Source organism: Caloenas nicobarica, chromosome 12, assembly GCF_036013445.1.
Source record: "Caloenas nicobarica isolate bCalNic1 chromosome 12, bCalNic1.hap1, whole genome shotgun sequence".
NCBI lineage: Eukaryota > Metazoa > Chordata > Aves > Columbiformes > Columbidae > Caloenas > Caloenas nicobarica.
In genome coordinates, this window is record NC_088256.1 from 17,777,469 (window position 1) to 17,921,647 (window position 144,179).

Here is a 144,179-nt window from a genome sequence, read left to right on the forward strand (position 1 = left end):
CTGACCTGGCTTGAGCAGGGATAATTGGACTATATGTTCTTGAGAGGTCCCTTCCAAACCAAATAATTCTGTGTCTAACAAAAAGCCTCTAAAATTTTCCATTTTTCGGTTTGTTGAAGTAACTTCACTGTGAAAAGCAATAACTGTTTCTACAAAGCTGTACAAATGGGAAAAAAGTTATGACAAAAATTAAGATTCGATTTAGCCCTTTCAGTAAAGCAGAGTTATGTGCAAGGTTTGGACGGACAAAAAGAGTTTGCTGCATTCTTTCATATGAGGGAAAACCAATCATGTACACCAAGTGTATGCTCGAAGAAGAAAGGAAGGTGAAATATTATGCGAAGGCTAGAATTTGAGAACACAGAACCACAGAAATTTGGGTTGTAAGATTTCTGCTCCCCAGGTAGAACAACCTTCTTCCTGAAGCAAGGCTACCTCCAACATGAGGTCAAGTTGTCTTTGTCCAGCCAAGTCTTGAAAACCTCCAAGGATGGCGACTCCACCACTTGTCTGATGATTTGTTCTAGAGTTGCACTACTTTCCTAATGATTTTTTTCCCCTAATTTTCGAGCTAAATTTCTGAAGCATCACTTAGTGGCAATTCCCACTTGTTATATCATCTGGTTCAACCAAGAAGAATTTGTGGCTTCCTCATGTTAGTAACTGCCCTTCTAAACAGGCTTCAGTAACTATTCAATAACCAATCAACCTCCTCTGCACCAAATTAAATACATCCAGTTCCTTCACTTTTTCTTTGTAGCACTTTCACAGAGTCACTACTACTTTGGATTAAACTCCACTTTCCACAAATAAAGCCTTCACTCCATTCTTCGCACTATATTTATTTGCATTACTTGTTCCTTGCTTGTGTCGGGGTTGACATGATATCCAGCTAATCCTTTATCAACGATTTGTTTTCTGTATTATTATATATGCAGAAATAAATGCAAGCTTACACTTTGAAAAGAGTGGTGACCTGAAAAACTAAAGGAAGAAACAGAAATGAAAATCACCCAAAGTAGCATTTGCCTATGAGGCAGTAATTCACAAAGTATACTTACTGTCATTAAATGGCATGTAACAGGTCAGGTCATGGCTGGTTTTGGAAGGACAACATTTATTTTTCAAGCATTCGGTTTTGTTAAGGCCCTCTCCTAGATTACAAGGAATTAAGACTTGTTCATCTCTGTAACGGCACGCTTTAAAAAAAGAAATAATATGTAAGATCTCTATTCTAGAACAATGCTCCAGTAGAGGGAGGCTGTCATTTTGGTGTCCCCAGTAATCACGTCATGTAAAATCTTATGTAATTTGATTTATATCAGTAAACATTTACAACCCCAAATCTAAACACCATTGTGCCACTTTTTGTACTTCTAGTTGTTAAGTAAGTGGGAAAGACAAATTCAAGTTTTTGACTGGAGTGTTTCAAATTTTAAAAATTAAACAGATATGTAAGACTTTTTTTTTTTTTTTTTTTGAAGGGCCCATCATAGAATATATTGCAGCTATGGATCTCTCTGACACTAAAGCTGAAAAATCAGCTGATAGGAACAAAACCCTAAGCTATCCAACCAAGTTATTGAACAGAATATTTAAGCAATTTTTAAAATTTGCTATTTAATAAAAGATTCATTGATAGTAATGAGATCCCCTGTGGGAAGGGTTTGAACATAAAAGACAGTTATAAATAGTAGATATCGATTTATATTTAATTCCTGTAAAACTTGGTATCGCATCCCTTACATGACACTTTCGCAGCAGCAGCAAAGCACCATTTGGTTCCAGCAGCTCCCAAGATTGAGTGCACTTGTGATTTTGTACAGGCCAAACCCTTTGTGTATTCATAGATATCATCTCTGCTATTGATATTAGCAGATTAGCATGGTGATAATTTTATGAAATAATGTTTTTCTTGTCATTTAACTTCAGCAGTCCAAAAGGTGAGTGGTCTGGTCTAAGCTAATGGCCATGGAGCCTTCCTTAGGCAGTCAAAGCAGCAGAGACACAACTGTGGGGCAAAATCCTTAACTCAGGATGTGCCAAATTGCTCTTTTATTCCTATGTGTTCATGGGAAGACTAGAAAGCTAGTTCAGGTCAGATATAACAAAGCTCAGCAAGGTGGATCCTAAGCCAGACTGTCCAGCATTTCCAGCACAATCACATCATTGATGATGAAGGGTTTCGTAGTAACGCAATGAAAGCAAATTTATGATTGCTCCAAAGGGGCGTTTAACAATACCATTTTGAAGAGATCTATCCAGCTTTGCGGTATCGGGCTGAGGGTTTTAAATACACTAAATGCGTGAGGGTGGACTGGAAGTGAGGCAGATGAAGGGGAAAGGGAAGAGAAACGATGCTGCGGTGATGAAATGACACTTACTCACTGGCCTGAAGAAGCTTTTGACAGCGTCAAATGACTCTTGTAGTTTCATTTGAAGATGGCTGGGTACCACTTCACCTTTTTCTGAAACATTCGGAGTTTGTTGTGCAAAACCTGAAAGCTCATAATGATTAGCTCATTACCATCAAAATATCCATAATAATTAAATGCAATGACATTTTCATACTGATTATCTTTCATTCTGAAGGCATTTATAGTCATTATGAATTGTGACTACCGATGGCTAGCAAGGTTAAGCACAGATGTCTTCCTATTGTGTTCAATTCTATTACTTCAAATTGCTTCGTGAACCACAACAAGTAAAGAACTAAAGCCATGAAATTTAAATCAAAGAAGCCTTCAGGTGGAAATTGTCAAGACAAAAAGCTCTACTGTTCACCTCTAAGGTGCAGGTTACATGAAAACTCGGGGTTACATCTATAGATGTATTTTTCTCATGTATACAAGCAGAAGTTTCAGCCTTTATTTTAAAGATCTAACTGGAAAACTAACTGAAACATAGAACTGTGGTGAAAGGCAGCTTTACCAGATACAAGAAAACATGCACCCAGCCCAGACCAGGACCTACCGCAATTGTGTAGAAAAGAGCAACACACCTCTGAATATAGAGGTACCGGAGTATTTTTGCAAACCCTAGTGATCCGCAGCTCTGGGACTTGTTGCTCACCTTTCATTTACACTACTCGAAGATGTGGCATCACATCTCTTTTTAATGAAAACACAAGCACAAATCTCAGTGAGACTCCACTGGCGATCAAGAAAACAAAAACCAAACCAAACCAAACCAAAAAAACCCACCACACAACCAAACAAAACCCCAAACCAAACCAAACAAACAAAAAAAAACCACCACCCCAAAACAAGCCAGTATTCTTGTTTGCCTTTTCTCTCTCCGTATGAGAGAAAACAGCTTTCAGTGATGGACTTTATTGAAAGCCATTTCATGGTTTTACAGTTCCTTGTGAACACAAGTGATATCAGGGCGTAACCAAAAACTAAGGTATTGAACGTGATTCTTCAGCTGGCAGTATCAGGAGCCCCAGGTGGGTAAATTCCCTATTTGCCCTGGTGCTCCACTTGGCTCTTCTGTGCCATATGAGACTCACTTGAAAAAAAAAAGCAGCTTCAGAGTAGGGAGAATTAAACAAATGTCAAAATAGGGAATCCAAGACTAACATATAACAGAAAAGCGAGCAGCAAAGTTCACACTAACAGTTATGTCACGGTCCCCCTCCCCACCAGTAATCAAGACAGAACACAAAATTTTAAAGATTTTGTGATGATTTCACAGGAAGTTCAAGAGATGAGGTATCTGACCATCGGTTTGACAAGAATTATTTAAAAATATGACCACGGCTGTCCTACACGTTGCTCTCTCATGTAAGATTAATCACATTTATATCTACATTATACCTCACGCACATACACACCCTGGAAAAATGTTTTTGCCTTTTTTTTTTTCTTTTTTTTTCTTAACCAGAATGACTTTGTCATTTAGATATTGCAGAAATGTTTTCCAATGACACTTGCAGCAAGCGACAGCCTTTCACCAAGCTCTGAAAAGGTCGTGTCTGAAGGTTGGTCTGGTTTCTTGACGCCTGAAGGATCCAATGCAAGTTTCACGTGTGGGCTGATCCTTTACATATCAGATGACCCAGTTTAACTTCTGGTGCAAGTTATCAGGCAAAAAATCTTTGCTAACTATTCTGGGCCAGCTGCTGTAGTAAGCAAATACATCAAATCTCAGCAGATTATAGGAACACTTAACTGTACACTGGAGGAAAAAAAAAAAGTCAAAGTGGGGGAAAAAATAGAAGAATCTATAATTAAAGGTAAACAGAAGCAAGATACGCTGCCAGGGGTAAAAGAAGCCGTATGTGTTTCTCACGTAGATGCACAAAGAGGGAAATGGGAACTACAGTTGGGGCGAAAACACTTTGCTGTTTTTAAGTGTCAGGACTGACCCCATCTGGAGCACTTAGATCTCTTGGTAGTATTTTTCAGTATTTTTCAAGGATTACCAAGACAACAACTTTTAAACTTAACTTCTTGCTAATAAAAGTACTTGCTGCCTCGGTGTAAATGCTTTTCTCCTTGCAATACTCACTCGAATTGATGCTGCAAAGCAGTATCAGTACCACAGAGTTCCATGCTAGCGGAGTGCCAATTAGCAGCATTACTGCAATAAAACCAACAGGAATAATAGGTATGTGCTTATGCATAAAAAACATTATGATCTTAACTTCATATTTACGGATTAGAATATGACAGCAGATTGCTGCAAAGAGCGGGATGCCTTTTTTCTTTTTTTTTTTTTTTTGCATAAAGGAGGGGCCCAAACCCAGTAATATTATTTTTTTTTAGTAAGTGATTTTGAGGAAATTATTCATTTACAGAGAGCTTAAATAGAGTCATCTTGTTAACAGAGACTAAACAAAAAAATATCTCTGAAATGTGCCAGAGCTGGCCACATGACAACTTAAAAAGATCACTTTTAGCTAAAAAAAATACACAGGTATTGGCCTTTGAAAGGTCTGTTCTCTCTGCGCTCCTGCTGCTAGATGAGGAAAGCTTTCCTGCCATTATAACGTACCTGTTGAGTAATATACAAATGCCATCTGTCCCACAGAGAAACTTTGCTTTGGTAATTAAATGTAAAATTATTTCTTAAGAGGATAGCAATCATTTTCCAGTATACCTATTACAATCTAATGCCATCCAGGATAAAATGGGAAGAGGAAAACACCTGCTGGGAGAACGAAAACAAGAGAGAGAGAGAGAGAAAACTCTAGTTTTTCCCTATTACATACTATTTTTGCTGTCTTCTCTGCTACTGCTGGGAGTGCACAGCTATTCAGAGCACAGCAACTACAGACTTGCTCCACACAGCGACGTGGAATCAAAGCTCATCACAGTGGGCTCCCTGTTACTACGATACAGCTCAGAATCCACAGTACAGATGTGAGAAACACAGCAGAGGGGCCAGAAAAAAACCTGTACATGTGGTTTGAAAAAATAAAAATTATATATATATATATAAGTCCTTCCCAAAGACTGTTAACAAAGCCTCTTAGTCTTTTAATTCACTAAGATAAAACCAAGTTCATGCTATTACCAATCACACTTCAGAACCATCACCTAATTCTGCAGAGCAGGTAATAGACACCTCAAGACACCAAAACACATTCCACTCAAAACGGACAAAGTTTGGTCAGAGTGCTTAAGTCTGAGCTTCCCAATAATCCATTAAATGTGAATTAATTAGGTAAGAGGATCATCTGGTGGGTTCACCAAATCTCTGCACACTTGAAGCAAAAGCGCAGTCTGACATACACCCTGAGACATTTCCATTCCTAAGGAACGGCTTTTTGAATAGACTAGGAACCATGTTTTAAAAAATATTGAAACCTAAAGTTAACACAGATGCCCCCAAATCAGCAGTTCTCCAAACAGTTGAGCTGCCTAAAGCAGTTTGTCATGTTCTAGAAAAAAAAAAAAGTATGGTACAACAGCCATCCGAACAGATAAATGTTCTTTAAAAAAAACTTATGTATTCACATACAAATGTTTTTTTTGTTTTCCTGTTTCAATTGAGTAATGAGTTTAAGGGGTGACTCTCTTTAACCTAATTTGTATGCAGCATTAGCTTGCTAATATAAGGAACAATATACGGTTATAATCACTTTCATTGTTTCATTGCACACAGACACAGTCACTCTCAATAGTACCAATGAGGAGATACTTAGAAATGTCCAATACAGAACAGTCTTCATTTTCTGAAGCATAAGACCTCAGATGCTGTTAAGATTTTCCACACTGATTATCCCCATAGAACGCTGCATACAGCACGATGCATTTCTGCTGCACGAATACGGGACCTTTCAGACTGCTCATCATCTGACAAAACTGCCTGTATGTTTTACGTTTACCACTTGATTTTCTTTTTCTTAAGTTTCGGACTGTCGGCTCTCCTTGCTGTAACTGTGGTCTGTACCTAAGGCTCAGCACATCCAATACCCCAAACAATTCTTTGTTATGCCATCTGTGCAACAGTCAAGTTCCCAGTTATTTATACGGACTACATCCATGGGGTTTTGTGGTTTTTATTTGTTTTCTTTTTTCTTCTTTATGGGGAATCAGTTTCATATATTCAGTGCAAAAAATGTAAGAAAGTCTTGTCCTACTGAATCCTCAGCAGAAACACAAAACAATCATGTATGATTGTTGCTCTTTTTTGTTTATCCACACACAAATTAATACTTTGAGGTCTATTGTAAATAAATTTTAAAACAACATAAAGTAATAGTGGCAACTAATTCGTATTCGTGGTTCAGTAGCAATTATTTATCTCCATCACAAATTGCTCAAGATAGATGATCTTCATAACCATGAAAGCAGGAGTGACAGACACGGGATATATCTTAAAAAATGTTAGGAGTAGAAAAAGAGATTCATCCCCTCGATGAAGGCAAAATATTCACGGGCTGCTGTGAGAGACTCACGCTGGTTCAGAATAATGGGCAGTAAATCCAACCCTTCCCATGGTGAAAGCCGCACAGAAGTGGGGTGTGAAAGCTACACTGCACGTAAGCCCAGTGAAACTCCGGCAAGGAAAACCTTGCAGATCAAACTGGAATCTATTCAGAACACTCACCTCAGAAGAACTAACCTCACTTTTCATAACATATAGAACGCTGTCTCACACTGTTAAGGTATTAAAAGTTTTTTCTGGTCACCCTGATTTTCACAGATGTGAACCTGGCTGGAAAAGACTTTCACTAGCGTCTTTTAGGATGAAAACGTAAGTACTAGTAAGTCCAAGTGAATGAGAAAAAAGCTTATTACAGACTACTGAGGAAACTACATCACGCTAAGCCTTGTCACTTTAAAAAAAATTCTTTTAAGTAGCTACCAGAACCAACATCAACATCTAACCCCACCCCTCAGAACAGATATTCCACAACAAGTCTTACTGTTTCTGGAAATAGACTAAAATCTTTAACAACGCTCAGGCTAAAAAAATTGAGACCCACCTTTCGCCTTGCGGATTAATACAGAATGCCACTTATCAGAACAAGGCAGCAGGGTTCCTGAAGTGACTGAGGAATTCTCACTGGAAACTAATTAATCTATTCTCTTTTAATGTTTAATACTGATGGGTTTTGCGGAGAAACCTACTGCAGTTCAGGGAAACAAGTTCTCTTTCACAGTAAGTGCTACTACAAAGAACACAGCGGCAACACTCAGTATCATACTTGTAGTAATGTTGTTTCTGGCTTGTTGAAAGATTGACACAAAATATTTCATATTAGAGACACAAAGGGCTAAGAAAGTTAATCTATTACTAAGTAATTTAAACAATTTCTGTATTCAAGAAACTAAACCTGTTTGGTTCTTGAACTCATGAATGCTCATAAAGAGAGATTTTTACCTATGTTTCAAAAAAGCTGTATACAAAGATTTTTTTTCCTTGATAAGGTTTTTTACCAACTCTGAAAATCCTAACTTCCCACTATCATTAACAAAAATGCACTTAGTAACGAAAGGAAACAAAATTTCTCTTTTCATAAGCATCTGTTAATTCCCAGTCTTTGAGCTTTACACTACTGAATTTAGACTTTGGCATCATTCACAAATACCTCTCACTCTTTTTAAAGAACTTTATTTTAAAAATAATTTTAATTCATTAGACCATACTTTATAAGTTACCAATAGGACAGACCTGAACTCAAGCATCAGACAATTTGTTGCACTTTTAAGTTTTGAAACAACATGACTTTTCAAAATAAAATTGTACATTTAGATTCACAGTTTAATTTCTTGAAATTTAATAACATTTAAAAACACTGGAATTTGAATTGAAAGGGATACATGTTAAGCACACAAATACTGAAAAAGGTCATAACCCCAAAATGCACTTGAAAATGGAATGCAGCTAATTAGTCAAACTGTAATTTAGTAATTTCACATTTAACCTAGTTAGCACCTTAGTGAATTCAACCACTGAATGTGAGAAATATAGTGCATGTAGTGTGACAACTCAACAGGTACTGTACTATTTAATATTTAGATTGCGTTGTCTTGAGCATTATGTGCCATAGTTTTGAAAACAGTAATATTTTAGAAGTCTTCTATAATGTGTAAGTAAACAATGGCTACAATTAAAGTCTAAACAAAGAAACACTTTCTCTCCACTGAGATTTTTAAAAGCAATCATTTATAAGGATTGCATCAACATCAGTTAGCAGAGGAAGATCAAACTTTATTGAAACTGCTTGCATACAAAATATATTGCACTATAACCAAACAAATGTCAACATAAAATCCAATCTGTCGCAGCTAATATGTACAGAGAATATTGCCCAAGAGCAGTTACATTACAAGGTCAGTCTACCTTGGTTAATTATCTACAGTATTTTAAACCAAACAGCTTACAGATGATGTGTTCAAGGTACCAATTTCTGTTTTCAAATACTATACATTCCCAAAATAAATAACTAGAAATCAACATTAATGTTTGGCAATACTTTTTAAGACATTTTTATATTTGTTAAATCATGTGCAGTTCGTTGCCATTTTTAGTATGCTCACCTGTATGCAAGGAAAAAAAAAAGAATGAAAAAAGCAAAGAAACAAAACTCACAAAACACAGAGGCAAGGTCAAGTTTGTACAATTCTGTACATAAACAGTGGCTCTCCTTCTGGAGCAATCTGAATAAAAATGGATTAAAATGAAGGTCCTTATACAGTTTTGCCAAGTAAGTTTAACGTATGATCGGAAACAGAAGCAACCACAGCTCATCCCACCACCTCCCACCCTTCCCTGGTGTACAACTCTACTTTGGATCAGATTCTGTGACACCTTCAAATTGGCCATTAATTCAGGCCTTGTACCTCAAAATATGATGAATTTTTGTTCTACCTCAAATCTCTCCCACTGCTATACCAGGGCACTACACGTGGTGATTCTCTTCCCACCTCTCCTGAGACAGTCCCCAAATTAAAATAAGGAATCAAAAAAAAATGTTGGGAGGATGAAAAACGTCAGCGCTTAAACTGGTCATCTGGCCAACTAGCAGGCACACATTACTATTTTGTGAACATGTTACACTTGTTCCCTCAGTAACAATGAGTTTTTTAGTTTTCCACAATGGAAAGGTTTTTATTTTTTTTATTATTTTTTTTTTTAAAAAAAGCTTCTGTACTGCCTACAAAGAAAAAAAAAATTACACCCCTTTTTCAATAACACTATTTGCCAAATCTTCAGTGCAAAATAAATTTCCTATTCTTATAACTGCCTAACTCAATGTTTATGTAAGGAAAAAATTATGGAAAGCATGCACTTGTCTATAAAGTACTAACGTCTGACAAGGATTGCTACATATATTTTACATTTAGTGTTACCAACTCATCTTCCCTGATATCTGCATCCAAATATAATATTCCTACCTGCCAAGATATAAAAAAGGCACAGATCATACAACTTTTTTTGCTAATGGAAATGACAATTGTTACATCACACATATTTCAGGGTCCCCTAAAATATTGAAAAAGGTGGACCAGAATGTGAACTGACACAGGACATAAAACGACATAGCATTTCATGAAGAACTTGTAAGTTAGATTGAAAACAGAAGCCAATTTGATTACTGCAAACACTATTTATTCTGAAAATTGAAATTGAGCAGTGAATTTGACCCGATGTGTTAAAATGGTACAACTGAACAGAAAGTTTACCAATGCACAGCTCAGTATTTTTAAAACAAACAAAAAAGAATCTTTCATTGTTTGAACTGCAATATGTACTTGAAAGCGACTTTCGGAAATTCAGATATTTTTATGCAAATATTGAATAACTTCTTATTCTGAAAACAACTGCATACTGTTGATGTTAAAAAAGGCTAACAGAGAACACATGTTCATTTCATGCCCTGCGCCGTCTCGCCTACTATTTGTCTTTGGCCTAACAAGTTTCTCTAACATGGAATAGGAATTACTGAAACAGTATAGGAAATATGACTTCAGAATTATGCAGTTTAGGGTACTCCGTTCACCAGCGGCTGTTGACCATCTGCGCTGTCTGTTTTCTCTTTCTTCTGGTTACGTTCTTTACCCGTGCGCAGCCGACTACCTTCACTGGAGGTATTCTGTAATGTTTTAGTGTGGACACTCCTTTCATTATTGCAGTCAATTCTGATCTGGAACAAGTCAGAGTTATATAAAGCACCCTCTTCCTTCCATCCACCCCTTACGTATGTGCTACCTCAGCAGCCTGGGAGAAGGACTATTTACTAAATAGTCAGAATATATAAAGGAGTTCCACACCCTTATGGCTTTGTTAAATGTATCCAGCTGAAATGGAGAGTGTGTGAATTTTTCTCTGTTCAAAAATGCCACATACTTGTGACCTAAACCCAAAAAACCTCCCGTCTACCTAGACTTGGAAGCTACATTTTCCAGTGTGTCCGTGCAAGAGAAAGCCAAAGAACTAACAGCATCATTTCACTTTCGATAATACATCTTTCTACTTGTTGTATATACGTATTTTTTTGAAAAAAAGATGAACACAGAAAAGCTGCTCATGAAATGATACGAACACTCAAAAAAAAATCTGCTCAGTCACCTTTTGAATTTGAAAAAAAGTCTCATTTAATCAACCAAACAGATTTCTGTGGTATTTTTAAGTGGTCATAAAAAAAATTTCAAAAAAGCAATTTGAAAGCAGAATGTTTATGCTTGTAAAGAAGGTAAGCCCTTATTCCTTGAAATATTACAAATTTTTTTACAGCTTGATCAGTCAGGTTTCAACTATATGCAAATACTTATTTTCATATAAAATATCCAAATCTCAGAGCAACAGAAAAAAAAAACCAACTTGTTGATAATGTGCCTTTCTTTTTCAGCACTGCAGTTCTCCATTGTCTACTTCAAACTTTCTAAGTTAATTACTGATTAACTATAAAAAATAGAAAATATTTTTGGCATGTCAGCTGCTTGCATTTCAGAGGTGTGTTCGAGTACTACACTTTCAAGTTCAGCACTCCCACTTGGAAAACTAAGCATTTGGTCACTTGTTCCAATTTTTCCCTGTCCTTTTTTAAGCAGGTTTTCTAACACCAAACCAAGAGCCATCTTGATCTCCCACCAGAACCATGACTCCTGGAAACGGCACACAGAAGGCAGCCGCTTGCAGCGGCTCCTATTTCTTCCTTACAATGTAACTCATCCTATACGGTAAGAGATGGTAGAAGGTTTGCATGTTATCATTTGAAATGATAGTTTCCATGCGGGGAAACTTTGTATGCATAAAATATCAGCCTGAATAACTTTATGCAACAAAACATATTTGAAAAAAATGTAAAAATATCTTTATCAAATACTACAAATCATTTAAGGTTATAAAATATTTCAGTATGACTTGAACAGTTTCTTGATGTGTATTTTTAACTTACTTTCTAGATTGCATAGCCTTCAATTGTAAATGTTTCATTTAGTAGTGAAGGTAGTTTCTGAAGTTTAATCTTTCTTACTCTGAAGATTCTGGCTACAACACACTCTCTTTATAAAAAGCGTTAACGATTCTCCTCCCTCAGGCATATAGGCGACAGAGAACAAGACACAACGCAGTAAGAAATACAAGCTAAAAAAAAAAAGCTAGTAAGAACGAAGACTGAAATCAAGCTGGTTAGTAAATCCTTGGGACTCATGATCAGAGTTCCAACCAAAGGGAGAGCTAAGCTAACATTACGAAGTTGCATCTTTACACAACTTGTTATGTTGAGATTCCTGCGTATACGTTACAAAATGACACAGAACTCTTGCAGATCTGATTAGGCAAAAAGGAACCATAAGTCTACTGTGTCACTTGCAGCTTTGAGGACTTCGATGTCAGTATTTGACACCTAGGCATTTTTAAACATTGCAGAGTTCCAATAAGAGAAAAATTACCTCAAGAGATCCATCTGCTGTTCTCCCTTTCGCATCTCTTGAGTTACGCTGACGGTTATCTGTTCGTGACTGTTCATCATTTCCTGTCAGAAGAATTAATCAACTAAGTTGCTCGACAAGGGCATATGTTCTTATTTTACTTAAAATTTATGCATAATAGGAAATTTAAGCATAATAGGAAAATAGTTCCAAATTTTCATGCTAAATAACATTAAACAAGTATTCTTAATAACATAACAACCGTTCTTAAACTGTGGGCCAAGAATCACCAAGGAAACTTTTGTCAGGTATTAATCAAAGCAGACGAAACCAGAGTGTTCAAAACCATCAGTTCAAAAGAGACTGTCCGCTGATTGAAGAAAAAAAACCTCTCAAAACGATTAACCACAGAAGTACAGAGTAGACTTCAGTAAAGTTTAACATGTCCACATTCTTCCCAATGGCTTACAAGCTTTCTAATTTCTGCATTGCCTTTTTTCCAAGTCTTACTAAATCAAGCAATACCCATACTTTGAAAATTATATTTCAAGAAATAAGCAGAGCTGTAGACAAAAATATTTAAATAATAAAATCAGTAAGTTAAATACATATAGTTTATAATGTGTCAAGTTCTCCCATCTTTCTTTTGCCTGGTGCTTTCCATTGAGCACATAAAATACAACTTTATATAATCCTGCGGCAAGAAAATCAAATACAAGAAGATGGGAATATGGATAGTTGGATAAGACAGATTATAAAAGCCTTTTCTATATTCACTGACGAACTAGAACTCTATTCCTTGACTTCCACGTGTGATGGCACAGCCCACAAACTTCAGTCAAGATGCACACTAGGAAAGCAAATGATTTTGATGCCATCCCAACTGATTTTTACAGGGAAGACATGCATTATGTAATGTATGAAGAGACTGGGACGGAATGACTCCTCAGCAGTTCTGTAGGTGACACCAAACTGTGGGAAGTTGTCTGATACACTGGAGGGTCAGGGCTGCTAATTACAAGGACCTCAACAAGCTGAAGGAACAAGCTAACAGAAAACTCATTAGCTGTAAAGATGAACCTAAGTCCTACAGCTTCAATGGGATAATCCGATGCAATGTGCTCAGGTCACATGGTGGCCTCACTGTGTCTGCAGCAGCTCCGGACAAAAGGAGTTGTCCTGGTGGACAACTTGAATAAGACATGAGTGTGCTCTTGCAACAATGACAGCTGAGTGTTGTGTTAGTAGGAATGTGGCCAGCAGGTCGAAAGAAGGGATTATTCCCCTCTGCTCAACAATCAACACATTTGAAATAAAATATTCCATTAAAGATATTGACAAAGTGGAGAGAATCCAGGCGAGGGCCCCCAGGATGGCAAGGAGGCTGGAGCAGATGCCAAACAAGAGGCTGACAGAAGTGACTTTGCTTAAGGATTCCAACACCGACCTCTTTTTCAAAATTAAGTCTACATTTACCTTTGAATCCTCCACGACCCCTCCCTCCTTGCCCTCTTGCACCACCACCACGTCTTCGCCCGTCTCCTCTACGAAGGTAGTTGTCTCGCTCCTCTTCTGCTGGGGCTGCCGACCAATCGCTAAGTTCATCTCTGTGATCAGATTCTGTTTCAGAAGCATTTGATGCTTCAGAATTAGTTCCTATCAAGAGGACGAAAAAAAATCCAAACATGCCAGTGTAGCTTAGCACGAAAGTACTACAGTATAATGAAAAAAAGTGTATATATATTTTTTAAAGTAAACAGTTCCGTGATCTTTGCCTCTCAATCTCTATAACATACATAATAGAGAATTGTGTATAATACACATTACTTCTTAAAGACAGATAAATACAAGTTAGAAGTGCATTTAAGGTAAAATAATTAAGTGTGCCACATATTTATAGTTACTTGGTGTTATCAGCCTACCAATACACTACTGAATCTATGTAAGAAGTCTAATAGACTAGCCTTTCATATTTCTAAAACTCAAAGTTCTGAATATAACCTGTCCTGTCTCCCCTCACCACCACAACTCTACGAAAACAAAAAAACAAAACAAAACAAAACAATCTATCATGACACAGCCTGCAACACACACTACAAAAGCAGAGAAAGTCAGAATGCTAGAAATGTATCAAATCCAAAGTAACTGTCCATGACCATTTTTCCAGTTAACAGATCACCTTCACTGATAAAAGCTGGTTCTTTTCCCCAATTTTCCCTCCTATGACCCTGTTATTAGCCAGGTGAGCTCACATCTTCAAAACAGCAAAAGGGCTTCAGCACAAAAACAAATTTTGTATTATGTAGAAAGTAAGCTAAGACTGTCTTATCAAGCTCATGCTACAGGCCTTTCAGTGAAGACAAAGACTGGCTGATCTGTGTTATGGATAATGAAGTAATAGATCACTCTGAAGAAGCACCAACCTGAAAACTATTCATTAATGAATTATACAAGGTTTTAAAGTGTAACCCTACATTTTGGTGACTATGCTCTTCTAGGAAAAACACAAAAGTTCAATTTAATATGAGGAAAATAGCTTTTCTGCTGAGCTACTCAGTATTTTCACTTATAAATATTTACATTAAGATAGCCTTTTACAGGCTCAAATGAAAAGTGAAACTTTATCATTAGGAATTGTTCAAAATATAGATAAAATAACCATCCTTGCCCAGAAGAGTTCATAATGTAGAAGACATAAGCATTCTAAGAGACAGGAACTGCACGGAAATAAGTTTACATTACCGATAAGCACTACATTTTACTTCAGAATATCTTCTACAGCATAAAGCTCTATATAATCTTCAAATAATAATATTCAATATTAACTAAATTTGTTTTAACAGCTCTGTTTCCAAGTCCAGTCTTTTTGAATAAATCAAAAGACCAACAGGCCACTCTTGAAACTGTGAGTGCACTTGTAGTTACGTACCTGAAGCATAACCTGGACCGCGTCTGCTGTGGCCTCTGTTTCTGTAAGGTCGACTACCGCGGCCGAGTCCTGGCCCATCATCAGTCATGTACCCTTTTTCCTTATCTGTGCGATTTGATGGTGGCCTAGAAGTAGCTCCAATCTGTCGAAGCTGCTCATCAATTTGCAATCTTTCCAAACGCAGCTGGTCCACTTCCTACACAAACACAAGCACAGCAAGTCAGATGTCACCAATATTTAATCACCTGAATGTACAGACATGCAGTTCTTAGAAAGAAACAGCACATCAGTATTGTCACTAATAATCCATTTAATACCTCAATATAGTAATTCAGCTTTGAGAATAATTTGTTTAGTAAAAAAAAAAAAATATTTCAAATGCTCAAATCTGTTTGTTACCAATACAATTCTCCCTGTGGCACAGTTGGCAAGTTTAGGTTTGTTTAAACTAGATATATCAAGAAAAAGCACTCAGATCAACTGCTTTCAGGAGATACAATAAACTATACTTCAGTATTAAATTTATGAGATCTTTACCCTTAAGGAAGTTAATCGTTCTTTAAACAGAGAAATTAGCATTTCTTTACTTTTGAATACAGTAATATTATCCATTTTTAGCATTCCAACAATGGCATAATTTAAACTTTTTAGATTACAACACAAGCTTCTAACACTGTTGCACATAACAAATATCAAAGTTATTAAGCAATTACAGTGTAATAGCACTGTTTCATAAAAAGGGCTAGAGGTTACGCTGCTGTTAAATTCTACTTAATTATAATGAACAAACACCAGGGAAGTGAGGAAGCATAAAAGCATAGAGAGCAAAGTGCTTCAATTCAGGCACAGAAAGACAGCCAGCAAACAGAATTTTTACCACACATAACTAATAAAAGAAATAAACACAAACAATAATTATCAGCGACACATATTCGGGCAGTACTTTTGTCAGTTTGAGACGTTCTCTAGCTAACATCAAAAAGTGGCAACTTTTTTAATGCAAGTTTTGATGTGATGTTGGAAGGGACTGCTGGAGGTCACCTACTCCAGCGAGGACATTGAGAATACCCCTCAGCAGCCAGAGATGCATCCCACCAGGTCCCGCTGACTTGCATGTATCTTTTTTGTGTGTGTGTGTGTTTGTTTGTTTTGGTTCCCCCCCTCCTCAGATGTTCCCTAACTCAATCTTCCTTCAGGAAGGGTAAGTCTTCATTTCTCCAGATTCTCCCAGTGGATTCAAGGGCCTGGCATTTATTAGGATAAATCTTATCAATACAAAAAGTGAAGATGATATTCAGTACTTCATCCTTTTCCTTTGTGACCAAGTTCCCTACTCCACTCGGCAGCAAGCCTGCATTTCCTGTAGTATGCCTTTTGCCGCCAGTAGACCTGTAAAAACCCTTCTTGTTGCCCTTCACATCCCTTGCTGGCTATTAAGCACTTTCCACTTCACGTCAGTACCCATTTAAGTACTGACTCACATGTAAGTACCCATTCAAGGTGGCCAAAGAAGTTAAACCAGAAATACCTTCTGAAATAAGAGTGAGCATACAAGAAAGGAGCTTGATTTTTAGTATTAGCTTTCAAGTGGTCCTTCTCTGCCTCTACTACCTGACAGCTGCAGAACTGCTGTATCTTTGCTCCAAAAGACTGATAAATCCGAGTGCTCAACAAGCAGTATTAAAAGGTACAGTTATTCAGTAGGTAATTAAGGAAACAAAAGTAATTTATTCTAATTCCTCTGATCACTGTACTGAGAAGTTTCTTTCAGTTGTGTGCAGAAATTTTAGCACTCAAAAAGATTCAATGATAGCTACTGCACAGACTGGATATGTATCAAATCATTAATGGTCTGGAGGTTTCAGAAAAGATGCAAGAATACATTTAATTATATTAACTCAAAGCAGTCTCTACTGTTAGCATCTGCTGTAACACCTATAAAGCAGAAGCAACTATAAGTAATAACGTGGGGTATTTCTTGCTCTCTGTACGAAAGACAACAAGCACTGCAGACTACTAGAGAAGTTATAGAGCAAAGAGGCAAACGCAACACAAAGCTGAATCGCCTACAAAACATCCTCAAGTATGAAATGTCAATTATCTACAGAAAAAGAAGTTTAGGGTTTTAGAATGAAATGCCCAGTGTATACAAGATCTCTGCATAGAATGCTGCTTGCTTTGCAGTTGCCTGATGGACTATTCCTTGTATAAAAAGTTGTCATCATTTTTAAATTTTTGTGGTTTTTTTTTAAATTTTTACTCAGTCCTTTGTATTTTTCATTCTAAAAAAATCCTTCACATAAATGATTCTTTTAATAAAACATGGCTTTTGCAATAAGCCTTTTTAGACTGAAAATCTGTTACAACACCAATTTTCAGCCACCTTTGGGGCCCAAACAGATTTTGATCATCTTACTGTTTCAGTGGTAATGCAGCATAATTTCCCTCACCTTTAAATAATTAAGATGATAATCCAGAAGAACAGTCGCGTTAGTGATGCTGTCCTTTGTTCCCACAAACACAAATGGTACCATTCCCTAAAACACAGTAACAGTAGTCCTATGGTTACTGATTAGGCATCAAACACCGAAGAGAACCAAACATATTGCTGTAAAACTTAAAACCAATTTTTACAACACGGCTAAGCATAAATTAAAAAATGAGACAATATTATATTTAAATTTTCATGTTGACTAGGATCACAAACTAATGTTTTTTAGATAGTATTTTTTTAGATAATATGCATCACAACACCAACATTTTTCTGAACAAGTTTAAAAAAAAAAAAAGAGTCAATTCAAAATACTTCAGGTTTCCTCCCTTCAAAATTAATATCTTTGCTGCTCATGTCAACTTTCATACCAGGTACTTTTAGGCTACACATCAGTAGAGAAACCTTTGATCTTTTAAAAAAGTAAATCAAATTAACACCATGTCATAAAACAAGACTTGATTCTTCATAAGGATCTCTCTATTTGTAAAATGCAAACAAAGACAAAAAAAAAAGAATACTTCATCTAATGACTGCTAGCTTACATTTCTTTTACCTTTCAAGTATTTTAAGTGATTCTACAAATACCTGAAAAAGGTAAAGGTGGAAGTTGTAATGCCTGAAATCATGACACTTGGAGAGAAAACATCTAAAGACTAACTTAGGAGGTCAAACCAGGCTACGAAATCTACCTAGAAGGGCCCCACTGAGTGCTAGAAACACAGCTAAACTTCAGCAGATAAAAGGATAATTTCCACACCAAAACCTCTGACACTAGAATAGGCCTATGCAGCATTTCAGAGGTGTGATCAGAGCCCACGCAGACCCACTGAGCCGCCTTTGAAGTACCTGATTCTTGGACCAGCCGCAGCCCCCCCATGGCAGCATAAGCCTGACTGTGGAGTACAGGAGACAACCTCAAAGTCTCACAGACGCTCAGCTGCTGAAACCTACGGCACTGCAGACCCGGAGCCTGGCTATACCTACCGAGTTCACTTAAATCTCATTTTGATACCTCATCCTGACCTCTAAAGACACCTTTAGTTTTCATTGTACACAGACCCTTTACAGGACTGTATTCCAAAGGAGGGGTTTTTTTGCAAAAGTAAATTGATTTGAAACACAAACGTCTTCGAAAATAATAGACAGTTTGCTGAGGTTCCCAAAGAGGGACCAAGTAGCAAGTCTATCATTTGTCTCTGCTTTTTTTTTGTGGTTTGCTTTTTTCTTTTACATATGGACAACTTTTGTTAGGTCTTACACGTTTGCATTAAATGACAAAAAAACCCACACTACACAATATTCTAATCCTAAGAAACCTCGACACTACCTTTCATGAGCACTAGAAATCCTTTAGCCCCAGGCATCATTGACTGAAATGTTTTATTATCTTGGGTATTTTAAGTTTCATAAATATTTAATAAAACTTGATAAAGAGCAATGAAATTTCTACTAAAGTGGCATTAACTAGCACATAGTATCAATTATTAAAAGATCACAGGACAACTGACTTAAAAAGGCATTTAAGGAAACAGCTTGTTGTTGCTTTCAGCAGTGGATTCTAGGGACAGCAATGCCAGCTGATATTCTTAATAGTTGGCAACAATATCAATTTTAGCCATACAAAATATCAAAATGCTTATTTATTGAACCTCATTTCTGTCCTTAATGCAAAAGTACCGATCTTCAACTTAGTTTCAGTTGTGAGTACTGAGCAGATCTTATGTCCATAAGAAATTGAGAGACCAAAATAATATATACTACTATAACAAACAGTATCTCTCTCATTTAAAAAGATGAAAAGCCTGAAGATCCTGTTATAAAACTAGGCGAGTTATGAAATCGCACCTGAAATTTCTGGGCAGTATTTAACATTTCAGTCATAACAAAAAGAACCCGATGCTGTATTAACATATAAAACTGAAGTACTGTGCCTTACAAAATGAAGGCCTGTAATATCCAAGTTCACACATGGCAATTTTAATGTGCATTTATTTAAAATATGAAATACAAATAAACCTACAAAACCTCTTATCTGCCAAAATTTTATCTCAGGTTTCCGCGTTGCACCTGGTATGACACAACTAACACGTGAAGCAGCATAAGCAATGCCCATGTTACCAATGTCATTAACAGGTAAAATAGGAAAGTATCAGTGCAGAGCTTGGCGGGTAATAAAAGCTTTCAAGTTCACCTTTAAAAGCTGCATTTTGGATTGAAGAACATCAACAGATAAGCTTTTTCAAGCCAGAAGGAAAAAAGAAAACTCAACATACTAAATGCAGCCATGACTACTTGCTCTTTTACCCTTCTATTAATCTGTAAGCTGAGACATTAAAAGAGTTGAAAGTTTTAGCCTACAGTAATAATAGCACCCTCTTGCTTATTAAGCTAGTTCAAGAAATTTATGCTGCAAGAATTTATCGGTAGAAATGAAATATGACATAGCAGTGAATTCTTTAAATCTAAACATTGACTATTTTACCTTTTGAGATACATATAAAACTAATAAAGTAGAAAAAAAAACCCTTAATTGCTTAGCCACCATTTACAGAAAGATGGAAATTGAATTGTGGGTCTTCAGTAATAGTTTTACAGTGATAATACAAAAGATGAAATAACTACTCAAGCAAAAATTTAAGGGTTCCAGAAATGTATTTAGTATCCTATTCAAAATAGCAAAGGTTCCTTACCTGGTACGTTTAGACTCCAGGTGAACTAAAGACAGTTCAGTTTTCTTGAAGCACATTTCACCTTTGAAATTGCGGGAAACTTTTTGCACTGAGATGTTAAAAGCTTCACGCCTGAAGCTTTCCTTGCAAACCTCCGAACTCTCCCCTCAACACAGCCCCACAGAAAAACGCCTCACATTACAAAGTTCAAGACTTCATTAATGCCCTTTGCAAGGCTGACAGTCTCCCTGTGCAAACCTGGAGTATCATGTTGCTCAGGCTTGCTTTTTATTTCGGTTACAATTGACAGGCTATTGTGGATTTAGGTAATATTTCTAAAAAGAGAGGTTTCTACATAAAGCATAAGCTTTTCATTACAATATAAGAAATGACTAATCAAAATTTAAATCAGGTAAAACCCCAAGAGATTAAACTCAGAGCAAATTAATGAATGAAAACAGTAAATTTCACGTACGCTGATTTACAGCTTAGCAAGTGCTGTGAAACAGCGTCACTGCTTCTAACAGGATTAAAATGAAATATCTAAGAAGGTGCATAAACAAGAAATTTCACAAAGCATTTTTCAAACATAGATAAGCCAAACTTAAATAAAAATGCCCATAAGCGTTTATAGGAAATTAGAGAGAACACCAAACAAAAACCACACCTTAATCAGAACTTTCTTACCACTATGAAGATACACAGAAGAATTTATTTTATCACTAGTTAGAAAATAATTACCGATTAACACACGCAAAAACCACATTAACTGAAAACATACCTCTTCTTGTGGAATATTTTTATCGTTTTCAGCCTCAATTCTCACTCTTACAACACCAGATTTGTCCACTATCTCCTGAATCAGTTTTCCATTTTTTCCTATTACTTTTCCTACAGAAAGAACATACAGAACATTCCACCTTTAGGGTTTTCCCCCAAACCTGAGAGTACTACTATACTGTAATTAAAGAAGAGTATTTAGTAACAGTGCAAGAACTCCTCAAAAATTAGTTCATACTCCACAACAAAATTTAGTTAACAAGCCATGAACTTAAATGTTCAAGTAAGCTTGGGGTTACGGAGTATAGTTTCCTTCTTTTTCAAAGCTTGTGTAAGACAACAAAGGAAATTAAATCACAAATGCCTTACCTTTGTATAAAGTTATTTGAAATTACACATCTCAATTACACAAATATTCAGTATGTTGCATGCTTATATGCCTTTGCTTTGGTAGGTATATAATAGCTTCGGTGATTTACAAATAAACATTGCTGGTTGCATTTAAAACACAAGACAAAACCCAAAAAACCCTTTTAAAATGCTCTAACATTCACTGTCACTATCTTTTGGGTAGAGAACAAAGCAAAACTCCTAGTTTGTTGACAAAAGTTTTGGTTGATGAGGTTTTCTGATACTACTGAAGATACAGTTTGAACCAGATCTGAAGTTCTCTTCTCTGAACCTGAGCTTTTTTAGAGATATTTGAAAATAATTTACGTATCATTAAGAAGCAAAAGACAAAAATGGAAATAAATTATACTCTAATGCCAGTAATTAATGCATTTATCTTTGGAACCTGACCTTCTAATTTCATCATTTGAGACAACGAAAATGAAAACTTTAGTTCTGTACAACCTCAGCAAAATAACGTGCTGTCTGAAACCTGAGCTGCTTGGGAGACAATGAGGAAAGGCCGTATCATTCAATTAAAGCATTAAAGGAGAGACATAACAGATGTTTTCTGCAGGTAACAACTAGGGGTTTTTATGTGTGAGTGGTTGTGCTTGGTCAGGGGTTTTTTGTTCACTTTTTGTTTTGTTGCTGTTGTTTTGTTGTCTTCCCCCCTCCCCAACAAAACTGTTGGAAAATTTGCAATGTAACCTTTTTCACAGGCACATCACTGAACTAAAGGCAAAAAATACTGATTGCATGACAGGTTTACTTTGCTGATACTTAATCCATACAGAACAAATTAAAACGCACTTTTAATCACATGGCACATAGTTCCTGTCGTCCAAAACTAAATTAATTTTCATTTTTGTGTTTTAATTTTTCTACCATGATTTTTTAAATCCTATTTGCAGAAAACATGACAAAACATAACCAATAAGTTCTTGCTTGATGACAAATGCTGCTCTGAGAGCCAAAAACTTCTTCTGAGTACTTTACTCGATTATACATCACGGGTGAATGTAACAGCAGCTTACTAATAAATGTAAAAAGCCTTGCTATTGGTTTTTTAAAAAGTCAAGTAAACCAAAGGAAAAAAGAAAAATAAAAAACTTTACCTTAGTTGCCCCAATAAACCTTTTAAAATATTTGGGTTTAGATAGAATTCAGTAACATACGTAAATGTCTTTAAAAGTGTTTCAGGACTGTACATATTTTTAACCTATGTTTCAGGTTCCATACAGCCTTTACAAAAGCAAGATCTTGGATGTGGGGCTTTTTTTGTTGCTGCTGGTTTTGTTGAGTTTGAAATTTTTTAAAGGATAATTAAATAGAAAAAAGCCAGATGTTTACATTTTCTTTAGGTAAAAAAAGAGAAAAAAAAACCCAGCATATCAATAATGTAGTAAAAGGAAAAAAGCCATCTGCCTTTTTAAAGCAAATTATTTAGTTTTCTGGCAAATTATTAGAAATTTTAAAAAGCAAATTATCAAACAGATTTTATTTTGGATATAACATACAGTCCAGTCAATTTTATATCCTAAAGGATGCAGGCCAAGAAGCTGAGCAGAAATGAAAAACTGCCAAAACAAAAATAATTGCAAAATTCTAAACAAAAACGAAGAAATTAAAACCTCAAGTTAAAATGATGATGGGCAGCTTATCATTTTTACTTATCACCAGTAGAATCAGGAGCGAGCGGGCAAGGGAGAACTACTGGTTTTAAACCAATTCCAGAGCTGAGGTGCCACATCAGTAAGTACTCGTCCCACTGCTTCAACACCAGCCTTCATACACTGCTGGGCAGCCTATTGAAGTGTTTGTTTTCAGCTGTATGTCATACTGTATAGCATTTTCCATGGTTTTGTTTATTTTCTTATCCACCGAGTTAAGCCATGTATTTTTATGTTTATAGCTCATCAAAAGATTTCCCCACATGCACAAGGGTTACATGCGCTCTTGAGGACTTTTTCAGGGAAATCTATTCCATTGTCTTTGGGGAATTTTCTCGATCATTGGGTACCTTAACTAGGAGTCTGGTTCATCCCACAGTGCTGCTTCTAAACAAACTGTATTTCAGATGTAAAAGGACAAGAAAAAAGACAAATACAAGTAAAAGACATGATTCAAAATATACTAGGAAAATAGGAGACTGCAGATTCATCTGTTGTACAGCTGCACTGATCTCTGGACTTCTTTGGAGGAACTATCTGAATTCTTTTGCTCAATCCAGAAGCTATTCTACCTTGTATTTAAACATCAGCACTTTGGTTCTAGTTTAAGATATCCCCGAACTGCCAAACCAGGAAGTAATTTCTTGTAAGGTACTGAATGTAAACGCGTCCATAAAAATTCCACATGGAGCTGGAAAAAATTAAAGCCTCAGACCCCAAGACTTTGTACCACGTAGAACCCTTTCACAGAGAGATGTGTTCAAACTTTTACCCTGCCATGCTTCTGAAAGTGAAAACACAAACAGTTCAAGGCATTTTTCCTTATTATCACACAATCTCCAGAACTGACATACCTACTAAATTTCTTGGGACTTGTATGACATCTTCAGCAAATTCAAGGTAACTTCTTGCCTTTTTCACTGCATCTTGATCCTAAAATATACAGATGTGTGAGTGAAATGAGATTTGTTTTCCCATGTGCGCAGGGTTTTTTGCCTTTTTTGTGTGTCCTTTGTTGTTTTTATTTTGTTTTGAAAGGCTAAAGAAGAGAACTTACCTCTCCATAAATATGGAATGTGCAAGTATCCTCATCAAGATCAATGGCAGTCACTCCTGGGACCTTTCTGGCTTGCTGAATATTAGCACCATGAGTGCCTATGGCCAAACCCATTAGGTCTTCACGTACAACAAACTGTTCGTGAAATCGTGACGCAAGTTGTCTAGAACTCTGAGGAAAAATACAATGTTAGCTTACTTTGCTTTTTAGTACACCAGTGAGAGAAATAAACAAATGAAGAGGCGATTCTTTAATCAGGTACTTAGCATACTTTTTATTTTAACTAATCCTTTTAATGCACTTATTTTCACATCAAAAGCACTGCAGAGTCTTCTTCAGAAGTCTTAATGTTGCCTTTTAAATATCAACATAAGGTTATCCTCTAGCTTTGTTGACGCCTCTGTATTTTGAATTGCCACAGGCTATCTACAGTTACCCAATGTTATTAGGTAAGAGAGTGTCCATGTAGGTTAGTAAAAATCGGAGCTGTGTTGACTGTTAAAGCAAACTCTACGATCTCTGAGAAAAAAACCTGCATCCATTTCAACAAGTAGGGGGAAACAGCAATAACTCAATCACTGGGCAGAAAAAATTATATAGAAACCAGTAACTGTGGATATCTACTGCACTAAAAAAAAAATAAAATGAAGAATCTATGCCTGTGCAAGACGACACAAAATTACAGTATAACTGCAATTATTGCGTGAATTCATGGAACATGCATGTTAATAATTTAAGCCAGGAATCACACTTCTACCAATACAGAACAGTCAATGTGACTACACTATCAGAACAACTTTCCATCACATGTTTGAGACTCAGTTCCTCTCAGATTCAACACCTGGTTACTGTTTTGGAACTCTCATCATCTTTGCATGCAACTGCTATGGTGTAACCAAACAATACAGAACAGATTACAGAATCTTAATGAGGATCTCCTAAATGAAATAAGATACCAAAAAAGAAAAAACAACAACAAAAAAAATAATGGACTTTGGGATCTGGAAGAGAATTAAAAAAAATGTATAACTAGAAACCTGGATAAAACTTGCAAAAACTACACGAAACTAGGAAACAAACTATAACTTCCTAAAGTGGTCCTGAGCTTCCAACAGAACTATGTTAGTAAGCTGTGATTTGATGCACAGGTATGCATGTACCTGCTCACACAGAAAATACAGTTTCAGTATTCTCTCCACCACACAGCAAGTAGGCAGAAGAGAGCTGGAAACAGAGGGAAGCTTTTGAGAAATATCCTGTAGTACACTGCGGAATTGGATGGCGCTGAAAATACCCAAACATGCAGGCAGCCTGGATTTTGTCACCATCCATACAATCCTGCATGGATATCAACAGCCTCTGTCAGCCCCAGGTGGCTCAGATTATTGGCACATACAGACCTCATGAGTGCAAGAAAAAGCATTTGGGAAATGCTGAATTGCATGCAGTTCAGAACCTGTCCAGCAAGTGAGGAAACCACTAAAGACAAGTGGATGCATTTTTTTACAGAAACCACGTTTAAGACGACTAAAACGATGACTGATAAGCTTCTCCTACACAGCCTCTTCACACTTTAATAAAACAGTTTTCTTATAGGACACTTGATCTACATGAAGTGGGAAGATCACTAAGTTGGGTCACTCTAAGAACTAAAAGAAACATATGGAGAGAAATCAGTAAGATATAAACGCACAGAACAAAACATAAATTGTCCATGATAATGAAGTTGTCATACATTTAAAGGAAGTTATAGTACTTAAATCTACAGAGAAGAGCAAATATAAAATGTGTAAAAAAAAAGCCATTATTTGGCAAAGTGAGTGAAATTCCTAGATAAAAATGTAGACACCATCCACAAGCATCTGAGCATAACAGAACACAGGAAAGCAGCATTGAGGGAAGAAAGAATTTCCAACTGTGATAATCTATGAAGTAAAATAGAAAGAGCATTTTGCAAGGAAGAAAAATAATATAAAGCTGCATATTATCTTTCCAGAGTCAAGATATATAATCTTATACATGTTTCTGCAGTGCAATCAAAGCTGTAACTACTTTGAAGACATACAGAAACACACTTAAAATTAGCAGTATAACCTCAGTAACACGAGACACTACAAAGTCTTAGAAAACATCAAGAAAGTGCTCACAGTAAACCCTGCTCTGCCTTAGCTAAACTGCTACTGCTATCTGACCTGTTCCTGCTTAATGCTGTCAATAAATACCCTGTACTAAATCACTGTCACAGAGAACTGGCTACCGTAGATAGTGGTACAAGTATCCAAGTGTCAAGAAATACTTGCTATACCCAGGGAGCTCTAGCAAGCACTTTATTAACTGGATTACAGACAACTCAGAAAGTAAACGTTATTTTAAATGCTCACAGATCTACATTCTAACAGATAATCCAAATGCCAATTTACTAGTTGGCATCTGTTATAGATTGTCACATGACAGTGGAGAATGAGATGGTCAAATCAATGATCAGTTGTTAACACAACTATCTTTGATATGTAGAAAAGATGAAGCTACATCATCACTAGGGACCATGGCTGTGACAGTCAAACTGTAGTTATATTGCTGGTACTATCATTAACTTTTCTGTAAATGATGCATAACAAGATGTATTTTATTTAAACATAGGAAATTCTGTGTTCTACTTCCTTCCAATAAATTATTATGAAACAAATACGCAAATAATGTATTAATAACTAGTTAGAGGCAATGACTGAACTGCATTTACATAGAATACAAACCAGAATGCAAAAGTACACTTGTAAATTCAAGCTTTTTAGTATGCCAAAGTAACAACTAATCCACACCTACTGGGAAAGAACAGAAACAGAAAATAATTGGTTATTTTACTTGATGCTCTAAAAGCCACATTTGTAAAGCCATGCAAGTCAGGAAGCTAATATGCAGAAAAGAAAGAAGGTACAAGATACAACAAATGGAAAGAACAAAGCTGGTCTAGTTGACTATGGCTCATAAAGCAGGAAAGGTAAATCTGCTAGAAGACAAAAGTGGCAGAGATTTAAAATTCAGAGAGTATGAGATGCAGAAAAAGGTTTATTTTATGGAAACAATGAACGATTATTAATAATGCAGTAAAGCCCAAAGCGTTCACTAAATATTTCTTCTGCTGACGGACATGTGCAGTATGTTTGTATGTCAGTGTCTACCAGATATGACGAGTATGATTTTTACTATCTAAAGCTTTTCTTTTCAGGTTTGGTTAAAATTCATTTTGTATTTATTGTAAGTACAGGAAACAAATGTCAACATGAAAAATACCACACAACCTTTTTCATACAAATTATAACCGTATATATTTCTCTCACAACCTTCACTGAAGTACTACTCAGGTAGAAACTGAAGTCTAACAATGGTTTTCTAGTAAGAACCAAATCAAGGTCTCAAGTCCTTCACAGCAGCAAAAAGGTTCAGCCTTACAATGACAGCCAGAATCCAAGATTAGTTTGGGAAAGGAATCAATAACAAGAGCTACTGCATGCATTTGTGGGGGCAGGTAAAGAGAATTAGCTCTAAAGAGACTGTCGTTCTTCCAACCTCCAAAATAACACTTTGCACTTTAAGAGGTAAACTGCACACAATTGTCAGTTCTGGTTGAAGACAGAGAAGAATGGATTACTGAAGAGCTACAGTGGCGTGCTCAAGAAGGAACACAAATGAGAAGAAACTGGTCCTTTCTTGGTCTTGAAAAAAAAATCAAGACCCAAACAAACTTGAATTACATCTCTGAAATGTAGAAATCAAGAGATGAGAAGAGAGAACTTCTTGTAACAGTAAGTACGCCTTACGGATACAAGAGGCCTGAACTACAACACCACATCCCACTTCAAGCTAAAACCAAATATATGTAATCCTTCGGGGGGGGATGGAGCGGGGGGAAGGGGGGGCACAGAATGAAGCCCAGCTCTAAATTAACAGAGCTGGTATACACCCACATGAAATTGAATTACAATAGTTTGAGTGGTACCTCTAGTTCTTGACAGTGAATCTAAAAGGAAGGTTTTGGAAATGTTGCTACTTCCTTCGATTTGTAGATAGGACAAAAACCATGAAGAAATGTTAATTCTACTAAATAAAGATCCCTTTATTTCCTAGCCTACTCTTTTTTTTTCTCCCGTGGACAAGTATGAGTCAAGCTTCTTGCCACTCAACACCCACTCTTCAGTCATAGGAATATCAGAAGCTGTATCTGCTCTAAGACTATTTCCTAAGATTTTATCTACAGACAAACCCATCCCTTCATACTCATCCTATCAGTCTCACTCCTTCCATCTCTTTTCATTGTGTTGCTTTGCAAGATCAAGTTCTAGCCCATCTCAGTATCATACCATATTCACTGCCACCTATTTTTAAAAACAGTAATTCAAAACTATCGAATATGTGGCACTATTCATGCAACAATGGCTATTTTATGCTTCAAACAATGAAAGAAATATATGTGTATGTATACATACATAAATTCATATTTATTCACCCACAAAATCCTGCTCAATAAATGGGATAGGATAAAAATGAGTCTTTGCAAGAACAGACCCTTCAATCATAAACTTTGTTGGGTTACATCTCCATCTGCCTCTTTTTTAACACCAGGAGTAGTGCCAGTACATAATGATTACTTTCATCCCAATGCAAGACCTACCAGCTAAGAAATTAATGTGGTTTCCACCCTCGCCCCCCAAATTACTCCAGAGAAAACAAACAACATACCTCCAGCTGTTTGCTAGCTTCTTCATTTCGCAGTATCAGAGACAGCTTGGTACGAAGACTTCGAAAGTGCATATCAATCAGCATGTTTGCCCGTTTTGTTGTTACATCATTGATGGACTAAATTATTAATAAAGAAAACACAGTGGTTTACATGTGAACTTTTGAAACAAACCACTGCCAATGGTATGGTTAGAGATTGGTACTTACCAAAATAATAAGTTGGTGGTTTTCAGAATCATACGTTACAGAAAAAGCTCCAACTGCCTTTTTGAAGTCCTTATGTGCAGATTCTTTGGCACACCTAGGAATAAAAACTCTACAAAGTTAAAAATAATAACTGCTGCGTTTATGCTTCACAGCTAAAAATATGAATTTCTTAATACAAAAACCTAAATAAATACATCCAAGTTCTTCCTTTGAATGCAGGTGTTATTTTATTGTTATCATGATTTATTTTACTCATTTTTCTTTCATTTGTTTTCACAAGTAGGATTAGAAATATTTCATAATTTTTCTGTATGTACACCTATGAAATGACAAACCAGTTAAGAAAAACTACATTCAAAAAGCTGTAATCATCACAATCAGCAAGTCAAAAAGTTCAAACACACCATTAACCAGTATGATGCGTGACTTCACTGTAACCACTGCAGCATTCCACAGACCTTATGCTCATCTCATGCTGTATTTTGCTACTCTAAAGCAGAAAGTTATCTGAAGCTAAAAAAGGGGAGTCAGTATTAATCTGTATTGTAGAGCTACATTTACATGAGAACAACACGTCTGTGTTCTACGAGAAAACAAACTGTTTCTGTATCATACTACAGGAGGTGTGATTGTTACACAACTATTCACGTAGCCATCAAAATGCCTTATGCCCTACAATATAAGGCAGGGTTTTCTTTTGCCATTAAATACCAACTTGAATAGATTGTTGGATCCTCTGAGACTGATCACTTGAAAATTAAAAATAAAACTGATGAAGAATGGGTTCAGATTAATCTGTGTACATCACTGTACAGCTGTAAGAATAAAAATCTTACTTAATCTGTATTGCACACAAACCTTAAAAAAAAAGGATCTCTTCCTCCAGGACTAAACTGCATTTCAAAAATAATCTTTTCTATTTCTGTAGTATGAGCATGTCCACATTTGTATTTTCTACATTCTTACATGAAAATTTTAAGATTTAATTCAGAGCAGAAAAAGCATTTTTATACCTTCTTGTGTCAGGCTCAAGAAGCTACCCACAGTTTGAAACAAGTTAAAGAAACACTTCTACTTACATTTGCCTTAAATCTTCTGGAACTGCCAGTTTGATTTTATGAAAAGTATCTTTTGTTGCAGGTTTATTGGGGTTCACAGATCTCAAACGCTCAATTGTGACAATTTCGTTGTATGTAGCATCACAGGCTGCATATTCTATTACGTAGAACTGATACAAAAATAATAAAATCATCCAAGCCAGACATTTTATGACAAGAGTCAGCACTACACCATTAAGTGAAAGGCACTTTGATTAACTGAACAAGTCAAATTTCAAACTTTTCAGGTTGAGGTTAATGGTAATTGCAACAGTCCTAATCAAGTAACTCTTTGAAAAATTAAGGGAGACAAGTTAAAATCACCATGTACATCAATATAAAAAAAGTAACACAAAATATAAATAAATATTAAAAAATATTAAAAAATAGATGTATATATGCATATTCCTACCTCACCCTTTATCATTCTCACTTTAGCCAACCACCAACAGCAGGGTTCTTTTTCATTTGCCCTGGAATAAACCTAAACAGAATCCATACATTACATATCTGTAGCATTCTTAAAAGACATTGCAAAAGTTGACACTAGCTAATACAATCGGGAACTCTGCTATACGAACAAAATCCAGCAAAATATATTGGTACATGAAGTACATGAAGTCTCTAATCTAAGCTCCACATAGCAAGCATGTAGCAGCCAAAACATCTATTGCAAATACAGGTAGAATATAAAATTATGTATACAAGATTGTACAGATAAATAATATAGTACCCAGTCTACTGGCATAAGTTGCTTCAGTCTTGCATACAGTCAAAAGAGAGATAATTCAGCCTTTCACATCTGTTAATATTTAACCAACAATATTTCTAGTTGTGTGTAGGTTTGATGAGGTCCTACCAGTGAGTGGGAGAGGACACATATCTACAATTCTTCAGCACATGATATCGGCCACATCTACACCAAAGAAGCTTTGCCATTTTCTTTTCTTTCAAATCAAAATAAACACAAGTCTTGAAAGTTCTTTTTTTTTTTTTTTTGAAGTAATTACAAAAATCAATTTCTTAAAATAAGGAAGGTTTAAGAACGCACTCTATTAAAGCTAGTCTCTATATACTTAAGTATTTACATATGCACATGTATTTTTGTATTTGATGTACACATGCATGTAGGTCAAATTAGCTCATTCTGCTTGAAGTTTTGGTAATGTGCACGCTATTAACTTACAGCTGAAGAACTACAGTCCAGCAGGTCTTTCTAGATTTATTCAGTTCTGATAAAGAACTGATCTGTAATCAAAGAAACACTGATCACGTTTGTAAATCAGGAAAGAGGTCATGATATATGGAATTCCAAAATTGCCATATGGTTTACAACTGTCAAAATCTTTCTGATGACATGCTTGATATTGCATTTTATGTAGTACTTGGAATCAAAAAAACTGACAGCACATAACATGGAAGCAAACCTTCCACTGGCTTGGCTGACATTTTTCACCCCGAATTCTCTCCTTTCTCAAAACAAATGTTGTTAATGGAGCATACATACCTCTACTTCATCGCTTTCATTTATATCTTTATTATAACCTGCAGGTGGCGGAAACCTCACATCATGGAATGGTATTTGTCGCTCTGGTTGCCAGCTACAAATAAAACCACAGTGAATGGCCTAAACATTTTCACCTTCTTTCTAAACAGAAATCAGGAACACTTTCAATGCATTAAATTTTACCTTTTTAAACTTTGTGGAGCTTTTATGCATATATGTATTAAAGGTAACAGGATCCAATGTATATTTAATAAGAAATACACCTAACTGACCATTAAGCTTCTTAAATGAATCCCTGATGCCACTATTTCCAAAATGCAACAGATGATGCCATAACAAAGACTCACAGGAAAATGTATATAGCAGAGGATTGTTTACTTCCTGAAGGAAATGAAACCTAAACTAAATGGTATAATGGAAAGTTAACTTTTTATGCCCTTAAATGATGGCAAAAGAATATAATTTCATTTCTAGCTTAGAAAACTGGTATTCATCACTTATCTATAAAACAAATTTTGTAATAATGTAATCTGCTAAATCTAAACTAATACATTCACATGAAGAAGAGGCAGTCATGGTACCACCGCTGTCTTGTTCCAACATGGTATTGAATTTACGTTATGACAATCCAATATGCCTATCTTCCCAAAAGAACTCACATTACTATAGTTTTGTACTTAGAAACATTTAAATAATGAAAAGCGTTTATAAATGCAATACACTTACTTGTTTTCAAATGCAACTGTTATAGAATCATCATGCACGTCTTTTACAAATGCCTGTGTAGAAAAAAAAGGGTATAATTGTGGTCTGCTTACAGATAATTTAAAAAATAATTTCAAACCCATACAATGCCTTCCTTTCATCGATATTGATGAAACTGAAACTTTAAGTATGCTTTCAAGTCTGCCTTTTTAATTTTGCAACAGACTTACATAAAACACATACTGAAAGCCGATAACCTCCCTTGGTTCATGACTGCTAGTCCACGAATACACGGAAAAAACGCCCAGGTTACGCATGCATTCTTCCTGCTTTTTAGAAGTAATGGGAGAGGCTACTAACAAATTACAAGATCATTCTGAATAGTTTTATAACTAAAGTATAAAATGTTTGGGTTTATAATCACATTTTGTGTATTTTGACAGGTATAGAAGTTAAACCACATCAGTACACCCTAAAAAAACCCAACCAAAACCAAAAAACAACCAAAAAACCCAAACCCAAACACACAAAAAAACCCACCACAACAAAAACCACCCTGTCTCTCTGAAGATAAATGCCCTGCAGCCTGCCTTCCGTTTTCTTCTGGGGGATGGACAGCAGTTGTGCTGAGTCTCCAATGAAACCACAAAGCAGAGTAGAGAACTAAGATTCAGCACAGAAGGCTTTGCCTGCCTTAGGCCTCTCAACTGACTGACCTTTGAGCAATTTTCAGATTCAAGCCCAAACATCCTCCCCATCTGCAGAACAGCAAGACTGATACTCAAAGACCTTTGGGATTTACCAACGAAAATATTTTTCGTAGCCTCAAATGATGGACACAAGACAATGCCCTGAGAAAGAATCTGTTGATACTTTATTCTCTCATTTTCATAAAATAGAGGAAAACAGAAAAAAAAAAAATTTTTTTTAAAAATCACTTCTCCAGCTATGAAAGACACTTTTGGATAAGTCATCCCCTCTGTGGTGATGAAAACACCAAAAGATGTTGTAACTAGCACTCTTTAAAAATTACAAGGAATGACAGAAAAAACCAAAAGCACAGCAGCAAAGAGCAAGAGAAAATCTCATATTCAGATCTGACAGCTCATAACTTCCAAGTCATCTTGAGTAGAATCCTGCTGACTACAGCAATATAAATAACCAGTGGTAGAAACTCTAAAATTTACCATTAATAAGTAAACCAGATGGTGACACAAATAAATGTTAAGTTATCAAGTTGAAGACTAGCCTAAGACCTCTACTTAGTCTAGTACTTACATTATTTGGAAAAATTAAAACTTAGGACACAGAGCTAGTTGAAAAGAGTATTGAACTATGGGCAATTCTTGTCTGCAATGTGCATCAAATCCTAACGTAAAGACTCAAGACCTAGTACAGGGGATGGAGCATTCTTGTCACTGCTACTGTGTCTGTCACCATAAAAAGAGCAATGAACTTCATTAAGCTGCAGATGATTCCAACAATGTGCGAAGCTTTTCAAGTCAATTACTTTAGGGTCTTATTGCTTTCCAGTTACTACAAAAGTTCTCCTTAAACAGGTCTTCAATGTTGCTTGGGTCAAAACCCAGAAACCTGAGGGAAACTGCATCAGCAACATTAAGGATAAGGGTTGACCATATACGAGTAGCATCAATACAAACACTGTTAGTGAAAATTATAAAACTGATGTAATTTCTTTGGTTTATACAAGTTCAAAAGACTCAAACACAGAAAGAGATGGAATACCTGGTTTTCACTCCAGATTGGCCAAAAAAGTTGATGTCATAACACTCTTGTTTACCTTTTCATTTCCAGCCTTGCAAAATTACTAGAATCCATTGCAATGAATTTTTATCTAATTACAAAGTGATGCCTTGCCAAATAGCTAATTTCAACTATATAATATATACAACACTTGTATCTACCTCCACGTGAGATTTATGCTTTAAAAACAATTAACCATCCAAAATCCATTAATAGCCTAAATATTTAGTTGTGTAATCCCATCTACTTATAGAAAGGTTGTTTTTCTTTATTCTTCAGTTTTTGTGACACAGAAAAATGTCAGAGATACTTATCACATCAGTTTTTCACAGTCTGTGTCATAGCATTATGCCAATTTTCCTCTGATACAAATTTTTGAACAGATCTGTAGTAAGTAAGATGTATCTGGATTCTACCCCGCTATGTATTTGCACACTTCTAAGTACAAACAGAAATATTTTAAAAAACATTTCTAAGTTTTCACAAAAAACCCAAAAAACTATAAAGACAAAACAACAAAAAACCCCGAACAAAAACAAAAAACCCCCAAACCCCCCAAAACCAAGACAACCAACCAAAAATAAAAAAAACCCAACTGAAAACAAACAAAAAATCCCCACCCAAAACCTTAACCATTACTGCCTTTGGAAAACCAAAATTAAAGCTTATCAGAACTGTTCGGTTTTCTTTATTCTGTGATATGTGTGAAATTACATACAACGCTAAAAAGAAATGAGACCTTTAACACCATAAGCTGAATTCACAAAGGAAAAGGCAGCCACAGATGTCAGTAAGTTCAGAGAAGAGGTATGGACTTCACGCAAAGTATTATGAAAAGTACAATAAGCATTCATCAGCCTTTTTTGACATAAAAAGTATAACTTGAGCATGGAAATTCAAACATAAAGGGGCATACATGTGAGTTTGAAATGCACAACTAAGAAGGGACAGAACACAGGCTATCATGAATGTGAACATAGACGAAAAGCACTAAAAACACAGTGAAACTGGATGAAAGTAAAATGAGGGAACAGGACAGTGAAAGGCCACAACAGCTGGGATATTACTATCACTAATAGCAGAGATACCAAATAAGAGTACACAAGAAGAAATCGGAATCGGTGAAAAAAAGTCTGCTTTCTCTTCTGTGAACAGAAGTCCATTTTACGATGGCTAAGGTTAATTCTTCTTCTCTAATGTGGAAGAAAAATCAGATGTGCTAAGCTTTCTACGTCAAATTTAACTTTCAGTCACATAAACCATTAACGTTTCTCTCCGTGCTTCAGACATAATTAAGTAAAAAGTTTACAATCCAACACTGACGCAATGGCATTTCTCAAACACGGGAGCAACCCCATTGGCAGGGTTATATGCTGAAGATAAGGTCTAAATTTTACAAATTATTTTATAGAAAAGAAGAATTATTGGAAACACTGCTATATTTATTATTTTTGTGCTAAACGGAATGACAGACACTTCAAAGTAACACAGACTCCAGCTGCCATGAAGTTTTGTTGCTTTTTTTAAAGTCTGTTATCATCATCGGATGTGAGCATTGTCAACCATTTTAATAAAGAAGGATCATTAACTGTAAGGAGTGAAAGTAGAGAGAATACATTTTTTAAGATTAAAATAATGCCGTGTTCATACAAACATGCACCTACTGTTTGCATACCAGTTCTGGAACATTTCATACCTGTTGGGAGGAGAAAGTCAAAAGGGAACTCATAAGGCTAATCAAATCTGAGAAAGGTTATCCAAAAACACAGGATAGGGAAAGAACAGTCACAGAAATGGTAACTGAAGGAAGCAGCAGAGTACAGGCTTTCCTCCTCTGAAGGGCTGAGCGATGGGCTTGAGAACGTACAAAGAGACTGGAGATACTTACTAAACAAACAACTGTGTGGAACGGTGAAAGAAATGGATACAGAATGCAACATGAGGCCAAAGGAACAGTTAGCAGCAAGACCTGAATAACTAAGAAGATGAATGATTTTGTAGCTTCAATGAAAAAATGTGAAGTGTCTTATAAACTAAGGAAACAATCGCAAAGTGCTGAAACTACTGGGATAAGGAGTGGAAGATTTTTAACAAGGTTATAGAGCAAGAAGTGGCAAAAATTGGTTTACAGACAACATATAGATGTTAACAGCAAACATAACTGCAAAACTAGACAGGATGCCTTCCATCTTTAGCAGATGATACAAGCGAGAATCATTCCCAAACTAGAAAAGAAAAATCAATCCCATGCTAGAAAGGCACATTCCCTTTTAGAGGAAAATAATATCTAAAGCTAGTCCTGGGAAGATTAGACAAAGGACTGTCTATTAGTCCTCTGAGAATGAAATAAGAACTTCAAACCCCAATTTATTACACCTATACAAGAAAAGATGTGAAAAGATATGCCCTGATAGTGCACGTCTTCAAGATCTAGTTACTTAGCTGTGAGCTGCAAAAAGGCAGTTCTCTCTCCTTAGGATTCACAGTGATGGTTGCTTGTTGGACCAATCTTCTTAAAATAAATAAGAGAATGTGATCTTTTCTTTCCAAGGATTCTGGGCCCAGCAACATACCAAGTCATGACTAAGCATCTCTAGGTACTAGATTGTCAATTATCCCTGAATCATGCTCATTGATTGCACTGCACCTTCCATGGAACAGTTCATCTTTTCCAAGGAGAAAACATTCATGAAAGTACAAAGCATTCACCAAGCGATACTTTAATTCCATTCAGGAAGAACTAGTCTCCACTAGAGTGACCATACCAACACTCTCGAGTACTCTGTGAAATGTAGCACACCCGACCAGTAGAAAATTTGCATTCAAATCTTCCAGCTGAGTATGAAAGCATCCTCAAACCGTCTCCTGTGTTTTGTGTGGAACATGATCCTTCTAGAAGTATCTCAGAATGAGTTCTGGATCAAGTCCTACAGGCAATACAAGCAAAGACAGGTTTATTACTCTTAGTAGGGCATAGGTGACAATTAGGCACCCGTTTTGTACTGCCGAGATCAAGATGCTGCTGGGGACGCTCAAAAAACAGAACTTAGCGTGTAAGAGACTGGAATTTACAAGGTCCTCAAAGAGAGCTGCAAGGAGGATATGAAAACCTGAAGTGGCAATTAGGTGCTTACTTGTGCCACCTAGTCCGTCCATTACTCTAGAAGCCTCATACTCCTCCCCTCCATGTTTTAATATCAAGACAGACGCATATTTCTCCAAAACCTTTACATATTCTGATGATCTTCAGAACGATCCAAAGCCAAAGAAATTATCACAAGTTATCAGTAAACCATGAAAATTAATAATTGTTTTGCTTTTGATTTGTTTGCAGTGTCACTGTTGTAAAACTTTTCTCAGAAGGCTACTTAAATAAACTTTTTAAATTAAAAAAAATAAAATCATCTTGGGAGTTAAATCCACTCTTGATATCATCATCATGCACTTCTTGTTATGGTGGGTCATCCAATCCATTTCATAATAAAATTCCCCATCTGCAAGATGAGCATAGAACTCACAAGAAAACATTCAGATAAATTACTTAATAACAGAGTGATTCTTGGGCATTATGATGAAAGAAAAAAATTGTACCTAAAACGCAAGTAATTCAGGCTAGAGGAAAATAGTCAATTTACATTGAACATTATTGCATGAGGCGTTTGTTTGGGATCATTTGTTTGTGTTTAACTTTTACAGTTTGAGAACAAAAAAAAAGTTGCTGCATTTATCTTAAGTGTGGTGCTCCATCTAGACAGGTAATACAGGTGAAGACCAGTAAATGCGTGCATCCCATTTGTCCGCTCAGATAGTTTAACCAACTCCCCATGATTAGAGATTAAGAGGAGACAAAAAAAAATCCCGTGTTCAAATTTCTAAAAGATAAAAGGTGAACATTATATGCAACTTGAAGGCAACGTCTGTGTTATAACTTGAATACACTGAACCATGTTTAATTAATAAACTCCCATAAACACACACTCAAACAAAATTTTCACCTTAACTACAACCACTAGTGTTGGTATGTTATAGACAAAAGTGGAACGGGACCCCATGAAGTCAAAATTGAATGTAATCCAAGAAAAGTTTTTCAATTCTCCCACATTTCTTTGATAATATTTGTCACTAATGAACGCACAATGTCATTTTAATCACACTCTATTTCACGATTGTGTAAATACTCTTCATATAATTTGATAAAAGCGTCATTTAAAGTTCTTATCACATGTATTTTAAAAATAAGCTTTTAAAAGGTCTTTTTTCCCTAGAAACACTCAGAGCTGTTGGAACTGTATCATTTGGATACCAACCTGCCCTACCACACTAACATCGGAGCGTGAAATTCTACCTGTTCCTTCATTGCTAACATAAATATTGGATGTTGCACAATAACTAGGCCCAATTTTTAAAGTACTAGGAACATTTAAACAACAGTAAACTTGCAGAAACCGATCCATGACTGTTTCTAGTGTGTTGATAACATGTCAATGACTGTAGGCCCAAATGCACTGTGTCCAAATTTTATTTTTCTGTGAATATGGTAAACCCACAAATTATACCCTATTAATATACTGATTAATACAACCCAACTCGTGCAATGCCACAGCAATACCACATAGTATTAATAAAAATATTAAGTACTCAGCATTTATGTTCAAGGCTCAGTGATGGTTTTACTCAGCAACAACACAAGGGCTTGGAAAGAAACATAGAATGCCATGAAGTAGTTTCAGTAAGAAGAGCATTTGATAATTAAATGTATTTAGCAACTCAGCAAATATATGTGGCCAAGCAATGCTCTCTAATATCAGTAGGCAGCGTCTCCTGCCGTGGCATTAAGAGCAGGAATCCACGACAGCATTCTATCGTGAACGTGTATTTAACAATCCCCCCCTCTCCTCCCCCGCCTTAACCGCCGTGCCACTAGCAGTGCAGCTCTCCTGGAAACCTAGAGAGCGAGAAAGACTTTCCTTAAGTAGCGACAAAAGCTGAGGATTTAGCAATTAATGCCCCATGCCCAGCCCTGATCCTCGCTTCAGCGCCGAGGAGAAGGCGGCCCAGGGTTCTCCTCTCCCAGCGGCAGCGCCGGGGCCTCCCCACAATAGGGGAAGGCCCGAGGCCTCCCCGGCCGCCGAGGCCTTTCCCGTCTTCCCTCTCTCCCTCATCAGGCCTCGAGTTCCCGCAGCCCCCGGCTCCTCTGAGCCCAGAAGCCCGACTGCCTCTCCCCAGACACCGAGAGGGCCCCGCCGAGGCCTCCACCCCTGCCCCACTCCTCCTCCTCTCCTTCCTGCCCCGGGGCCCCCTCTTTCCCTCAGAGCGTGGAGGAGGAGCCGCCACCGCCGCCGCCTCCTCCTCCTCCTGCCGGCCCAGGCCCCACTCCCTCCCCTGAGGCCCAGCCCGACTCAAGCCGCGAGCACCCGGTACCTTGTAGAAGGCCCCGTTGGAGCCCCGCACCTCCACCACCAGCTCCTCCATGTTGTGCCGCGGCGGCTCGGTGCGGGAGACCCAGGCCCGGCGCCTCCTCCCTTCCCTTTCTCTCGGTGCAGGAGGGGGGAAGAGGAGGAGGAGGAGGGGTGTGTGTGTGCGCCGGGGCGGGGGAGGGGAGGGGAAGGGGAATCTCGGTTCACTCCGAGCCCGAGGGGGTGGGGCCAGGCGGGGGGTGCGGGCCGCTCCGCGCCGCCGCTCTTCACCCTCAGCCGCCCGGAAATGAAAGCGAAACGGTCACCGCCGGGCGGCGCGCGCGGGAGGGGGGGGGGGGAGGAGGGGGGAAGAGGGCGGGGGCGCCCGTTTCGAACGTAAACGCTAAATCTGCGTCACGTGACGGGCCGCGGCGCGGGACGGGGCGGGGCGCTGGCCTCGGCCAGCACGCGCCGCTCGCCCACCGCCCTGAACGGCCGCGCCGCGCGCGCTGCCCCGCGCCCCTTCCGCGCGCAGCTGCAGTGGCACGCGGAGGCCGAACCCGGCAGTTGCGACCGAGATCCCGCTTCCCGTGCTGGCGCGCGCCTTGAGCCACGGCGCCGCTGGCCAATCAGATTGCGCGGCTGCAGTCAGTGCGCGTTCCGGCCACAGAGGGCGGGGCGCGCGGCCTGTTCCCTGCCCTGGGGCGTCCGTGTCCCCACACGGGTCCGCGGGGTGGGGAGGGGGCCTGGGCTGAGCGGGGCCGCGGGGCGCAGTGCTGGGGCCCCTTGGGTGGACAAAGGCGGCCGCGGAACGGCTGCTGGGAGCGGCGCTTTTGCAGGGGCCCAGGGGGAGGCGGTGGGAATGGTGGGGCTGCTGGGACGGGCAGGGGCAGGGGGAGGCCCGGGCCTGGGAGGACCCGGCTCAGGTCCGGCAGGGGCGCTGCGGGACGCGGCCGTGGGGAAGTGGGCCCGACTGAGCAGTGATCTCTGCCTCCCTGATTGGGGTCAGGAGGGAAGAATAAAGTGTGAATTGTTGCAGCGCTTTTTAATGAGTTCTGCGCTAACGAATGGTCAGGCTGTTGCAGTTATGCAGAAGGTCTAAACATGGGAAAATTTACAAGGTCTGCTGTGTGTCAAATAAATCGGATTATGCTATGACTGCATTCAGTTCTTCAAATGGTTAATATGAACTTTACTTGGGAGTCCCAGTAAAATACTCCAAAAAGTAGAGTTCACATGGGCAATGAAACTAACCATTGCAGGAAGACAAAACCGAATATTATAAAATTATTAAAAATCCTTCGTCACGTGTTAGAATGATAGGTAATCTTCTTTCATCTTGTGAAAATAAATCGAGAAGAGCCAACTAATCTCTACTGATTTTTGCATCATAGTTACTTAAGCTGACCTTTGATTAAAATTGACTGTTTCTTTTACAAGTCCTTCCTCCACCTCCTCCACACATACAGTTTTCTGTACAATAAGTTCAGAATAGAAAGGCATCCAAGATTTGTTTTGTCACAGATTCTACCTCAGTGGAGATATATGTTTCCACTAGTGGTTTTTGGTTTCTACGGTATACTGTATCTCCCTGACCTGAATAGGGAAGGAAGCCGGAGGGATTTAAGTCAACTTTGCACCTGCAGTACAGAACCTTCCCAGCTTCATGGAGAAGAGTCAAAGAATAAACACTGAAATCTGAACTTAAGGTTATTAAACCTCGTAACTTACAAAAGCATAATCTTCTAAAAATATGTATTTTTAAAATACTACCTAGTAACTACCAAGCTCTGGCTCTGTTTGGTCATCCAAGAAACAACTGACATTGTAATTCAACTCACCTGTGGGTCATCTTTTCCTTATTTGCTCAATTTCATGTTGTTTGTTGGAATAATGGGTCTCATTTAAAATTAACAGAAATTTCTGCATTCTTCCTGAACAGTATCTGTATATCCTGCTACGACTCAGTAACACATTCCCTTTTTTCTTTTTGAATATCACTAGTGAATTTGAAAATGGAGCATGTAGCATTTTGCTGCTTAATTATTCAGTTTCATCTCCCACTCATGAGGTTCCATCCATTTCTCTTGTAACCCCACAAATGCATTTATTAGTACATTAAATCTGCATGTTATTTCATCTGCCGAAGTGTATTGGTATTGTCCATGTTAATAGAGGACACTCACATTCATATGTAAAACTGCACGTTAGTTTATACAGCTAATGATTTTTTTATTAATCATTAAGCAAATTGCATTTGAGGTGAAAGCGAAAAGAATCCCTGAATTACGTAGGTCTTGAAAATGAATGAATTAAAACAGAAGAAAATGACAGAGAACTTTGAGTACAACCGGTTAGAATGTAATGCAAGAAAAATGTTCTTTTCATGTGGACAGACAACATTCATAACCATAGACTATATATAGATTCTCCCCTACAATATGCATGCTGGGTGGTTTCATGTGAATACTGTATGGTAATCCATACAGCACTCCTCATGACAGTTAAGTGAGCTTTAGCATGAACAGCTAGCACTTAAATAGTATTTTATGTCTCTGGAAGCTCTAAGCCTTAATCTTCCATGACCCTCCAGAGTTAGGCATTAATGTTGCCATTTAGAGAAGAAACAATTGGTGCATTAGGAGTTAACTCACCAGGGCTGGCTTTGGTTCATAAATTAAGAATCATACCCCAAAATTTCTCGTGTCAGAATGGCTGTGACTCACTTGACTGTCTTGAGAGTGAGGGAAGTCCTGCCCTGCATTTCAGTGGTGATAGGCAGAACCTTAGATAACAATTCAGCTACACTGTAGACATCTACATTTAGATGAATTCCACATTATAGGTGGTTACTGGGTTTCAACCAGCTCCTGTATATTCATTAAAGGGCAGTGTTCATCAGCATCAAAGTCAAAGATGGAACTCATGAGCTTATAGGGTCTACATTTCTAGACAATCTAGAACATAAAGTTATTTGTCTAATAGACATTTCTAGAATATTTCACGCCTAATTCTGTAACACAGAATGCAAGCATGTTTCTCCGGCACCCATGGTAAATCAACTGGGCAATTGTCAGGTGGTGATTTTTAGCAGTGCGTTCATTTTGTTGTGTGTATGAGAAGGACACTTCGATACCAAAGCTAGTACAGAGATTTATGAAGGTTGCTTACTGCCTCTTCCCAACATACTGCAGTTTTCACTGAGATTAATCTGAAAAGATCACATGAGTCTTCCCAATCCACAGAAGAATTCCCAGTGATGTCAGACACCAATAGGTCTTTAGTTCCAAGGCTATATATGCTGGTACATTTATATGGACTTAACATTATTTGTATTGGGGAGTGTGTACTGGTTTGACTGAAAGTCAGTTAATTTTCTTCATGCAGTTAGAAGCCTTTCTTTTTTGTAGCCAGCACAGTCATTGTTTGGATTTAGCTTGCGAACAAGAAAATAACACCCCGGGACAGAGCTAAAGTTTTTAATTGTGGTTTAGAAGCCAAGGACACTCTGAGCTCTGCCCACATGTGTGAGGCAGCGAGGAAGGGGGGCATGGATGGGGCAGAGCTTGACTGACATCCAGACTTGTCAATAAGAGTATTCCATCCCGTTAGCATCTTGCTTCATGTTTAAGGAGAGTTGGGATCTTCTGGCGAGCAACAGAGTTGGTCAGAGCCAGGACGGAGACCTGTTCGGGAGAGTTCTGTATTAGTGTTATTTTATTATACTGTGTTTATCTCAGTCCACGAGTTTCTCCCTTCGCTTTCGATTTTCTTCCCTATTCAGGGGGGTGGAGGGAGTGAGCGAGCAGCTATTGTGGTTAAATTGCTAGCTCGGGTTAAACCACAGAGTGCTGTGGAAGTACTATATAAAATGTCATAATCCTGACAGACTGGGATATTTAACTTCATATTACAATCAAAAAGACTTGTATTGTTCCACTAAATTGTTATAGGAAAGAACACACTGTGATCTTATACTGTGGCAACAGGTGAATAGTGTGAAGAAAAAAAACAGCAAAGGAAGCAATCTGCCTGTAATAATGGATGGTCTTTTCATTCTGCTTTCTGGTTTTGGTTTGTTGGTTTTGGGGTTTTTTTTGTTGGTGTTTTTTTTTTTTTTTTCTGTCAGCTAACATAACTGACATTTTTGTCCCAATATCTAACATTTTATCCTTTCCTAGTTTGAAAAACAGTCTTTGACATACCATTTATAGGTTTATATCCTGGACATATTTGGTATAGCTATGCTTTTACTTTTTTTTTTTTCCTGTGGGTTTCAAAAAATCACTTAGTATTAACTTGTATTTTCTGCAGCTTCATGAGCTGCAGAAAACAATGTTTGAAGACAGGTAAGTTTAAAGGTTTCCTGACCACCACGAAGATTTTAAGTGCAATAATAAAGTCTTACCACAAGAGGACCCCCAAAGACAGTTTGTCTTGTAGTGTGGAAAACGAGATAATATAAATTTGTCTCCAGAATACTGATGTGTGCCATATGTTTAATTATGATTTAAGATAGCTTGAACATTTCACTGTGATTTTGAAAGAAGACACGATATTAGCTCCTTAAATACTGACTATAGACTATGTCAGGACTGATAATATTTCACATAAACGCAGGACCCACATTTGAACCAAATTAAACATTAGAACATGTAATGCCTTTTGTTATTATTTTTATTAGTAGTAAATTTAAACCATTAAAAAGGATTATTTTTTATTATTGCTAAATGTATTTTAATTTTGAGAACTGTCTTGTAAACCATGATCTAGATTGTTCTCCAATTACTTTCATCCATCAGAAGACTGAGACACTTATGCAGTACATTTGTTGAATCTTGAAGTTCCCTTATGAACCTTTTAACTAGACTATACTTATTCTACTTTAATGGTTCTGTCCCCTTCAGCTCAGAGTTGTTTTTCCTTTTCACAGACTTTCCTGTATACTGAAAGTGGAGAGAGGTTGTGCTCTCTTGAATTATAATGAAAAGTCAACTGCATATTCTCGTTCTACAGGAAGGAGTTCAGTGCTATACTCTTTACTCTTTAAAAAGCTCCACTTCAATAATGTATTTCTGAACCATATCAAATGAGATTTTCAGCAAAACCCTCATGATATTGAGTGGAAGGCTGCTAAAGGAACATCCCTTCTAATTTAATCTAAAAAAAAATTGGAGTATCAAACAAGGAATAGAAACTTATTTGAAACTTTTAAACTACCTTTTAATGTCATTAGAAAAGTCTATCTTTACAAAATAACAGAAAAATTAAGGTCATAACTTTAGAAATATTGTCTACTTAGTGTTCAGAACATTTTAAATCAGGACACTTAGGTGAATAAAAGTATGTGTAAAAATTAGCTTCAGTAACCCATTAAAATGGTCTAATTTTGACTACAGAAGAGGTGAATCTCAACTATAAAAGTATGTGGTATAAAGCCAAGGCCTAGCTTTATAGATAGACAAAACCAGGACATTTCCCCATTACTTTTTAGAAAAAAGCAAGAAGTGCAAATAGTTTATGATGGTTCAACCAAATATAGTTCCGCAGAAAGACACATTTTGCTACTATAAAGGAAGGCAATATTCTACTTACAATGATAAGCTAAATGACAGTTAATTATCATGAATATTTCTACCATTCTGTATGAAGTTATATAACCAGCTCATGTAACAACCTAGGCCCACGTTCAATAAAAGCAACACTTAGGTATTCTTAAAACCAGTATGAATGAGTTTTACTAAAGTGTCATAGAGAATATTTTCCTGAAAACTTCTAATCTAGATATGAAAACCTTTTGTACTTGCGACATTTTTCAGAAGAGAGAGAAAAAAAAACTGTGTCAATTTATTTTATGAGCGCTCTCCGAATCTCTTGGAACAACAGACATTGCTGAATCTGAGAGCTGGTGGAAGAAATGTTTCGACTGTGGAAGGAAAGTTACAGATTTCAGTGAGTGAAAGACGTGGTTATTCTTGCAGAGATGTTGCGCCTCTGCACCAGTTGCGGGTGGCCGTTTTTTCTGTTGGTTGCCTGAGAGCGCAGGCTACTTGGCATCACCTCGTCTTCGTGCAGAATGACAGCCTGGGTTGGTGACGTGCAAAAAGTCAACACTAGGAATCACAAGGTATTTTCTCAGTCTCTGTCACAAACTAAACCACATCACAAATACTGGGCTCCCGTGAGAAGATTCATTTTGATAAAAGTGCTCTACTGAACAGAAGTACCCAGGAGCTTTGCTTCAGTGAGGTCAGGATTTCTCCTGTCATCTACCGCTTGAGTCTTCAGGATCTAAGTTGCCCAGCTATGAACGGAGTTGCACTGCATGACCTTCAGACATGCCTTCCAACCTAAATTCTGCGATTCTGTAATGGTTCAGTAATTCTGCATTTCAAGCATGTTCAGGTATTCTTACTATTTGATGGAACAAGAAGTGATGTCCATGTGGCCAGTTTTCATTAAATATTAAAACAGAACATCTGTGGTTAAAAATAAAGCTTAGGAGATGATATTTTGCTCCTTTATTGACTCTTTCGGTGCCTTGTCAAAGCTCATCTGCTGGGGAGTGCGTCGGAGCAGGTGTCCGAGTTGAAAACTGTACCACAGAAAGGCTGCAATGTCAATACAAGTTCTACCACACAGGCTTTATAGGGATGTCAGGTACTGCCAAAAGACAGCTGGTGAACACAAAGAGAGAAAATAACAGAAGATGCAGTTAACCAACAACTGAGAAAAAGCATCTCTCAATAGAAGGAAAATGTCTCTGAAATAACTGTCTAACGTTTCCCAGGAAGAGACAAGCATTATCAGTCAGAATCACAAGAGACCAATTGTTCTTATGTGACATTGTGATGACAGGCGTCTTAAACCCTGAAGGAATTTGTCTTAATGAAGTAAGGTGGTGGTTTCATGGAAAGCAGCTTCCAAATGGCATAAACACAAATTATGAGTGGAAATGTTTCAGTAGTATACTGCAAAGGCTGTCAATGGCTTTAGTTGTGTCTCTCACGAAAGAGAAGAGAAAAAAGCCAGTCAATTCTTTAGGCCCATTGGAAACCCGTTATGCTTTTTACAGCACTCTGAGGAAGAACAGCAGGACTGTGGTTACTTGAGAAGAGAATTTGAAACAATATTGATCATTAGATAATTTCTCATCTATTTGTTATTGGTTGGACAAAGAATAAATAAATCTCAACCTCTGGGCTAAAGTATTAGGGAAGATGGCTCTGTTATCAAAATGATAGAGTTTTGTAGAGAAGACAGGAAGAAAAAATAAAAAACTCCTCCTCTGGATGGTGCAATTGAGAGCAGGATGAAAGGCCAAGGAGGAGATGTTACTGAAGCAGATGAAAATGTGATCCTGGATATGAATAGGACTGTTACTGGTGAGCAGGTGGCTGTATGTGCCAACAGTGTGTTGATAGAGAAGCTGCAAGAACTGAAAAAGCCAAGTTACACACTGAAAAGAGCAGTGACCTGCAGGATGTTGCCACCCTCTCCCCGGCCTCTGCCCAGCAAGAGCAGGGGGAGGACAGGACAAAAAGCCACCCAGTGTGATGCTGATGGGGACAGGAGGGACATAGGTGGGCTGGGTGTACAGCATCTTTCTCCTTTATCTCTGAAGTCTGTCATAACAGGCCAGCAATCTTAATTAAGCACTCCAGTAAGACGAATATCAAGAATGATTCCAATTAAAGTCGAGAACAGTTTTGTTTGTTACCTGAATAGGAGCAGGGTAGACCCAACAATGCTCTGTGCATGAAATAGGTCTATCAAATCTCAGCAATGCTTCGATATATAGTAGTTAGCTATTGTTGATGTGTTCACTTGATTTGATTTTAGCTTCGACAGTTTCCCAACCTGAAAAAGAGTAATTAAAGTAAGTCATTCAGACATACTACTTAATGAGAAAAAGGTGATTGAGAGGCTGTATATGCCCCTGTGGATAACAAAATTGTACATCAGAACAGAGCAAGAATTCTCCAAGGAGAGCAGCATGGATCTCTGTTCACATAAAAATTATTTAGAGCATTAGGAAGACAAATAAGGAACTAAAACTGAGGTCTCTCTTTTCAAGTCTATTTTCAGTCTAAATTAAGTAAACAGTGAGAGTAGCCGCATCCTTCTTGGTCTGTCCACAAGTAAGAGACATTTCCCAGCTCTTAGAGCCTGAAGCACATGATGTCCAAGCGATTCAGGGCTCTCCACAATTAAGTTTCTTATTTGGTTTCCACAGACATGAAGGCAAATTACCCAATAATTTGAATGGAAGCTGGAAAGACTCTGAGAAAATGTGTAGAAAAATACCACATAAAAGAACAGAACTTAGCCTGTTGGCGGCTTTGTAGAACTTTTTTTGGGGGGAGGGATCTGAATGTATACAGATAGAAGAAAATCAGTGTGGTGTTCATCAATAACTATTGTTAGTGAGATATATGTTAATAAAAATCTAAGCTCCCTGAAAACTTTAGTCTACTTGATCTATGTCAAATTAATCATCAGTAAGATTTTATCCAGGCTAAGTAAATATAGCAGTGTGTTTCCTAACCAGTGTTCTTGGTCTCTTGAAAAATGAGTGCTTAACAGATGCCAGTCTTAATGAAAGAATAATAACTACTCATTTTTAACTCTCCAGTTACTATACAGAAGACTCTCAAATGGTTTTCTGGGAAATTTGTGTTTTCTTACAGTTGTATGCTGTCTCCTGGAGCTGCTTGTTTGACCAGCGATTCTTGTGCAAAGCCAAAAACAAAAGCTTTGTCAGCGAGAAAACAGCATTAAATTTCCTTTTGATCAGAACCAGAAAACGGCACAGCTTACATTAGTTCCATTTTTTCCTTATCACATCATGGTTTCATATGCACCATAGTGCAATGGCATTGTTTTTCCTATCTTGGTGTGAAAGCCTGTCATTAACAAGTGATTATTCAATTTATTTTTCCTTTTTTTCCCTAAACTATGGTGTTAGCCTTCTAATCTTTTACTCACATGAAACAAAATAATTATAACTTCTTTAGAAGCAATGCTGAAGCTATTTTGCCCCCTTTCATAGGCTAAGAGTGATTGATACTTGGAGGTTTGGGGAATTTTTTAGAAGTTGGATTAATTTAATGGGGTTTTGGTCACTTTCCACTGTAGGCTTTGATACAGAGGCTAAACACAGTATGGTTTTATCCCTGTTCGTGCTAAGAAATGTAAAACAGAATTTTTGTTTTTATTAGAGTTTGGCTCCTGAACCAGAGTCTATAGTAATAACAATAAGTGAGATAATTTTATAAGCATTATCTGTAGGAAATGTAATAAAATAGCTACAAGAGGAAACGTGTTTGGAATTATCTTATTGAAAATATTATTCAATATGTTAGAGATTAGAAACAATAACATCTGGCTTCCTGTGGTAAAGATGTGCTAATAAGAATGGTTATATTAACAGCACTGTTGCAGTCAGCCTGTATTGTTGGGATTTAACATACACTGAAAAAGCCCAGCTTTTTTAGACTGCTCATGTTTATGTTAAAAAAAAAAAACAACAAAAAAAGATTCCTTCCTTTTTATTCTAATTTTGCATTTTTGCATTTCAGGTATTTTTGTGTGCCACAAAGTTTGATATTTCAGTTTACAGACTACATCCATATGTGAGATTGTTTTGGTTTAAGGGCAGTATTGGTTGATCAGTTTGAGCCTACCTGAAGGCTTGAGTCTGCTATCATTCCTGGGAAGGACATAAGAGACTGGCTTGGAAAAGAATTACATGGTATGGGTGGTGGTGCTTTGCCATGCTAGTAACACCAAAATCTGTTTGATTGCACCAGATACCAACTTGGTTTTCTGAGTGCATGGCTGAGGTAGCAGTTTAGAAAAGAGAACGATGACAAACCAGCAAGCCCTGCTTGGCAGGAAGAGTGTAAGAACCAAAGAAATAAAATAATCAGAAGAATGTAAGAAATAGAAATCACCCATACTGGACTGAATCTAGAATAGCTGCAAGAATATGAAGTTTTCAACAAATGCATCAAGTTTAAAATACTGACTTCTCTTGATCTCTTTGTCAGGTTCTTGATTTCTGCTGCTGTATTGGGTCTACCATTGCACTTGTAATTTTCTATTAAATAAATCTATTTCAGATTTCTTTGAACTTTACCTGTAAATGTATTTCCTTTATTTTCTCTTTTATTCTTTCAGTTGTCTAGCAACCAGCTTTTCAGTGACTTCCACAGCAGTTTCCTCCTACTACATTTGCTGCATTTCTGCATTGGACAGAGCCTGGGGTTGGCGTGGTACAGTTAGAGCAGTCGGTTTGTCCTTGCCCCAAACCATTGACAATATGAGTAAGCAAAATGGTCTTAGAGAGAGGGTATAAGACATAAGCAATGTAAGGTACACAATTTAGACATTTATCAAATTTATGCCGTAACTTGAAAAGAAGCGAGTCTGAGTAAGACTGTTAAGTTAAATGTAAAGTGGGGGGGAAAAAAGCTGCTAAAGGAGACAGATAATAAAAAATCTATCACTTTTCACAGTTGTAGAACATAAAGTCAGTCACAGAGCAAGGCATGCATGAAGAGACCTTGAGGCTGAGTACAGTACCTGTGGAAGTCATTGAGGAGCAGCAGGATATTTCATCAGAAAAGACAAATGAAAACGCAACAAATCTACAAACCGCTTTTTATGCTTTTCACATAGTTGTCAGCATTCACTAAGTATTCAGTGTTTTCTGAACAGAAGGACATGGATAGAGACATTGGTAGATAGAGACGTTAGTAGGCTAATGTCTACGTCTCGAAGTTTGGAGCCCACACTGAAGCCAAGTTTGAGGCACGTGGAGTCAAAGTTTTAAGGTGCTCTCAATGCCTCAAGCTCCAACTTCAGATAATTATTGGCTGTGTCTCAAAGATTACACTACAGGCATGTTAATTTTAGCAGTCCAAGATTGAAGGAGCTCCTTTTGAGTATAATAGAGAATTTCTTACAGGTAACCCAAGAAATACACTGGGAAGCGAGGTCTAGAACTCAGCTGCTGTTACCATTCACCACATAGCTGTAAGGTCTTTCCCCCCTGTGCTAGAGATGTAGGACTTCATGTTTGTGTGAGGTCAAAATAGAGGAATATAAAACTCCTCAGCTTATATGTGGTAGGTAGCAAAATGCAAGCACTGTAAATGTGCTAATCCACTATGCCAAAATAAACTGAGCTTGCTTAACCTATAATTGAAGCTGCTTCTAGTCAAAACTTACGGTCATCAAGTACGGCAGGTGCAGGTAGTAGAGTGGTACAACACAGCAGGTAGTGAGAGTGACAGCAAAACTGGTCTGTTGCTAAATATTGCTATAGATTTGAAGCCAATGAGTGGCATAACAAATTAAGAAGTCTGTTAGATATTCTGTTGTTGAAGACCTAAATTTAAAAATAACTAGTCAGAGCAGCAGCTTGTTTCTTGGGCTGAGTGACATGTTTTGAAATTTTCTCTGTACATAGAGAGGGGAAAAAGCTGACTAAAGAATTCCTATTGACCTGTAATGCAAAGATGTTTCAGGCACTAGACCGCTTGCTTATCTGCAAATCCAAAATATCTTCTACTGCATGAAATGCTGAGCGTGTCCTAGAAGGCAGAAAGTAGCAATGTGTTTGGAAGTATAAAGTTAAATACATCTTACTGATTGACTAGCATACCATGTGGAACAAATGTCCAGCTTTGTTTTCCCAAGTAGTAGGAGCATTGTGGACTTCAGGGTGATCCACACTAGGGACATTTATCCAGCTTTTATGTTCATGGTTTTATGCATACAAATTACATATCATCCTGAATTTCCTGCTGGGTTTTAGTTTTCTCCAAGGAAAGACAGCTAAAGCTATTCATTTTAAACACTGTGCATTGCGCCTTCCTGATTATTCACTGCTGATCATCGAACTTCTTCCTAATTCCCTTCCTAATACCAGCAGGCTTTGCTATTCAGACATCTCTAGAATTCAGAAAGACTCTGAGTTTAATAGTTTAATCCTTATAATCATTACAACAGTTATTTACATGACTTATAATCTCCTAACATGACTACACACATAGATGTGTGAAGAGAGCACCCAAAATCACCGTTTTGTCTTTTATTGCACACTTCTCTCTAGTCTGCTTCCAAAGCCACTGTTATTCAGAGAAAATTGATTTTCATATAAACACCTGCCAGATACAAGCAGCAATTCCCTTCTATGCTCTTTATGCTTCCCTCCCCCGATTTTGACATCCGTCAGTTCAAAATTGTGCCTCATGGGGGTGCTATCCCACCTAAAATAAATGGTGTCTCATTCCACTATGAAAGGCCTCTCTAGATCAGAATAATGTGGTGACACAAATTTGAAGACATTTCCTTCCCTTCCCCCTCCCTGCTTTCAGCATACTCTGTTCCTTTATTTCCCACAAGATCCTAAGAGCATGTCTACAACTGAGTTTCTTTTCTGCCAGAGAAATCTTGAAATAAAAAACGAATTTTTCTTTCAAGAATGAAGTAGTACCTTTCTACACCTAGGTGAAAAACTTCCTCAGGTGAAAGAAAGAAAAATGAATACTTCTAGAAGCAGTCTTTTCTAAATCATACCAGGATAAATAGTTTTAGCAGCTTTCAGAGAAGTTACTAAAGGTTTACACCTGCTTGTGTGGTCACCCTCCAGCTTCACAAGACAGGAAGCCAAAAGCTGGCTTTGATAGTACCTATTTAGGACATTATTTGTAGTATTTTCCCATCTTCTTCCAAGTAATCTACAGTCTTCTTCTGGTTTTGTCATAATGCACAGGCAGTAAGACACAGTAACAATTCTTATGACACTTTACATCTTCAAAACACCAAAAAGAATCTAGGAATATCTCTACAATTTGCAGGCTTTCCTCCTGTTATTAAGGAAAAGATGCATCTGTGCTGTGGGCCTTAAACCCGTGAGTAGACGCATCAATGATAATGTTTATCCTTTTCTATATATGTGCCAGTCATGAGTGTACTCATACTCAAAGCCGAAAAGCTCTATTGAATTGGGAACAATCTTTTTTGCTTAAAGAAATCTGCAGTAAAAACTTGGTCTATTCTCTCTGTCTTGAATTCTTTTAGTTTTCTTACAACCTTACCATTTGAGGCTGAACTTTTAATGTCCAGGGTGAATTTGTTAAAAGTCTAAAAAAAGTCACTGGGATACTTTGGAACAACAAAACAGAAAGCAAGTTTTGTGGTTAGAAATGAAGTTGTATAAGGCTCTATACAAATGTCACTCATTTTTTTTTGTTTGCTGCTAACCTTAAACCGACTAAGGAAAAAAAGTTCCCGGATTGACATGTATGTAAGAATTGCTTTTCAAAGTTAGGAAATCTATGCTTCATTCAAAGCATGATCAGTAACACTTCCGAAGATTTTAAACAGAAAATAATATCTTGCTGCTTCTTTTTGTCACAAGGGCTTGCTTTACATTCTCCCTCAGCAGTCTGAGAGAGAAAAGCTGTTGGTTTCAGGCTGCTACTATGACAAGTAAATATCTGACTCAAAGCAACAGAGAAAAATCCTGAAGAAATTCCTCAACTTCACTGAGAAAAACATGCAAATAGAGAAAAAAAAGAAAAATCTGTAGCTCTGAGGGTGCACCAAGATGCCTGTTAGCAATGGAAAAGCATTATTAGCATTATTAGCAATGGAAAAGCATTATTAGATCAATTAAGTTAAAATAAAACCACAGTCAGATCTAATCATTAGACATATTGAAGGAAAGGAAAAGGAAAACCAGCAGGACCCGGGGATGGTTGAAGCCAGGACAGAGATTCTAAACTCGCAGGGGCCTGAATCCCAGCTGGGGTTTGGACAGAGCTTTCTGTCAGAGAAAGCCGGGCCCAACCTGCAGTTTGATTGGTGCAGAACGCCACAGAGAAGCAATTAAATAGCACAGGAAACAAGATTATTAGAACAGAAATGAAAGATAGGGGAATCCATATCAGCCCATGGTGTGATTTTTCATTTTGGACCTCGGTGATCCTTCTGCCAAAGTGAAAATATTGTTGCATAGCAGATTTCAAATAGGGTGGTTGTGGAAGTAGGAAGAAGATACTCTGAAAACAGAATGAATGCAAATGAGCATTTAGAAGTCTAGATCGGCGATTACTGGTCTCTCAAAAAGGTAAAGAGTGAACAGAAACAGTCACACACAAGACCACAGAAGTACTGAAGAATTGCCATGGAAGCACGTGGATTTTACTCTGAGAGAAAATCCCCTTTTTGAGAAACGCTGCTATAAATTAAAGATGCTTATTTTCCTAGAAATGAAAAATCTCCCTTTGCTCCATTGCGAGCTCATAACTTCTGCAATAAAGTTGATAAAATCTGGGGAAAATGTATTGGTGTTTCTTTATTTCTCAAACAGCAACATTCACAAGCCTTGCAGATTTTGTTATTTTCTGATCATTATTCATCATAAAACTTCCTTCAAACATCGGTATAAACACAAAAAACTCTGCATTTAGTGTTTTTAAATGAGCCCGTAGAAAATACGTAATGCTGAAAACCCTTAGACGCTTATCTTTGCAGAAGGTCAACACTGGAATTCTGGTTTTTACTTCTTGAATTTGTTATCTTCTATTCTTTTTCTTAATCCACCCTCTCTTCTTTCACTGAAAAATGCTGTTATGTTTTTGTGGACTACCTGCATAGAATGAGAAATATTTTGCACTTTAGTTTTTAGTGTTCCAACAATTGCTTCTCTTCAGAGACAGGTTTCGTTAATAGAAACCACACAATCTGCTTTCAGGTGCTTCCCATGCTCATAAGCGACTCCTCTTTTACCTGTGGAAAAGTTGGGGTGGAGGTGTGTAGCAGATCAGATGAGCTGTTCAATATTTAATTCTTTTCTACACACTTGTTAGGAACAGCATTAATCATGCTAAGATACATACTGCATTCACTAAGTCTCTTACCATTCCTTCAGCAATGCTAGATGCAGACCTCCACCCCATTAGTCATCTAGCTATCATGGTGGAGATTTGAGTTGTCTACCTCTGTTGTAAGTCACGACTTCAGTAAAAGGACGAAGTAGAAAAGGAGGAGAGATGCTATTCATATGGCAAGTCTCTCAGACTAAGTTATTTTCCTTTGGAGAAACAGAGTTCAACGCAGCACTTGCATTCTAAGCACCGCATATTTCATCAAGCATACATGATTTCTGGCTAATTTTGCAGGTAAAAAGATCAGGCTTCATTTCTTCCTCTCCTGCCAATGCAGCTTCTGCATTGTTGAGCTTCAGTTCTGCAAACACATCCTTGACTTCACAACCTGGAGCAATCCCAAAACAAGCAAGACAATTGGCCACAGGAAAAGAGTTCAGCAATTGTACAAGTGTTGTTAGACGGAGGCCTAAAGGTCAAGTTTTCATTTAACTAAGTAAGTCTCATACTTGCTCTTGGGCACAGAGCAAACAGAAGATTCGTGAGACCCAGGTGAGGTGTGTAGCACAATGGGTCACTTTTGAAATAATTCTCTTTTGCTCAGGACACATCAGCTGTACTTGGTCAGGTTTCAGACTGGAAAATACTACAAGGCTGTTCTGCGACTGTCACTGAGGGTCAGGTAGGACAACACTTGCCTTCCTCCAAATACTGTGTGTCCACATCAGCTAGACTTCTGTTTGAGACTAAATCACATCTTCCCACCGCTACCCTTTCTGGGTTCATGTGCATATTACAGCGCAAGTCTTCAGCCTTTTTGTTCAAGTGAGATGCACTGAGCTCACAATATTCCACCTCTCATTCCTGTGGCAAGTTGTTTTCCAGTAAATAAGCTAGATGCCAGAGCAAATAAATGGTATTTAAGGAGGAAGAAAAGGAAAATTAAAATTCAGACAACCTGAAGTCGAGTTTTGGATTAAAATATTGACAGCTTAATTAAGTTTTTTTTTTTTTTTGTATTTTGCTTAAAAACATTGGTTCCTCCATGAACATTCAAGGAAGTGTTAAAACCCTCCAAAACAAGATCTGTCAGGTCAAACAGTTAATTTAATTTAACCAGAAACTCCTTTCGTCGTGCCTCAAGTCAGTTATTTGCACAGATCTGATTTCTTTCTTCACATAGGTTTGTATTCTTACAGCTGCTTCAGATTCTGTGTTATCTTAATTATATGCATTATATAAATAAAAATCTGTCTATCTGTATCTTGCGTGGCTTTATTTAACCAGCAATTTAGGGACTGTTTAATCTTAAGATACAATCAAGCTAATAGTCCCTGCTCGTGCAAAGAGATTCTGATCTCTGGAGAAGAACTTGCTGATATGAACTCTGCATTTCTCGGTTTAGTTGTTTAGTCTTCATAGCGGGAGAAATCTTTTGCAGTGAAGCAGATGGTAGGAGATAGTGTGAAATTTACCATTGAACCAAGTGCACAAATATTTTATCATCAAAACTTTGAAGAGAAAATAGCTTTTAATAGGGTGGAAAGTTTCATTAAAAAAATGATATCTGGGCTAAGAGGCTGACAAACAAGACACAGCAGTTTTTCCCTTGTCTTTGGCAATAAATTTGTGTGTGTGTGTTTTGACTACTGAAGGCACAGGAAAAATTTGTTTCCTACTAACTTGATAAAAAATACAAGGAAGAGTTTTCAATAACTGGAAAAAAATAAGTGGCAAAACTAATTTGTTTTCAAAGGAAAAAGAACAACCAGGCTTTCCTAAATCAACACAACCTTATACATGAGGCTTTCCTTGTTTAGCAGAGAAGCTGTCTCAGAACTTGGGAAGGCTGCATTTTTTGCTGGACTCAGGACAGCTCTCGGGGCTGCAGCATGCAGGATGCTAACGTCTTTTCCTGGGGTTTTCTGTAAGGAGATGAATTTGAAATGCCCCACACATCTACCCTATTAAAACCAGCATCGAAACCCCGTTGTAAAGCTGACTGTAAGTAATCAGAGGCAACTGCAGAGTACTGACATAATAGGCTCCCCTTGGCCTGTCCTACCTCATAACTGTCTGCCATCTCTCATCCCCATCAAAGCTGATATGACTGAGCTTCTTACTCTGGCACGAATAAAGAAAAATAATCTAGGCAAGAGCTGTCATAGGCCTGGATGGCTATAGCCAACTCGCTGCAGGACAGGAAAGGGCAGCTTTACCAGTTACGGATAAACTAATGTATTTTCTTTTCTTACAAAGAGGAAGATAAGAAGCAGATGAGTTTGGATGTCCTTTTTATACTCAAACTAGCGCTGCACCTGCAACTTGTCCTTTGAACTGACAAAAGATGGGATTTGTACCAAAACTGGTACAGAAGCTACAATTGCCATCCCTCCAAAGTAGAGGTGATAACCTTGGCCATCCCTGAATTAACATGGGGAAAAAGGCTAAACACCAGTACTTTACGGACATGAGGCAAAACCAAGCCATGCAAGGGTACCAACGGCTTCTCAGAAGGTGTCAGGGCAAAGCAAGGGCTGGCTGCTCCATACAGGCTGGGGAACTGGGGATCAACAAGGCTGGCAGGGGCCTCACCAGCACCCACCCCACAATACCTGAGAAAGGCTGATGCAGAGAGCACGGACAGGGTCAGCCCTGAGTCCAGATCGTCAAAAAAATCCCTGGTAGCGAAGCAGGTCTGAGGTCACACTACAAAGTCAAGCCACAGGTCAGGAACGGGTCTGAAGCTGGGGGACCCAGATGAGCTGGAGACCAGCCCTCTTCTAGCAGAGCTCCAGCTAGAGCTGCAGACCCAGAGCCGAGCTTAAATAGGGCTCCTGGGCCACAGGCAGGGTGTGGATGGAAGCCAAACGTGAGGCTGGGCAGGGCCATTAAGGTCTTTTAGTGGCTCCATGGCTGTGGCACAGGCACTACAGCCCTGTGGGTAGAGTCTGTACCACTGCGAACCTAATGAATAATTCTGCACTTACCCTCTGGTCTTTAAATTGCCTGTAAAATTGAGATACATTTCACACCTCTTATAGATTCAAGGTCATCTTGTAGAATCATAGAATATCTTGAGTTGGAAGGGACCCATAAGGATCAGGCAGTCCAACTCCCTGCTCCTCACAGGACTACCTAAAACTAAACCATATGACCAAGAGCATTGTCCAGATGCTCCTTGAACTCTGACAGGTTCGGTGCTGTGACCACTTCCCTGGGGAGGCTGTTCCAGTGACCTCTCAGTGAAGAACCTTTTCCTAATGTCCAGTCTGAACTTCCTCTGACACAGCTTTATTCCATTTCCTTGTGTCCTCGCGTTGGCCACCAGAGAGAGGAGATCAGCAGCTCCCCCTTTGCTGCTCCTCTTGAAGAAGTTGTAGCCTGGGATGAGGTCCCCCCTCAGCCTTCTCCAAGCTGAACAAATCAAATTACCTCAGCCTAAATCTTGCCCTCGAGACCTTTCACCATCTTGGTCACCCTCCTCTGGACACACTGTAATAGTCTGATGTCCTTCTTATAATGAGGTGCCCAAAACTGCACCCAGTACTCCAGGTGAAGCTGCACCAGTGCAGTGTCGAGTGGGACAATCAGCTCCCTTGACCGGCTGGCGATGCTGTTCATGATGCACCCCAGGATGCGGTTGGCCCTTTTGGTGCCAGGGCACACTGTTGACTCATATTCAACTTGCCATCATCCCAAACCCGCAGATCTCTCTCCAGCCTCTCGTCCCCCAGTTTGTGTGTGTAACCAGGATTACCCCATCCCAGGTGCAGAATCCAGCACTTGCTCTTGTTAAATTCCATTACGGTTCGTGATTGCCCATCCAGATTGTCTATCCAGATGTCTCTGTAAGGCCTCTCTACCCTTGAGGGCGTCCACAGCTCCTCCTAGCTTGATATCATCAGAAAACTTACTTCACGTACATTTGATTCCTGCATCCAGATGATTTCTAAAAACATTGAAGAGCACTGGCCCTAAAACTGAGCCCTGGGGAGCCCCACTGGTGACTGGCCACCAACCTGATGTGACCCCATTTACTCTTTGAGCCCGACTTGTCAGCCTGTCATTTGATTTCATACCAAAGGTTCAGGCTGAAGTTGTATGTGGTAGTCTCCCGTGTACCTAAACCTGCAAAGCGTGCAGCCGGATACCGACACGCTGCTCATGGCGCAAAGTGTAATCCCACTCCCCTCCGATCTTCAAAACACTTCTGGATTTGTTTACAGACATTTTATTTTGTTACATTTTATTATGAATGAAAAGCATGGCTATTTATCATACTAAAAGGAAGCAGTACTGCACGCCCAATGCCAATGACGGTCTCCTGGAAGCCAGCAAGACTTTTGTGTGAGAGAAGATTGAATAAATTTTGGTCCTCAACTGATATTAGTTGGGTGTTTCTAGGAAAAGCTAGATATAGGGGTGAAGCCAAGCCATTCTAAAGCCAACAGGTGCAAAAAGATATTTTGGGGAAGTGATGTCTTCAAATTTGGCATTACAGACCGCCACTGTGAAGCAGAATTGAGGGGCGATTGCAGGATATACAACTCACACAACCGTCTTGAACCTGTTTCCTTCATGAAACAGAGGAATAGTGCTATTGATTTCTAGGGTAAATTCTATGTCACTCGCTACTTCTAAAAGGGTATGTTTTCCCAATATGTCAAAAGAAAAAAAAACCTAATATTTTGATTCCTCTCTGAGATCGTTTGGAACCTAACCCCACTACTGACCTCAATGGTTTAACTCTTGAATTCATTAGGAAAACGAAGGAAGTGGTTTCAGTGCTCAATACCTTACTGCAAGGGTTGCTTGTCAGGAAAGGACCCTGGAGCTGGGGTGGCCTTGGCACAGAGGGAGCAGCGGCTGCCACCACCGCAGCTGGAGAGGCGGGAGGTGCCGCGCCGGGGCTGCCGGGCTGCAGCAACAGGGACATGTTGGGAGGATTGCGCTTCTCCCCCGTTGCTGCTGCAGGGCCTGGCGGCGCAGGGAGCGCTGCAGGCAACGCTGCAGGGAGCGGTACGTGCCCACGGGGAGGCACGTCTGGCTCGGGCAGCTGCCCGGGCAGGGCGCTTCCTTGGACCTGCTGTGAACACACCGCTCTCCTCCTCGGAAGTGGTTTCCCGTGCAAGCTCAACATCTGGCTTCCTTTTCTGGCGGCGCGCATGCAAATCCGTGTCCGGTGAAAATCCTGCTGGTATTTGATTTTTGGGGCCAAATCTTTGCTTGTACTTCATTAGCTGATGTGGAAAATGCCTTCTAAAATTTGGGTTGTAGTAGAAGTGAAACTGAAAAATGCAAAAGAAAAGAGTTACTTGCCACCACCTTGAGACAGTCAACCACAAAGATATGAGAAATAATAATTTTAATTGCAAAAGAGAAACATGGATGTTAAAAAGGACTGTCAGGGGCATTCTATCCCTGAAGCTTAGGCTGAGTAAAACAGTGTCCTAGTAAATAGTAACCAGCCTTTGTGTTTTTACCGCTTGGTAGCAGAGAAGCATAGGATTTCAAAAGATACAAACTGGTTTAGAAACCCAAATACCATTACTTTTCAGCATCTTTAGCATGGAATGAACCTGACATGTACCTTTTCAGCCTTCAGCAAATGCCACAGGAAAAGTGCACATCTGGTACAGCAAGACACACAGGAAATAAAAAAAAAAAAAAATCCTGGTATGTTGAGAGTATCTTTTCATTTTATGTGCTCAGAGTAATTGGAAACAAAATGTATTTTAGCGTAACTTCCACTACTCAGAAATGCTACCTCAAAACCTCCTGAACATGAGGCGAGAAACAAATGACAATCAGAACATTGACTACCATCCTCATCTCCTTTGTAGTAAAGACTGATTTCATTGGAACAGAAATCTGTCCCACTAGAATATTCTGAGAGTTAGTTTCCACGCAGAGGATCCAACATACCTCCCTAGCTGTTTCTTCTGCTAGCAAGTCACTGCGCGAGCCCGATTTTGGAAAAGTCCCCAGCTTTCTGGTGAATCCGTGCAGATGGAGGTGATGAGTGAAGCTTCTCATGGTCTCACTTTCAAAAATCCTCAGGCGTCCTCTCCTCGCGAGCACCTCCTCTTCAAACAGATCTTCATTAATCACTACACACTTTCCATTGTCACCCCACCAAATGGACTCAAACCGATCGCTTTCAACAACATCCCAGAGCTTCTTCAGAAAGTGGAGGCATGTGGGGGCACGATCTTTGCTAGAGCTCTCCTCAGAGGAATTCACACAGTCTCCTTTTGACCAGGGTTGCTTAGCCGAAGTTTCTAAAGACCTTTCTTCTACTGGAGGTCCAAAGGCAGCATCACAAGCCGCTCGTTTCTCACAGGCTGCACAGAGAGAAGAAGTTGAGCCTGACAAATCAACTCCCTTGGCCAGAACAGAATCACATGAAGTTTCCGATGAGGAAAGCTCCATTTTAAATTCTTTTTCCTCAGTTTCAGTAATTTTTTCTGCAGAAGCCATCTACCTTAGCAACTAGACTGCCCTGCCAGAACCCCGGCTGGAAGGAAGTGACCAACTGAGACTCTCAAGGGAAAATTCTCAGATGTCACCATGACGCTCACGCTGCGCAGCCCTGACATCACAGGGCAGCCTCTGTTTCCCAGCAACATGAAGGAGCAGCAGCAAGCTGTTGCTTTTCATTTACAGATCTTATGTCTCAAGAGCCAAAAAGTAAATAAAACTGCAGTGAAATTGTAGACGTAGTGATAGGACTGTGCCGTGTTGGGTTGCAGCTAGTACCTGGTCCACGGGGGGGGACAGGGAGGTTCATCCAGGCTTAAAAAAAATACTTTTAGATAATACTGTAGAGGACAAGACTTTTAAACAATATATTACACTGATTAAGTGTTCATATAAATACTCTGTGGACTACTGTGCAACCAAACCATTAGGAAGGTTCACATATTAGACAACCACGTATCTCTGTGGACAAGATGTGGCACAATGCTGAGAAAAATTCAGCCAGGAACTATCTCAGTGTCCTTCTGCTGGAGACCATGTTACAAACACAGAAGACTTCAACACCTGGCTTAGTACAAATATAGTCCTCACCTCTGGATGAGCATTTTAAAAATTATTTATTTTAATGGGCATATTTTTGTAGGACATTTCTTTCCATCTGTGAACCTTTATTGAAATCTTGCTGAAACATTGGCCAATGCCCAGGGACCTTCAGCTTTACTGAAAGTGGGAAGGTTTGCAAGTTTGTTAGTTCAGGTTAAAAACTGAACCTATGTAGACAAAGTTTTCCTGTCCAAATATCTGGGGCTTAGGCTTTCGAGATGAACAGGCAGAGGTAAAAATGAATGCTGAATTTGTGACCTTAAAGCTGGTTTATAATGGGAATTTTTGTTTGGTTTGTGTTGCAGGTTTTGTTTTGTTTTTTGCATTACATGAGCCTTAATAACCAGAGCTGGATACAGGGAAGCCCAAGGAGACAGTTGCCTTACTGTCCTTTTTGTGCATAGTTTAGTGCCAGGGAAGTGACAAGACAGACAGACCCATATCAGTGAAGTGGGATGTAGAAAAAGAAGTGGTCACGAATGCATTTTAGTCAGCATTTCTGTACTTCTCAAGTTGCTTCACAAATGTGAGCAACTTTTGCTTCACAAAAAAGTGAGCCTTCTAGCAGGTCAGTGAGGTACTTACAAGAACTGTGTGAATACCTCATTTTGGTTTGGTGACTTAACTGAAAAATTAGGAGTAATTTTCAGAACATTGAACTAAGCCAAAATGAAGCTTATTCCTTTTGTCTAATCAAATAATTTTTTTCTATTCACATGAAAAAATCTTGGTGTTCAGTACTCATAATAAAAGAACACAGAGCCAGAGGTTTAAAAAAGGAGGCAGAAAAAATAAAGCTTCTGCTCTCTAATGAGATGTGGTGAGTACAGCACCCAAAGTGGACACAAGGCATGTTACTGCTTAACATGATAACCTGTAACCCCCACAGAGAGAGTTCGCACACATGTACCAAGACCGAAAGTATCCTCTGCACTCTAGTAATTTTGACAGTGATTGAGAATGGTGAGAAGACATGATATTTCTTTCTGTAATTTTGTTAAAAAGCCTACATTTTATGAACCTGTTAAAGAAAACTAGCAATGGAAGTTTTGCTAATTCCCTTTTTGTGGTGGTTCCAGCAGCAATACTATTTAATTTGCACAGGAGGTCTTGTGCAGCTGGATTCCTAGTGGTGGTAGGTTCATGAAGGCAGAGAAGGAATAGGATGGCAAGCTCCTGTCTCTTGGAAATGTCAGGACCAGCCAATGCAAGACTGCTCAGCAGGATGAAACCAGCTGGGACTTGTGTCGATTCTGCTGGTGACAGTCCCTCCAGGATCCAAGCAGCATCTGCAAGTCTCCCCCTGTTTGGAGCTGCATCTTTTCTCCTGTGCAGCAAGCCCTGATGTGCACAAAAATGCAAATTGTATCATGCTGCACCCCAGCTTGTACATATGGCTCAGAACACAAGCTTTGAAAAACACAGTGTATATTCTTTCGGTAACAGTGTTAAAATCTTATTACTCCCCTTAAAGTCAGAGCATGTGCCAAAAAGTTGCAACAGAACATAAAACATAGGCAGCAAAACTTCTCAAAGTTAATGTAAAATGTTCTGACATGCCAGAACAATTAGACTGGCTCAGCTCTTGCAGGTGGGCTGGCAGAACAGACATATCTCAGACAGTGTTATTGCTGCCAGGCAAAAGCACTATTTTATGATGAGATGACATGAGATATTAAGTTCAGCTTTACATTTGTCACTGTGTTTTAAAATTATTAAAGCATCAACGAGAAGCAATCTTTAGAAAAAGCATTTATGATGTTCAAGGTTAATAATTCACACTAAATCCATTAAATTTACAAAGATGCTTTAACAGCATCAAGAAACCATTCCTAAAATACAATAGATTCTGAACTGCATAAAAAAAAAATCACTATTATGATATCACAGTAAATGATGAGGATCCACGGGTTTTTTGTTATGTTTTAATATTTTTGACCCTGTTTCCACTACAGTAAAACTTGCATGAGAGTATCACGTTGTTAAGCACGGTGTGGAAGAGGTGCTGAGGAAGTGGAGAAATAGAAAGTTTTAGTTGATGCCGGTCTGAATATCTCATTTAGCTTTTTGACTTTTGATAGCTCTTTTAGTAATAAGAAGTTTCTATTATTAGTTGAAATAACTGTGTGTGGGTGTATGTGTGTGCATAGTCGTAAATTTGAAGTGTATGATGCAGAATTTCCTCATTTGCAAAAGCAAAATGCTTCAGTGGATATTCAAGACCTCCATTCTAAATCAGACAGAACACAAGATTTTACATTGTCATTTTATTCTTGTAACCTAGCTTCAAGTTGAAAATCAACCTTCAGATTCCCCTAGATCTACATACAGGGCTTTATTGACATTGTTCGCCTCAGCCAAGAAATGAATCTAAAACAATGTGCAAGACTTCTGAGTTCACTAACATGTATAAACAGGTATCATCAGGTTTAAGAGACAGGAAAAGAGGCTGAAGAGGGAAAGACCAGAGTGACACAGACTATTAGCATTTTCTTTTGTCAGAACCATGTCCTCACATTCCAATTAAGCAGAGAAGGAGCTTGCTGCTCTACGATTTTTGCCTCAGGAGTGAATTTTTGCATAGAGGCAGCACTGTGGAGGGTGTTGGCTGTGCATGCTAAGTCTGCCCTGATGAACCCTGCAGACCTGCCGGTGGCAGAGGTGTCGAGGGTCAGGAATGAGATGCCAGAGCTGAACTCACAACTCTCCATATTCAAAGCACATGTGTGTGTTATGCCTTCCTCCTGCCAGGGCACTATGGTTTTCTTAAGTAAAGCAGCACATTCAGCTATCAAAGGGAGAGGGTGAAGGCAAAGAAAAGGCCAGGAAGTTCCAATGTTTAATGAACCTTTCATTCAATATGTACAGCTTCTCACATAAACCGAGTATGTGGAGAAATCCCATGGAATTCAGACCAGACAGTGCATGGGCTAAATTGTTGAGCAAGAAAGTAAGCAGAGTGGAAAAGGCTTATTTGATCAGCAAATCCAGTCCCTTGTTATTGTGGGCTATCCTATGCTATCCTATCCTATCCTATCCTATCCCATTCTATCCTATCCTATCCTATCCTCTCCTATCCTATCTATCCTAAATTCAATTCATGAATCATCTCATAATAAACTAATGTATGATTCACAACAACAATTTTGTTGTGAAAAAGAGGATGGTGGGGAGAATTAACCTACTTTAATATTCCGTTTGACCTCAGGGTTTGGCATGAAAGAAGTAAGAAAGGATGATGACCACCACTATTCCTTCCTCCACAATAGGCTTGCATGAAGAAGGAGGCTATTGCTCACCAGTGTAGACTCTAGAAACCTGAAGAATAATGATGGGTCACTATGAAATAGTGTATTATTTACTCTGGTTCTCCATTTCTCTCCTATACTGGATAGGAGAATACAAGAGGTATTTCTTCTGGAGCAAAAGTTAGATCACCAGGCTTTGAGCTGCGTAAGGATCTTCAGTTCCATGAGGCTGAAATGCCAGCATTCTGCATTTTTCCTTACATTCAAGCTGAAAAAGCAGAACAAGCAGAACACTTGGCCCTTTACAATATAAAAGCTAGTGGGAGCTCAGAGTGAGTATATTATTTGTACACTCTTTGTCTTCTCTGAGAATACAGCTGCAAGATGCTATCCAGATTACAAAAATTATTTGATATTATACAGACTGGACGATGTGACAGAAGCTCTGTCCATTAATAGGTGGTCTGATTCAAGAGTGAGGGGGATGTGGGCCAGTGCCTCAGTTCCTGGTTTCTTGTCACGGACTGAAAATGAGCCAATTCCCACACCTGTGGCTGGGTAGAGCCGAAGAATATCCCACATCTGGGACAAAGGTATAGCACATCACCAAAAAGTTATACCACAGCCAAAGGGATGATTACAGCCCCCATGTATGCGCCAATCCAGCTAGTCTGATGACAATGTGTTATGACTGCTAGAATAAGTAGCCAGTGCCCTTCTGCCTCATCTAGCTGGCAGTGAAGCCACTGTTTCCATGACTTCATATTCACAGATATGCATCAAGGGAGATGAGATGATGCTCAAGTATGCCTGCAGGCTGCAACAAATGCTCTCAGTGTTGCACAGACATCCCTACAGCTACACTCACCCTTTGCAGAAGCTCAATATGCCACCCACTCCTCTTAAATAACTCTTAATTCCTGAAACTAGGTTTTGCACAGGGTTTGAGCAGCCCACACAAGTTTTTGTTGGTTCTCAAATTAGGAGAGCGTTTTGCTTATGCTGAATATACATAGGAAAGTTATTGACCCTGGTATTACTAGTGTAAAAAACTTTAGAAAGCCAAACTGATCTCTGTAAATATTGAACAGGAGACCTGTCTATGACTAAGAGTTTTACTTTTACATATAACACATTTTTGGTTTATATTTCATAGCAGCATAAACAGAGTACTGCATGTACTGTATGTTCTGTATTAGTATGTAACTAGTGTAGCAACCTCTGAGCAAGAGCCAAATGCCATCCAGAGACTAGACTTGACATAGATTTGTCAAAACCAGGAAAGGGAAAGCAAACTTCAGCATGTTGGACAAACTGTACTTGCGTGGCATGAGCTTTTCTATCCCATGCTATCATACCTCCTTAATAACCCACTGTAATAAAAACTAAGATTAAATTAACTCAGCTGAACAAATGTAAATGTGGAACTGCTATGAATCCCAAAGAATAAATTCAAGTGTGGGTATTAACAGTTGACACCTCACTTGATCGTCAGATCTGGGAAGCAGGTTGGCATGTGCCACTCCTTAGAGCTGCAATGGCTGGACATGTGGGGTTAAAACAAGCCCATCAAAACACCACAGAAAATTAGGTTGTCAGGCTGTTTCATCGTATAGCCTGAAGGCTTAGATTAACAACCTGTCTCTAAGCGACAAACTTTGGATCTTCAAAGGCTGTGGAATCCTCCCCATAGAAGTCTCCAGAGCTCTACTGTTTTTATTGGCTGAGAAAATCACCCTACTTAGACATGGGTTAGATTGAATTTTTATCCAGAAATGCACTGATTCAATCTGTAACATTTAAAATGAATAATGAAAATATCTTCTTAGTTAAAAAGAAAAGCAGTAGGTTTTGTTTCTCATAAATCCATACTGTGCCGATCATTAGCTTCATCCTTCTCTGAGGTACACCAATTTTGTGATGAGAGATCCACAGGAATGCCTGATAACTGGCAGATGATTTGTGGCTGCTCTTACAGGCATATGTCAATGAAATACAAGGCCTGTTTTGTAATACCAAGGCACTAATCTTACTCGCTTTATTAATTAATTGGAATTACACAAGTCAAAAAATAAGAGTTGACTGTTGCAAGGAAGTTATTTTTGTTGCCTACATGCAAACTCCCTGTGGGAGTCATACTCTGCTTCCATCACACTTGCAGAAGTGTGCCTATGGCTGGAGTACTTTCCCATGTTGGAGGCAGCTCTCATCTCTGATTACTGCCCCCGTGTCTTGGACCTCTTATGTGATGTAAAACCAAAGCAAACTGATGCAAGTGCTTAACATGTTGACCTTTGGCAACCTTTGCCCTTGCTGTTGTGAGGAGCTTCATCGTGGCAGTGCATGCGATCATCACAGGTCAGTGAGGGCCTTGTTATGGCTTGACCAGGAAGAGAATAGAGTCCAAGCCTTAATATGAACCTTTGCGAAAAATAGTGCCAGAGGAGTGAGGTCCAAATTGGTGGGTAGTCCTCACAGGTGATCGGATGCAATGAGAATCATCCATGCTCAAAGGGAAATTAGGGCTTCCCTTTTTCCAGTATCCAACGTGCCAAATTAAAGTACTTGTTAAACAGCAGCCTCTGTTTGTTAACACAAACTCATATATACATGCCCAGCACTACTGATCTGCACAATTCCCCTGCAGTGAGTGCTTTCAGGGCTGTGATCAAGCTGGGAACAGGTAACCATCACAAACAAGTGCAATACAAGTGCTTGTACTATCTATAGTTATAGTAAGATTTCTCAGTTTTAGATTTGGCAGTTTCACTGTTGGTTTCTCTCTTACATTTGCTCGTAGCATTTAAACTAAGCAGTGTTTTCAGGTAATTGAGACACTTGGGAAAACTGGTATTAACAAAATCTATTTTTCTGTATACAGTGTTTGGCAGAAAATGACAGGCTTTCAAGTGCTTTTTTCTTTTTAAAACGCTTTTGGCTGTTATTAGCGAGGGTTAAGAAAATCTCTAGTGTGAACAGTTGGCCGTTCACCCAGCATAAAATGGCTACAGCTGTATTAGCTCTTGCCCTTGGGGAGCAGTGTAAAGTCTTGGTAACAATATCATAGGCATTTTGGCAAGTACAAATAAATAGAGAAGGCTAAAAGTATAAGGAAGGCGTGTGCCCAAAGATAAGCTTGGAACTATTACAACTACTATAACAGGAGCTGCTCTCGAGTGCTTCCCCAGGCTGCCGACAGGAAGGATGTTGAATCGCTGAGGACTTTATGCTGTCTCTCTGCTGTGACTCTGGGGACAATCCAGCAAAGTTTCACTTGAGCTTCTTTTTTCCAGCTAAGTCCAATCTGACAATTTTCTATCCTATTTAGGAAGTATTTGTGATTGGATGGAACCCAGAAAGCCCAAATGATAAATAAGAATGAAGTAAACACATCCTGGAGTAGAGCCTGGAGGACTGAAAAGGATCTGGAAGGAAGTCTAATAGCACTGATCAGATTCCAGTCTGGTTTCTGCCACATTTCGCTACTAGGCCTGTGGTATTTCCCTGTGTACTGGATCCCAAAACTTCAACATTTGTGCCTCTTAGCACTGTCTTTCCCACATTTGGTGCTGTGCTCCACCAGGGAGCTTGCACTGCTAATTAACTGAATAGAGACCTAGGGGTGGAGATAGTTCTGAGGTTGCTCGCCACAGGGTTTCACAGCAGATGGAGTAGATCTCAGGCAACTGGAAGTGTCAGAGAGAGAGATGCATGGAAAAACCTGTGTTTAGCTTCCGTGTCTATTTAGAGCTGCAGCAGAGCTCAAAGGCTGAACTTTGTGTGTAGACAATGATTTTGTCCTTCTTTGATTTGAATGTGTTCATTCAGTGGGAGGCCTCTGTCTCAGGTGTTCCTCAGGTTAAGGGTGTCTGCAGTGGCAGCTCCTACATCCACGAGAGTGTCCCTGCCACAGGGTGACATTTTGGGTGAAAACGTCCATTCTTATTGAAATGACGCCAAGACAGAAAGAATTACAGCTCAAAAAAAAAAAAAAACCACCCAGAGGGAGGCAGATTCCCTGCTGTTCAGGAAATATCTCTGCGGCTGTTTCTTAGAAGACCAGATGTCCCAGATGCAGATGTCCCAGTAATGAGGGAGCAAAGCCCAAATCTTTCTGCTTAAGTTCCTGAGACCATTTCTCCTCCCAAATCCATGACGCTCTTGCTCCCTGAGTTGCTCCCAGTCCTGCCACTTGGCCTGCCAGCAGCAGCAGACTGCACAGAGCACCAGCCAAACACTCTTCCACTTCCACAGTCTAAAGGGTCAGAGTCATGCCCAATGTAGCCTTACTAAAGGAGGCCACATTAAAAAAAAATTTTAAAAAATCAAAGGGAAACTCATGTCCTTGCTTTTGTTTGATGTCTAGAACATTCAGCAGGATTTGGGAAGCCAGCATGATATGAACCCTTGTCTGTTAAAAGTGATCTTCATCAGGTGTATCTGATCTTTTTCATCAGAGCATATACATTGCTTACCTAATATACTATACTGCACCTCTTCCCCCAGCAAGCAGTACTTACTGCTGGGCAATCAAACGCAACCAGAGTAACCTCTTCACCCATCTCTCTTGAAGATATCTCTTTGTGTATTTTATTAACTCTATGGATTTAGTAACCAGAGTGGGGGAGAGAATCAGAAGCACAAAAGTGAGAAAACTTGTGGGTGAAGATAAAACAGTTTAATAGATAAAGAAAAAGCTGCACGTGCAAGCAAAGCAAACTAAGGAATTCATTCCACTACTTCCCATCAGCAGGCAGATGTTTAGCCATTTCCAGGAAAACAAGGCTGCATCACATGTAAGTTGGGAAGACAAACACTGTAACTCCAAATGTTCTCTTCTTCTTTCTTCCCCCAGCTTTTACGGCTGAGCATGTTGGTCAATTGGGGTCAGTTGTCCCAGCTGTGTCCCCTCCCAGCTTCTTGCACACCCCCAGCATACTTGCTGGCAGGGCAGCATGAGAAACAGAAAAGGCCTTGATACTGTTCAGCAATAGCCAAAACACTGGTGTGTTATCAACACTGTTTTGGTCACAAATACAAAACATAACAACCTACAAGCTACTGCGAAGAAAATTAACTCCATCCCAGCCAAAACCAGTGCACTGTTACACTGTTAAGAGTTTTTTTTTAAATTTCGTTGCTAATTCAGACAGATAAAATAATTTCTCAACTTGCAGAAGTATTTCTGTGCATGGTTAATTCCTAATCTGTTGCTCATAGGATGATTTAATAACTATATCATAGCTGTTCAAAGCTGATTTTAACAGGAGAGGGAAATCATTATACATTAGCTCAAGACTCTTTTGTAGTTTACTATGTTCTATAAATGGTGACAGATGTAAACAGCTGCTGTATTTCACTGCAGGAAGCAGTGACCCAGGCAGACTGGCATAGGCTGATGATCCCTTTGTGCTTTTTCCAGTTGGGAAATGGTTCCTCTTCTGTACTTACTGTATTTACCCTTCATTTTTCTAGACTATCTCTTTTTAAAAGCCACTGTTGAATTTCAAGGGGCACATGTTCTTAATGTATTTCACAGACTACTTTCCTATTTGGGAAAGTGCTCTGGAATGTTGACTCCACTTGCAAGATTTTAGAGGAATACATTATCACGCTTCTAAGCGCTTAGACCCATTCTGATGGTATATTGGTTGACATTAGTCTGGTGTATCACCAGTTGTAAAACTTATCTTCAGGAGGAAAGAAGACTTAAGCAATTGGGCTATCTGTGCATCTGTTTCTGTTTCCTCTCCCTCCCAGTAATTCTTTCTGTGAGCAGATTTCAGATAAATTGGGCAGAGGGATACAGGTCCATATCATCATCTTGCCACAGGTTTTGTCGAAGTAGAAGACTAAATAGAGGTGGGTCACAGAATTGGCCAAACAAAGTGAAAGTCTGCAGGATGATTATTATTAGACACCAGAGAATCAACATAAACAGCTGTTAATGTCGCCATTGTGTAGAAATGTTTCAAAACAAATAGTGATATTGTCATCTAAGGATCTGCGGTCAAGTGTATGATAAAGTCCATGTCCATAGGACATGACATCTCATCATTTCAAATATTTATTTATTTTGTAAATAAATAAATAACAGACAGAAAGCAAAGGAGAGTTTTCTGACTTAATGACCTGTCTGTATGCTCATGATGTCCTGATTTTTGAATGAGATGGAGGCAATAACATGACTATTCACAAATCCAAATTCTGTGACTGGCATTGAGCAAGTCAATACTGGAAAGGTGTCTGATTGGTTTGATTTCTGACTCATTGGATATAAACATATTTTAGGATTAGACTGGGTATCAGATTGCAATGTTGATGTTTTCAGTTCCTCATGAATCAGAAAACCTTCAAAGATCTTTTTCTGAAATGCTGACACTCAGTGATTTGAAAATCATACGGAGTTTCTAGGATCTTTCACTTTCTGACTGAAAATTATGTTGCTTCCAGTTATTTTTTTCTAGTGGCCAGAAAAGCCATCTGATTTGGGAATCATCAGTAGCTGAGATCCTTGTAGCCAACACTAGGGTTGGCCCACACAACTGGGCTGTCTGTCCTGGAGCCATAGATCTCCTCTCAGATGGAGCTTACAAGAACATGGTTAGAGCAGCTGTGGAGCTTGGGGAACACATCCCTGTGGAGAGGTGCAACAGCTGGGGCTGGATGTAAACTACAGAAGAGCAGAATATTGAAACTCAGGAGTAAGTGCCGCCTCTGAACACGTCAGCAGAGCTATGACCTCTCTTCAGAGTCAACTCTTAGGTTTACTGCAGTCAATATCCATCACTTTCTGATACCTAAACTAAAGCCCCAAATCCTGCTGGACTAGGATTTGCAAACTTGAGTAACATAAATAAAATGTTGATAAACATTGGAGCATGACTAATTCAACAAAAAACATCATCCAGTTTTTGGTACCCATTGGCTTTCTGCCTACATACATAGTGCCAATGTTACCACTAATAAAATTCCTGTTAGCACTGTAAATCTGCTTTGCTCTCTACTGCATATGCTTTGGGAATATCTGATAATTCAAAGCATCAAGGAAAAATGCTAATTATTGAGTGCAAACTATTTGAGGTGCTACGCTGCCATGAGACCTCCTTTCCGAGATTGCTCTGTTTATTATAGGCCTTTTATATCTATAAGTGAGCAACAAGACAGTGGGTGGGTATTTTGCAACTTACTCTTGTCCAAGATGTTCATCCTTGCCAACTGAAATCATTCCGTTCTCTCCTAACCTCTCATTTGAGAAGCTAGGAGGAAGTGTACCTTTTTAAGAGCCTTTTTTTTTTTATTCACATGAAGTCTAGCAAAGCTCATAAAGCTTTGTGTAAAATACAGAAGATTACTGAGCCCACAAGTGGGCTCTTAATTATTTGAATTTCAACACATGATTAAGTACTTTGCTGGGTGAGTGTCTGTATTTCAGACCCAGGGCTGTTCTGGGTAGATGTTCTGGGGCAATTCCTCTTTCTTTACTGTCTCTAGTGATCTTAACAGAATGAAGAAATCCATCACACGAGCAAGGTCACTAGGATTAAATTATTTGTGTGAGGTTAGAACACTGACTGCAATTTAAAGAAGATAATATTTGTTTTCACTTGGAAGTGTTCATAGGTGATTCTCTTCCAAAACATCTAACACTATGCCAGATGCTGCCTGCAAGGAGCTGTATATGGTGCTTCTATATTCTGTGCGCTGAGCTCCTTATCTTGCTCACTGGTTGTCAGCCTGTTTCACAGTGCTGTGCACATCTTATCAAAGGATCTTATAGACTCACAGGTTAGGAGTGAAAGGATGGGCCCGTGTCAACCTGTGCATGATTACACGGTGAATCTATTCTCATTCACATCATTATAACTTTGCCCCTGGCAACTAGAATACTTGTCTACCCGGAGAAATTGCATTGTGAAAGGAACTTATGAAATACTTGCAGCTGTCTCTGAGCTCTGTGATTTTGTCATTACAGCAAAATGCCAGATTCCTCTCAGATTTGGAGTCTTGAGTTTGGAAAAGAAAGTCGTCAGTGTGCAACCAGGTAGATAATCAAGCACCATTGTTCAGACGCATCTGACCAAGGATCAGGGGAGCCTTCCAAATCTCGTGTTGTCAAGCCATGTATCTGTGTGATTCACTGTCTCTGCTCACTTCTCATACAGTTTCTCATTATCTCTTACATGCCCATCAATGTAGAACAATGTTTTCAGTCCAGTCAGTTAGAAACAGCATTGTCAGAAGCAAAACAATGATTTGTAAGAAAGAATTAAACATTGGCAGTTAACCCTCTAGAATATGATTGTTGATGCTTGTGGGAAGCATTGATAAGAAATATTAGTCCAATATAGTGTAATAAAACAAAAAAAAAATCTAAAATCCTGATAAGGGATTGCAATAATACATTTAAATGCAGAAATCCTGTTTTCCTGATGCATAGTCACTGTGCTTTTCATACTTGGTGTGTATATATGTATATCAGCACAATTTCACCAGCCCAGAAATCACATGTATGTCCTGTCAAATAGCATTTGATGTTTCAGAGGAAAAGTTAGGCCAGAAGTGACATGTTACTCATTGAAATGAAGGACATGTCACACACAATTTCCTCTTCGTGTCAGGTTGAGTCACTTTGCCCCACTGTCTGGCATGTGAGATGTGTCAATGGCAGTTGTTCCTATTTCACGCACAACATCTGTTTGTAGCTCACTGGTTAGATGAGCAAGTCCCAATATCACCCTTGCCAGCTGTCTTATGTACTATTTCAAACTGCTATGAAACATGACGATAACTATAATATGGGACGTGTCATGGGCTATGTTCATTTGGCTTTGCTCATCTGAACCTTTGCCATTGTGTGGGGTTCCTCTTCATGACTTGCTCTGGCTCTGCTGTGGATTAGGCTGTGTCTCAAGTAGGTTATTTTCAGAATAAGGGAAGGATGTGTTAATAGTCTCGGTGTCTTAACATGAACAGATGTGAAAATTGGCATGATGCTGAGATGGGGCATATAAAAAAAAAATAGAAATTTACATCAAACATTGGCTCAGCAATAATTCTGGAAGTGTAATTTTAATCTAGTCTAATTAGCCTAATTTCTATGACTACTGATTTTTCAGCATGTCTCCAAAGAACCATATTTAGGAAAAGAGTAGCAAAGCTTGCAGTTGTCACAGCAGATGCAGCATCAGTCCATCTAAACAGGGAAATTGTTAGATGCAGGATTTTATACCACTTTTTAAGAAAAAAGATTATGGGATAAACAGCAAATATGCTGACATAAACTCTTGCATTATTGTTGTCCTTTATGGGATGAAGCCAAGGAGTATTCCTAGATGAAGCAGGCTGTAAGGCAGGTCTCTGGCTGAGACTCAGCACTTTTTCAGCATCATTGTGGATGTGGATCAATTGCCTGTATTTTTCTTAGCCTATTAGGCCCAAGATGATATAAAGTTCCAGCTAGAGTAGGAATTTTCCCATCCTCCTGTTGTCCACTGCTAGACGGATTCTTTGGGAAACGTAATTCAAGAGTTTGTAGGTTTCTGAGTCCTGGGTGAGAGCTCCATGAAGAGCTCTCATGTATGGAATTTGCTTTCCCCGCTCCCAGACAGGGTTGGAGCATCACGACTGCAAAGGGGCACTACAGAGTGGGTGTGTTGGGAAAGAAGATTTGCTAGTGAGATACATCAGTTCAGCTTAAGTTCCTTGTGATGTCACTTTTGTAGACTCACCCAGAAAGTATGATGGCCATACCTAATAAATCCTCAAAGACATAAATAAATAAAAATGATCATCTGAACTGCCTGAAAAATTAAAGAACTTCGATAAATAAATTACAACCTTTTCAACTTGGGTCACTTTATGAAACATGTTATTAAAAAAGCTGTAACTATATCCTGACTCAAGAACTGGTTGGCAGGTTTAATATATAATTTAATTTGCCTCAGAAAAACATAGCAGCAATGAAAAAGCATTGGTCAACATCACATGATATTGTATGAATGCTACCAGTCAGTCCAATTCTTTACCATCACATACTTTAGTGTAAAACTGGTGAATTCCTTAACTCGGTTTCTATTTCCGCTGATTTACACAACCACAAGTGAAACAATATTAGACCTCCTAATTTCTCTTCTTGCCCTTGCTGAGAACATCCACACATTTCATTCAAGGTTTCACTGAGCAAGGATTGAAAAGAAACCCCTGGGGTTTGGCCAAGGGAATAAGTAACTCTGTCATCTGGGAGTTTAAGTGAGAAGACAGGACAAAATGTCAACTGGGAATTATTACGAAAAACAGAAGGAATGAAGAAGACAAAACAATATTAAAATGTTATTTGTGTGTTTTATTATTATTTTCTTTTTTATATTTTTAAAGGCACAATACAAAAATAAATATGGCAAAGGGATAAATGCATCTAGCATAATTAGCATGAAAATTACACCTCATTTGTTTTCTGGATATTGCTTTGTCTGGATTATAAATGGCATGTAGATACAGTAGAAAGTGAAATATCCCAGAAAATTAGCTTCTTTTAAGATGGTGCCAGGGGAGCCTTAATGTCTTCTTTTATTCCTGACTCTAATTTATTGTTCTTGTGTTGTCAGCAATAACCCTTCCACTAAAATGCACTCTCTATCCCTGATCTGAGCTCTGCCAAGTTCTAGCGCACTGTCTACAGCGATAGCTAGTGTGGCGTGACAGTTTAATACTGAGTGGAAATAAGAACACGTTCCCTCACCACAATGTTCCCAGACAGAAGAGGAGATAGTGCCTGTTCTTTTACTTTATGAAGTGTCCAGCAGAGATTCATCGAGTGCAATAAGCTAAGGCAGTCTATTTCTTAACACAACTCAACATTTTTTAATGAGATGTGTTGGAGTTCATGATGACATGAGTTTCGATATAAGTCTTAAAAGAAGATTTGGTGTTCAGAATGATATTTGGGGATTATCCAGTCACGCAAATCTGGGTAGCTGTGCATTACCCAAGACAGTATTTCATTGTCTGAGGCAGTGTGCAGAGGCATGTTCTCAGAAACATCCATTTAATGCCAGAAATTATTATTCATTAGCAACTGTCTGATAAAAAACAAAATACGAATTGCAGGATCTAAGGGTCTGTTTTTGTCTCAGAAATTCCCTGCCCAAATCTGGCTATAAGAGCAGCCTGCACGTGGCACTTTGCTTCCTGACTTCAGGTCTCGTTTACATCATTCCAGCCAAGGAAAGAATCTCTTTGACTACAGCGGAGTTTATATCACCTGCCTGACAGCCACAAATTCTGTCATCTTCCATTATGAAATAACTTATTTTTGAGAACTGAGGTCCTCAAGCTCCATTTAGAGGTGTTTCAAGATCTTTTTTTCTTCCTTTGTCCAAAGCTGGTGGGGAAAACTCTGGAGTGGTCAGATGCACGGATCTACTGTGGCCCATGGGCTTTTAGTCAACCAGATGAGTTTTTTTGCTTGATTCCCCAAACTATAACAGAAGCGTTCATGAGGTGATATTTCCCTCCTCTAAACACTAGCATAAGTGTGTGTACTTCTTTTAAGAAAAGAGCAAGCATGTATTACTGAAAATTACTACTAAAAATGCTATCAAAAGAAATAAAAGCAGTGGAAGAGGGAAACAATACTTTACAAAAAAAAAGTTTGAGAGTGTTCTACCTGAAAATTTCAATGATACGACTTTTTTTAAAAAAAGCCAGATGGCGCCACTACTTTCCTACCTGTCGAAAGAAGGAAAAAAAAATGTGTGAGGAAATAATGTTTCTCCATCTAAATGCAAAGAGAAAATAAATACTTGAAATACTTACTACAAAAATTAATTATATTCTAAATGCTATTCTGGAAAGCATTGTTTTATTTGGAAAAGGTTCAGTAAGTGGAAATTCCAAATAGATATGTACTAGAAATGGACTAGAATTGAAATTATAAATATGCATGCTCTGAAAAATGACCGAATCTGTTGATAGCACAGGGTATGAAGTAGGAAGGATTCAATTATATGCCCTGAAAACTCTTAAACTCTTTGTTTAAAAGCTTTTGATTTAACCACAGTATTTCTTGAAATTGTTTTTACTTAGGGACTTTTATAGCTGATTATATGCTACAAGTTGTAGTCCAGGAACTAAACTAAAATTGGCAGGCAGTTAAGTGAAAAAGAAAATGTACATATAGGACCTCTTTATTTTTCTGTAATGATTTAGCAGCTGAAAGGTTAAATAACTGAAATAAACTCATTCAGCAAGAATCAAATCTCAACTGGAAAGTCATGGTGCTGGAGACTAATCAGATATTTGCAAGAGTGTCTTTTTGTCAGATATCTTAGTTTCATGCCATATTGTCCTTCAGGACCAGATTATTTTCGAAGTATTTGCTATCTTGTCCAAAATCATGTGTGGTTTGTAGTGGAATGGAGTTTATGTAATGGAGTTCTCTCCATTCCTTTCCTCATTTTTTGCATTATTATTTATGCTCTCAATACAGTAGAGGCAAAATTTCTTCAAGAACTTTCTGAGTCTAAGTGCTGTACAGAGCCTTTGTCCCCAAAATATTACATACTGCTCTCTTTTCTGATGAACACGTACAAAGATATTTTCCAAATTTGAAAGAAACTCTAGAGATCTGCAGCTGTGATATCATAAGATCATGCAAAATAACTCTAGAAGGGACCTTGGGAAGTCATTGAGTGCATCTCTTCTCCCTTAGGCAGAGTGAACTATACCTAGAGAATTGTCAAGAATAACTTGTCACTCCGAGCTGTTCTTGAAAACCTGAAATTATGGTAAGGCTAAAGCCCTACAGTCTAATCCTATTCTTAGTATTCTTACCGTTAGAACATTTTCCTTATGTTCAACTTAAATCTTCTCTATAACAGTTTAAGTACACTTTTTTCACTATCCTTTTTGTCCTATGCACAGTGAGCAAGAATAAAATGAAGGACTTTCCTCTGTGTCAGTCTGCTAGCTCTCAGCAGTCTGCTGTGAACTCTAAAATTTTATGCAACATATGCTGATCTCATAGTGTTAGATTTGCAACATAGTATTGAGACAATCTAGATAATTAAGATTTTTACTTGTTAATAGGAATAAAGGAGCTACGTAGAGATGATAAGACATTTTATTTTTTAAAGCCCAGAATAGAATAATAGCTTGTCTGTGCAAATCGTATTGGATCAGTTATACTGTGGATTTCTGAGTTTCCTGTTTTATGGCACTAATCTTGCTGTGGAGACCAAGTCCCATGCAATACATCCTGTGAACTCCTGGGGACTTGTAGCACAGACTCCTTTGGAGCAGCTGAAAATTTTGGCTTGTTCTTCACTCCTTCTACATCAATGACATCTGCTGGATGAACAGCTGTGCAAGCCAGGGGCCATCTCTGCAGGTTTTACAGTTAATGTCATCAGTTGTCATCTACTCTATGAAGTAGGAACTAAGTACTGTGGTGGGAATGGCTTTTGAAACATCAAGAGTGCTATCTTGATGTAGCTTTAGCTTAGTACGGTGTCCCTTGTTCAGTTTTATGAATGGTTTCCCTTTCGTTAAATCTGACTAACATATCTACACAATGTAAAGATGCTCCGGGTGAGACCTCAGAGAACTCACTTATTACAAAAATTTGAACTCATTATTTTTAAGAAATTAAGTTGGATAATGAAATTATAATGTCGACGTTATTATCCTCCGACACCATAATTTAAAAATTGAACATAAAGTCTACTCCAATTAAAATTGTTGCATGGAACATAAAGCCAAAATGCTATGATACTGGAAACATTTAGACATGCACGTAAGCTTTTAAAAAAGTTCCCCGACACAAGAGCAAAGCTTTTATTCATTCAAAGAGTAAGTCAGCCAAAGTGATCTTTGTACATTAAAATTGCTGGTTACACATTGTGCTAAAGAGGACAGACTCTTCACAGAAGGCTGAGCACAATAAACCAGAGAATGATCAGTCTTGAGAGAAAAGGTAGCAGCATTTTAACAAGTAACATAGATTCTTTATGAGGCCAAAATGCTAAATGAGTGCACAGTGGGCTTTCATATGAATCTTAAACCGGGAACAAAGGCTGAGATGAGAAGCATCTATATACCGATATTGCATACCAATTTCAGTCCACTCTCTGAAGTCTTACTTGCTGTGGCGTAGTGAAGACCTACTTCATCCCTAAATTACACAAGTTATGAAAGACAGCATTTCCCACTGGAACTTGTGCTCACCAAGAAGAATAAAGTTTTACAGCAGAATCCTGGTTCCAATATTGTTCTTTTTAAGGAAAACAGTGAGTAATCCTTGCCCAAATCATACTGCCTCTAATTTCCTTGGGAAGAGCATTTTACCATCAAGTGTTATTTTCTTGTCAGTAATTTGCACACCACTTTCAAATCAGATGTTCACTCTTGTACACAAATACTCCTTTTACACACTTGCCTGGGTTTATAACTTTCCCAGTCCTCAACTACCTATATGTAATCCTTGCCTGTCCCTCTCCCGTCGCTCCGATTTACATGAGATAGGTAAGACTTCCTATGATGCAGGAACTGGGGTTAATAAAATGGTCCCCACTTGCAAAGCCTGTTGCTGTTATAATAAGGTAGAGGTGGAAGCTGCGCGGCATGTACCTGACTGCCATGTGTTTGGGTGGCTATCCACAAACTGTGTCCAAATAAACAGACACGAATATCGGTCTCTGTGACAGCGGGGAGTCCAGAGGCCTCAAAAGAAGCGTCAGCGATCTAATCCATACCTGCAGATCCAGCAGCTACGCATGAATATAGCTACAGAGAAACTATAGCCGCTTCGGCGGGTCCGAGGACGGGATCTGGCTGGCCATACTCCTCATTCCCCTTCTGATCGGCACTGAGCAGGATCAAATCCTCTTAGTGCCTCTGCCGAGTAGGAGCACTCTGGGTGCAGCTTGAAGGAACATGGTTATCAGCACGGAAACCTCAGCTTCGTTTGACAATTCCCCTCCTGCTTTGGAACAGCAGACTGATCTCCCAGGTCCTTCATCCCTTAAAAATAAACAGCCTAAATTGTAATTGGCAACTTAATTTTGTATTAAAAGGATAGTGAATTTATCTCATGTAGATGTAGTCACTTTGGAATACCAAATCTCTTCTTGGTTCCCAAACTGAGGCTGCGGTAAGACTCAGCTGCCTCTGAGGAGCGGCTCCAGGGTCCCCAGTGAGGGACAGGGAGAGGCCACCAGCAGCCACAGGGAAGCACCAGGTCTCCAGGGAGATGTTCCCCCTGGGAATGCCCGAGCACCCCACGGGGAGCTTGTGAGAAGTGTCGGGGTGCAGTTAGGGGCAGCTTTGCAGGACACGGCAGCACGCCCCAGCTCTAATCCTGGCTGCAGTCGCCCCCCGAGGCCGAGCTTCCTCGCTCCCCTCTCCCAGAGCTCTCACTGTGCACTGTGCATGACAGGGAAGGCAGCAGAGCAGAGGCGCTCATGAAATGCAGTTTTCCTCCCTAACTGACTGCATGCTGATATTTTTCCCAGACCTAAGCTCTGGGTGCAATTTGAGATGCCATCTTGTAGAACCACCATCATAATGGTTGAAGCACTAGTTGGGAATTTTTTTTTTGTTTGCAAACCTAATGCTAGCTTTCTTTCTGTCAGTTAAGATTTCCGGTATAGTCCATCTTAGAGAAAGAAAAGTATGCCAGGGAGCAGTTTTTAGCTGTGTTTCAAGTTGCACAGGTTTGTGGAGCTGATCATGGTATGTAAACAAAAGATAGAACAGGATGTTTTGACTTCAGTCACTGTGACAGCAGTCAGATACAAAATCTAACTTCAGATGTTGTAGCCCAGAGTAAACAGTGAGATTCACTAAGAATCTGACATCTATTTTTTTAAATACCCTTTTCAAAGACACAATTACTCAGATATGTGAAGGTCTAATCCACCTGATGTTTTTGTTTTGAATAAACTGTCAGCAGAAGTTGACGGCTTTGACAATTGTTTGTCATAGAGGCATGAAATGCAAAAGTATCTGTAATAATTAAGCTTTATGTTTCAAAACATCTCAGCAACTATAAAGGAAATACAACTAAAAGGAAGAAGGGATATGTTCCTGACTGGATCTTTAATAAAAACATCCCTTCCTCCCAGTTCCTCATACCTGATTACTTTTTGTTGCCAGAAAATCTTTGGCATTTTGCAGAATTCTAGAGCTACTTTGAGAGGGAGAATGACATGTGGTGACATCACTGACGCTGACCTGTTTGGCACATAAAGCAATTGGGAAATATGGTAGAAAAATAGTCTCCTAAAAGCAAAACAGATTCAGACAAGGAACGGTCTGCCTTTTTTTGATTGAAGAAAATAATGATTGACACAATGCACAGTAGTCAGTGGAAGGTACTACTGTTGATTTGCTATCCACTATTTGCATCTTTTAACATGTTTTAGCCATGTGCTCTCTCTTGTTGGTTTTTCATAGCAAAACTTCTGTACATCATATGAAATCCATGCAAGATCTTAGCTCCCCATGACCACAAGAGCAGGACCAAGCTCATTAATTCTGCGTATGCAAAATACTCAGACTGAAGCTCTTGCTCAGGAAAACAGTGTGAGTAGCTGAGTGAGACACAGCTCTTCCCCTAAAACTGCACTTTCCAGAAAGGTAATTATTCAGAGAAGAGGTGTTAGGGTGCCAGTCTTACTGTTGTTGCTGCTGAAGCCAGAGCTACAGAAGAGGGTAAGGAAAAAACACAATTGCAATGAGAAAATATTTTCAGGAAGATGAGATTTCTTAATTACCCAGACTTTTATGAGGTACCCCATGGCCCCATGACCTTTTGTGCCTGTCTCTTCTTTTATGACTCTCTGCTCATGCGTCACTCTTCCTTTGTGGACATTATAAAAAAGTCATTAACCTCATGCTACAGAAACCCAGTCCTGCCAAACCACCATGAAAGGCACCCATGCAACAAATAGAGAAACTCACAAACAAATCAGCTATACCATCTTAAAAATAAGTTACCTCTTCTTCCAAAAGCAATATAGGTAAGAAAAATGCAAATATTAAAAATGCATAGAGGGATAGAGGGAAGAAAGCCACTGGTACTCACTTGAAATAATTTCATATTTATGTGAGAGGAACCATAGATTTTTAGATTTCTGCAGGATGCCTTTTCATTTGATTTGATAGAATAAAACAGAATCCGCTGCATGGAGATGTCACCTAAATGTCTTGGAAATCTGGAGAATAAAGAATTTCTCCAATAGCAATAGCAAAAGCAAACACTTAACTGAATATTTTTCAAGTCTAGCTCCCCTCCTTTTCTTTTGATTGTTGCAAGTTCTATGAAAGGAGTTTTCTGAGGTGTACTGCTGTCAGTCCATTAAAGAATACATACATAAATGCACCTAGCAAAAGCATAAAAGGTGAAGATGGCCCAGTTACAATACAATTTGAATTTAGTTTTCACGTGGTTACCAAGACTTCAGTTGCATTTGTTTTAACAGCGATCACAAGAGACTCATGCTCAGTACTGTTTTCTTTAAAGGTGAGCTGGACACATTTAGGGACCAAAGCTGAAGTTATGCTTGTAGGATTATTTCTTCCCCATGGAAATGCTTTATTGCATATTTTTTCTCTTCTTCAAGCAACAGAATGAAATGTCACTCTCCTCTAGGAGTGGTAGAGACAAAACATTTCAACATGACTGAAATGACCAAAGTGTCTTCAGATGTTACTTTACAGTAGCAAACTTCACTGGAAGTTGCAGCTCTTGCCTCAGGGTGAGTTTCTGATCGTTGCACAATGAAAACTGCAGCTGGTCATAGAGCCTTTAATTGCCTGTTTCCTCAGGCTGACCCTGGAGGACTCGATATGAGAGAGAAGTTGTGCATTGCCAGCTCACGGGCCTCCCGGGAACAGCACTAATTACAGACCCTTGCTGTGTTGTGCGTGTAGGTTTTTCCTAATTTCTCCACATGAAAAAGGTGCGGGCAGCAAGCAGTTGCTTTCCACAACCAGACGGAATCACAGTGAGAAATCTCTTTTCCAGCAGAGAGGTGGTTTCCACTTAGCAGCATTAAGGCACCAGCTACAGAAAGCATTAGCTTAACTCCCTTTAGTAGCCCTCTAGACCCTGTGGGATTAGTTCAAACAAGCGAGAGTTCAGTGTCACAAGAAATAATTACATGATCATGCCCATGGAAAAGCTGATTTGGTAGAGTTGATATGTAAAATGCAATGTATAGGAACACTTTTATATGGTTCCCATCTGCATATTTGTGCAGTGCTGGCCTGTGAGTCCGAATGGGAAAACTCAGATTTCTCCTTTCCAAAATACATAGAAGAAAACCTGTACAAGATGTATAAGAAAGAACTTTCTTCACACTAAGAAAGAACAGGACCAGAGTTTTCTTTGAAGACCTCTGCCGGCTTGGCCGTACTTATCTTGAACATGTTTGTAGATCGCAAACGTAATCTATAATGTAGATATCTAAGAGTGAGCTAAGCACTGGTGGCGGATTACTCTAATACTGCCCTAGAACAGTGAAAAAATCCTGACATAGGAATTAATTTGGTAAAAAGACTGAGAGGACGAGTTTCTGCAAGAGCCATAGTAGCTACTTTGGGTTGCTGAGCCCTGAGCAGTGGCCAAAGGCAGAGCAGGTGCTGCTGTGTCCTTCCAGCCTTTGGTGCTTCACTGGTGCCACCTCAATCCTGCGAGATGGAGACATTTCTGAGAGGGTAAGACTCGGTCTAGACCCATTAAGGAGCACTATAGCACAGTGAAAGGGAGCTTTGTGATATGTTCTCCTTCTTCCAACAGAAACTTCAAAGTAGGTTGAAAAGAGGAAAGGGAAAAGGCAATATTTTAAGGTTGATGGAAGCAATTAAACCTCACGTCCACTAGAATCCTGTGGCAGGCATGGTCTAATCATGTCTACCGATGGTGCACTCAGGTTTCCCTTTTTGTCTGACTTCTCTTTGCTTAACTCAGCTTGAACACAAATTTGAGAATGGGCTCTCATCCCCCCCGCACTTTCCAAGGAGGCAGACATAAGACCTCCAAAATGGGGAAAACCACAGGAAAATATTATGTGAATTCAGTGTCATGTAACTCTTCCCTCCCTGCCCTCCCCGCCCCGGGAAATCTTAGCCATATTTCCTAATAAAAATCAGCACAAATTTAACACAACTCACTGCGTTTCCTCAAGAGGTAGGGGACTGAAAAAAACACAGAGCCTGAAGTACGTGCTGCCCCCTCTGCAGCACTTCACAGTGTGGCAGAAAAACCTTCATTATGTCTGCTCAGAGTACATTATTTCCCTGGCCTCCTATTCCTCATCTAAACTGGGCATTACATTCACACTAGTTTCAACAGCAAAAAAAGGAACAAAACAAGAAAAAAACCTCAGAAATGTTACGACATGCTTAATTTAATTGGATTTTCTGTTCTGAATCAGGAGAATGAAAGAAACATTAAACAGAACATGCCCAAATGTTAAGGCAGCATGAGCAGCACCATCTGTCACAATATTTCTCTAGTTATTTTTAATCTCTCACATACTTAAAATTATGTTTTCTTAGTGAGAGGCATTATTGTAGAACATTTATCTATTACAAACAGGAGTTAAAGTATTCATTATCCTCAGGACCCATTAGTAAGAATAAATGACCAGAAGAAAGGTAACTGTACGGATTTCATGCTCTGCACTGCCCAATATTCAACAGAAATGTCAGAATTGTCATATTAGATCACACTTGAAGGTCTAGTGAGTTTGTTATTCTCCCTTCAGAGGTGGCCACCACCACGTATGTCAGGGAAACCTCATGATAAAATACCTTACAGAACAAACACTTTGGAGGAAAACATTCTTCTTAAACCCCAAGTGATTGCCAATGACCTGAGCTCAGAGAGCCCACAACACTGTTGTACCCCTCTTCTGTGTCTGGAAGTGCTTAAACCGGTTAAAATCCCACTGAATTCTTGCCTTCGACACTGTAGTAGTCTGATGATTGTCATACTAAGGAAAGGATTAACAGCAGGGGCTTGAGCAGATGCACAGAGAGCACTTCATGGAACTCAGTCATGCACTGGGAGACCAGCACTAGGCAACTGTGGGCATTTGTGGTCAAATAGTGAAAAGCAGCCTCCTCATGAATGGTCTGGAGACATATTAGAGCAGACATGTAGCTGGGGTGTATCAGCAGAACTCCGCTAATGTCAGGGGTTTGTACCAACTGAGCATTTGACCCGCTATATGCACATGCATGCACAGTTTCAAATCCTTCTGTTGTGAAAATTACCAAACAACAAAAAGCAAATAAAAAGGCTTCTTGAAATAAGCACTTTCAGCTTTTTCAACACGCATAAAGAACAGTTTCTGTTGCTAAAACTTGGTTAATTTCAGTCTCCTTATCTCTTAAAATTTCTCTAGATTTTCTGTCAAATTCCTCATTTCTGTAGATTCTGGTTTTGCACTTACAAGATCTAATGAAGATGCTTTTCAACAAATGCACAAGCTAGGAAGCCAAATGTTAACAGGATTTTTTTTTTTTTTAGCTGCAATTTAGTGAGCACATAGCTATAAATAGCCACTTTAGTAATCCCAGGCTGTTAATCCTTGCAAAATAGATGATGTGCTGAATTTTGAGCAGCTGCCCTTGTGGTTCAGTGACCAACACCGTCTTGATTTGACATATGCTGGCTGGTCCATCCAGTGGCAGTGCTGGCACAGCCTCTGTCCAAACTACTTAATTTAACCTCCTTCCTCAGCATTGCCGTGCTCACGTAATGGGATCCGTGCAGGCAGGGTATTCTGCTGGGCAGAGTCCCTTTCGTGTCTGTGGGATGCCACTGGGGTTTACGTGTTCAGGGCATTTAAAAATGCCAGATGCCTTATTATAAAATGCTACAATTTAATAGGCTGCCACAATTCCAGTGATGCCAATTCTTGAGTTTATATCATGAAGCTCATAATATTTGATGTTGTACTCCAAGCTTCAGAATCTGAAAATATGGGGTTATGGTCAAGCTGTCAACATTTATGCACTTATATTTAAAGGTTGTTTTGTAGCTCCCTAGCTGCGAAGAAAAGCTCACGTTTGCGACCCTAAAGATTCTGTTATAATCTCTTGTTATGTGGCTGTTTGATACAGGCTACATATAATTCCTGTATAAATACATTGCTGATGCCACGAGGGATGAAACATCTCCTGCTGATGGGGATTGCTTTGATCTCTAAGGACAGCAATGGTAGCTAAGGATGTGAGCTGTTTTGTGCTGTGCTGAGGGCTGGCACAGCCAGCCCTCATTCTGGGCTGGCAGAATTTAAAGTATCCCAATCCTTTATAAAGTTGCCCAATAGAAAACAGGCAGAACCCTAAACACCTGCGGTTACAAATGGACAGCGTGAGAGAGATGGAAATAAAAACTTTGGGAATTTGGCCAAACAGATCTAGGAACAGGCTACTGTTTGTTGTAAAAGCATGAGACAGTGTATCAAAGTGCTTGAGCTATTATGGAAGAGAAGCAAATCTCTCTTCTCTCCCATGCTTATCCCAGGGAGAAGGAGATTGTGCAGCCGAGACAGCTGGTGTGTCCCAGCCTGCCCGTAGGATCACCCTGCTCCAACCAGACTCACTGACTCTCCCCAGCTGTCCCAGGAAAGGCCAAAGTTTACCTGGGACCAGATTTATTCAGTCCTTTGTGATTTGGGCTGTGATTGCTGCTTGCTGTAAACCTGTGGGTGAATAAACACTAGATCCATTTTTTTTTTTTTTCATGAAATTATCTTACATCTCTTCAAACAGCTGCTGCTCAAAGACAGGCAGATCCAAACTTGTTTTAGTAGGCACATGGGCCATAGTGTTCACTGAGCTGGGAAACTGCTGGGACGGTGTGAAACATGGAGGTCCAACGGTTGAACTAGAGGGCTAAGGCTTTGGGAAAGGGCACAAAGCAAAATCTGTTATTTAAGGTGTTTACTTCATCTTACTTGTTCTCTTACCAGAGCTAACAGACTTCAGCTGGGAAACATTTCTTATAATTAAACCTACAGTGAAAAGTGTTATGACTTTAATACATAAAACAATCCTCTTTTTTTCTCAGAGTTTTTAACATAAAATTTATGCTAAGTACTTTAATATGCATTTATATGGAAAGACACTTTTGGTAACATGCCGTCCCTTTCAGAAGTCGAAAAAGACACTGGAAGAAATGTCCTACCTGCTGGCAGAAAAGAAAAAGCAGAAACCAGTTGCAAAATAGGTTCTTCAAAGGAATATGTTCTCTGGACATTATGGATTTGAAAGGACCGGTCAAAAAAGGTGAGCCAGAAAAATGTCCTATAAGAAGGTCTGTATGCATTGGAGTCAGTCCCTAAATGTAAGTAATAAGCAAAGAAAAATCTTCTGATGGGAAGAGGTTTCTCTGAATTGTGTACTTAGCTCCTTTTTCACAAACTGGTCATTTTTTATTGACATCGTCTCTCTTTTCTAAAAATTAATATGGATTGCAAATATAACTAATGTGGCTAATGCTTATTGAATGTGGACGCTTATCCAATTACTGACTGCAAAACAGTTATATCACAAACAATCCAGAAATCTCGCCTGAAACTCTGGCCATGCTGAAGTCAATATAATTTTCCCATGTGCTCAGTAAGGTCGGGATTTTCTTGGAAGCACTTTACAGTAGCAAAAATGACTCAGGTCAGGAAATGAACAATAAAAGGAATGGGCAAGTGTTTTCAGGTAAGGGAAACCCACAAAATATTCTTGGCCAACAAGAGTTATTAAAATACAGAATAACAATCGTGCATATAAGCACCATTTTAAAGTACACAATCAGCATTAAAAGACATCACTTACACTTCTACATTAATAACCTGCTCAGAGATTTATTTGTGAAATGTACAGCATCGGTGAAATTGTCAGTCAACAGAACAGATCTTGAAAGTTGTAAGAGGCTTATATGGAGATTATGTTCACAATGTATGTCAGGAATACATGTATATTCTGTCTTCAAATTCTATTAGCTGATGAGTGTCCATCAGCTTATGGGCCCCGAGACTCATCTTCGGGGCTCAGGCCACAGAGTCTGAAAAGAAACACAGCTGGGAAACGAGAAGGCTCCTATACATCCCATACCATTTGTGCCTGTGGATAAAAAGCTTCACTTAAAACCATTTAAAGAAGTAGAAAAGCAGATCACCTCCTTGCCCGTTACCGTCACGTCACAAGAATCTATAAGCAGTGCTAACTTAAGGCATATGCAAAGCTTAAAGTAGCAAATGGACCAATTTAATACCAGCTCTTAACCACTGTGAAAGTTAACTGTGGGAGATGTGAATTTTTCCCGCACAGCCCCAGGGCAGCATGTAATTTAATAGGCCAGCAGTACCATGGCCCAGCAGCTGATATTGAAGTCCCATTGCAAGACAGAAGAGCAGATCAGCTACTCTGAATATTAACAACCTTGAAAAGGAAGCGGGAACAGAAATGTGAAAAGAAGACGACAGTTGGTGATTTAGATGAAGATGTTTGGAAGGAGGGAAACGAGGGAAGAAGAAGAAACTAGTGTCCATTGCTTCACAATAAATAGAGAGTTGCTGCTTTGCAGCTCACTCGTGCTGTGTTGTTGCTCTGCAACAACTTGTTTACACGTCAAAGCCCTCAGCTGGAAAAGCAGACCAAACGAGGATTTGTGTTAATTTGTTATGATTCACTTTTCTCAAAGAATACCATTCCTTCCCTCAGAAAGAAAACAATTTATCAAATCATACCCGCTCTCCTTTATCGTGGTTTGGCTCTCATTTCCCAGTTTGATCTGATGCTGGAGTCTCATCAGGATGTAGCCCCATAACAAATGCAGGATGGGCAGCACAGCACACACTGGGCAGGGGGGGGCCTGTGAAGGTTTCGAAAGGCCCTGCCTGCACCTCCGTGTTGGGAATCATTTCAGGCAGAGATGGTTAAATAAATTCTTGCTTATTCCCTACCACCTCCTCAACTGGACTGACTCACCTGGCTATGTGGCTGTGTGCCAAAGAGGATCTGTGGAATAGTTTTTTGACACTTTCCCCATGTGTCTTGTTTGTTTTCAATCAAATAATTTCCATTATGAAACATTCAGTGCAGAGACGAGTGGCGACCAGCAAGAGGACGGTCCCAATATTCATCTACGTATTGATATAAGGCATCATCATTATATAAGCATTATTGTTCAATTCCTCTGCTCCTATGTAGCCAAAAGGGGCAATATTTATAGAGGGACTTTATAATATCTTATGATGACTATTAATTGTAATAGAATAATATTCAGTAACTTGTGATAGGTACTATTTCATGAAAAATGTTGACTGTGTAGTTTTTGAGATTGATTCGTTATTCATGGTGGTAAATTGGAGACAGCTGCTGAAATAACAAATAGATCTGATTCATGTGATTCTCCTTTTTTTAATCTTTTTTTTTTTTTTTGATTTTAACTTGTCTCTACTACTCAGCTTCTCTTTCAGCTTTGGCTGATTTCTGTCTCTTGTTATCTTGTACTACTAAAATTAGATTTTATTCTTAGATCCCAACACCACAATAAACAGATATAGACCTCTGCTCACTAGCAGCAAAAATATCTTGGGACAAAAGCTAATGAAACCCTTTGTTGATTTATTGGATACACAGAGGAAGAGCACTCAGACCAAGGAGATGTGAATCCATGGGGTTATGTCTGAATACTTAGGCCCCACTGAATTTGGTCAGACCGTTTACATACTGAGTGCTCAAAACAGCCTCAGCCAGCAGCAAGCACTGGAAGAACAGGAACAAAACAGAATATTACAATTGGTCAGATATAGCTAACTGGTCATAACGAACAGAGAAAGGAAAATATTTTAGTTGCAGAAAATTAGTTACAGACAGTTAAAGTCCTATAGTGTTTTTCAAGGATAAACCAAAAAACTCCAGTGCTTAGTGGGAGATACCGCAGAGCATTTTTTGTGGAGTAACTAGTAGTTAGGTAGACAGGACTCCAAGCAACAATCAGTGTTGTAAAAGCAAGATAGAAATCTGTGAGAGAATTGACACAATCTGTTGAGGAACACAAAAAAAAGGAGGGCAGAGTTAGATGTAATAGTGTGTGAGCCGATGCATTCAGCATGTTCTAAAACCGTGGATCCCCTACATGATTTGTGTCCAAACGCTGCTCAGAGCAGCACTGGAAGGAGCTCCTAGATTACTTTGCAACAGGCCAGTCACTGCTGCATTTTACAAAGTGATATTTAGGAAGTCCTTGTTACAGGTACCTGTTCATTTTCTGAGTGAAAGATTTCTTCTCTTTCTTTATGAAATTCAAAACCTCCTCACTCAGGACATGTCTGCAGAACAGGTCCTGCTTTTCCTTTGTGGAAGACAGAAGTGTTGCTTGTTGCACATGCAGTTCTGTTCACCCATACTTAGACTGTCCAGTCAGTCAGTTTCCACAGCTAAAGCAGAATGCTAACATCCTTTAGGGCTTATGTTTAATGCACTTTCTGAATTTCATGCTGTTGCAATGCTTCAGTTGAGCCTTTTTCAGACTATACTAAATTCATGAGGCAGAATAACAGTGCTTAAGGTTGCTTTGATAACTGCTGAAGTCAAAGAAAAAACATCCATTAACTTGAATGGCTGCTGGTCTAAGCTTTTAATGAAAATGGAAGCCCACATTAAGAATAGAGAAGTCACAGTTATTTTGGTGTATATTCAAGCTTTCTGTATATTTAATGACATGCACGTTATTGCTCTGTACAACAAAGGCGTCTGTTTAATAACTACTGACCTCATTACACTTTGTACCTAGTGCCTTTCTTTCTGTGACATCCCACAGCACTTAGTGAGTTATTGATATGTTGATTCATCTCCAGAGAAGACGTGTTGTGGGCTCGGGTACAATAACCCTTCCTTCAGCAGGGTGTCCTGCCCAGTACAGGCTCTGGGTCATAGGTTGGGAATGGTTATGGTTTGCCACCACGCAGACACCGGGCACAGCACCTGGGTCACCTCTCCCACTCCAGCAACTCCTCAGCTACTCACAGCAATTGCTCAGCAATAAAATAGCTCAGTGTAGCAAGTGCGTGCACGTGATTCCACATGAAACTGCAAAGGGAACGTAATTACTATAAGCAGAATATAATTACTCAGAGTTGAATCTGTCTCGAGCTTTATGGGCTAAAGCTTTCCTTTAGAGGCAAGTATTATTGAGATTAGAGAGCATAACCCGTCTGTGCTCTCGTTTTATATTTCAGATGAAAGATGGTTCGTTCATGAGCTCTGAGCACTATGATGGGGCATTAGTTCATTCATCTGTCACCTGCATGAGTGCTATTTCATGTTGTACTTTCTTGAACATGTGCAGAGTTAGAGTCTCACCAGAGTCAAAATCAGTATTCCCTATAAAGCTATGCACCTTTTAAAGCTATTAAACTAACCCCTACTAATGTTCAGCCTAATCTTCTGCTTTCTGTCGCCCACCTCCCAGAAAGCAGAAGAGTCTTCAGAGGGACTTTAATCCTATTAGCCCAGAGTCTTCTGTCAGTTTTAAAATTTGCATATTATTTTGTATTACCTTGCTGAACTGGTAGACAAGAGAAGTTTTATGCATTATTTATGCTGGTCATTTAGTAAGATATATTAATCTCAAAATGAAAATGAAAAAAACCCCTTCTATTTCAGATACATTAACAGGTTCTGGAGCTCCAGTTCTAAGCTTTGGCACATTGATTATATGACATATTTTCTTCTGATTGTAATGCACTGAGAATCGTGTTAGTCAGAAATACAGAGCCAATTTCTATGTGAAAAATTTGTAGGGAACTATTGAATCTATGCCCTTGTTTTGTGCATAGTCCTGAAGCCTTCAATTTCTCTTATCATGTTTGGTTTTTGTCATACCTACTATACACACCTTCAGGGTGGGCAATGAGCAAGGATTTCAGGGAGAGACCACATTTTATGGTATTTGTTAAGGTACAGACACAGGATCCAGGAAAGCTGGATTTGATTTAAACACATGGGTATCTGAAGGGTATGTGAAGCTCTTTTGTTGGCATTTCATAATGTCGAGTGACTGATTTCACAAACTTCACATTCCTCTGGTGTGGAATTTTTATGAAAGTCTCTATATATCTAAAAATGTAGCAAATGTTTTAAAGACTAAAAGGTAACCTCCTTGCTTCTAAATCTTACTATCTAAATTGAAGCATGATGAGATACAACTAACTGATAAGAAATGGACGTTTGGAAACCCAAAAGATATGGCATTGGCTCTGGGAATTTGATGATGGCTTTTGTGGATTAATGATGCCAATTGTAGATGGGGAAACTGATGCACAGAGTGGGAAGGAACACTCAGAAACTGAGATTAACTATAAAACTGCACCAGTGCCTCCTTAATCCCTGTGCAGTGCTCTATTCCCTTTTCCTCTTTTCTTGCTTAAAACAGTTCCTTTTCATTAGATTATCTAATATAGGAAAGGGATTTTTCTGAGTGTGAAGTAAGATAGATAATGTTCCTTACAATGAAGCAGTCTTTACAAGAAATATAATAATTTTCAATGCAGTTGTCCATTAAATAGTAGTTTCCTTGCCAGTACAGTCTGAGTTTTTGCATTTTAGGAGAATTTGTAACTTTAGATGTGGAAAGCTGTATTGGGTAGGAAGAAACAGGGAAAAGAGTTAAATCATAGCTGATATGGCGATGTTCTTTCACATCATCATTATTTAATTGCTGTGACATTCAGTCCATGAAAAAAATTGTGTGGGTTTTAACACCTGAAGGCATGAACAGAAATGTGGTTTGTTGGTAGTTCTTTTCTTCTTTCCTTTTTCCTTTCCTTTCCTTTCCTTTCCTTTTTCCTTTCCTTTCCAAAAGGACCAAGATTGACAGCACCTGGAAAGAACAATGCTTTTCTTAACCACACAATACATATAACAGAGGAAGTAGTTGTAGAAACATACTTGAAAAAGGCCAAAAGCATGATGCAGGGGACTTTGTCATGGAATTAAAAAGAAATTCACTCCTTTGCCTTCCATGTTCCTGATCTCTCTATTCAGATTGCTAACAAGGGTGCTGAATGACTAAGGCTGGCACATTTCTGCCCATCTGTCTGCTACAATATATTAACTCATGTAGCAGAAGCCACCACACACTCAACAGATGGTAACAGCTCAGATCACTTCTAATTTAACTCAGCTTTGGACTGATAACCCAGAGCTCCCATGAAACTCAAAGCAAATCTTTGGTTTGTTGAGCCAACAAAAATACAAAGCCCTTTAAATGTTACCAGTCTTCTGCAATGTTAATTGTGTCATAGACTGTTTCTACCAAACTTTCCTTTTGTTGTTTTGGGAGAAGAAACCCATTGAAGCAAATCACACTGCACTGCTGGAGATGTATAAGTGTCAATGAAATTTTATGGTAGATTCATTTTGGCACCTGGAGCAGCATTCCCATGTCTCTGGGCATCAGGAGCCTGCTCTAGACTATTTTCCACTTCCATCACCAATGTCTCTTATTCACCTCCATAGCCATATGCAGGAGTCTTAGTATGTCCTGATCAGATTTCTGTGTAAAATATTATACGTATCAGTCTCCTCAACGTGGCTGAGAGAGTAGAGAAGCTCATGACATGAAATCCAAACTTCGGCCAGTACAGATGTCTTTCCAGATAAAATTTTGGTGTCCACACCAGCACAGAGTACAGTCAGTCACTGGTTTATGCACTAACTCTAGTCCTTTGGAAAGGTTCATATGGACCATGTTTCTCACAAAAGGGATGCATGAAGAAGTTTGTGGCAGCCCAAACTGGAAAATTTATATAGAATAGCACAGTTTTTGGTTGACTTATCAGCTCTGGTCCCAGCACTGGGTGAACATGGTTATTGTTTTGGGCCCAGTCTCATGTGTTGCAAGATATTGCAGACCTACAATGGCAATAAATGGAAATGAAATTGGTACCCTGGTAGAAACCCAAGTATTTAAGTGAAATTACCTATGGTTCATCTTGTGGTAAACAAGATAAGAATTAAGTCTCTAAGAATAATATCCATTATGTCTATGTTGTATTAAAAAATGAAGGAAGACACAGTGGTCATTCCTCTTAAAATAAAATAAATCCTTAATTGCTTAAATTTCATCACTTTCTTAAAAAAATACTGTATTGCAGTGAACAATATCAACTTCACATTAATTCAAGAATCGTTTAGTGAAATTCTGTGCTATTTTTTCATAGAATATAAGAAAAAATTCCTCTAGACCTATCAGCCAGACTTATATTTTATGAAAATAGTACCCCACTTCAAAATGTTTTTTTCCTTCCAAGAGCTTTTACATTGATAAAATGCCAATTAGAAAGATCATTCAAATGTCTCAAGTAGCCCTGCACATTAAAAAGCTGTAGCAGGCTATTTAAAAAAAAAAAAAAAAACAAAAAAATATTTCCAGAATTTATGGACAATCTTATGTATTTCTGTTTTTCTTTAACAATGAGTTTCAAGGCAGCTCCTTGCATTTTTTGGCGATGTTGCCCTGATTTCAGACATAGTATTATTTTCTTTAATGGTAATTTTACTCTATGTGAGGAATTCACTGCACTTCTACATTCACTTTAATGGCACAGAACCAAATAGCTCTGCGTTCTTCACATGACTGGAAGAAGGATAATATTTACCATTGCTCGAAAGGGGTAACAGACTAATTTTACTAATTTTAAAATTATATTTAAACTAAAACACAGTTTGATGTAAATATGACTTTTTTCCTTTTATAGCTGTTAGAAGTGTAGGTATAAGCATATTTGCCATCTACTATAACACATACATGTCAAAAGTAACTTGTTCATAGAATCATAGAATCACTTCAGTTGGAAGAGACCCTCAAAATCATCGAGTCCAACCATAACCTAACCTAACTCTAGCACTAAACCATGTGCCTAAGAACCTCAGCTAAACGCCTTTTAAACCCCTCCAGGGATGGTGACTCCACCACTGCCCTGGGCAGCCTGTTCCAATGCCTGACAACCCTTTCCGGGAAGAATTTTTTCCCAATATCCAATCTAAACCTCCTCTGGTGCAACTTAGGGCCATTTCCTCTTGTCCTATCACTTGCTACTTGTTCATAGGTATTTTACTAAAAAGAAAGGAAGGAATCAGCATTTGTTCGCTATTTTATAAATAGATATATGTATATATGAACAGTATTCACAAATAAGTACAACTGATTAAAATGAAAATATTTATCTACAATTTTTATCCTATACATATAGATATTTGGTTGTGATACTGATGCTCTCTGTTCTCTCACTACCATTTCCATATATTTACCATGGGGATAAGAGAAGAAATCTGAATGCCTCAATCCACTATCTTTTGCATGCCTGCAAAGTGATGTAAAGCACAAAAACCTACTGCAGGTGAGAGGCTGTAGGATCAGGCCTTAATATGATTTGGACAATTTGGCTGAAGAATTTACTTGAATCTCTTTTGATTCTGTTTTTTTCACTTGACATTTTTCATAATTGCCTTGTCTCTGCAGGGATCCTTGCCGCATCAAGCTTTGTTCATTTTTTTTTTCTGTTCAAATGGGCTGAGATGAGTCACTCTAAAAGAGAAGGAAAATTAAAAGAATGAGTTATATATTTTTAAGGCATCCTGTCTTCTGTTTTCCATTTGGTAAAGTACAACATTAATACACATGCTCAAGATCTCAGATGCTTATTTTATCTATTTCTTGGAATATAGTATCATAGCCTTCTTGACCAGTTTTCTATCCCACCCTGATACGCTGAGGTCACTTATTCACTGGAAAAATATAATTGCTTAACTTAAGGTCTGATGCCATTGATGTGGGAATGACTAATAGATATATTTTGTTCTGGAAGTCAGGCTACACGATCACAGGGGTTTCCAATCACAAGAATCTGTGAAAGGAGAGACACTGCTCGACTCTCTGATCTGGATCTCAGCTGGAGCTATATTTGGAACATCTGACTGTAAGAGATGATTCCATAAAATCATTATTATTTTTCATCTCTGGTTGTAAGAGATGGTTCTATGAAATAATTAAAAAAAGAGCATAGGTTTTTTTGTTTTCTTTTGTTGTGTTTTTTTTTTTTTTGGTTGATGTTGGTTTTTTGTTTGTTTGTTTGTATTTAAATTTCAGTACTCCTGAGGGTTCCAAGCTCAGGCCATTGCTTTTTTACATGAGGAACTGGGCAGGTATGCAGTAAAATAAACCCTAATCCCGTTTCCTAACAGAGAAGGAGTGCTTGGTAAATCACTGCTCTCTCCTTCATCTCCATTCACGTCTGCTCCTGGGCCCTGGAGAGGGTTACATATCACACAACAGTCCAGTATGTCGATACTTCTCTTGTGCCCTTTCCTGCATCGTGGGTAGTTCATTAAACTGTAATTTAAAGCCATTTATGACCAATCATGGGCAACTGTCAGAGCCTGAGGTTACGAGAGAAGTGTCTTCCTAGGCTAAGCTATGTAGCAAATAAAGTAATTTCACATGAATGTGAGAGAAGGGGACATCCAGACCTTGACTAGATGTAGTGTGATCCTTTTATAAATTATTGACCAAAACATCCGCTTATTTTCTTCCTACAGCTCCTTTCCATTTGGGGTTTTCCTGAAGTAGCTTGATATCAGTTGGGGCAGAGGGAGGGAGCCAATATCCACAAGATTTTCGCAATCTGTGCCCAATGAGTTGTCTCTTTCTAGACGAGCCTTCACCACACTACCCTGGGGAATTCTGGTGGCTGTGAGAGGTGTTCGTGTTTGCAAACCACTGGGAAACAGAGAGCACTGGTGTTCTGGGTCCTGGTTTAACACTTTGGCTGCTGCACCACGTTAGTCCTCTGAAAACGACTAACAGAGGCAAATGACTGCAAACTGCTCAGTTTTTGCTCCCATGTACAAAACATACCTTGCATGTGAAATTCACAAAAATATAAATATTTTAAGAAAATGTTTATTTCGGTTGGGCCGGAAGGACAAGTTGCACTGTAGAACTCATTCTACTGTTCCTGTTCCTCCCCCGAAACAAATCTTCAGCTCTCAAGTGATTTGAATGCAAATACATAAATTCATCTTGCTTACCTTTAAACCTACTGAGTTTGGCCACCTCTTTGGGAAGTTTGACTCCACAGATTTTGGCAACAGCTGTAGCTTGATTTGCAAGCAGACCACACCAAAAAAGAGAACCCTGGATATTCAATTTAATACAATTCATGCCTTACTTTTAATTTCACTCCTTAGAGCATTTCCTAATGGACTGGTTCCACAGACAACAGGAAAAAAACACAACAGAAGACTAATAATTTTTTAATATACTTGTTATAAATAGGCCTCCCAAATGGTGAATCATTTGCAGAGCAGAAGGTTAAATACACATAATGTAAAACAGCGTTTCTAAAATGTTAGGAATAACAATATTTAAATGTTGAATAATGTTTCTAGTTGTACCTGGAGCTTGATCTGAGAAGCATTAAACAACTGCTGAAACTGTTTGACCCTACCAAGCTTGTAAACAATATGCATTTTATGTTTAAAAATGTCACTACTTCAACTGCTGGCATTAAGAAAGGCTGGCAAGGTGTTTGTAAATGTGAATGTATTGAGCTTGGCCTTCCGCTCCTTGGTTGTCACTGGTACAATTACTTTCAACTCAGAATGAAGCAGAACAGCTGCTCATTTTTGAAATAATTCTTTGTTCATGTTGCTCGCCCTCTCTGAGTGTCCCGTTTAGATGGTCTTTTTTGGAGGAGTACATCCTTATTGCACTGACTGTCTTCCGACACTATATGCATAAATAATTTTAAATTATATGGTTTGGCTACTAATAGTAGTCTAAAGTTGCAGCCCCAATATCACCTGGGCTAATCCATTAAACTGCCAAGGCTGTCGTGTGAATCTTGTCATTCTTTTTGGCCGGTATTGAAGCGTTCAAAGAGATGGTATTTCAAACCTTTTTCCCCTGGTGTAATTTAATATGATTGTGTGCAATGACTGTCCTTCTGCTTAACAAAGCAGGGACCACCAGAGCTAAAGGAAGGATTTACAGACTTGCCTGCGTCGAGGCTACCTGAGCCTGAGCTGAATGATTTGTACCTATTGTGGATCATCATAAAGGGATATTTCCTGCTACTTGGCAGTACATTTCATGTGCGTATCACGTCAGCCTACATCATCAGGCTATGTGAGCTGGAAAGATGTGAAGAAAACACACAAACAGTAGTGGTTCAAAGACATCATTGTGTATTTTATATAGGATTGGTATCACACAGGAAGTTCATTATCTGACAAAGTCTTTTAAAGCCTTCTACTTTCTTTGAATCCTGAATCTTAGAGAAGCCCCTGGGTTCCTGAGGTCTTAATATATCTTACATATAAATAGCAGTATGGTGGAAGAGGCCAGAGTCCTTGGGTACTGGTCACCCTTGGGTACTGATTACAGCCCTTGGGTACATCTACCAGCAGTCCCATACGGCTTGTATCAGATGTACTGTGCATTAGCTCTCTTTCAGCAAGAAGCACCCCAAACATGTAACACGGAAACTTCACAGGAAGAAACATGATGGGTTTTATTGCCATACAATGGAGACAAATAACTTTCACTTTATCTAATAGTGAAAAATACAGACGTCAGTTTTGTGACAGTAGAACAAACACAGCTTCAAAGAGATGGGAAACAAGGAGTCAAATGATAAGTTAACACAATACAGAAAGACTGATCTTTCTTGATAGGAAAAAACCAAACAAACAAGTCCAGGAAATTCTGCAGGAGATGGTTCACTGAACAGCATCTAAAAAGGTCATAGCATCACCTGAGAAGGAATTTTCTCTGCATTTTGTGAAAAGGTTTCAGAAATAACCTACTAAATGAGGCATATTAGGCACTGCAGGAGCAGTTCACATTTGCTGTGGCCTATGCAGTCACTGTTCAATGGATAAATAGAGATGCATGGGCCAGAGAGTCAGCTTGCCTAGGTTAGTGTGGCTGCCTTGAGATCAGTGGAGATCTGTCTATACCAGCATCTGAGGTTGGTTGTTTATTTCCAACACTATCAAAACTCAAAACCCACTTTAAAAAATATATAAACATACAAAACGTTTGCATACCTTTCTCAGCTGTTTTTATAAATACTTACAAAACTTAGCTTCTACATGATATAGTGGTAGTGAAATTACAGACATAACATGCAAAACTGTAGCAGGTGGGATATGCCTATCATGGCCTGTAATGATGATCAAAGAATACTGAAACTGAAAAAGATGTTGGTAACTTGCAAGTGTTATAAAACATTTATTTTTCTTTCAGGAGTAAGAGTTGATTTCAAAATAGTAATATCTTTTCAGGTGGATCCCTACTGTACAGGAGGATTGCCAAAAGGATTGCTATCTAAATTTAGACAACTGGGCAGTAGAAACACAAGCAAAGAGACATGACCCTGGTCATATTCCAGATGGGACTTGAGTCACTTGGGCTTTGCCACAATGTCAGTGATCGCAGCAGTAAGCAGTTCTGTGGCTTGTGCGCAGCTTAAATTTGGAAATGCATCCAGTTTCCTGCCTTCTGCCTGCCTGCTTGCACTGTTTCAGACAAAGTATCAAAGAACAGTATTCTGCAGGTAACTGCCCCTTTATATGACTCCCTCTGACTCAACATTGTGCCAGGTCTATTTTAAAGACTACCGATTTTGGTGTAGTCTTGTGGCATTGCTGGAGTCGCAGGAGATGTAGTAAAAACAATGTCTATCTGCAGAAAGGGAAAAAAGAAGGTAAGTTGGTACAGAAGAAGGCTTTGAGTAACCCTACAGATTTTGGAATTCAGACAAAAATAAAATTCGTATTAGTTACTAGCTCTCAGTCTTTTCTCATACTTATTACATCATCTGTTCAGAGAATTCTGGTGACATTCAGTTTGAATATAGAATTCGTATGAAATGTTCCCTCCCTCACACAGATGCTGTGTGCTGGAGTTCACAGTCTATTTCACCCAAAGTGCAGATATTCAGCAACATAAAACACATGCACACGAAAGCTATCTGACACTAATGACCTTACTTGTAGCATGCAAAACAAAAGCAAAACAGTAAAATAAATGAAGGAGATGGGGATGGCGGTGAGGAAGATGACTGTCAGAGACTTGACACAGAGGTGACCTGTTTGCTTCTCTGACTAGTGTGGAGCTAATTAAACACAGCATCTCTGGAAACAAAGTGCTGGAGAGAGAGAAAGTAGCCAGTTGCTCTCACTGCATATGTCACTTGGGATTATGATTATACCCATTGCTAAAAGGCAGTTGAATAAGCAAATGTTGTTTTGCAGGAAGTAGGAAAAAAATTGCATCTATCGTACTGTACAGCCAGACACAAAATGTATAATTCTGATAATGAGCACTGGAAGTATGAGCTATGTTTTAAGCCATTCGAGTTATATTTTAAGCCTCCCTTCCCCCATGCTGTTAAAAGAGAAGGGAAAAAGATTTTATGTAACAAATGCATTTTGGTGATATAGGAGTGTATATACCGCAAGCTTTATGCTGAAAACTGTCTCTACTTTAAAGCTTTTGGGCTTTGTTAACATTGTGTTACTGTTTCAAGACTCCTCCACCACTGGCCAAGTCACATCAGCCCCGCACCCTGGCCAGGGCAGACCGTCTGACAGACGAGATTCCTGCAGGGAACCTGCTTGAATCCCCAAGGATTTAGATTCATTTTTGGTTTTACATTTTTGGTGCTCATTTATTTTTTCCAAGGGTGTGATCGGACTGCTACAAAACCCAAACCTTCAAAACCATGAACCCATACCCATAACAGCAACATGAGGGCCCTCAGCGTCACCGTTAGCAACACCCATGCTTCTTCCAATCTGAGATCACAGAATTACAGAATCACAGAATGTCAGGGATTGGAAGGGACCTCAAAAGATCATCTAGTCCAATCCCCCTGCCAGGGCAGGAACACCCAGGTGAGGTTACACAGGAAGGTGTCCAGGCGGGTTTTGAATGTCTCCAGAGAAGGAGAATCCACAACCCCCCTGGGCAGCCTGTTCCAGTGTTCTGTCACCCTCACTGAGAAGAAGTTTCTTCTCAAATTTAAGTGGAACCTCTTGTGTTCCAGCTTGAACCCATTGCCCCTTGTCTTACTGTTGATTGTCACCGAGAAGAGCCTGGCTCCATCCTCGTGACACCCACCCTTTATATATTTATAAACATTGATGAGGTCACCCCTCAGTCTCCTCTTCTCCAAGCTAAAGAGACCCAGCTCCCTCAGCCTTTCCTCACACGGGAGATGCTCCACTGCCTTCAGCATCTTTGTGGCCCTGCGCTGGACTCTCTCCAGCAGTTCCCTGTCCTTCTTGAACTGAGGGGCCCAGAACTGGACACAATATTCCAGATGCGGTCTCACCAGGGCAGAGTAGAGGGGAAGGAGAACCTCTCTTGACCTACTGACCACCCCCCTTCTAATCCCCCCCAGGATGCCATTGGCCTTCTTGGCCACAAGGGCACAGTGCTGGCTCATGGTCATCCTGCTGTCCACCAGGACCCCCAGGTCCCTTTCCCCTACACTGCTCTCTAATAGGTCATTCCCCAACCTATACTGGAACCTGGGGTTGTTCCTGCTCAGATGCAAGACTCTACATTTTCCCTTGTTATAGTTCATTAAATTTTTCCCCGCCCAACTCTCCAGCCCGTCCAGATCTCGCTGGATGGCAGCACAGCCTTCTGGCGTGTCAGCCACTCCTCCCAGCTTGGTGTCATCAGCAAACTTGCTGATAGTGCACTCAATTCCCTCATCCAAGTCGTTGATGAATATATTGAATAGGATTGGTCCCAGAACTGACCCTTGAGGCACTCCGCTAGATACAGGCCTCCAGCCAGATGTCCCAATGTTGTCCCAAAACCAGGGTTCTTTACCTGGTGTGCATACAAATGAGCCCAATTTAGCACACAGAGATGATACTTTATTACAGAGTTGCACAAGTCTGGTTGCTGGAATAAAGCCAGCGTACCAGCAAGAAAAGTAAAAGGCATTATATACAAAATCTTATCACTACCTTCACACTCTGAAGAGCCGATTGGTTACACATTTACATGTTGCATTACATAATCCTTTTAGAGCATAATGAGCAACGTTCAGCTAAAGGACACTTTATCCAACAGTCTCGAGATACATTTTAAAGCAAGACTCAACTAGTTGTGCGGGCTTCAAAACGTCTAAAGCTGCATGGTCAGTAGTGTCTGTAGTTCGTGATTAGGTGTTCTGCAAGTCACTCTTCATTACATGAGCCACCTGACCTAAAACTGAAAGGATTTAGCTATCTTTAGGTTAGAAAGTCGCCCAGAGGGGGTTGTGGATTCTCCTTCTCTGGAGACATTCAAAACCTCACCTGGGTGTTCCTGCTCCGGCGGGGGGATTGGGCTGGATGATCTTTTGAGGTCTCTTCCAACCCCTGACATTCTGTGATTCTGTGATGACAACACCAGGGCTGGAGGCCACAGCAGGCACCAAGTAGCGTGATGGCGCCTCTATGTTTTTCCCTCACCATAAGTCTCAGCTCCTTTTCCACCGAGAAATCTCAGAAAACGGCGGCCGACGGCACAGCGTACAGGCCCCCGGGCCCCCCATGCGCCCGCCCGCCAGGCGGCTCCTGCCGGCCTCGAACCCCTGACCCGCCGGGAGCGTTCGGCTCGGCGCCGGGCGCGGCCCCGCCGGCCCTTGCTGCGACCCGTTCCTGCCGCAGGAGGGGGTGCGAGGGGCTATAAATGAGCCGGCTGTCCGCACATGGTTTCCCCCCCCGCGGGGTGCACCTTGCTGCTCACGCCTCGCCTGAACGTGGGCGCCTCGGCCCGGCGGTGGCTGCTCCAGCCGCAGGTGGGAATGGGGGCAGCGGCGGGTGAGGGGTTTGGCTTTCGCCAGGCTGGGCTGACAGGGGGCTGCGTGTCCCGGGCAGAGGGGAGAAGCAGGTCCTAGGGGAGCCGCATGGCCGGGCTGAGCCATGGGGCGGGCGGGGCAGAGCTGGGCTCTTCGCTTTTGTCTGTGAGGAAGGCGTGTGGAGCCAGCGCCGTGTTAGCGTTTCACCTCACCTGGTTTACTCACCCCTTACCTGCGCCCGGGTCTCTGTGCTAGCAGCCATCTCCGTGACTTCCTCCTCCGGCTGGCTCCAGAGGTGTGACCGAGCCTCCTGTAGCCCCTGCTCTGTCTCTGGCAACACTTTGTACAAGAAAAGCCCAGCTTTTGGGGTCGTTGCCCTGTTCGTGTGGGGGCGTTCTGTCACACCCAGCTGCGCTCTTCAGCTGAACTGAGTACAGCTGGGGGGCTTCCGCACCCAGAAACTGACCAGTTTATTTCTAATGACATCAGTTAGTCTTAAAAACCCAAACAAAAAAAGCTGCAGTCTTTCCTTCTTTCCTGTTACGTTGCTGCTGAGACACGGGGCTGGTGTGGTTCAGAAATCCGTCGCTGTACCAGGGATGCAGAGCTTGGCTGCTGTGCTGCCCTGGGCCAAAGGCTAAAGCTGACAGTGGTGCGTGTGGTGGTTTTTTGTTCGTTTTAATTACAAGCAATACAAAGACCAGCTTCTCTGTTTCCCCGTATGCTTCACTCTTGCACCTCCAGGTCTGTTGGCTCCCTGTGCGTGAGCCACGGTGAGCAGAGCAGCCCGTCCCTGTTCCCTGTGGCCTGACGTGTCAGGGGAGATGGGGAGACATTTGAAAAAGTAGCAACAAATCAGCCCACAGCTGCGGATGCTTCTCATGGAGACCAGCCTTGCCGTACTGTGTGAGGGAAGTAATGTTTTTTGTGTTTCCCCTGAGCTAGCTCATTGAGATGAAATTGAAGCCCGTTTCCTACTTCTAAACGCTCTCTGATTCTGCGACTATTTTCAGCACCCTCCTGGGTCCTCTTCAAATACGTGTCTAAATCAAACCCTCTCTTACCTCTTTATTGTTCTCCTCCTCTGGCGGCGTTTTTGCTTGATGGCTCTTCCCCGCTCAGCCCCCCGGTGCCAGCACGGCTTCCTCGTATCTCTGTTATCGCAGATGGGGATGGTTCAGAGATCGGCAGAAACTGCGGCGAGTGGGTAGAAGAGAAGCGGGAAATCAGATCAAAGGGGTTGTGAGAGCTGCAGATCTGCTGGTTAACTGTATTTCACATATGAGGCACGAAGACCTAGATTTTCCTTTTATTGCTTTTCTTCTCTTGATCCGGGAAATGGAATAGGGAAGAAAAGGCCACTCTTCCCATCTCTTTGGGACAGCTGGTGGCTTTCTCACTGTCTGGCTCACACGAAGGTTAGAGCTGCTACTCAAAAGGTTTCCCAGAACACTCTGTACTCCTGCCATAGGCACCTTCTGCAGTGGATGTTCAGTCAAGCCTATGCCAGACAAATTCCATATGCTAAGATGTTTCACCAAAGGCTATTTTAGCAGTGTGTGCTTTCTTTAGCTGCTGTAGTGCAATAAAGACGTACTGTGACTGAAGTCTGAGGTCAGCAGTGCCACCTCTTCTCACTTCTGTCAGTGGAGGGAGCTGATGTGTGTGCACTGAAATTTGGAAGGGAATGTATTTTTTTTGCATTTCTTAGGAGGAGAAACTTAGTTCATGCCACTCACCTTTAGTACTGCCTTTAAAGAGGGAAGTAGATTGCTTAGTCTTGGGATTTTTTTGGCATCCACACAAAAAAGAAACCTGGAAATTAGGAGACAAGAGCTTGTAACTGCTACCTTTTTCCTTTTTTGTGAGGTAATTCTGAATTGGAGTTAGGAAAATCAATAGAAATCCATTTTAAAAATAAATGGCAATAATTTGTTACTGTAGTATTTTTTCATACTAAACTACAACTCTTATTTATTTTTTTTAACAGCATAATGACTAAAATACACTCCTCATTTAAAATTTGTGTCCTTGGCTACTGTAAGAGTTGAGGTGCTAGGCTGTACTTGGTGTATTTGCTTGTATGCCTGTTCTACTGCATGTGCAGCAGATTCCTTTATTTTCAGCACATGGTGTCTACAAATTGAGATGTCTGATAATAAAATGCAAACAGAAGTTTTAAGACGTAATGAAAGGTCAAGTCCTATAGGAAGAAACTACTGGCTGCATCATACAAAGATATGAAAATCCATCCACAGACCCTTTCCTGAGTAGGTTTCCTGTGCTAAACTCTCTTGCAGTTAGTGGAATAGCTCATCCAGCAGTGCAGTGGATGAAATTCTGAGTGTTGTTACTTAGACTGCTCAGAGAATTGCTGTAGTGGCTGTAAATTCTGCCTGTCCAGGCTCTTGCAAGGCATCTACTTCTTGATATACTTCCACTTTTCTGTACCCTGTGCTTTCTGAGTATAATAGATGTGGTGTTGCTACTGTTGTGTGTAAATACCCTCTGTACATGAAATCACAGAATAATCAAGTGGGGAGAGGGTTTTTTTTTTTCTTTTGTCTAATTCATTACCTTAATTTCCACAGAAGCGTTCCCGGACTACTTTTTCATGGGTTATTCTGTTAAAACTGTCCCATTTTTACCAGTTAACACTAACTAATGGCATGAATTCATTAATGCTGCTGTGTTATATGTAGATAATCAAAAGATGCTTAGTTGCTTAATATGCAAATAGTCCATATTTTTAAAGTGGTTGAAGTTCTGCCGAGGGGGTAGTCCAGTCTCTATTATATCACACAATAGATTTCTTTTACATTTAGGTTTTTACTGTGAGAAGAGAGCAATACTTTGTTCCCCACTTTGTACTAGCTGAAAATTGGTTAAATACCAAAATGCAGTGCTAGCACTGGATGATCAAAATTAGACATTTTAAAATAAGGAATTAATGGCTCACAGTTTTTTGTCTCGCTGGTGTTGCCGTGTGCTCAGAGATGCTGTCAGGCCTGTTGCTGCAGCCTCTGCCAGTTGTCTGTGCCTTGTTGCATGACTGGATGTGTTTGTATGAGTTCGTATTCCATGATTTTTATTTTTCTTAAACTAGTGTAAACTGTGGAAGGGGACTTTTGCATTCTTGAAGTTCTCTTGTTTACTGAATACATGTAATGCAGCAGGAGGCACTGACTCTAAAAGGTACGACTTCTGGGCTGTAGCAAGGCTGGAAGTATAATTTTAATTTTATTTCCTTCATTGAACCATTCTTGGTGGCAGACTCACATTGATGAGTCTGAGCAGAGCTGGGCTGACCTTTGAGCTAAGCCCGGACAGGTGGCACGATCTCCATGGTTTAACTCAGTTTATAATCTTTAAGGATCTTTTGTTTTCCATCTAAATGTTTGTTTTGAACTACATAGTATTTTGTTGTCAGTTGTTCGTATACATAGGATTACTCTGCTTTTCAGCTGACTAATTTGCAGGGGAAAGGGGGAATATTCCAAAGATGGCAAAGAGTTAATATTTCTGTAAGAAGAGGAAACTATGAAAGTGTCTTTATACCGTGAATGAATGGGTAGTCATTCTTTAATGCAGACTGCAAGCCTCTATCTGATGCATAGCAAAAATATATCTCATTATGGGTCAGTTTTACAAGCTACTGAAAGTGTGAAAATCAGAGAGATTGGAAGTAAAGCTATCAATGTAAGTAGATGTGTCAGCTCTTGTAGGGGATGTGATTGCAGATGTTCACAGGAAGAACACTAAATCCTTGTCCTGACATGATTTTTTGGAAGCCTTTCTGCAAACCAGATGAAACAAATAAGGTAATACACTTGTTTCAGTGTTCATCACACCTGGCTCAGCTAAAAATAGTGCTTTAAGACAGCATTATAATACATCAGAGCATTAGATTTTTTTATATATATATATAATGGAATATGAGCTCTGAAAACTTTCCCTGTTCAACAACAGAATGAAACTGGAGCCTTTCAAAGTCAGAGTATTTTTTGGGCATTGTTCATTTTAAGTTGCACTATTGATGAGGAACACAGAAAGAGCACCAAAAGCTCCCAGCAGTTGAGGCTCATGGAGTCAGGATGTTGGGCATTCAGATTTTAAGTTCCTGCTCTAAATTGTACTCAACACGGGGATTTTGGAATGTATCAGGCATTCAGAACGGTAGTCTGACTGCTGGATTGTGAAGGTTAACTTAAAAGTGTAATTTTTTAATGATTTTTTTTTTATTTTAAAGTCCTCATGGTCTCTCTGGGTACTGTTGTTTGTGAGACAAACAGACTGTATTTGAGGGTTACGTACTTCTTTAAGCACTGTGCGTGTTCATCCCTAAGGAATGCCTGCAGTTGCATGCTGCACGACGCTCAGCCTGCTGTCCTGCTGGGACTCTCCAGGGGCTCACCACATGCCCAGCAAGACTTGGGAAGCTTTGCAGTGATGGTGTGAAAAAGGAGGGCTGAGAACACCAATGGTATGGGTTTAATTTCTAAGCAGCTCCTGGGAAGAGTGTGAGCTATAGAGGTTTTCAAAAAATATCCCTTCTGCTTTGCAAAGTTTGATCAAATGTGGCAAAAGTATAAACTTCTTGGGAGGAGTATACAAAAAAAGGAGTATAAAAAAATATGTATACAAAGCAGAGAGAATAAACACAAATAATCAGAAACCAGAACATTTTATTGGAAATATTGTGATGGTTCCATGTGCAAATAGTTATTTATGCTCTTTGCATCGGACTCTATGGTCAGAATATGCTTACCACGATGCCTTGTGCCTTCCCAATGTAGCTGCGCAATGCAGTCTGTCCACAGATACTGGAATGTAAGTTACACTAATAGCTGTTGTCCTTGTTCTAATTTAGGAAGGACTAATTAATCAGATTTTTTTTTTTTTGGACAACAATAAAATTCTGTTTTGCTGCCATGAAACACAAGACCTGGTCATTGCCAACATTAGATTTTAGTTTCTAAAGCCTGGGAGTAAAGATGACATAGTGGTCCAGGAGCAGTCTGGGAGCGGAATGTAGGAGCGGGAAAGAGCAGTGCTGAAGGGTAATGAGGAAGGCATCCAGCATGCAGGAGCAATGCTCCTGTTTATAGCAAAATGATTACAACAAGGCATATGTGCTGCATGACTGAAGATCAAATATGAGTTCCATCTCCTTACAGGCATATTGATCTTGAACACATACATGACTCGTAATCTCCTTGCTCTACTTGGCAAATGAAAGCATATAAACCCACGATGGCAGGACTGAGTTAGGAGATTAAAGTAGAAAAATGTTAAGTGCACACTTTGGATCCTTGGGATGTGAAAAGGACAAGGTCATCTGCCGCTGTGGCCAGGCTGACTGTGAAAGCCAAGTGACCAGTTGATATCATGCACCTACCCTGTAAAATATTTTGATTTGTATTATATAATCTTTCCTTTCCATTAACCAGAACTGAATCACTTCATAAGCACCTTGAGTTTAGTGTATCGAAGATTGATCGTGCCTAGAAACTAAATTGGGTGGAATCCTGAGCTGTGTAGGTTTGTGAGGACTCTATTTACAAGTTTTTAAGAGTTGAGGAGATAGCAAGAAAAATACTGTAGGCATTTCTATGAATTGGTAAGTGGCTTTTTTTTTTTTTTTTGGAAAGTGACTTTTAGTTGTGGCATTTTTTTAGTTCTAGTCTTTCCATATCAAAGAAGTTAGTAATACCGGTAGAAAGAATTGGCCTCTCATATATCAATGCCATTCAATGAATAAAACCAAATGACAACTCTGACCTTTGAGTTGTTTGTAACCAATTGTGCAGTGCACATGAATGAATATAATCAGGCAAGTACTCCTGGTACAAGTGCAGGTACTCATCTTCCATAGAAAAAAGAGAGATTCTGTGTAGAGTTTAAAACTCCTTTTCCCAGCCCAAGCAAACCTTACTCCAAGAGATGGTTTTCCAAGACAAACTCAGGGCTGTTCACTGACTGTGTTAGGAATGTATAGGAGAAAACTGTGGTGTTGGGTGGGGGCCCTGGTGCAGGACTTGAGCAGCGTGCTTCATTTTTTGTGTGCACAGAGTTGCTTGATAATCCCCATTGCACAGAAGGGAGTCAGATGAAGGCATTAGGTCACTGCATTACTTAAAAAGAATGTGGTGGAGACTTGCAATGACTGACATGTGGATGGTATTGGGAAGGGTCCACAGGTTGCTTTGAATAAGAAGGTTAGTGGTATTTCATATTGACATGGTGTTGTGTGTATGATTCCCATGGAGCAGTATGAGCAGCGTCTGGCTGTGGTTCCCTTTCCCTCCACCTGTATTTTTTTGGTGATACCTACACTGGTCTCTGGGAAAAGTGTCTTTTTGTGCTGCATTGATACATTGTCTTCTTGAATGTGAATTATTCAGTATGTGAACTTTACAATTGGTGGACTAGTCATACAAAGAGAAATGAGCTCACTTGAATATTCACCAAGCAAACATACTGAAAGCAGATCCTAACAGCTCTGAAAATTTCAAATCTTGTGACTTTACTATGAACTGGCTGATACTGTATGATGCTTGTATAAACAGACATGAAGAGGACATGTGAGCGTTGTTCGAAGATTTAAAATGTAGCTTGATATTGGACCTGCCCCAGAGCTACCCAGCTTTTTGTGAAATCTTAAATATTGTTAGTCAAAAATGAGGGTTGGGATGTCATCCCTTCTGGCATGGAAGGAGGGAAGGAGAGGAGCTGGGCTTGCTGTTGCTGCTGCCACAAGCGGTGGGACGGACAGACACGTGTGGCTGTGCCAGCAGCCGCGTGCCCAGCCAGCCTGGCTGCCTGGAGGCACTGGTGAAGTAGACACTGAGAACCAGGCTGACCTGCTGCCCTTGCCTACTTCTTGAGATACTCCTCTGTTTCGTGTTCTAAGTGGTGAAAGAAAGGGCCTTTATGATTGGAACATATTTCCACTGATTGCCCTCTCGGACGTGTAGTTTGTCCAGCTTCTCAGAACTTCTGCATGGACCATGGCTGTAGCTGCCCTGCTGAAGTCCTCACACTCGTATTATACAAGATGTTGTTCTTTCATAGGCTTTGCTGAAAACTCTGTGCGATTCACTGTAAAATGCTGTTTAATGATTCTGCCAAGAGCGAAAGGGAAGTTGAGGAAAGAGGAAAATGAGGGTGTCAGCAAGTGTAGCTCTCATTGCACCTCTGCAATGTTGGGTTTTTTTCTGTCTCTGTGGCGATGAAGATGTCTTTTGTTCATATCTCAGCATTTATTCCAAGTGAATGTTTAAAGAGCTTACTGAAGTAACTCATGAGTGTCAGTTTATTCGTAGTACTTTTAAACATTAATTTTCTCAATCTAGAGGTCACTATTATTAGTATTATCAGTTATTTATGTTTGTAAAACAGTGTTTTAACATCATCCATTAAGTACATAGGTTAAGAATCTTCTGACTTATTGCTGTTTTACAGATCCCATTTTGCTTTCATTGCTCATCTTGCAACATGACATTTTACTGGTAGCTCATGTTCAGCATTGAGATTCTGTTTTCTTTTGGGTATGGGGGAGAAAAACAAACAGGTTCATTAAGCAAGGCTATTTTAGATTAAAATTTTCAAGTCTGACCCAGATGGTGACTGTCAGTTTGCTTCACTGCAATTTAACCTTTCCAAGCTGTGCTGAAATGAGATTTTAAATGACATTTAAAAATGCATTGTAATCTCTGGTTCAGTGTGAGCCTTAGACTAGTTTCATCACCTGTAAATTTTTACCTCATGAGTGTGACGTCAAAAATATGACACTACCATTGCTTTGATTTATTGTGATTAAGGATATAGCTACACTAATTCCCAGTGCTTTTCTGCATGTGTGGCTGAACCAAAATACACAGAAGTTCAAATGGATGTGTGAAACTAAGTCTTCATTTCTGTATCAAGCCCTCTGCACAATCTGTTGATTCATGGATAACATACTTGATGTAAAAAGAATGTATTCAAAACATGATTGCTTTTTGCAGTGAAAGAATTGCTTGAGAATTAATTGGGGAGTGTTTTTATGAAACATTATTTCATCTGCAGTCACGATTTCGTTAAGGAAGGTCAGTTAGCTAAGCATTATCATGACATGTTGTGCGGAATTTCCTATGGTCATCATGCTTCTGTTTCCTTTTTTCTCCATATAGATTAATGGTTTTTTTTGTATTTATTGATTGTTAATTACAATGCATGCTAGTCTCCAGAAGGATGGTGTTAATATACTCTTCACCTGTGCCCTCCCTCTACTCTTTCAAGCTTTGCCTTCTATTAAAAGGTCACTGTAAGAAGAGCAGTGGAGTGTACTATGAATACCCTGATAGAGTTATGACCTGGGAAACAGGCAGAGAAGCTGGTCTTAGTAAAGCTGGGCATGAATTGGTGGCTGGTCACCTTGTAGTCTCTGCTCATGGTACGCTCGCTGTCTCTGTGGCAGGTAGGTGGTCGTTTGCCTTCAACAGGGTGTTATTTCTGAAAGAGCTGCTTCCAAATTGCCCTGGCTATTGCACCTCCATATTTCCTAAAGAGTTTGAAGATATTAGGCTGGCACACTCCTAGAGAACTAAAATGCGAAGCAAATACCCACCTGTGAATCAACATGTCACCTCACCTGAGAAGGGAGCAGTGCATATTTTTGAATAGTTAGCAGTTCTTCACCTAGAGGCAGTCGCAGGAGGAGGGACAATTGGCTTAAATATACATATTTTTTGAATAAGCTTTTTTCTTGCTTGTTGGCAGCCCTGTAATCAGGATGGTGCCATTTATGTGAAAGTAAGAAGCAGCAGGCGTTTCCTAATTGGCTTATAGGCAACTGGAGAAGAAAACAATTAAACATGGACAGGTATAATAGCAGCCATCTATCAAAACTAATGGCTCTGAAAGCTTGAGAGCTCTGGTTATCCTGCTATTCCCCTACTTGAATTTAAACAAGGGCCGTAGAATAACCCTCTCAAGGCAGAGACTACACTTTAAGTATTTCTTAGTGAGATGGCAGTGAATGGCATGTAATGTAATGCATATCACCCAGTCAGCTGTGACCTTTAATTTTTAGTGGTCAAAATCAGGCCGTGTGGTGCCATGGTTATAAATTGTAATGAAGATTGAGAACCTGCTGCTGAGCGGCTACGTGGGCTGTGATGGAGCTGACGGAGGTTGTGGATCATAGTGACCCACACGAGCTGCACGGGGCAAGAACGTACAGGCTTTTGCCTCAGAAGGTGGATGAGGGAGGCAGAGGAGATGGGACTGATGGGGCAGCCTGGAGGGTGAGGAAGGGACAGAGAGAGCCTGGGGTGTGGACAGGCACTGCACTTGGACCAGAGGACAAATTTACCTCTGGAGCAAATCTGACTTCTATGCCTCTTATGCAGTCAGTGCAAGGGCAGGAACCTTGTGATGTTTGCTAGCAAGCAGAACAGTTCCTAGTTCTCGAAGTCCACACTTCCCACTGGGAAGCTAATTTATTAGAATGCAGCAAAATAAGGTCAATTGTTCAAAAACTGAGCAAGGAGACTTGCTTGCCGGTTTGCTTTTGTATTTGCCAGTAAGATTAAAACATCTTTCAGAACCAGACAGAATCGAAGTGTAATATATTAACCTAATTGGCATGTTATGTAGATTAATAAAGTCTAATGCTTGGAGGTTGTAAGTAAATTTAGAGTTTAATATGACTGTTAATCAGAATTAAAAAGTTATGAAGGAATTAAAAAGCTCTGAGGAAATTTCAATGCCATAAGGACCCTTCTACTCATATAGCTCTTTGGTATAAACTTACAGCTGATAGATCAACTTGTCATAAAAATGTAAATGAGGACTGCAGTGTTCTTTTGGCATTAATTTCTGATAGGTTGCTGCTAAAGGCTCTCATTTGGACAATGACGGTGCCAGCACTAGGATGCCTTCATAGTTATCTGAGGTCACTTGAGATCCTGAACTCATCCCTGTGTATCCCAGAGCACAGAGAAGAAACCCTTGGGATTGTTGCTTTTTAAAAATTTCGTTTCTTGGTTCACAGCGTATTTTTTAAAAGAGTTGGGTAGAGTGTGGCTGTTCTGAATTTGGCACAGAGACAAGTTGTTATGTCCTGATGATTAAAACTGGAGTTCAGTTATGGGCTGAGAAAATGTTAAACCTTTCAGAGCTATAGCGGAAGATGTTTGTTTGTTTTTTCAGATCTGCTATGTGGAGTTTAGGTTTTTGTTGTGTTGACAGGTTCTGTTCATGTCTAAGTCTGCAGGACAAAGGAAATATTTAGCTTTGCTTTGCTCTTTGAATAGGCTGTTAGAAACACACATTGAGGGAACAGGAGTCAGAAGCTGGTTTAAAAGTTTGATCATTAATATTTCAAAATACTCCACTCTTTCAATTCCTTCTTTGATTTGCTAGCGTATAAATTGCAGGATCAACTTTGACTAATTCCACAAACTTTGGAATTCTGCCCAAGGATAAATTATCCCTAGATGTTTAATTATATAATTTCTGAACAGAGGTGCTTTCTTAGCAAGCCTATAAAATCTGTTAAAAGCAGTGCTGGGGTAAGTGATGCTTGTTGTTTTGTGCTGAAAGTGCAAAAGTAGTCTGAGTTCCTCATGCCTTGCCAGTTTTGTTCCTACTGTGTGTACGGTAAATTTCATAAAATATTAACCTATGGTAAATATTTAATACATAATTTATTTGCATTATATAAGTTCACTCTTCAATATATGAAGTGCTTGAATAGATAGTTATATAAATATTTTAAAGTGACAAATATATAAATATTTAAATGGCCAATATAAATAATTTAAATGTTGGTACAAGGGCCAGATTATCCCCTTTTTTTCCTCGGAGCTGAGTAGATATAATTGCTTACAGCACTTTACTCTGCAATTTTGAAGTAACAGGCTTAGCCAAAGTAATGTTTCTTCACTCATTTCAGTAAACTTTGGATTAGGTCAGTAAATATAGTAAATTTCAGTATAGGATAAGGACAAAAATTATTATATATTTAATAGAATTTGGTGTGTATTGGGAAGAGACAGGGGTGTCAGTGCTGCTTTTCTTAAGATTTGCCCATAGTCAAATAGAATTTATAATATTAAACCTGTTCCACTGAACAAAAAATGTTGTTGATATTGAAAATATTGGCACATAAATCTTACAGCTTGTATTTTTCTATGGAATTAACTCTGCAGGCTATTGGTGAAGGTGAGTACCATTGTGAATTGTAAAAATTACAAGGAGACATTAAATGCTAAATTCTGTTAACTAGGTTAAAAATATTACGTGCAAAGGGTATTAGACTTAAAAAGAAATGGGGCACACTTTTGGTCAGCCTGGTGTGGGCAGATATTTTATGTCCCTACGTCAAAACAAGCAAAAGTCCAACAGAAATTCTGGGACACTCAATAGTTAGAACACTTTAGCAGTTGCAGCTAAAATAGGTATATGACTTAAAGAAGAGGATGAGATCAGTGCATTTGTCAATGAGACAGGACAGCCGGTCCATCCTCTGACAGAGGAAACAGCAAGTGCTGTTTGGAGAAACTAAAGTTGAGATACTTGCACAGTGTACTTGTTTATAAGCCCTATCATTGCTGGTGGTTGAATTATTTTCCTTTTTTTCCCAATTTTAATGAAAGTTTCTTTTTCAAATAATGTTGTACAGAAAGAGTCGAGTCATTAGTCTGGGGCTAATTTGAGCCACAATTATATAAGCTGTCAAACAGCTGAAAATTGGGAAGTTTCTGCTTGACTACATTAAAGATGTTGTTCCTTATTAATGAGTCTAAATTTCTGTTCAGTGTCCAAGAGCAAAACCAATTAGCTCTCAATAACTTACTTTGTAACTTCTACTTTTAATAAATCCAGTTCATTCAGCACTTAAAAAAAAAGACATGTAAGTTAAAGTTTATCGTCAGATGAGGGGACACATTTGGTTTTGTGTCATAAAAAAGCTTTTTTTAAGCAGAGGCAAAACAAAGCACAAAGTCAAAGTGACCATCTCAACATTTGCTGAAAGAAAACTTAGTTGTGTGACAATTGATTGCACAACAGGAATGGCCTATTTGACAAAAAAGTTACTGAGTTTACAGCTGAATCTTAGATACTTCCATCAGAAGTGTTTTGGTGGTCTGGTTACTTTCGTGATGCAAATGTGTTACAAAATGTGTTTTGATGGGAGCACTGCGGTGTGGGTGGTGGTCGGTATGCGGTCAAGAAGGACTTGTGCAGCCAATCTTCATGCTCTACCTAGAGCACAATTTCAACTTCATACCGTATACAAAGAGGCTATGCCACAATTGGTATTTTCCTTGGTAATTAAAAAACCAACCAACCAAACACACTTATTTAAGGTCAAATTAGAAAACACATGGACTCTTGTGTTGAAACATTTGATCTCCTGAGGAGTTTGGTCTCGATCTCCTGCAGTGTGGTATGTGCTAGTGAATGTTCATGAAGGAGGAACCTAAATGCTAAAATTGCTTCAGGGGTTTAATTGCATCAGGCTGTGGGAACCCAATCCCAGACTAAAGTCAGATTCAATACCAAGTTTCAATACTTAGTTTCAATACCAAGATGGGTCTATCTAAAAGTGATAACAGCTTGGCTTGCATGTATGACAATGGTGCACATATGGGAGATGCACCATGTATCGATTGTACTGGTTTTGAACTTCAGGTGGATACTTCATGATGGACTGAAGAAGTTTGAATGATTATTTTGTTTTATTTATACTTCAGAGTAGAGTTGGAAAGGGAGTGGTAGGGGAGAGCAGTCAAGTTAGCTCCTAAAATGTGACATGGTTGGGTCAAGCTGAATCAAGCCTGCTACACGAATTGACACTCTGCTGTCTTGCAAACTATGTGCAAGTCATGTAACAAATGCTTGAATGTGAATCAGTGGAAATTACCTGCTAACTGCATTAGTAAATAACACTTGTTCATAACAGTACATTGCGAGTGTTCAGTATTCAGAATTTAAAGATGGATTACTTAGTTTTGGTAGAGATTTTTATTCCCCATTTGGGTAAACAAAAGTGCTAATATGTCATAGCAGGGTCCTAGTTTAAATTCTTAGTTGCATAAGACACTTCAAATCAATTTTTTTTCTTGAGGTTTGCTTCCATGTGCTTAGAATTTATCTCCATAGCTTTCTAACCACAAAATGAATGGACTGTAAAACTCGTAGCTGTTGAGAACTGAAGAGACACAAGAGCAAATATTGTTAGGTTGCTTTTGTTTTTGAGAACAAACACTTGTTTTTAATAGTCCCTGAGCCATAGGAGGGTGTTTTGGAGCTAGAAAAAGTTCAATATGGTATAGTTCATAAGATTTCCTCCCTGTGAATTAGGTATGTGAACTTTTAAAGTGGTTTGCTTGATCTGTCACTCATGTTCTCAATGATCCCAATCTTTGCAGCAGGTCAGCTTTTCTTGCAAATAGTAGATTGGGATGTGGAGGAGTTGTTTTTCCATCTACATAGTTATCCTTGCTTTATTTAAGCTTCAGTCAAGCATAGTTAGAGTTTAATATATAATCCGTTCTCTGCTGAGTTAAAAAGATGCAGTTTAGAGCATACTTCTGTTTTTTTTTTTAAAAAAAAGTAAAGGTACTTTTACTCGCGTCTTTACCGGCTTTTATTGGTAGAATGTTCTCTGTACCCTGTTTAAAATGACTGTTTCGATAAAGCAGCAAGAACCATATTTACTGTAGAAGCCTTCTTAGGCGCCTTAGTTTTCCCTGTTATTTGTGGGAGGAATCTGAGTAATATGACAATAACAATTGCAGGACCTGCTCTTGGAGACGTAAATTTATAATGGATTGGAATTTGAAGTTCACATATGAACAGTACATTATGCAGTATTGGCCTGAATTCATTGGCTCTTTGTTTGAACTCCTTCCAATCCAAAGCATGATAGAAATACCTTTATCTTCCTACCCCTCTTTGTTTTTTTTTTTAATCGGATATTGTTTGATTCTCCAGATGTGAATTCCATGATGAAGACAACTAGACAGAACCAAGTTATTACTGGATTACGCAAGAGAGTGAAGAATATAATCTACTTTCGAAAGAGGAGGAGGAAGGGAAGTAAGATGAAAAAGTTAATAGATGTCAATGTAATTCATCAGATCTGGAGAGATGCTTTTTAATTACAGCTTGCTTGATTGGAGTTTGTTGAAATTGATTACATTTTTCCTCATGAGTATTAGTATTTTTTTATTTGTAAGTTAAATGTACTGCACCTTATTTTGAACTTGCCTCAATGGTAGCAGATCCTGCAAAAGAAATGCAATAGAACTCAATTTAGTGAGATGGTGCCAAATACATGTTGCGCAGGAGTCTCCACAGGGATCATCCAGATGCTTAAACTTTAACACGTGCCTAGATATCAAATTGAGCCCACTTAGAGCTGAGCTTCAAACTAGCTTGAGAGTGTATTAGTGGAAAAAACAGTTTTCCTTAGCCAGGGAAGTATTTCAAGTTCAAACAGATGCAGTTTCCCAAGACCTGACAAATATTTCTTGAATTACAACTAAAAGTACCGAATGTTGTCCTTTGAGTGAAGATGCACTTTTTAAATCCACATTCTACATAGATTTTATTCCATGGTTTAATCCCTTAGCATAATTGTAAATTGGGTGCTCACAGGCATGCATTGGAAGAACTCATTTGTATTTGGGACCTTGTTTGTTTTGGCATAAGATGTGGTTTAGCTGATGCTGTTTAGATTTCTACAAGGTAAATAAAAACACTCTTTTTGTCCTCTAGTGAAAGACCATATAGTTGAGCAGCATGGAATGTAAATGAAATCTGTGCCTTCAGTGCAAATTTTGAAATACTTTAAATTGAAAAAGAGCAAGTAAAAAAGGAGGGGAGTCTCTTTGCTGCAGTGGAACTCCATGTTCTTAGCCAGTGCAAAATATCTGTCAAATAACAGTCCAGTCAAACTGCTCTCATTGTTAGATTGCTGCTCTGCAGAGGTTTATGTTCAGAGGTTTGAGTTGTAGTTATCATTTAGAAAAAAAATGATTCAGAAGTTGAATTTATTGCTGAGTGCTTCAGGGTCCTTTGGGAAAAGGTGGTTGTACCACTCACCCAAAGGACTGTGCATATGTGCTTTAGGGAGGGGTGTTGTGATGTTGATAGTAAGGCAATAAAAACCACTTGAGGGAATCCAGCCACAGAAAAATTGAGCTCTCTTGGAAACAGCTGGATGAGAACTTCAGATTTCTCTTTAGCCCATTCTTGTACAAACCAGTTATTCTTCTGCCGCTACAGAGAAAGCTATCAATTTTTTGCAGCAAAATGAAAGGACGAAGAAAACACTGCATGGAGCCAGACCTGCCACCGTGGAATTTGAGGAAAGCAGAGCAGTGTGTCAGACAGGGTTTAGGGCCCCAATGCTGCAAAGGTGTCTGTGGACTTCTCCCAGAACTGTGCTGTACTGTGGTTAATTTAAAGGGAGTGACTAAAATTGCATTTCTAAAAACGTTTCTCTAACAGAGAAGAAAGAAAGAGAAGCTATTTCAGCAAGGATTTCCTGTGGAAGTTGCTTCTTGATCACGGATTATTATCAGGGTGGCTGAATATGGACTGATTTCTGAAAGCTCCTGGGAGAATAAAGGCTGTGGTGGCAAAGGCTGAACTTTGAAAGCTTGTCCTCAGCAAAAGGACTTTTGCAGCCCTTTGCTCTTAGTCCTGTGATGCTTTGCTGCCTTAGATTCATCAGAGAATTATCAGATACACTAAGAATAAATTATTTGTGGGAGGGCTTGTCTTGTTTTTGTACTTAATCAGTTCCTATACAGTGGGCATTTAAAATCAGTGGGGCTAAGTGCTTTGTAGAATGGGAATAGATTTTAAAAAAACTTAATGAGATGAATATGTTTTTGGATATATCCCAGTTTAAGTTCCCAAGAATATTGATACTCTAAAAATGGTGTTTAGTTTTTCGCATTTCTGAAATTTTCAGGATGATAGTTCTGCTGTGAGTTTAGAGTTCAGTAGGAATCGGGACCTTAAGAGAATTTTCATACTCTTTAAAATAGTGATGCATAGTGAAAGCTGGTAATGTTTTTAAGTTCTGTTCAGTCAATGTTTTAGGATCTATGACTCATCTTGTGTCAGCAGTTGATTGGCAGGTTTGGACCCAAAATGAAGTGAACATGGTTGACCTTTGCCATAACTACTTAAGATCACAGTATAGTAAAACCTTTAATTTCCCTTTCCCTCAAAGAGATCTTTGAAGTGCACCCCTAATTCATTGCTCTTCTCAGATAGAAAGGTTGAAAGGATAGGGGTGCTATTGGCTGAGGGTGGAAGGATTGGGTAGCTCTGAATTCATCACCTTTTAGGTTGTATTTTTGGTTACCTGTGTAGGAAAAAAAGTGAAGGATTTTAACTTGTAACTTCAGCTGATTGGAAAAATGTTCTTTTTTTTTTTCTGCAACAAACTTTTATTTGCACTGAAAAGCTGAAAGCTTTACATTGCACTTTCATTTGAAAATGAAGCATTTTGGATTTCCAGATAACTGTCATCTTGACTTTTTTTTTTTATGCCCTTGTTCTTGGTTATGGCCTGACTAGGCTCTATCTTTTATCTATCTATCATGATTCCTTCTGCTGAGCAATCATGGGGAGTCTTTGTTCTTGTCCATGTGGTTCACAAACCAGGCTATTGAGAACTGTAGCTCCAGGCACTCACATTTAGGCTGCTGGCCAGTGCTTCCAAGTATAAGTCCTTTATCTCCCTGTTCTGATTTTGATCAAATGCAAATAGATGAACGCAACTGATGCAGATAGTGTGTTGGGAGGTGTGTGGTCTTTGTGGGTTTTTTGCCTCTTTTTTTTTTTTAGCAATTTTCATGGAAAAGCAATACTTTAAAAAGAAAATTTTCCTTTAACTTGACTTTTAATTAGGCGTCCTTTAGTGCATTCCACAAATATTCTCTATGCTTTCCTCTACCAAGTCATAATGTGAGTTTCTGCATGTATTTTTTTCTTTCTTTCTTCTGCCTGACTCTTCTGGCTCTGTGTTCAAGAGGGAGAATATGACAGACTTTTTGGGGTTACTTACATTACAGAAAACTTTTACTATGAAAACAATGCTTTTGTCCAGTGAATATTTTTTGTTTTCCTTTTAGTGCCTTGGGAACAGCTCATACTTGTATTCTGGTGGATGTAAAGTGCTTTATCAGTGGGAATACTAACAGAGCATCTTTTTCTTGGGATTTGACCCATAGGCTCATTGTTACTAAAGATGCACATACAAAGGCAGATTTTGACTGTAAAACTTCATGTTCTTATCAAATTAGGAAAACAAAAAATCTGACTCCTACAGTTGTATCTTGGACTGTAGTCAGTGTTTGGTAATTGAAATGTGAGCTGTTACTGAAATTTGATGTAGAGGTTTCAGTATGTTGCTCCTGTTACAAAGATCAGATTGGATTGCACGTGCTGCTGTTTGAGTAAAAAAATTACTTTGAATATTCTGCATTTGCTGATGTCACCCAATTTCTGGTATTAAAAGAGGACACAGGTTTGTGGGTGTGGGGAAGCTACAATGATGACAACTGGCAAATGCCTGTAGGCTGCAAATGATCAGATTTCCACAGGACTGATCTGGGGAAGAAAGGATATGAAGTGACTGTCCAAGAGAAGGAAGACCAACATCCCTCTTAAAGATGGAGTTTGTTCCTTCAGAGAATGAATTATACAGCATGACTGATATCTCTTCTGTGGCAGGGGACCATGTCCTGATTTTTCTCAGCTTCCCTACAGGGTGTTGGCTGAGCTAGTTCACATTTGCCTTTGGATTCCTAGAAGGTCAGAGAATTAATCGTGCGTCAGAGAAAATTTTTCCTCCACCTCCCTCCCTGCCATGCCCCAAACTCTTCTATGTTTTCTGTAGAGCTTTGCAGGCATGACTTGGAGAAAACTGCTTTGAAAGGGATCTTTTATTTGACAGCAGCTGAATAAATTCAGAAGTATAAACTAGAGAGATGATAACTTATTGTGCTTGCATTTTATTTAGCAAGATCCACTTTTTCAGCAACTGACACAAGACCTGATGAGAAATGAGCTGTCTTCAGATTCAAGTTTCCCACCAGCTCACACGCCAAATCCTTCATAAAACTACACGTTGTATTCAGTGACTATCAGTGACTCACTGTCATTTTGATTGTACCACTTCATTTCGATGTTTCACTGCGGTACTTTTAAAAGAGAAGATCCCTATAAAAGATGAGAACAGGGCAATACTTTTCATTTGGGCCTCTTCACAGTCTGAGGCTGTGCTGTAAATCATTAAGATTGCTTTATAGTTCCCTTTAACGGGCATGTTTTTATTTGCTAACTAACTGTACTAGAAGCCTGGCCCAAGCTGAGTTGCTGTAGTGAGTTTCTGACAGTAGCTCAGGTGTTTCTGTAAATGAGATTAGGAAAAAATTATTAGTTTATTGAACAATGAAAAACTTTTGGAAATACTATAGGACAACTTCACTTTAAGAGAAATAAAATAGTTGATGAAGATTTGGATATACATCTCCCTTGAAAATTCTCTGAAATGTGGACTTTCAAGCCAAAAGTAACAAACTGAAGGGAGGATTCTTCCAAGGAAAGCAGTTTGATCATGTAATTACAGTCTCTCATAGTGGATGCTATTTCATTTAGCATTATGACAACAATCTTCATAGAATGAAGGGGGCAGTTATATATATAAGGAAGATGAAAAGAAGATTCATAGTTTTTATGCACATTACACACTTTGCAGTTAAAAAGCCGGTCTAACAGCCTGAAGATATTTTTTCTGCATAGTAAAGTTGAAAATTGAAGTGTTATCCGTAAAATGGAATTACTGACTTCTCTTATGGTTCTCACTTTCCATCTTTCTGTGTTAAGAATGGACAAAAATGAGAATGGAAGAGAAACAAGATGTAAGAACGTAAAATGAAAATAGAAGGTTGGAATTTGGAAAAAAAGAACAGCTTGCTCGCTTTCAGAATCTTTGATTCTTTACTGTTTGTCAGAATATTATCTGCAGCTCTCAGTCAACTGGCCTTCTTGATTATTTTCACCAGGGATTTTTAAATTGGAGAACAGTAAGTGTTTTCATAGGATTGGGCCCTACGGCTCCATTCCATATACTTTCCATTAACCCATAAGTTAAAAAATTGCTGAATTGTCTTGGGTATTGGGATGACAACAGCTGCTCACAATGGCTTGTTTTATGCACTGTTTTTGGGAAATACTTGAAAAGGAAAGTCTTCCCTGGGCACTAAGTAGTTGCTGTGATCATTTTCCATTTCCAGGGTTGCTTGTAGCACTTGAAGTGCCGTGGTGTCTTACTCCGTTATGGTGCTGCAGATCAGTGTAGTGACAACGCTAAGGGGTTGGAAGGTGGGTGCTACCTCCAAAAAGGCAATTGCTTGCTGACAGTTACTGTTTCTTTAGTTATCCATGATGCCTTAGGTAGGCTAGCCAGCATACACCAGGAATTTATGTAATTAAGAAAAGATGTAAGTTAAGTAGTGGAAGGTTCTTTTAGGGTGTTTAGAATTTGTATTCCAAATCCTATTTAATTCAGGTAGCCTGATATAAAAATATAAAGATGATAAATCTTATTGACCTCTGTTGTCCAAGTATTTTGGACTCTTCCTTTAAGAAGCTGGTTTATTGATTTCCTGATGTTCATTTACTTTGGTGTTGGCAAGGATTTTTTTTTCAGTGCCTGAACCTATTCCCTTTGAAAACAGAGCTTGCATAGACTTCAGTGATGCAGGGCCAAGGTCTTCTGCTTTATATTTATTACTTAAGTGGCACTTTAAGTGCCTCTCATGAGGCAGCCTATTGATGAATTGTACAAATGCACTTGCTATTCTAAATAAACACTGAAGCACCTGCATTGCACCTGGTCCCTTTGCTACTATAACATCAGAGCTTGGCAGACAACTCACCCTATCCAGCATGTGCGGAGGTTCAGGTTCATTGGAAAAAAGTTGGTTTAAGTGGAAGGTGAGCAGATGCGAAGTGATACAGACGTATCCTCAGAATGAAAGTGTTTTTTTGACATCGTGTTTGCTATTTCCAAGTTAGGCAGTACGTATTTTCTTTTTAAAATTTTGGTTAGTGTCAAGGAATGTAGTGTAATTTTTGTCTCTTAATTGGTTGACTACAGCTTAAATCTTTACTGGTGATTAACAGATATGCCACAGAAATCATTACTTTCTTTTTTTACACGTCATGGTATGGAAACTAGCTGTAACTGTCTTACGTGCTATAATTTGCAGTAGCTCCTAAATAATGAGGAGTACTAAAATTCTTTTGCAAACTTTTCAATGATTTTTGATTTATCCTTGAATACCTCCTTTGTTTTCTTTCAGTTAATGTACATGTGTACAACAGCTGTTTGTGTAGATTTTGAGGTTTCTGTGGACAAATTAGTTGTGTTGCAAGCTTTTATTCCCTCTCCCTTTTTAGGGATTGCTGTCAAAGGAAAGAGCAGAATTGCTGCCATATTAGTTGGGTGACCTCTCACAAGCCACAAAAAAAGAACAGAAGCAGGTGCTGAAATACTTTTACATAACATGCCTGCACAATGTGAACTAACAAATACTAACTGCTAGTGTCTGCTGAATTATCCATGAACAAAAAAATAGTAGTGGGCTAAATTATTCTAGACCAACATTTGAAAGGCTTTACTTGACAACAGCAGGCTAGAGAAGGGAGGCAGTGCCAGTGTGGGTGCTGGAATTGCTCTGGGTTTGCTTTCCATCATAGATATCTAAGGGAGTGTGAGGGTACATAAATAGAGAGAGTCAAATTCTTCCGTCGGTCAGAAGCCCAGTATGTCTGGGTAATTGGGGTCAGAGCTGGCGCTGCCACTGCTGTGGATGTCTTGTGTTTGCGTATCCAGTGACATGCTGTGAAGTAACCGCAAAAGCAATGCATGAAATTGGCTTGCTTATATTAACCTTGAGCAGATGCTGTAAAAGATTTACTGAATCCTTATCTTGTGTGGACTCTAACAAGTTATTTTACTGGAGTTTGTTTTCTTAAACAAAGCAAAAGCTTGTTTTCTTAAATCTGTGATACTCTCAAAAATCGCTGGTCTCAGAATTCACAGTTGCCCATCTGAACAGCCTTATGAGTAAACCGAATTGTTTGGTCTGGTGCTGTAGTAGGTTATCTTCAAATAACACGTGGTGGCAATTAGCTGAAGATTTGTGACAATAGTAAGGTTGTGCGTGGTGTGTGGTTGTGGTTTTTTAGATTCTCTTAGACTGTCGGCGCTTAGCCCTTGGTTCCTGCCACATAGAAGTAGACAGTTTTGGGACTAGTTATTTACTATTAGTATTTAGCTTTGATACATTGTTCACTTTTTTAGGCCTTTTGTAAAATGCCACTTAGAAATAAGAGAGTGTTTTTAAAAATGGTGCAGACATGGGGAAATAGAGGTCTTGCACATGAAACACAGAAGTGCTACTTTTCCAATATACTACAGTGACAAAAATAAAGCCATAACTTCAACAAAATTGTTTTCTTAAGCATCGGAATCTTTCTCTGAATCTACCTTATTTGTCATGTGACGAATCCACTGTTGGACAAATAGATTTATTAGTAGGTTCTAGAAGTATTATGGGGAAGATGCGGCTGACATGTATGTTCTACCTGTCTGGGACAGCCTCTATGTTGCCTTAGTTTTGTCTTAGTCCTTAAAGATAAGAGGGCACTCAGCTTTTAACAGAATATCTTCTTTTTATGTTGTGGGCATATACGAAACATGTGAAATCATGGAGCCAGATTGCATGATCAATTCAGTAAGAGAGGTATTTATAATCAATTTTACTTTCATAGGAAAAAGTGAATATGGCAGCTATGAGTAGCTGCTAATTATCTCCAGCAGATGGAAATACTGCTACAACTTTCCTGATTTCAATATCTTTAAGTCTCCCTGTTTCAGGGAAGCTCATGATTCTTTCCTTCTTACTCATACATTAACTTGTTGACAGCCATAAATCATCTAACCTACAGTTTTAAATACACGATACAAATCTAATGACTTTTTAGGCTCTCATTCATTATGCACTTTTGTTGAATTTGCACAAGTTTGTGAAGTAACATGAAAATAGACATTTCTAATTAGGGTTATAATATACTAGTCTATCTGTAACTGTACTGGTCATCCGATAATGACAAATTGATACAGAAAGAAGGTGAAAGAAACTTGATTTTGTTTCTAGTTTTTATTTTTACTTCAGTTGTATAATTAATGTTTGGGGTGGTGAAGGAGGAGACTGCAGCAGAAATTAGGATTTCAGTTTGTATTATGCGCTAGAGGCCAAAACTGGGAATGTTCCTGTTAAATGAAGAAATTGAGGTTTCTTAGGATTGTGTATGACTCTGTAATCATTCTTACTAAAGAAAACTAAATAAAGGATACACTGTGTATGTCTATATATATATATATATACACACACATATATATAACAGAAGAAGAAAAATAGAAAAAGGATGGATAGGTATGAAAATATAGTAGAAGAATACATATAAAGAAATACATGTTGTATGTCTAATATATACTAGTGTTTATACACATGCATATATACATATTAGTAAATAAAAAATCGAACTAGACAAATATAGGACAGTCCAACAAAACAGAATTGGCTGTTACCTTGCTGGTTTGTCTCCAGGCAAATCTACTTGCACATATTCATGACAAAGTTTGTTTAAACTGCTTTTGAAAATATCCAGTAATAGTCCACTGTCTGCTCCAGAGCTGTCTTGACCATAAGATAATAATGGTAATTATCTTGGTTCATAACTGGAATCTTTCCTCTTTTAACTTCAGCCTGTCATGCGTCATCCTAACTACAGCTTGTATGGAGAGGAACTTGTTCCCATCTTGACTGGAACTGCTTTGACACATTTGAAGTCCACCGTTAGGTCAATACAGTGATGTGTTTCCATGGCAAAATAAGTAAATGGGTCAACGACTGTTCTTTCCACACTTGCCTACGGCCACGTGTATAGAATGCCAAGGTATGGGGATCATAAATTTCGATGTTACTGATACAAAACAAATCTTACAGGAGCCCAGTGGTTTTGTAGGGACTTGGGATACAAATACCTGGGGAGCTTGCTGGGGGGGGTGTCAGTAAGATCTTTTATCAGATACCTCTCAAATGCAGAGTTTAAAATTCTGATTCTCCTGGTCTATTTAGCCCTTCCTCCTTAACATTGTTTTCCCAGGTCGGGAATGTAGGTGCTCTTATGCTACTTATGATCAGCCTTGCTAAGTGTTACAATAAATACATTTTCAGTAAGCAGTTCGTAGACTATTGGGGAGGGTGGGAGAGGAGGCCTGAGGGAGTTAAGGAAGATGTTAACTTGCTGACAAACTGTTCCATGAACAAAGTATAAATATGAATGAATTATTTGCTGCAGTGGCTTGGCTTCCAGCTGCACAGGCAATGACATAGTTCATTCCAACAACATTTATGAATTCATTTAGAAACATCTACAGTATTTAAAAAACTGCTGAGAAGGTCAGCTAGGATAAGACTGCTTTGAAAAACCTAGCATGCATTTTTCAAATAGAACATCGTATTGTCAAAGAAGGAGAACAAAACATGCTTCTCAAATGTTAAGTTGTTGAAAACACTGTTCCAGAGTTAAATTGTTAATAATTTTCGTGGAATTTTAGGTGGTTAGAACAGAAAAGTATGCTAATACTAATAGAGATTTTTAAGTAGGAAAATGCTTTCTATTCCAGTTTTTAGCCCAACGAAAAGTAGTGAAATATTGCCAAATGTCTGTACGTTAAAAAGTTATTTTTGAAATTACACAATAATTTGAATAATTTGAGCAAAATGCACTAAATTAAAACATCAAAGCCTTCTGTGCACTTGGACATTAATCTCTGTTTTGATCACTGCCCACACTTAATTTATTTCCTCTACCTGGGAGATCAGTGTTTGTGGATTCTTAGCAAAGTAAACTTTAGGATCTGCTTCTCAAGGCATTGCTGTGGATTATTCCATTTTCTGGTGGTTTCAGGTTGAGAATATTTCAACACTAAAGAAACAGTGAAGTAGTCCCCTTAGCAAAAAAAAAGTTTGTTTTTCTTGTAAGGAAAGAACCATGTTACTGTCTTTTGATCTGCAGTTCTATGTGTGCACTCATGTTTTTATATCTTCTGTAGATGCTTAGCCAGAGAATGCACGTCTTGATTCTTCAAGAAAACAAAAAAGATTTGGTCTGCCTGGGGTCAGGACTGCTCAGGCCCATTTTGGCTGCTGACTACTTTTTTTTTTGGTCCCCTCCATGCATTTTCCCTGTATGCAATTAGACCTCATGTGGGTTTTCTGGGGGGTAAGGAGTGGCGGCGGGCATGAGAGTCTGTAATTTCTTATAGTGGTACCCAGGTCTTGAGTTGTTGAATGGAACAGAAGTAATAGGAACTTTGTTATTTACGTTGTGGTCTAATCTTATTTTCAGTTATATATCGATTGATTTTTCCGGTTTTTGCCAGAGCTCATTTAGATGTAGGTATGGCACTGGGCACTCCCTGCCGGGGGGGGCGGAATCTTTGTGTAATAGTGGAAGCAATGGATGTTTTGTCAAGGACTTTATTTTACTAGTATGTTGCATCTGGTCAAAAATCTAAGCTTCCCCAGAGGGAAGGGAAGAAAAACTGGCTGTTTGTTCTCTAGGCTACACTTATCAGAGAGGAGTAAAATAACAAGGGATTGGATGAAATCCTGTTGCAACCTCAGGAGAAAAAACATGTGCATGTCTTAAATAATTGTGTATTCTTCCTCTGTTGGCATAAACTGTTATCAAGAGGCGTCTTAAACAAGGTGAAATTTGTCATTTCTCTTGGACTACAACCAAGGAGAACTAATTATCAGAAAGAGTTTTCCCCTGTGCATTGCAAAATCCATCTTTAGGTCAGAATAAATGATAATGAGGAAGTATGGTTATTAAGTCTAATGCATGGTTTCTAGAGAATAAATCTAAAAGGTCGTTCAATAGGATATTATCATACAAAAGCTTTCAAGCTTGCAGATTTTGTTTTGTTTAATAAAATATGCTGAATATTTAACAAATTTGCATCATATATGCTTCCCTTATCTCTATTGAATCATTAAATGAGAAAATGGAACTCCGAGAAAGTTTAACGTGAGAGTAGAAGTGAAACTCTCTTCCAAAAATATTAAAGAACAACACTAAAAAGTTTCAAAACCTAATTCAAGTGTTTCGTTGATTGTGAGTGCCGGTGAAGTGTGGTGCAGGATTGTATGGAGAGCCAGCTCAGGCTCTGCAAGCTCTGGACAGGTGCCACTTCAGGTGGTTCCATACTGGAGAAGGCTGCTGGCTTTAGTTTTTAGTGCCTCCTACTGATCCTGCACATCCTGCACAATAAGGGCTTGCAGAATCTGGCCTACTTAAAAAATGCATACTCTGCCAGATCAGCTGGCAAATGTAATGGAATAGTACCGGGGGTGGGAGAGAAAAGAGTGATATATGCCATGAATGGCCTTATCCATTCTCTGGACTTCAAGACTGGTCACAGTATGATTTGGTTTTAATATGTTTATTAAGCCTTTGCCTAAAATGTGGGATGCAGTTCTACAAGCTCTGCAAGCAATCCACTGAATGCTTTTCTAGCATTATTGTTAGATGCCTAATTTTAAACCTCCTTGATGCAGCATAAATGTATTACATCTGTCCGTGAAGATCAGTTCATCAGTTCATTGCCCGCTTACAGCATTTTTTTTGCATGTTGGGAACTCTCTTTAGGTTTTTCCTTGTATGCCAGCAGGTATTCCTTATCTAATGATTCTTCTTGTTCCCCTGTGGACAGTTTCCTACATATTTTTGGAAGAGTCCTGCCCTTTGAAGGGATTATCTTGAATTAAAGTTAGATTTCAGAGAGATTGAAGGCTTTTATTAAATTTCACACATATGCTCTTGAATGCTTTTGAAAACTTGAGTGCAGCCGCGGACAGAATCCAAAACAGCTCCTTCACCATGCTGCCTAGTATAAGGGATTTTCGGGGGTGTCATTACGCAGGTAAGAGTGGAAAAGAAATTACCAACTGTGATTCATTAATAAAATTTTCCATATTTAATGAATTGTGGACTACTGCTTAAATATATATTTAAAACATTTTTTTAATCTCGTTTCCCTTGCCCTCCACCCGTCCTTTGACCAACAGTGACTGTGCCACAACTCCCTCTGACTTTACAGAGGCGTTGAGGGAAGAAACATCAACCTTTTTCTTTACTGCAGGGCAAAATTACTTTCCTCTAACCTTCAGATTCAAATATAGTATCAGAGGATACTCTAACTGTTGACTCTATTTCCTGTGCTTCATGTTTAACATCTGAATTTGTCCCTTTGCAATGTGGATTAGTTAGAGTTGTAAACAGTTCTAAACTGTGACTGAAATGTGAATGCTGGTGGATAACAATTAAATGTTATTGTTTCTCAAATCCTTCTTCTAGTGCACTGAACTATGTAAAAGGAATGTCATTGCTGTATTCCTGGGGATTTCTAGCTGGTCTGGGGTACAAACTTTTAACTCTATTTCACATTGAAAAGTTTTAAGCTATGTGACCCCTTCCCTGGAATCTCTAGCTGGTACCAAAAATACGCGGAGGTGAAAGGTACACTTTACATAGAGGAAATTAAGGGAACTGGAAAGTATAGTCTTGTCTTTGTAGCACTCAAGTTGTCTTCTGTGTGGTGTGGGGTTTTTTGGTTGTGGGGTCTCTTTGTTTGTGGGGTTTTTTTGTGTTTTTCTTTTTTTTTGGTTAGTTTTTTTCCATTTCTCACTAAACAAAGGGCATACTGGTATTTGAACAGAAGTTGTCCTTCCATTGAACTTTTTTGCTTTAGTGAATGTAAATGAGAATGAATATAGGTGAATGTCATCTTTGAGCTGTTGAGGTAGGTCTTGAACGTAACGAAAAGTCCTGAAGCTGAAGAATCTCTGTAAATGGTGCAGGGAAAGCAGTCAAAGCCATGCTGCCTTGCTAGCTGAAACATTTATAGTCTTGCGTCTGCTACAATCTGTGTTGGAACAATGAAAATAATGTTTAAGTATTATGTATAGCATGCTGACTTCTTACTTTAGGTCATATCAGATGCGAGTTCATTCATGGTTCAGTTCTTGATCTAGTTATCTTTTTGCTGTCAACCTTGCATATTGTCAAGGGAATATGAGAATATGCCACTGCCAAATCACCCGTCCTGTTGGCATTTCACTTGATCTCTAGCATCTTGTTGTAAATGCAAACTCCCGGTAGACAAGCATGGCACTGAGTGAGCATAGTAATTCCCATTCATGTTTTTTGGATGCTGTGGTGATAAGAAAATGGTAAAATAGAAGTCTGGTCTGGGCATAATACTTGTATTATCTTTAAAGGAAGCAGTGCTAGATCTCTGTGGGATTTAAGTTAATCGTTCCCATGAGTGTAATGCCAGCTGGGTGAAAACTTCTGCTGGTGTCTGTGCTGTGCATTATGTGCAAAAGAAAACGTGGTGTTCCGTGCATTTTTTAGGTGGTGAACCAGTCTAATACGGATTTTGCTGGTAGCACCATTGTTACTAAATTTCACTACTTTTTCTCCTCTAGTTTAGCTTCTTGACAGCATTTTAGAATTTGAACTATTTGGAGTACAGTTTTGTTTCTCAGGCGAACTTAAGGAGCTTGCAGAAGTTCAGATGCTTACGTATCAAAGCCAGACCAGGTGACGTACTTCATTAAGGATTAGGTTTTTTCTTTTTAGATGTTTTTCTCAAATTCTGTTCTCCACTTCTGCTTATATTTCCTCAAACTGAAAGCTACGGTAAGAATAGTTCCTCTCAACAGAAAAGGTAATATTATCATTTATTGTTCCTAGACTGAAAATGACTGCTCTTTGAATCTGCAAGCAAAATTAAAGTTACCGTTAGGAAAAAAATACTTCTGATTTTCTTAGAAATATCAGAAAAATCTTTAATACACTTCTTTCAACATGAAGTCTGAAAGACACACGAAAGTGTACACCAAAAGACTTTTTTTTATAATAACATGAATACTTTGTTTGACACTTCACAGACCACAGAACACTTCGCTAGGGGTGGAAATAGTGTCATAAAGGGCTTAACCTTTTAAAATATAAAATATATTGGTTTTAATCACAGATAATGTGGGCGTATGTTAATGATAGTCAAGTCCTGGATATGTGTACTGTGATTGTCATCAGCAACTTCATGTGAAGTTCTTCAGGTGATTGCAGCTGGTACTGTATCTGACTCTGGTAAAAGCAGCACCATGGTTCTGCAGTCAGAAGTGACTAATAGGAGGATTTTTTTAATGCCTCTCACTGTAAAACTGTCATTACAGAGCTTTCTAAATATATCTCATCATGCATTTATCTTTTCCTGCTCTTCTGATTGACTCCTATTCTCCTGAGACATATTTAAATATCATTTTATCTTTTGATTGCAGAAATGCCAGTAGTTTATCCTAGAACGAAATTGACATCGAACAATATTTTGAGAAGAAAAGGTAGAAAAATTTCAAACCACTTTGTTTTGCTTAAGTGTGGGTGAGCAGTTAGTTCTATTGTCTGCACTTGTTAGTTAAGAAAAAAAATATTTCACAATGATGTGAGGGGGTATTTAGAGAATATTGGCAGGTTGTCATGTAAATTCATGTTTTAAATTGTCAACATAGTGCATTATTGCACTCCAGTTATTATGCCAGTTTTTCTTCACTATAGCTGCAAAAAATATTTAAGGTATTCAGAAAGGAAGAAACTGTGAAAACCATTATGCCTTAACAGATATAGTCAATGACAGATGGCTATGCATGTTGAGTGTTGTTTTAAGCTATAATTGGATACTTACGTAAGTAGGCTTAGTCAAATATGTGTAATTAAGCTATCTTGGTACGCAGGCTAATGTAATGAGTCAGTCCAAGGCTCAAAGATGTCAACAGTAATGCTTATACTGGACTTACCTTTGTTCTGTTGCAACACTTATCTAGATAAAACTCGAATAGAAGCATCTGCTTTTTCCACTTGCTGCTGTTTACTGCAAATCTTACAAAGTCAGATGAAAACTTAAATGAAAAAAATGACATAGGAAGCTTTTTTCTGTTTTATTTTTAAACTTCAAGCCATTATATGCTAATGAGTGAGAGAATGAAAAGGAGCCAGAGTGACATCTATTCTTGACACTAATTGGTAGCCTCCTGATTGTAATCAGGTGTAATATAATAGTGCAGAAATTTCTGGTTGGAGCCAGTAAGTTGGCAAATACTAAGCAGAGCCTTGAAAATTGCTATGGTTGTCTGATTTCTGTTCTGACTGAGGAATATCATGAATACACTGCTAACTATAGCAAAATAAATTGTCAATGAACGCAGGGTGTTCGCGCTTCCTGGTGACAGACAAACCCAAGCAGCACAGATCCAGGTTTACTGTGCTTGTTTGCTGTGGTGTGGAAGGAATGTTCTCCCTGTGAGATCAGAAAGCCTTTTTGATCACCAGAATTGACATGAGTGCTAGGACTTTTTTACTGGTCACGTACAAGGTGGTCTGGTTTTTAGCTTTTTATCATAAGGGATTTGTTCTCTTAATTATTCGGTTCAAATTACCCCTGCTCCTATACTTGTAGAGTGTAGAAAGCTTTGATTTTTTTTTTTCCATTCATTCCATATCAAAAGAGAAAAGCAGCAATGTTGGAAGAACTGCTGCTCATGTTCAAACTAAGTTGAATTAGTTCCTATATTAACATGAAACTTGGCTTATTTCCTTAAATTAGTTCTGAGCGTTGATCTTGTCAAAATCATGGTAACTTATGTTCATGTATTTCTACTGTGATACCTTCAAAATTGGTTGTTAGTTATTACCTTAACACAACTGTTATGGGCTTCCCCTGAAAATTGAGCCTTGACACCCATAGACCAAAGTGTTTTCCATCAGAAAGTTAAGAATAAAGAACCCTTTTACTTTTATCACCAATGTGATATTAGGAGAAGTATAAAAAGACCTAGATTCAAAGTTTGAACTAGGAGAATGCTTTTTTTTTTATTTTTGAATTTTTACCATGTGTAAATCATACCAACTTTGAACAGGAGCCATCTGCTGGCATAATGTTTTTAATACTATATGTATTTGATACTCGCTTCACATGCAAGATGGGTTTGCAGGAGGTACAATGATCATCGTCTCCTTTTCTAATCAGCATGATCATGTTCCCTAAAAGAGTATTTGGCTGCCCTACCCACAAGTGGGTTCTCTACTGTAGGTACCAGCATTTGGCTCTATACCTAATCCCCAGAGAAATATAGGAATATATATATATATATATATATATATATAGTTAATGTTTGCATCTCACTGCAAGGTTTTGCTGTCTGTTTAGAACTGCAGTCCCTGGAGATTTGTTTTCCACAGGAACTGAATAAGGATGATACTGTATTTCTGAATTCTGTTTTGAGAGTCAGATGCTTCATAACTAAGTGCTTTAAGATCAGGCTTTCCAAGTCTTTGGCTGCATCTAGTCTAGAGCCTTGAGCAGTTACCTGGTGATTTCAAGTTGCTGGGCAACTGAGAGATGCAGTAAATTTGGAAAATACCAGTGTTTTTCCCTGTAACTGCTCCTATGTCTTTATAAATTCTGATGTATGGGTTACTTTTTTGTTTGTTGTGCCTCAGCAATAAGTTTCAAATACCAGGTTTTAAAACAATGCATTTGATTTCCCTCAACATGAAAACATTACACACGTACCATTTTTACTGTCATATGTAAATTACACTCTTGTTCAGAACATAAGTTGAAGATTTAGTCTTTCACCTTGGCATTTCAGGTGCCTTACCTTCTGTATCTATCACTTTGCAAGGAATGTTGTTTAATACAAACGCTAAACTGTAACTAGGGTTTTGTTTTTCTATTTGTAAGGTGTATTTTTCATGTTATCTTAACTTCATGTGCTAGCTACATAAAGAAATAACAGCTGCAGTGTTGTCTACAATTGAGAGTTGGCACTTAGGAAAAATGAGGTTATTCCATACAGATTATTCTTTCATTTAGAGTTTTATGAGCTTCTTTTAAGCAAAAAGACCAATGTTTTCTGATGTTTTAAGAACTGTGCAAACCAATTTTTGAAAACCTGTAGGATCTGGATTTTAAAGACTTGCAATAATGTAGCGTTTTTTTGTGGAAAAAAACAAACCGAAACTTTAAATAGAGATGAAACAGGATTTTTCAAACTGAAATGATACACTTGGTACCATTTCCATTAGAGGAATCCTTCATTCTCAAACTGTATTTTTCCTAGTCCAGATGCTTATTTCTCATATTTTTCTTTAAGTAGTGTTGTTTTTTTTTCTGTGCAGTGTAACTAGTTAGTAGTATTCTGTCCATTAAAATAGCTACAGTTGAGCTGTTGTCTCCAAAATAGCAGTGATGTGTGATTGATAGTACTGTCAGCAACAGATACATCTGCAACATGGTCTTCTCCTTCCTTTCCTCCCTCCCTCCTTTTATTTTCTAGAGATGCCCTATGAAAGCTTGGAGAGTGCTTCCCTTTTACCTGTCCCAGGAGACTATAGGAGTAGGGGTGTTGTGTAGTAACGAGTAGGGGTGTTGTGTAGTAACGAGTAGGGGTTGTGTGACTTGCCTGTTAGAATGAGGTCGCCCCTCATGACCTCCAAACTAGACAAACTCAAAATCCTCAGTTGCTCCCCATAGGACATGTCTTCCAGACCTTCTACCAGTTTCGTTGCCCTCTTCTGGATGCATTCAAGAACCTTCACATCCTTTTTCAATTGTGGGGCCCAGAACTACACAGTACTACTCAAGGTGAGCCTGCACCAACACTGGATACAGCAGGATCATCACCTCTTTTGACCGGTGGTTCTGCTGTGTCTGATGCCCCCCAGGATGGGATTTGCCCCCTTGGTTGCCAGGGCTCACACTGCTGACTTGTGTTGAGCTGTTGACAACCAGCACCCCCAGATCCCTTTCTGCAGAGCTGCTCTCCAGTCATTCATCTCCCAATTTATACTTGTGCTTGGTGTTACTACATCCCAGGTGCAGGATTTGGTATTTGGAATTGTTAAATTTCATCCCATTAGCCATAGTCTGATGCAAGGCCTTTGTCCCCCCAGAGAATCAACAGCACCTCCCGGTTTGGTATCATCAGCAAACTTGCTAATGGTGCATTCAAGTCTGGTGTCCAGATCATTGATAAATATATGGAAGCAAAGTTTAGGGTCAGCTTAATCTGACTGAGAAAAACTACTTCCTTCTATGAACACGAGTAGCTACTTAGAACTCTCTTAAAAATTTGTACTTAGTGACAGATAAGATCTGAAGCAAAACCATAGCTTTACTAAGGTGTAAATACTGGAGAAGATTTTCAGTCTCTGCTGTCCCCATTGGGTTGGAGCAATATTATCTTTTGTTGAAGGAAATATGGATGTTTTCTTCTCTCAGTATTAGTTTTATCAATTACATGTGTTCCTGGATATGAAGTTTTCATCCTGGGGAACAGGGCATTGAAAGACAACAAATGCTACTTCTCTTTTGCTCCTACCTTCCTAGACAGAAGAGGCATGAAACTTTTTGGAAATTCATTCCTTACATCTTCAGACAATCTTTTGTTCTGCTGTTGTCTATAGTTTTCAAACAGTTAGAAATGTCTGCACTAGTTTTGACATGGTCAAAGCTCCTTTATTTTTTTTTTTTCCTTACTTTCAGTAAATAACAAAGAAAACCTTACATTTTTGAGGTTGCTATCTGGTTGCTATGAACATGAGGGAGAAAAATGTGCTGTTTGTATTTCCAGAACAGTTCATCTCTATTTAAAAAGTATTGTGCTTCCTTAAAAACATCCAAACCACTAAAACCCAGAACAAATACATGTCCTGAATAAAGGAAATACTTCTTCAGGTGCTACGCTAAATTAGCTGGAGCAATAAAAAGATATTAAAATTCTGAATCCATCCTGCTGGGATTTGAGATTGTTTTGAATATTTGAATTTTTTTTTTTTAAAACAACCAACCAACCAAAACCAAAAAAACCCACTAAGCCAAAAAGCAACCAGCAAAAATCTTGCCTCCAAAACTGTTAAAAGCATTACTATTTAATAATTTGCTTTGTTCTAGGCAAATGTTAGCCAAAACTTCTGTTTAGATAAAGACCTTTTCTGTCACAGTCCCTGTTTTCAAATCTTTCAGGGTGTGTGCTGTGCATCGGTTTGTGGAATTTTAAGTTACAGCACGAATAGCAGGAATATTATTTATGCAGTCCAGAGAGGAAATTTTATTAAACAAAAGCATAGCTTTTTGAAAAATCTGGGTTTGTTCTTTTTCATAGGTTTCCCACTGTTCCTTACCCTGTACATGGTTACAGAAGTCCTTGCAACTTCCTGGATACATTTCTTGTCATTGCTTTATTCTTAATGTATGTTTTTTAAAACAAGAGGAACTCATCCTGCTGCTAATTATTTGTATGGGTTCTGATTTGCTGCATAATGCATTTAATTGTAGACCTTTAGGACAAGATCTGCATTTCGGTGAACCTGCAAAATAGAACTGTATTACAATATCTGTTGCCATTTGGAATACAACAGCCACGGTTTTGAGCCAGACTTTTCAAAGCTAATTTAGCTCCCACATTTTTGGTCATAAGTCGGTGAGTTTATTAAGGTAGAGTTCTAGTTCTTCATAAACCTTAGAGACGTCTTTCACAATCAGCTTTACACTTCTAATGAGGGAGGAGTCTCATTTGAGGAAACTCAAATGGTCACCAACCTGATGGAGTACTTGTGAAAAATCCGGTGTCACAGGAGGGTTGGGGATGGGCAGAGCCTGAGTACAGGCAGATCCCTAAGTGGAGAATACATGGTTTGGTTTGTTCCTGTTCAATAGAGGTTGGTGACTTGTTTGGAACAGGGCTAGTGATTCAGTCCTGGTGAGTTCCAACATACGCTGAAGCTGAGCATTGCTGCCACTCAAGGTGGTTTCTGGTGATTTCTGGGCCCAGTTCCACAGGATTCAGCAAACCTTCTAGTAGGCTTACCCTGCAGTTTAAGGAAGAAGAACACAAGCTGGCATGTTGCCTTTGTAAGTGCCACTCTCTGACCTGGAATAGTGAAGTACCATAGGAGTGCAGCTCTTTGAGGCAAAGTCTCGTTCATTCTCTCTGCCCCCAAAGGGAGATGACCAATTGTTGCCTCCTCCACCATCCGCTGTCAAGCTGCTGTCTGACAAAGGACATAAATGAGGGTAGTTTGCTCTTCTAACAAGTGCAATTTTTATTCTTTTTAATGTGAGATTACTGATTCTGTGTGGAATTGCCATTCTTGGCAGCATTCAAGACCAGTGGGGTCAGGTCATGAACAGTGTGGTCTAATGGATGTGAGCTCTGCTTTGAGCAGGGATCAGACCACATAACCTCCAGTGGTGTCTATCAACATGATTAATTCTGTGATTCTAGCAACTTAATTTACTGATATTTTATATCACCAGTGTGTGTTTTCCTTTCCCCTTCTACCCTACTTGGTGTTGGTTAAACATCTTGTAATAATTCTTAGTAGTAGGTTTTTCTTCTTGGTCAGTCCTATGGCCATGTCATGCTATGTTTTCTAGCACCTTATTCTAGACCTTATTTAAAGTTGTTGGGAAGATCAGTCACCTTCAAAAAATGTCAAATAAGTACTCTTTTGGAAAAATCTATTGAATTAACATAGGGTTGACTCTTAACAAATGCTGTTCTGCACCTTTGGAATTTGCATCAATTATACCTATGAAAAAATCTAACTGAAAATACAGTTAAATGAGACTGTAAAGCTTCCACATGTCTGGCAAATAAATGAATGCAGTATGTGCAGGGCAGTGGGGATTAAAGTTCTTAACCTTCTACCATATTGGGAATAATTATTGTGGAAGTCAAATTAACAAGTTAGATAGAAAGCTGTTGAAGCGGTTTAGAATTTGAATAGTTTATGATTTGGGTGTTGTAATGAGTAGTTCAAAATGGAAAGCTGCGGTGACTGATGCCTGGTATTAGAGGTCAAAGGAACAAGAATTCACACAATTATGCAAGAAAGTGGTTCTTCAGTAAAAGCAGCAAATGGCATAACGTTCTATTGAATGTAGGGTCTGGCTCAAAAACATTCCGTTCATATCCATTAGAAACAGTTACTAAGCATTTAGTTTATTCCAAAAGAAAACACTATTCAGAAAAAAGGTTATCTGGAACTGCCATTTGCTCTGTTCTCTTTCAATATCAATGTAACGACAAATTCTATTAATCACTTTTTATCAAACTTAAGTCTGTAGTGAAGCGTCTCTATGTTGTGATATAAAGATACATTTTACTTTTGCATAGATACAGCTCTATAAATATATAGCAGTGATTGCCTTAGATGTGGATAATTAGTGGCTGCCTGTTGAATTCAGACATTATGATTATCCTAATATTGTGTGCAGTCAAGGTTTATTGAAACGTTGATTCATTTCAAGGTAATTTCTGTCAGGCAAAATATTTCACAAAAGTCATTTCCACCTTTCATTCTTTCTAGTTGGCATGTCTGTGTATATATATATAGTTATAGTTATAGGTGTATAGGTAAAAAACATATACAAAATAAAAAGTGAAATGTATGAAGTCATTTTGAGCATTTTACCGTAAACTAATCTAAAGATGCCAGCTACTGAATACACAACAGCAAGCTAAAATTTATTGTATCTTAAATTAGTTTGGGATGCTGCTGTAGTAAGTGCTATATAGCTGTTCCAGCACTAAACTCTATGTACTATTTACTTAAAATATTACATGCTTTGTTACAAGAGAGCCGTGTCAGCTGCTCATAACATAAGAGTTACTTTAATGAGTGGTCTATGTGGGAATGTGACAGCATTAATTTAAAGTTTAGATGTATTTGTTTGCATCTGATGTTCCATGAAGGTATGTGTTGTAACAAGTACTGGGAATTTGAAAGCTGCTAAACATAAATCTTGCAAATTATTTCTGCGAAGCATGGGATTTCTAGTGGAAAAGACAACGTGACTTTGCTGCTTTTTATTTTGCTGATAATTGTACCTGTAATCTATATAAAGAAGGAAAAAGAGAACTGCATAATAGATCTGAGCCTTTTTGCACCAATGTTCACCATGAGACAATTTCATGCAATTATAACTCAGAAAAGTCACTGATGTGTGTATAAAGCTTTTTACCTCACATTTTGTGTCTAATTGCAAAGCTGCAGCTACCATACGTTCAGAATGTCATGAATCATTGGACCTATTTAAATAAATCTTGATTTTATCTTAATGTTTGAGATACAATCAGATTTGTACTTATTTTTTTCAAGTCTCTGTTTTATCAAAATTAATATAGCATTTCTCAGGACAAGCAAATATCTAGCAGTCTCTTGAGACTTTACTTTCCTCCTTAGAATCTTTCCTCTCTTTCGGTGATCAGTTTCTCCAAAAATTGAGCTAGATTCTTTGAAAGGTTTGTCAAAGCTTAAACAGCTTTCCTGTTAACCTGGAGTGCTTAATAAGTATGTAAAATATTGTGAGAAATGTATGCTTTGATGTGGTTTGCAAATGAAAGCAGTTGAAAGGTGAGGGGTTAAAAGCTGTTTAACTCTCAGTGGAGCAGCTGAAAACATTGTCAAAGAGAAAAGGAATATTTTTATATTAACCATGCAAGGATTATTTTTTGGAAGAGAAGAGAGGGGCATCTTCTACAATCTGATTTCTTAAAACAAGCTTAGGAATTTCTACAAGTAGAGATCAGAATTTTTTGCTGTGCTCTGTGTGATAGAAATGAGGTAGAGATGGGTTTGTAATCCTCTGTTTTCTTTAGCAGCTCAGTGTATAAAGCAAAAGAGAATTTTAAAAAGCATAATTATTGTACATCAGGTGAAGTTATTTCCATGTACATTAAAAAAATTGTCAAAAAAGTGTCATATAATACTTAGAACAACAATGCTAGAGGAATGGCCTGATTTTTCTGAATTAAAATGAAAGAATAAGACATAGTGTTCCATAGGTAGGGAAACAGCACTCAGCCCTTTGGTAGTTTATCTTGTGGAAGTTAGGTTAGACTAAGGAGAGATTTCTAAAACATATTAAGTAAGAACATTTCATAAACATTTGTTTGATATCAGCATTGGAAAATAAAGTGAAATGTCTTCTAGCAATTGTTTTATTTCCCGGAAATGTTCGAACAATTGCAGGGATAGAATATCTAACTCGTAAAGTAAGATATGCATTTGAACATCTAAGCTCATTCCTTTGAATTATCCCAGTTGGAAAAAATCAAACTGTTCTACATTGATAAGTCTTACTAAACATATTATTAAATGGCTCAAAGCTGTTTCATTTAGTTACAAGAAAACTCGTCTTCGTCACTGGATGTCAGGGTGATTTCTAAAGGAATTAAGTGTTGTTACACCAATTTGGCAAGTTGGGATGCTGACATGTAGAAAAGTCAAATAATTTGCCGAAGATTACTAATCAGATTAATGGAAAAGCAAGAAAAGGCTTTAATCTCTTCATTCTGAGTCACTCCAGTCCTATAGTCATTGGGCCATATAGTGAAATGAAAAGAATTATAGAAATTTTATTATGTGATGCTGCTTCTCTTTTCCTATGTTCATATTGTGGGTATATGTTGTTTGACCGCTGATTGACATGTGTACACATTTGTGTTTGGTTACAGAACATTAAATCTTAGGTATCTTCTGCTGGTAACACTTTTCTTGTTTCATAAACTAAGCAGGAATGCAGCTGTCATGCTTTTTCGTTTCACGTGTCCTTTACAGAGCTTAATAAAGATTCATATCTACAGGTCTGTCTTAATTCCCAAAGTTTTACACTTTTGCAATCCATGGAAATAAGAACTAAACTCATGTCTTCTGGATTTACAAAGAGATAAGTATTATTTCTGTAACTAGAATTTCATAGGAATGTGCTTTTTTGTTTAACTGGATTTTTTGAATGCTGGCCACTAATACCAGTGTGTGTGTGCATATGCATGAATGGCTTGTCTTGAGTGACTGCATCAGCACACAAAACCTTTCCTCTTCAGTATTATAGGCCTTTCTACATGGAATTTTGATTTGTTTATGATTTTGTGGTTTTGATTTGTACACTGGGGATAACAGTTCTTGTATGAGGCAGCACTTCCTTCCCTCAGGCTGCAGATCTAGGAGTTAATTTGATAGCGTATAGAGGCATGTGTAAATTCTCAGTGGCAAGAAAGATAAAGTCAGCTTGGAAACCTCAAAACTTTTGTGAAGGTTGCATCAGGCAGATAGCTTCAAGAATAAACAAGAGTGAGTTACCTGGGATGAATAAAGCAACTGTCTGCATTGTGCACAGAAAAGAAGACGTAAGGCTTCATTAAATTAGGTTGGCGTTATGGAAGAGGAGGGAACTGGGGAGTCCAGAAGGGCCTGAGAAGTTTGGGTTGGATTTCTTTGAGGGTTTTTCCTTGAATGCTGCTAGCAGCCTAGCACAGCATTCTTGGGGGGTGGGAAGTGAAACTGAAGAAGTTTTCAAGAGTAAACAAGGGCTGGAAATGCTTCTTCAGGTGCTATGTGAAATTAGCTGAAGCAATAAGAAGGTATGAAAATTCCCGATGCGGGAAAAGGAACAATTTTGGAGCATAAGAATCTTGTTAAGTTGGGTGAAAACATTTGGCATACATAGTTTGTCTATAAAAGTTGCATTAAATAGTTAAGCTTGCATTTAGTGCGAGTTGCTTTTGTAGCAGAAATGTGGAAATTCAGGGGCTCTAAAATGACAAATATAGCAACATAAGATCAAAGAGATTTAAGAACGGGGAAAAAGAAATGGATATCTTAAAAATATATTCTCCAAATCTGACAACACCCTAAAGATTTCACCCCAGCCTAGATACATGGGAATTGTAGATATGTTTAAGAAAGTAAACAAGAAGTTTGTGTATAAAGTTGTAGTGTGTTAGTAGCTTATTTTATAAGCTTTGAAAGTGTTTAAAAACAAAGCCGCCCCTTAATGATTTTTTTAATAACAAAGTATTGAGCACAGTGGAAAATCTCGTATGGCAAACGGATGTCACTGAAAATACTCACTTCTGCTTGCCTGTCATAGCTTATAGAGGGAATCAATGTGAACAAAACCGGTGTAACTGGCGTGTATTATAAATAAAGCTGTCTTGAAAAGCTACCTAATGTTGCATCGAAATAGACTATCTAAATATTTATGTAAAATATCTTGATATCTATATAGATATAAATATTCAGCATCATCAATCATTTCACTTAACTTTGATTTAGCAAGAAGCTGATATACCATATTAACATTTTACACACAGTATTGAGGGTGAAAAGGGAACTTTAAAACCTCTTTGACTTAAACAATGAACAATGTAGAGGATCTCAGAATGCAGAAAAATGTGTGCAGCTCAGAGCAATGTGGACAAATATTTTTGTAGTTTTATTTATGGCTGTTGTACACTTTTGTCTTTGTATTTCATTTGACCGAATGAATTGTGGTTTTAATTTCCTTTCTCTTCTTTATTCAGTCTTTTAGCAGGCTGACTATGTACTTAATATTTGAAATCTTGAATTAGAGGGAGACAGATTAGTGATAAATATAAAGCTTGAAAATGTAGCTGCTAGGACTTCAATGAACAGATGGTCTGACCCTGCAAGGGTAATTATATCATGATCCTAATTAATCACAACAAGGCTGACCTGCTCTTTACTCAAAAAATAATTTCAGTTAGAGATTATTCAGTCAAACTTTATGTTCTTTCCTTTCATTCTTCGGTGAGATCTGGATATCCGTATGCTCTGTATGCAGTAGTGCAGCTTCAAAAGATAAGAGTGTAATAACATGTTTGGCAAAGTTGACACCAGTTATTGCTTCGTGTAAGATCACAGGACTCACAGGTGATCTCTTGAACTGATGTGTTCAGCTCCTCTCAGCAAACACTTATTTCATTTCTACGTTGGATTCCATTGCTAATCTCAGACTTGTCTTTCCCAAAAACATATTAATTAATTCAGCAAGTCGGCTTTTTTAGTAATTTACTTATCTTCCCATCTGTCACTAGGAAATCTTATCATTTCAGTCTAGGGTCTAGGTTAAATTCATTTACTTATGTTTATAAGTCCCAAGTGATTCATTTGACCATTTCTGTTGAGAGTCTGTCTGATTTGACTGAGGCATTTTTCTTTTCAATCCTTCTGAAGATTGGTTATACTCCTGCTGTTAGAACTTCTTCTCCACATATTAATGCAAAAATGCTGACTGGTTCTTCACTTTACTGCAATTTTTACTCTATTTCTAATTATGTCTATTGGGAACTTTAACTATTTAACTTAGATGTCAAAATACCATGGTAATTACTGCTTCCTATTGGACAATGATTTTTTTTTTTACTCTGAAAAATCCTAAGGTATGATGGTTCTAAATATGAGCAGAGGAAACAAAAATAAAGGAAATATTTAATACATTTAAAAAAAATCCACTCTGTAGCTCTGAGGTTTTTTTTTAATCTTTGCTATTCTGTTTCTTTGATCAAGTGCTATTAAAGAGATGACATGAAGTAAACATGGTTGTGGCTCTGACTATGCATCTTTTATTATTTATTTTGTCGGTTTTAGTCTGAAGCTCTGCAAAACTCTTAAATGGTGTAGCATAATGGTTGGTCAGATGGTGTGCTCCAATTCTTTGATCCGTTAACTGTCTAGCTGTGAATGAGAGAAACTAGAAGCAAAATGGTGGGAGTAATCAAGCCCCTTGTTTCATGAACCTACTATCATTCCTAAATATGCCCAATATAATAGTTAAACAGAACGAAATGTACACGTTGTACATTTCAGATGTTTTACTGAATGACAGTGAAAAACATTCAGCTAAGAGTATACTTACTTTGCTAAACTAATAATAACAAAATATTCTGAGGATCACAGCACCTCCCAAACAATAAGAGAAAAAAAAATCCTGTCTCTCTCCATCATGTACATATATAGCATAAATAATTTTTTCTTCGATCTTCGTTTAGTTCTAGCTCTAATGCATTTTCTTCTCTTCTAGAGCTGCAGAACTCTGCCTGCACTGTTTCTTTTCTCTTGTCTCTTGGTGGTCCTCGGGAAGCAAACTTCAAACTTATGATATTTGAACTGTAGAAAAGGGGCCATGTCAGCTGTTCCTGTTAGGTAGCTTTTGTCTTTTAGGAGAAAATTGTTCACGTTTCTTTACTAAAGATCATCTTTAAAACTATGGATTGA

The 144,179-nt window shown here is 38.8% G+C and overlaps 2 protein-coding genes across 5 annotated transcripts; both read right to left on the minus strand.

The window, feature by feature from the left end:
• Positions 1 to 8,179: 8,179 nt before the first annotated feature.
• On the minus strand, positions 8,180 to 40,028 carry FMR1 (fragile X messenger ribonucleoprotein 1). Of its 4 annotated transcripts, none has more exons than XM_065643476.1 (15): positions 39,763 to 40,028; positions 32,599 to 32,651; positions 31,873 to 31,966; positions 30,778 to 30,849; positions 30,348 to 30,496; positions 29,269 to 29,362; positions 29,062 to 29,178; positions 24,325 to 24,495; positions 24,122 to 24,200; positions 21,206 to 21,315; positions 17,712 to 17,798; positions 15,262 to 15,457; positions 13,809 to 13,952; positions 12,354 to 12,436; positions 8,180 to 10,603 (listed from the first exon to the last, which is right to left on the minus strand). In XM_065643476.1, the coding sequence occupies exons 1-15, from the start codon at positions 39,811 to 39,813 to the stop codon at positions 10,442 to 10,444; spliced, it is 1,662 nt and encodes a 553-aa protein (XP_065499548.1). In that variant the 5' UTR covers positions 39,814 to 40,028; the 3' UTR covers positions 8,180 to 10,441. The 4 variants fall into 4 exon arrangements, with proteins under 4 accessions (XP_065499548.1, XP_065499549.1, XP_065499547.1 ...); XM_065643477.1 differs by having other exon boundaries at positions 8,180 to 10,552; positions 13,809 to 13,988; XM_065643475.1 differs by having other exon boundaries at positions 13,809 to 13,988.
• A 19,411-nt stretch (positions 40,029 to 59,439) lies between these two features.
• On the minus strand, positions 59,440 to 61,123 carry LOC135993285 (heat shock transcription factor, Y-linked-like). The gene is made up of 2 exons (XM_065643015.1): positions 60,569 to 61,123; positions 59,440 to 59,931 (listed from the first exon to the last, which is right to left on the minus strand). Exons 1-2 carry the CDS (start codon positions 61,121 to 61,123, stop codon positions 59,440 to 59,442), a joined length of 1,047 nt encoding a protein of 348 aa, XP_065499087.1.
• Between the last annotated feature and the right edge of the window lie 83,056 nt (positions 61,124 to 144,179).

Bases quoted from the DNA above. Each gene is read 5' to 3' on its own strand.
- FMR1 (XM_065643475.1), bottom strand. From the start codon at position 39,813: ATGGAGGAGCTGGTGGTGGAGGTGCGGGGCTCCAACGGGGCCTTCTAC. The intron at 30,497-30,777 runs GTAGGAATATGC...TTTTTGTATCAG, and splicing joins TGAGAATGATAAAGGGTGAG to TTCTACGTAATAGAATATGC. The intron at 24,496-29,061 runs GTATGTTGTTTG...ATTTTTCCTCAG, and splicing joins AAGCTAGCAAACAGCTGGAG to AGTTCTAGACAACTTGCGTC.
- LOC135993285 (XM_065643015.1), bottom strand. From the start codon at position 61,123: ATGGCTTCTGCAGAAAAAATTACTGAAACTGAGGAAAAAGAATTTAAA. The intron at 59,932-60,568 runs GTATGTTGGATC...TGCATTTTTCAG, and splicing joins CAGAAGAAACAGCTAGGGAG to TTTCACTTCTACTACAACCC.